Here is a 144,179-nt window from a genome sequence, read left to right on the forward strand (position 1 = left end):
TTGTACTGAAATCTTGATCTTTTATTCATCACAAACATATGGCTCTACTGATAAGTAAGTCACAGCAGCATCTCATTGAAGTGTCGTAAAGATTTTATCTCATGTTTAAAGTATTAGGGAGAGAGAAGGCTCTATTCAATCTACCATGGCACTGGGTAAGTTAATGAACATTTTATGATATAAAGTGCATATGTTGATGTAATGGAAAATTATTGCTTTATCTAGACTAAGACAACTCGGATTTATAATATTAAAAATCTCTGACATCTATTAAGGTCAACATAGTGAAGTATAGTATCTTGTGTCGATATTTTTATAGGTTGATACGTTTCCTAATTTATTTGATTTAACATTTAATACTGGATGAAGACAATTCCTGTCCTGCGTTGCTCGTAATAAAATCTCATTTTTAAAGTTCTGTACATATTTTATGTTAGAGTATACTAGGGTCATTCTGAAAGTAAAGAACGTTTCTCCGTAGAAAATTTTATTCTCAATCATGTGTTGTTTTAAGAAGTGAAATTATGTTGGTTTGAAGCAGATATTGTCCTCAGCTTATTGATATTTCAATTCATTATTATCACATTGTGTAATACAGACTGAATGAAAATGGTGATGGACAATTTGCCTACTGTTTATTTGCTGTAGGGTGTACCATGTTGCTGCATGGCAATCCAACCAGTCCATGACCACATCCTGTAGTTCATCACCTGCAAAGCTTCTACCACCAAGGTGCTTCTTCATCTTCGGTAAAAATTAGAAACTGCGTCGATTCTCTTGAATGATGTGGTCCACCTTTTGTTTCCGTGCATCGAGTATAGGCGTGCACAAGGGGGGAGGGGCAGCTGCCCCCCTAATCATGGACGTTTGCATATTTTTTTTCCACGAAGGGACAAACAAGGTATTTTTGCATCGGGCATATTATTCGATAATAGTGTTGCCCCCTCAATAAACACCACTTGCATTTTCAATAACGCATAATAATTAATATAAATTACTATGACTGAAATCAAATTATACGTGTAAAATATATACTTTTTGGTTGACATTCGTTTTCGAAAGGGGAGATGTGGCCTTCCATACCTCTATATTATTATACTTTCACTTAGAAATTTAGTGTAGAGGAATCTTATTGCTGTTATTAAATGATGATATACTTTTAAAGAAAGTGAAGTATTTTCAAGCCGATGAAAGTTCGAAGCAACTACGGGGAAGGGGGTTCAGTGGCACAACCACAAGGGGGCAGGGGGCATTGCCTTTTTCCAACCTTGGACGGAAATCAATTCTAGGAGGGCAAACATTGAAGTAAAGGAATGCAAGACTAGAAGAATCTAATAGTAGCAGGGCAAAAGAATACTGAAGATTGAATTCGTTTTTATGTCTTTCTTGCATTATTTCTTCCAGATGGCCAGGAGTACTTGCAGAGGGGCAATTGCCCCCTCGACTTCAAATTTTATACAAATAAAAATTCAATTCATAAAATTTTCTTAGTCTTGTCAAGTTCAGAGCAGTAGTAGCTAGGGGGCTGCGAACGATCTGAATGAGAAAAATCGTAAACGAGAATGCCATGGCATCTCATGAATATATTTGCAGGCTATTAAATCAATACAATTTTCAATTCATATAAATTTGGATCGAAAAATTTTCTTGCTCGCTTCGCTCGCAGTTTCTTTCTTTTCTGTAATGCAATGTGAATTACCAGAGGGACAAATAGAACAACTAAGTACTTCAGACAGTTGCTGCTATAACAGTTTGGTTTGGAGCAAAAGGAGAGTGCACATTTCAATGACAATTTATATCATTTCTGCATTTGGTTTGTTATGGGGCGGATGAATTGATTATGTAATGTATTTTAATAATATGTTTTATATATACATATTATATGCACACACACATATATACCCATCAATGGAATGAAACTAAAAGATTGAGATAAAATGAGATTTTTCTTTCCCGACTGAACTTTCATCAAGGCTTTTGCCCCCCCCCCCACCCCTAATCAGAGGGTCTGCGCATGCCTATGGTATCGAGGGTGTCACCCTGATCGCTCTACATCATGAACATCTGTTCACTCATTCTTAAACTTTATATACCATTTCTGGACACTTGCGTTGTTTGTAACACCTTAGCAATAGGTTGCAACAAGTCTCGAATGAATACCACTGGGTGTAACAATTTCAGCCTGCAATAAACTAATCGTCGGCAGGATTTGCAATCAGCATATTCATTGTTACAGCTTGTTACACTCACCACGTGATGAGGTTGGCCCCACCAACTGCACCAGGCAAGTACGTACACCACACTGAACACAGTAAACGAATGACCGGGTGCTACGAAACAGTTGTGTGGGCTCTATGTGCAAAAGTTCTTTACTTTCCGAATGACCTACGTATCTAATTTGGCAATTACGTGGGGAGAGGTTCATAAGAATGAATGAAGTAGATAATTCACTTGCAGTTCATTTTTCCATGCAGGTTTTTTTGTTTGCAATCAATATTACCACCTGTCTGGTAGCTTTGTCAATACATCATCTATATTTAGTGTATATGTATAATAAATAAATAAAGCACTTGTTTGTTACACTTGCATGCAAAACACTGGACGATATCCTATCCATTCCAACACAGGTGCTAGATGTGAATCTTTCTATTTTTCCCCCTCTTTCATCATTTCTTCCTTCTCTCTCTTTGTATCTCGTCGGCCTCTGTAGCAGAGTGGTTATCACATCATGCTATGATGCCAGGGATCCTGGGTTTGAATCCCGGCTGGGCATGGATGTTTGCGGGTGTCCATCAATTTCATCATATCACTCATCCCTATCTTCGCGCAATTAGTGAAGTAAAATAAACCTAATCAGTCACTCACTCTCTTTGTACCTCCGCTTTCTTTCTTTCTTCCTTTATTACTTCTAGCAAGGCAGAGAAAGAAGGAGAATGAAATAGCATATTGTAGGTTAGTCGCGTGTTACTCACAAATCCAAAATATAAAAAAGGAAAGTTAAAAATTGTACTTACGTATGTGAGTATATTGTTCCTCCTGTAGAACGACATTTCAGAGATTGACTATCTCCTTCTTCAGGTTCATAAAAAAACTAGGTACTTGACATAGTACTGTGTCAAAAATGTAATATGAGGATTGTGGTTAAGGGTTGGTTAGGATACATTTAAAATATTATGTTTTTTTATTTTTTCTATTACGTACTTCTAATAGAAAAAACATAATATTTTAAATGTATCCTAACCAACCCTGAACCACAATCCTCATATTACATTTTTGACGCAGTACTATGTCAAGTACCTAGTTTTTTTATGAACCTGAAGAAGGAGATAGTCAATCTCTGAAACGTCGTTCTACAGGAGGAACAATATACTCACATACGTAAGTACAATTTTTAACTTTCCTTTTTTATATAAAGGAGAATGAAGGAATGAAACAGAAAAAAGCAGAGCAAGAGAGAGGAGATGGAAAGAGGTGAAGAGAAAAAAGAGGAGAGGGACTTTGCACTTTCTCTCTCTCTAGTTTCCTTATCCCTCCATCTTCTCCTGTTCCTCTCTTCATTCTTCCTCTCTCTCTCTCTAGGACAGCAACTTCAAGTTGAAATGTTAGTTCTCTCTCTCTGGCTTAGAGAAAAACAAACATAAACAAAATACTACATACATACATACTTATTCTGATCCTCTTCTACTGATTGGTGTCGAGGTTTTACAGAGAGCTCGCCAACTGTCACGATCTTCTGCCAACTTCCTTCCTTCACTCAACGAGATGCTCCTCCTCCTCTGCCATTGCCTTTCCCAAGCCCGGATAAGAAAGGAGGAGGGTTGGAGTGAGAGACAAAAATATATATTTAAGCTGTTTTTAATATCGAGAAAACCTGCACATTATGTTTTCAGTGTTACATCGCTCATTCTGTGTCCTCCCAGAAAAAATCTAAATCCGTCTATGAATACACTCATATGAATCTGCTTAAATATATAAATTCCACTAATTTGAATGTGGTGAACTGCCTTAGCATCTCCTGAATGGCATTAGAATGTGATGAACGCTATAAAATATAGTCATTAGAATCTGTTAACCACATTAGGATCAGCTGAATGATTGTAGGCCTACCTACTCTCATTTCAATCTTCTGAAAGATATAGGCTACCCGTAGCATCAGTTTTATTAATGTGTTTTTCGTTCGCCCCTCGAGAGCACCGAATTAGTGTCCCCTTGATTAGCGCAAAATTCTTATTTCTGGTAAGATAAGCATATCTATTTTTTTTATCCCGGGAGAGGAGGTGCCCATCTCACAATCTAATGTGGTGGGTCACTGTGACCTGCAAATTTAAACTTTCTTCTTAATATTTAAAGATTTTTTTTGTTTTGTCCTTAGGAATTGTTTTACATTTCATTAGGCAAATAAATAAATATACATATTTATTTTTACTAAAATTTTTTGTATTCTTAGTAATATTTGTAAATACATGTTGAATAAATACACTGTTTCTGCAAGTTTCTCAAATAATTCGTATATCTTCAGAAAAAAACAACAGAAAATGAAAGCTTTTGAATAGTAATGTAATATGGAAAGAAATATAGTACACTTCTATTTGAAATGGATGATAATTAGTTTCTTTCCAAGCAGTCATTACAGGTGAATTTCCCGCAGATTGGCATCTGACAGAGCGTCAGCATTGGGAAGTCTTATTGCCAGTTCGCAGCCACTTCCACATCGTTTTCTTTTACTTGAAGTTCCTTGTTCTTGATCATCACTGCAAGGTGGTTGAACTGGTTCCTTTAAAGTTCGAGGAAGTGTGTCCCTACTACTGAAATAAAAAAAACATCCCCCACCCCCGCAAACGGAAAAGACTCGGCATTTATGCTTTGCTTAGCTTTGCCCCCCTCCCCCAATATCGGAAGAAATTGGCGCCTATGGGTGGTGGGGGTCATGCATAAACCACGGCCTTGTCCCAGTATTCCTAAAAAAAAACGTGAAAAATGGAAAATTTAGGGCCTTTCCAAAATCCTGGACACGCCGTGATTCATTCATTTTCCCCCTGACATTCAGAGGCCTGTAGTGACGCAGGAGTACTTCCTACTAGCCCCACAAGTTCCTATTGTGAAGCTGTTATATTTTAATCTCTCAATGTGCTTCGTCAGTTTGAACACAACCTTTTGAATCACCCGGTATATTCTACTACTCGAGATCCATGCATAAACTATGTTCTGAGGCCAAGATTCCATCCCGAAGGCCTCCCGTTATAGTACATTTAAGGGACAGTGCACTAAAAATGAAAGATATGAAGATGTGATTGGCTAAGAGTCTCCACACCCGCGATTGACGTCATCCTGTGTGTTGGGCTGAATAATTTCGTTCCTTCCCTTCCAAGTTTCTCAACAGGGTGAAGATGTTATCACTGTTGCTATGGCGAGACAGAAACTGATGAACAGCATGACTGCTTTACCATTTCGAGTTTTAATCAGTAGAGATAAGAATTTCAGAGGAATGGAAGAATTGCTGCACAGATATAACGTGAACGCAAGATATTAACTATTGAATAAATGCGAGAAAAACTAAAATAAAATAGTGTCCTAAAAACGGCGGGCAATCTACTGCTACGAACTGAGCGGGAAAGGAATAATAAGATCCGGAATTAGGGGAAGTTTCATAACCCTGCAGAACTATTACATGGCTCCACCGGGTATCGAACCCGGGACCCCTTAATTATAAAGTAACGAAGTTACCACATGCCACTACACCTCCGGGAAGCCAACTTTATCTGAAGGAAATCAATGAACTACTGTATTTATATTATGATGAAAAAATTTAGCCTTATTAAAACAATTGATATGTTTTCCACGGTTTGGATTCTTTATTAATATTATAATTGGAATTCTTATGAAATAATAGTTTGTGGCTGATTGTATTGAATTTGAAATAGACACATTACCAGTGGCGGCGATTTAGGGGGGGAGGGGGTAACTGCCCCTCGCACTTTTGCCCCCGCACAGGGGCGTCGATTAGGGGGCAGTTGCCCCCGCACTATGCTAAACCTTACCTACAAATGAAAATATGCTGTCTTTGCTCCCCTCCCCCCAGTTTTGGAATCCAATCGCCGGCACTGCAGATTACTTTTCCCCGTAAAATGTATAAATCTCTAAAAAGTTGGCCGAGTCTGCTGCCACTCACGTGTCAGCAGTAAGAATAAGCGTCAAATTTGCTCCTGTCACGTAATTCATCTGCTAAGAGGATGTTACAAGTCTTAAGAACAGATTAAGAGGAAAGAAATGCAAGTTTATGATTAGTGGGAATGAATGTACAGGTAATTTAGAACCTTTTTCTTTAGAAAGCATTTAGCGATATTATTTTAATGCTAACAGAAGAACCTAACCTAACTACGAGAGCATTTAGGTTTAATATTAGAAGAATGCTGAGCGACCTAATCTTAAAACATTTTTGTGAAAGTAATCGCTACAACTTCACAGTATGTGTTACAGACGTAATTGCATACATAGCATGATGAAATCACGATAAAACAAAGACCGAGTCTACTGCCACGCGTATCTTTTTTGAGGTTCCAGCAAAAAAAGAACGTGGCATCAGACACTGCCTAAAAAGTTACATAAGTATATTTTATACCTAGTTCCGGGGCACTGGTTTAATGATGCAAGCCTCTCCCTGAATTATTAGCATTCAGTGGAGTGCTGTGACATCGGCACAAGGGGGTAGAAACTAATGAAGGGTAATCTTTAAAGTATCTCGCATTCTCCCCCAGCTCCCTACCCCACAAATGCATAGATTGCACTGTTATTTCAATACAGAAACAATTGAGCTATTTCATTGGAAATGATAATGTAGCCCGAGGCCTGAATTTCATATATCTGTGTCCGCGTCAGCAATCCCTTTATGAAGTTTCACTTTAAAAATTACACACGATTTTCATGTAAGGTTATAGTAGATCAATCCCAGTGGTGTGCCAAAGGGGGGTTGGCGGGGTCATAACCCCTCTTTGACCAGTATTCCTAAAAAAAAAAGTCAGAGTCAGGAAAAATATGGCAAAATGAGGAGTGGCTACTAAAATATACATACGTAACCCTCTTTGGAAAATCCTGGGCACGCCACTGATCAGTCCTCACTGTTACAAATAGAATGAAACATTTACTACTTTAGTCTCACGATTGCCACGTGTTGTCTACAATCTATCTTGTCCCAACAGTAGGTGTGCACATCGTGTATGGAAGAGAATGCGAGAACTTCTTGTTAAACAAGATATCTTCATGCAGGCACGTATCCAGGAATTCCTTTCGGGGGGGGCTCAAAACCATTTTTTTTAAGGGGTATAGTAAGAACCTCACAATTGTGTGTTTAAGACCAGAGGTGGCAATTGGGTTCCAAAACGGGGGGGTGGGGGGTGCGGAGGGCGCTGTAAGGAAAGTTTACTTTCTCTTGGTAGCCAAGGCTTAACATTAAGAGGTCATAATGTTCAGGTAAAAAAATTAAAAATGGGGAGCAACAATCCCTTAAATCGTTGCCACTGTAAGGCTATCATTTTAATCAGAACGTGAAATCGGAACATTTTTTACCACTCGACTCCTCTGTGCCGGAACCATCTCAGTATGTGGGTTTGTCCATTTCTTCTCATCAGGCATAAAATCATCTATGGCGTCTTTGAGTGTTTTTACGAAGCTGTTACACATGCACGGGATGGACAACCCACTCGATAACGCGAGATTGAAATTGTGGGCTGCGAACTGGACGCAGACAGCTCTCGAATATTTCTCTCTGATTCGAGCCTGAACACCACTAACGTGTCTTGTCCTCCCATTTTTTCAGCTCTTATAAAAGCCGAAACCCAACACATTGTTCAGATTCAGGCCTTAGCACTCACAAGTGTTCAAAAATGCCTGTCACAGCTTCCGCTGTCTTGTCATATATCGTCACGAAACAAAGGAAGTCTTCTCGAATGCAGGTGGATCACGAAACAATTAATGCACAGTGAAAACCCTTCCGTTCCCAACACATCTAATGTTTCGTCTCCCAGTATGATGAAATGCTTACTCATTTATCTCTAGTGACGTGCCCAAGAAAGGTTTGGTGAGGTAATAACCCCATTTGACCCAGTATTCTTAAAAAAAAAAAAAGGAACGTCAAAGACAGGGGAAAAATGGCAAAATCAGGACTGGCCACCAACAATAGTATGCGTAACCCCTCTCCCTTCCAAAATCCTGGGCACGCCTCTCTTGATCTCGGACACATTTTTTAAAATCAACTCACCAGAAGTTTTTATCATCGTATTGGAGATTGAAGTAAGATGCGTTCTTCCTGCAGGTTTGGATATGATCCTTAAGGGTGCTGTCGTCTGTCTGCCTTCACACCTAACCTTAACAAGGCCCTAATTTTCCATCCTTGTGACTTGGATTTTCAAGACTTGGGAAGGTTTCAGACCGAAGGGACACGCCATACATGTCGATTGGAATGTGCCAATCAACAGCAACGTTTCACACCGTACCGACACAAAAGGTTGCACAAACCTAATCTTCAGCCGACACGGTGTGAAATCTCCCTTATTAGGCCACTGTCATTGTCACCTCGAAGTAGTAGCTCTTGTTGACCACAGAAAAAATTATCCTCAACCGGTGATAATGCTCCTCAGTTTTCTTCTCTCTCTCTTATATTTTCTGTGCTTGTTCACTATACAGGCAACACCTTACAATTTGATATACACAGGACATGTACTATGTAAACATTTTAACGAAAAATCGGTTGAAGTCAAGGATGGCTAGGTGGCTCAGTTGGTAGAGCCCTGATTTGGGTCCTGGCAGAGCCTGCAATTTCCGCCTAAAATGTCTACATATGCAACATCTTCTTGCTTTCTCTTCTCAACAATCATAAAATTTTCGGCTGTCTCTTTATGGTAGTTAAGTGTTTGAATGTGTTTCGAACCCAGTAGGCTTAAACAAAAGTATTTTTTTATTCCATGAAATTCTCGGACTGCATATACGAAATTTAATTCTGGCAAAACTAAATCATCACACAAAACTTTGCTTTTCAGTTGATCTATGCAGTTTATTTCTGTTTTAATAAACCACTCCAATATCCGGTATTGCTGAAATATTCACTTTAGAGAGAGAGACCTTTGATCTCTTCGGCCCTCGAACCGTGCTAGCGCTGCACTGAGGCCCCGGAAGTTCCGCTGTCGTCAATGTCTTCATTTTCGAATCACTATATATTATAAAGCAACCAGAGTACGCTGACTGATCACTAATCGACTGTATGAATTGTCACACTTACCTCTGAAATCTCATTAACCGATTCTTTGTACAGATCAACCGAAAAATTGAATCCACGTATTTACATCCTCATTATATTCTAGAACGTTCCGCAGATAAAACGATTCGTTAATATCGCCAGTAGTTGACTCCTTCTCTCATTCAAGAACGTACCCTCTCCCGCCTTCCAGAGATTAGAAATTACAACGAATCGCCCTACGTGTGGCGCTACCTTTGTTGTGCAGCTTCCAAATGCTGACAAGTTTCTACATAGTGCTCAAGTGCGCTGCGACAACACCGAAAGCTCAAGAAAAGTGTACGTGCAATATTATCAACAACAGTTTTATAGAACATTCTCCGTCTTGTCTCGATAATTGTATATCTCCTTAAATCATCGTCACATTATTCAAAAAGCCAAAAACCTTATTTTATCTAGTGTAAAATAAAAAAAATCATTGGGGGGGGGGGCTCGAGCCACCTCAACCCCAGCTTGGATACGTGCTATTAACAATGACAGGGTTATAGAACATTCTCCATCTTGTCTCGATAATTATTTCTCCCAAATTATCATCACATTATTCAAGAAACCAAAATCCTAATTTTATCTAGTGTAAACAGAAACAATTCCTGAAGGGGGCTCGAGCCTCCTGATTCCCACCTTGGATACGTGCTATTGACAATAATAGGGTTATAGAACACTCTCCGTTTTGTCTCGATAATTATTTCTCTCAGATTTATAAATTTATTATCTTCACATTATTCAAGACGCCAAAAATCTAATTTCATCTAGAGTAAATTGAAAAATTTCCTGAGGGAGGGGGGGCTCGAGCCATTAACAATAACAGGGGTATACAACATGCTCCGTCTTGCCTCGATAATTATTTCTCTTCTTACATTATTTTCACATTATTTAAGAAGCCAAAAACCTAATTTTATCTAACGTAAACTGAAAAATTTCCTGGGGAGAGGGTCGAGCCCCCTGTGCCCCATCTTGGATACGTGCTATTATCAATAACAGGGATACGGAACATTCTCCGTCATGCCTCGATAATTATTACTCTCCTTAAATTATTGTCACATTATTTTATTTCACACCACAAGAAATCAAAAACCTCATTTTATCTAGTGTAAACCTAAAACTTTCGGGGGGGGCTCGAGCCCCCTAAGCCCCCCTCTGGATACGTGCCTGTCTTCATGTGCATATGAACCAACATGATGGCTATTTTCTTATAAGAAAGAATGTTACAAATTAATTTTTACTGTAGTTTGCATTGCCTGCGAATACCAGATAAACTACAAGCCAATGCAAATCATGGATTTGTAACGTATGTCCAGGGGTCCGGCCGCTCCGAAAGACACCAAGTAAAAGGTAAAGTGCTCCCCTGTGCTATGCACCACGCAATGAAGTCGTATAGGGGGTGTGGGGTTAGAGCCCCACACTTTCTTGATTACGGCCGAAGGTGGGGGTGATGTGATCAGCACCACGCCCCTGGCCGCCTTTACCCCCCCCCCCCGAGTTTCCTCCAGGTACCCACTTTATACGACGCTGGGTGGGTGCCGGAGCCGCTTGAACAGGTGGAAAAAATCCCCTAAAACTAAATAAAATCAAAATATATTTGTTTAACACTTGTTGTGTAGTCGATGATTATTTATTTTTAGCACACTTACACGTAGACAAGTACGAGATTGGGATCATGTGGCTTTGAATTGGCAGTACCTAAAAAGATTTATCCAAAGTACTACTTAAAATAATATGCATAAAATATTAATCAGGAACTTTACGTTTAGGTCTCTCCGTTGGCGTAGTGGTAGCGTCGTCGCCTTGTAATCAAGGGGGTTCCGGGTTCGATACCCGGTAGTTCGGACCCCGCTTCAAACTGTAGATCCAGTCCCGATTAGCCTTCCTGTGCATAAAGTGGATTTAAGACAATACAACTCAGGAACTTTACTTTTAATCGACTTTTTTGTTACTCAATAAATATTCGATATATTTTTATTTTTGACATTAATTTCCTTGCCAGGACAGTTGTTTTTATACAAATGTTTAGAGATCTTAACTACACTTAAGCTAAGATAATGCATACGTGATGTTATATTTCTATTTTTATACCTCTTTTTACCTACTTATTTGAGCCTCCCCGATGGAGTAGTGGTAACGTCGTCGCTTTGTTGTCAAGGGGTCCCGGGTTCGGTACGCGGTGGAGGCACATAGTCCCACTTAGCCTATGTGTGCATAAAAGTTGACTTAATACAAACTGAAATCTATTCATGTGATAATAACAATATTAATTAATTCATCTATTTTAACAATTATTATTATTGTATTAATGTATTAATTATAAACATTATTATTATTAATTTAATCAGTAGCGTACGCAGGATTTCATCAAGGGGGGTGTTATTTAGAAAACTTTCTGCAAATTCACATTACCATTGTTTTATTATACTTTAATTATTAATAATAATAAATTAATTAATAATTATTATAATTAATTAATTAGTTTAATTACTACTAATAATTACTACTAATGCGGCTGCTATTTATGAAAGAAATAGAACAAAATTACATTTCTTTTGTTTCTTTGTTACAAAATAATTGTCTAGTCAACGGTTGTATATGATAAGTGAGACATTTTAAGTGTGAAGAAAATCCATAAAAACAAGCAAATATATTAAATTTATTGAAATAATGAAAATATGAAACTCATTCAAGGAGCCGCGCTGGTCTAGTCTGACAACTTCTTGGGATATCCGGGTTCGATTTCCGGAATTGGTTGGAATTTATCCAGCCTTGTCTCCGCACCCAGCCTCATAGCAATGGGTACCTGAGAGCAACCCTGGGGGATGAAGGCTGCCGAAGCATGGTGCTGATCACATCACCTGCAAAATAGTTCGAGATCGAGAATCTTTGGGGCCCACCACACCACTACGTGTGCCTTCATGGCAAGGTGCTATATGCACGGGGGAATTTACATTACCTTTACCTATGGAACTCGCCCAGGATGATGATGATGATGAAGCGCGAGAATACATGTTGCCAAATTCCACTGAGTCTATGTTTTCGTTGAAAAGTAAGTTTATAGACATTCCAACACATTTATCACTTCTAGGTGATTCACAAAGCCCTTCCACATTATTTAATGATGTGGATGTAGACTCAGCATCACTTGAGAGTTCACAAGGGGATGTGAAATCAGTACCGGGAAGAACGTTTGCAATAAGGTCGGCACACTGCGACGAAGCAAGGAATTTTCACAATTCTCGCGAGAGTCACTGCGCGACTTTTTGCAAAAAAAATTTGCAAAATTGAACTTTGCGGCCGCTTAGATTGTGTTTGGAATGTTGTGTTTTTCTTCATGCTGCATGGGAATAATAATTCAAATTATTATTATTATTATTATTATTATTATTATTATTATTACTGTCGCAGATCTTTGACTGTGATAAATTAGCCATGTTTAATTTTTTCTACAGCATTTTCCATAATATTTCAAAAGCTCAAGGGGGGGTTTAAACCCGGTAACCCCCCCCTTGCGTACGCCACTGAATTTAATTATGAGACACTTGATCCGCTACGGGACATCACTACCGTACATGCAATGTACATTTCCCGGCAGCTTGTATGAATGTTCAAAGAATGTAGGCAAACCTAACTGCTTCATCATGCAGGGGGCAACATGTAAAAAGGAGATAAGGGAGCTGTCACGTGACCCTCAGTCCAGCGAAGAGTGAGCCAGTGGAAATTTTCAATGTAGCGAGTGCACGTTTCATATTTCCCCTGTCCTGATGTCTTCTAAAGATATAGACGTTCAACTGTTCGCAGAATCTAAGGTAAGACCGCCAAGACCTTTTGCGTAGAATCGTAAGGATGATAGCGGGTGCAAGAAAAACGTTTGAAATCTTACAATTAAGACGAGACCAAGAGTATTGTCTCGTTCGGCACTTTAGTAAATTAGTTCTGAAACTAATACTTTTTCAGGTGGTCTTCTTGCAACTATCTTGAAACCAAAAGTTGGTCCGAAAGAATAGGCTAAACGAACTAATGATTATTAAATTTCGAGAAAAATGTTCTACTTATATCGCCAAAATCGCTACTGTGCCGCTGAGGCCCTCCCCGATGGTGCAGTGGTAGCGTCGTCGCTACCGATACCCGGTGGAGGCACATAGTGGTTCGGATCGCACTTTAAGCTGTAGGTCCAGTCCCGATTAGCCTTACTGTGAATAAAGTGGACTTAAAACACCAAATTGATCAATCAATTTTGAACACCTAAGACATACTAACAGCATATGATTTCCAACAACCACCTGGACATAATGCAACTTCCTAGCTCATCAGTAATTTTACAAATCTTGATTTTTTTTGTTTGATTGATTTGGCTTATTTTACTTTGCTTCTCTTCCACTTTTGGCTAATCGCGTAAATAAGGATGAGTGATGATTTGATGAAATTGATGAAAGGACACTCACAGAGAACGCCCATGCCTGCGTCGCGATTCGAACCCGGGACTCCTGGCGTCGTAGTGCGCTGTTCTCAATTTTTTGAAAGGAATAAAACATCCCTGTTAATTTTCAAGTAAAGGAGGTTACTTTGAGGTTTATCACTTACTTATATATATATATATATATATATATATATATATATAAGGTTTATTAGAATTCCAATAAAATTAATGTTATTTTATTTGTGGTCATCAGTGAAAGAAAAGAACAACTCTACTGCAAATCAAGCTCGAAGCATGTTATACGAGTTTTATAGTTTATATGTTTTCCACGGTTTGGATTCTTTATTAATATTATAATTGGAATTCTTATGAAATAATAGTTTGTGGCTGATTGTATTGAATTTGAAATAGTTTTAAGTCCACTTTATGCACAAGTAGGCTAATCGGGACCGGACTTACAGTTTAAAGTAGGATCCGATTGCGAACCACTATGTAGCTTTACCGGGTGTGGAACCCAGGACCCTTTGATTACAATGCGACAACGTTACCATTATGCCATCAGGGTGACCCGATAGCTTATCTAGAATAAAGTAACTAACTTTCTCAACTGAGTAAAAAGTGTGACTATAAATTAATTACTAAGGTGGCTGTAAGATCAGTTCAATCATTTTTAAAAAGTAAGCTTTCCGAAATAATTAATATGCACCATAGGATGAAATCAGGAAGTGAAATCATTTTACGTGAAACAAAAATGCCCCAGGCTTCGCACTCACCTAGGGCCGACTGTGTTCCTAAGTAATAATTTGCAGATTTTACAAAATTATTGACAATAAATCAATAAATGATGACTACAACATTTTCTTCGATCGATAACATTTCGGGTAGTTTCCAGTAAAAGTAGTGACGATACCGGAGTGGGCAGATGCCCTCTCAACAGACAAGAAAAATTTATAATTAAAAATACTTGACATTAAATAGAGCTTCCGTGCAGTCAAATGGTCAGCACTCCAGATTTGTATGTAAACAGTCCTGGGTTCGATTCCCGGTGGCAGCTACAAAATTTTGGGGTTCACCGAGCCTCGTGAGGACAATTTGGGAGCTACTTGGAAACAATTAGATTCGAAATACAGAAAACAGCGGCGATGGGACTCGTTGACTTGACCATGGACCAAAAAAAGTATTTTGGAAGATCCTATCCCTCAATTATATTTTGGTTATAATAGACGTACTAATGGCAGGAAAGTATAATTTCGAAAACTTCGTTTAAAACAACCACGTTATTCTGCTAATCTCCAAAAAAAACTTCTGCTGCTACGCTATCGAACATTGCCAAATAGAGCGTCGAACATTGCCAACATGTTTAACCCTTGAACTCACTGTGAACTACGTATTTGTGATGTGATAGCTTCGTATTACTTATCTCCATTCTTTCTACAATTTTAGACCTACCAGAGTATTTATTATAAATCTTCTATTTAAGGATATGTGAACAGGATTAAAATTCCTTCTTGTTTCCGTTGTTGTTCCACCTGTTTTCCGTATGTACAATGTAGTTGGCTCTCACCGTCGAAGTGTAGGCAGTCTCAGCCAGCGATTTCACATTGAAAATATACTGGATGATCAGTTTCAGATGTCAGAAAAGTAAACCTTTATACACAAGAGGTTAATGTAAGTATCTGTGAGCAGTTTGTTGTAATATAAGCAGAAAGGATGTAAGTTTCGACTGAGTGGATGTTTACAGACTTCAGCTACATGGCGGCGCTAATGTGTATGGTAAGAAAGGTGGTGATCACGTCACAACAGCGCATACACTATGTCGTATGGTATGCGAAATTTTCGAGTATTAATGCATGCTACTGCCGCCACGCAGCTGAAGACTGTACACCTCCACTCACTCGAAACTTACATCCTTTGTGCTTATGCTACTACGTACAAAAATAACCCGAAATTTGTGAATAAAACCAAATACGTGGTTAATCATCAACATTTATTGTCGCCTTCAAAATAGGCCCCATCAGATGCAACACAAATATGCCAACGCTTAACCCAGTCTTCAAAACACTTTTCAAACTCAGAAGACGGTATTGCCCTGAGTTCCTTCTGCGAATTTCCTTTAATGGATTCAATTGATTCAAAATGCCTTCCCCGAAGTGGTAGCTTGAGTCGCGGAAAGAGAAAAAAACCACACGGAGCCATATCTGGAGAATATGGGGCTTGGGCGAAGACATGTGTTGAGTTTTTGGCCAAAAACTCGCGAACAACGCAACACAACAATGCGACGACGCATTATCGTGGTGCAAAATCCAAGAATTGTTTTTCCAAAACTCTGATCTTTTCCGGCGAACACTCAAGCAGACGTCTCATAACGGTCACACACTTTATTCACAGTTTGTCCCGCTGGAAGGAATTCTGAGTGCACAACACCACGATAATTAAAGAAAACAATGAGCATGACCTTAATTTTTGAGCGACTCTGGCGTGGTTTTTTGGGTTTTGGTTCATTTTCGAAGCGTCATTCCGAAGATTGTTGACCTGTTTGCATGTCACACTCATACACCCATGTCTCATCACCAGTTATGATGCGTTTCATGAACGTTGAGCCACTAGAGGCTCGCGAAATCATGTCTTCAGCAACATCCCTGCGATGTGCTTCTTGCAGGAAATTCAGCTCCTTCGGAACAAGTCGTACAGCGACGCGTTTCATGCCTAACACATCAGTCAAAATATTGTGAACGGACATGTGTGATATGTCAAGCTCACAAGCCACCTCTCTCACACTCACACGCCGATTTTTCCGACGTTTTCGTCAGTCGTCGACGTGGAAGGTCGACCAGAACGGGGCAAATCAGCAACAACTTCTCTCCCTTCTTTGAAAACCTTGTACCATGCATACGCTTGTATTTTCGACAGACACGAATCACCAAAGTGTAGCATTTTCAACGATTCAGCACACGACAGTCCGTTGGCAACACAAAACAAATTCTTTGCTCGATATTTGTCTCCATTCTGCAAATCGCAGGACACTCGTCAACACAACTAACGTAAACAGCTACTGTGCACAAACTGATGGATAGATTACTCTACCGCTCTGCGTGGCCATTCAGTTCAGTGCTGCCACCCTACGGACAAAATTAATTCTCGATAGCTCCACATTGGCCAAATTCCTCGTACTTTTTTTTCTTTTTAATAACAGCATATCTCTGCATCTGCTCTTAAGATAGCACAAATATGGGTATATGGGTGTAGAGTTCTGAGGTTATTTGCACCTCAATCGATACTGGAAAGTTAGTGTTAAGATACCTAGTTTTTACTTGGAATAGTGTTTCAGCGTGTTTGCATGCAGAGCCATCTCTCGTCTTGTGCTTGTACTACTTGCAGTATGCGCGCTTCATTCAAATTTTATTACCTTATAATTTATATTTCTTGCATATCTGAATGAGCGATAGGTACACAGGTCTTTTGATACATCTAGATCCATTTTTGAATCAATTTAGCGAAATCAAACATATATGAGGGGCAATCAAATGAAAACCGAACACCAGCTACAAAGTGACAATGGAGTTTGTTTTATTCAAAAGTAATTGCCACAAGTGTGAAGCCATTTATCCCACTGGGAGACGAGACGATCAATTCCAGTCTTGTAGAAAGAGGTAGGTCGCTGACGGATCCACAACCTCACCCACTGTTGCACTTCCTCGTCCGAATGAAACCGACGGCCACGAATGTTTTTCTTCAGGTCACCAAAAATGTGGAAGTCACACGGGAAAATATCGGGGCTGTACGGAGGATGTTCAAGCGTTTCCCAGCCAAATGTCTGAAGCTTATCCCTCACCAGATTGGCAGTATGGGGACGGGCGTTATCATGCAAAAGGATGATTCCGTCCGACAGCATTCCAGGGCGTTTTGACTTTATGGCGCGTCGCAGTTTCTGCAACGTGTCTGCATAGCGCTGCGCATTGATTGTGGCTCCACGCTCTAGCAAGTCGACAAGCAGAGGGCCCTTGCAGTCGAAGAAGAAGCTCAGCATGACCTTACCGGAACTCGTATGGACAGCCTTGGATTTCTTTGGCGGGGGAGAATCGACGTGTTTTCATTGTTGGCTTTGCCGTTTGCTCTCGGGCTCAAAATGTGACGATACGTGACAGAAACGCATACTCTTCCTCGTGGTACCGCTGCAAATGACTCAGACATGCAGTCATTCTGTCAATCTTTTGTACCTCCGACAGTTAATGCGGAACCCACTGCGCGCAAATTTTTCGGAACTGCAGGTGATCTTTGATAATGGCATGCACAGAGCCATCACCAATGCCAACCTGAACAAGAATTTCTTCCTCTGTGATTCGTCGGTCTTTCCGGATCAGACCATCGATCCTCGCAATCACATCAGGCCGCGTAATGGCTCGATGGGCCTGTCCCGTGCGCGGATCGTCTTGCAGTGATGTGCGTCCTTCGCGGAATCTCTTCTGCCACTCGTGTACACTTGTCAGGGACATGCAGTGTTCGTCATACACTGCAGATGAATTTCGCGTGTTGCAGCACCCTCAGCCACCAAGAAACAAACCACACCTCTCTGCTCTTCTTTGCTTGTCTCCATTTCCAATGCTGGACGAACACACTTTTCACTACGCTCACCTCTTGAGCAATGACGAAGCAACTGTGCGGACCTGTTTTTACTATGCATTTCTCCTACCCTACATATGGCAGTATCGATACGTAACAACAGTGTTGCCAACGTTTGCGAGGAATTTGTTTTATGATGGGTGTTCGGTTTTCATTTGACTGCCCCTCATATATTTTAGCATACCTTACAGTTTTATTTGGTTAATATTCATCGTGTCTCCTACTGTGTTTGTGTGTGTGTGTGTGCAGTGATTTATCCACACCCCCCTAACACCCCCCCAACACCCTCCCAAATTTTAGTGAACACCCCCCCCCAAGCAGAAAAGTGGAACACCCCCCCTACAGGGGTGGTGTAAATATGGATGTTTATATCAACAATAGAATAACAATACTTCAACATTAACAGAAAGGAGCATAGTCCAATGGACCTTTCGGTCAACTGAAACCAAAGTGTCAAGGAAGGAGGGTGGAATGTGCAGCATGGCCATTTCCTGGAAACACTAGCTCCCTTGACAAGGCTTCGGTCAGCTCTGGGGAAGGGACACTGCCATCTGGAAAATGTCAAACTCTCACCTCTCGCCCTCCTTACAGGGAGCACATTCCGCGCACAGTGTTGACAGTTCAGCGTTTGAATACCTTATATATTTCTTAAATACGTTAAGATTCGTAAATTCAATTATTCAACCCCTGAGTCAATGAAATTTACATTTTGTTACATTTTCCTTTCAATTCTTTCATGTGAAAAATGTACGATAAAAGTAAGGGAAGAAATTAAAAGATACAGGTTTGACTCCTTGTAGTGAATTCTGTTACTATGGTTAGCAACACTATTTTCTGTAACTTGGCGAGAAGGATAATTTTGGAGCGGTAGAGAAAAGAACAGTCAAATGCCTTTGGCCTTAGGTCAGTCTCAGTGTAGTATCTCCGTTCGTGTGTTGTCGTTCTGTTTAGTGTATAACAATGTCTGAAACTAGACTGTAAAACTGTCGAAGAAGATAGAGAAAATGAAAAACTAGACAGAAAGAAACCGAAAGTGGTGAGTAGAAAATCAGTGACACTATATGTAGGTATAATTTCTTCCAACCGATATTCATAAAGTACCAATATAAAATTTTCTGACCGAGTATTCGATATAAAATGGCAAGTATTTCATGAAGAACCTAAGTGATTCATTCACGTCTATAGTTGATGACCATTTTTGTGGCTCCAAGAGTTCTTACCTTTGTAAAAGAAATTAAAATAAAGTTGCGTTACGATACTATTAGAAAGAGAGTTGTAAAAGGGGGAGGGTCCACGTGTGGTGCTTGCCTGGGCGCTAAGTACAAATGGGGTGCCGAACAAGCAAAACAGATAAAAATAGAAAAACGTTAACGTCGTGGTGCCCTGTGAAATTACTGGTACCCTATTAAATTAAAGTTATTGTCAGTTTGCAAAGATATAGCTTTAGTAAAGATTGTCTTTCTCTTTGTATCTAGTCGGTTCACTGACATAATGACATGTTTAAGTTTATTCAACTTTTCAGAGGAAGCAAAGGAAGTGTAAGCAGGCCCGTAGGTAGCTAGAGGGGGCAGTTGACAACTGCCCCCCTGATAGCCTGCTTTGCCACCCCTGTGAAAAATACAGAACGCCTAGAATTCTCACTAATCTTTACAATTACTCTAGCAACATAACAAAGACACTTATTGATTTTGTGATTTATAAAAGTGTGGGGGATTCAGTATAAAGTCGTTATCAGGATTGGGAGGGAAAAATTTCTTTTTTGATAATAGTGATTCATGCGGTAGAGAGAGGGAGTGGATATTTGATTTTTGTTACTTAGCGTTGCTTTTCTGCCACTTCTAGCTAATCGCAACAATGAATGATTATGTGAAATTGATGAAGAGACACTCATAAACAGTGCCGCAACCACAGGGCGGCAGGGGGCATTGTCCCCCCACCCTCCTGACCTTGGAAGGAAGTCCATTCTAGGGGAAGCAAACATTGAAGTAAAAAAAAACAAGGCTAGGAGAATGTAAGAATAGCAGGACAATTGGATACTCATGATGGAATTAGGTTTTACGAGATTCTTGCATTTTTCTTCGAGAAGGCCAAAGGCACTTGCAAGGGGCAATTACCCCCCTCTCGATTTCAAATTTTATACAAATAAAAGTACATTTCGTAAAATGTTCTTGCTCGCTTCGCTCGCAATGCCTTCTATTCTTATAGTCCAAGTTCAGAGCCATAGCTATGGGGCGGTGGGAGTCAGCCCTGGGAACCAAACGATCTATATGAAAAAAATGTTAAAGAGAATGCCATAGTGCCCCGTAAAATTATTAGCGCCCTATTAAAACAATTTCTTTCTATGCAACTTAATATGAAATATTAATGATGACACTGTAATCCAAGAAGTCATTGATCAATCAAGGGATTCCTATTTGTTTGTCAGGTGTCAAAACATGTATTTCAACTATAATATAATACAATTCACACAATATTTTGCAAAATGGTTAACGTAACCAGTAACCAAACATTGTCTGTAGTGATGCAAGAGTCTCCCCTTTGAAGGAAATAGAGTCAGTGTTGGACACCCATATTTTAGCAAGTACAAAAAAAAGTATTACAAATTTTTACATAGTTCATCAAAGTGTAGATAATATGTAATCATTATTATTTAATTAATTCGATTTTTCTTGCATAACAGAACACAATGGGGTTGTTGGATTCTCGTTAGATTCCATTGATTCCTTTGTGTGGAAAAATCTTGCATACTGGAAACTAGAGGGAATCATTATGAAGCATGATTTATAAAGGGCTCCCTTAATCAGTTCTTCAGAGAGGCCCATTAATCGTCTATTAACATTATCAACCTGTAAATATCAAGTAGATACAGTCCCTATTAGCCTATTTATGTTAAACTTTATATTCTTTGGCAATCTGGAAAGGTCATTATCGAAAAAATACCATTTGATGTTGCTCGAAGTTTTTTTTTGTCCGTTGCAGTTTCAAGATATCATCCCTTTTCTGTTACTTATCTCTTTTGGGGAAGGTGTCAAGTACCTCTGTGTACCCTGCTATATCTGTCAATGCGACCGACACAATATATTAAAAATTTGCATCTCTAGAATTGACTTTGCCCCCCCCCCCCCCACACAAAGAATTCCTGGCTACGGGCCTGAGTGTAAGGAATTAAACATAAAAGAAATTTAATTTACATTATGTCCCAAATTTATATCTGACTATAGGCACACCAGTGAGGGCACGACGGCACTTGCCAGTTGCCACTGCCTGCTGGAAAACGTGGAGAGGAAAATTTGTTTGGTTCATTGTGCTCTTTGTGTTGGATAGTGAAATAAATGCTATTCAATTTTTAAATAATTGAAAATAAAATTAAGCATTGCCTCAATTTTGAAGTGAAAATTCATTTTCTTCCTTTTGCAGTTAACATGCCATGCGTTTATTTGCACATGCTATTTCGTTTTCTTTTAAGGCAAAGAGGCACGTGACTCCTAATTCCCTAGAGTCTCTCATTTAGTATTTGAAAGATAAACTCTCAAAAGCGCCAAGCGTATTTTCCAAAGTTTTGTAAGGGTATAATGCATATTATTAATTAAACATAGCGACATTATCCCATGATGTTTACTCTTTACAATCTTGCTTTGCTCCTTCGGCGTCCTCTTTACCTCACCACATTACCCCTGCCCCCTGCCCCCTACTGTTCTAACAGAAAATATGCATGTATAATTTTAATAGTTCTATGTAGCGAGTGAGTTCCAAATTCTGCTGGTGTTTTCAAATCTCTGTTTAAACGATGATTCACAAACTGAAATAAAGTAATGAAACTCTATATATTTAGAGCATGGCCATGAAGACGTTAAAATATAGTGGGAAGTTGGGCTGCACGTTTGATAGATACCTGATATTGCTTTTGAATGAAATCGGTCAAGGAATTTCATATTGAAGTCTTCAACGAACGAGCAAAGCAAGATTGTAAAGAGTAAACATCATGGGATACTGTCGCTATGTTTAACTAATAATATGCATACTCAGTTTGCAAAGAAATAGTTCTAAAAATTTTCTTGCTCGCTTCGCTGGCAGTGTCATAATTTATTTAAGTCATATTATATCTGCATTTATTACTACAACTTCAGACAGGCAAGTGCAAGCACACCCATTCGATGCATTGTTACTGATATTTCAATTTGGCACCCCAAGTTGAACTCCGAGTTACACCTACGGCAAGAACGATACAAATACAGTTAAAATATTGCGCAAGTGTTCCTAATTTATTTATAACTAGCTTAAGAATTGCATGAAATGATTCCTGGTAATAATATGTTAAAATTTTGTGTTTTTTAACGTCATCCCTTGTGTTTTGTCTAACGATTGATTAAATCAAGTACTGAACATTATCGGAAGGAAAGCAATACTCGAAACGTTAAACTGAAATGTTAACATTAATCTATTTTCCATTTTTTCCTGTATTTGACATCTTTTTTTCTTCTGAAATGTTACGTGAAGGGAAGGGAGGTGGGGGGAGGGGGTGATTAATCTCTAGAAACATCCTTGAAGAAATTGAATTAGGGCGAACATTTTTAAAACGGTCCAAAATATGCACTTAACTTCCCCAAACTTACACCCCCCCAAAATTTTCCAGCACCCCCCCAAGGGAAAAATCCTGGATAAACCCCTGTGTGTATGACGATGGCCAGACACAAATTTGTTCAAGACCTTGGTTTCTCACACTCTGCCGAACATGGTGAATTGCTGAATATATCTCACATGTAAGCGATATTTAAGCGGACAACGCTGTACAGCTCCCCAAACATTAGATAAAAACTAACCATCATTATCTGGGTTAATTCTTTAAATGCTTTCTTAAAGTAAGTCGCGCACGGCGCGCTACGAAGCTATAGGTTCTGGGTTCAAATCCCGGCCTGTGCGTGGGTGTCCCTTCATCAAATCATCAATCATCCTCATCTTCCCGATTAGCCTAAAAGTGGCAGAAAAAGCGAAGCAAAATAAACCAAAATCAATCAATCAATGAGAGTGAGTACCGAATGCAAAACAATTTCAAGTTCGGTCTCTACCATTAAAAGTTGAATAAAATGCAATATATTTTATCTTTGAAGTTATAAGTGAAATATGATGGGTTTAAAATCACGTATGAAACTTATATAAAAACTCCATACTTTCTTTCACACGCTATATGTAGAGAGGTGTCACCTAAGTGTCAACCTCACATTTACATAGTATACCCTGGACTACATTTTGCAGACTAGCGAGGCTCTGGCGTCTGAAACCACAGCCAGTATAATTCTCTGTGTAGCTCGTGTTGTGTCATTCCTGTATGTTTGTGATTGCGCTTTAGTGTTGCCCACGAGACGAGACTTTGGCCTGTCTCGTCTCGTGGAGTCTCGTGGAAATGCTGTCTCGTCTCGAAAATATTCGTTTGTCTTATGACACATGGTCAATCTCGTCTCGTCTCGAATTTTTAAAAGCCTGTCCAGTCTCGTCCCGTGGGCAACACTATTGCGCTTCATACATTTTGTTTAATTACTATCGTCGCGATTAGCGCAAAGTGACAGAAAAGCGACGTAATAAACCAAATTCATGAATTGAACGATATATATATAAGTGTTCATGACGTCCGTGATAGTGTGCTAACGTCGTCACCTTGTAATCAAAGGGTTCGGGGTTTCATACTCGGTGCAAGCACATAGCGATTCAGATCCCACTTTAAACTGTAAGCACAGTCCCCATTAGCATATCTCTGCACAAAGGTGAAAGTATAATATTGTAGTAACATGGACGTCTGGAAGAAGGGGTGGCAAGGATGGCCACACCTCCCCCTTAGAAATCGAATGTCAACCTAAAAAGTATATATTTCACACGTATAACAGTTGGGCTGAAAAGTTCGTAGGCTAACATAGTAAAAAAATATTTTTTTGACAAAATTCGATTTTATTATTCAATTTAGTTGCCTTTGAGGGCGATACAAGGATTATAGCGGTCATACAATTTTTCGATGCCATTTTTATAGTACGATTTCTCTTTAGCCTCAAAATAGGCCTCAGTTTCGGCGATTACCTCTTCATCAGTGCTAAATTTCTTTCCAGCGAGCATTCTTTTAAGGTCTGCAAACAGGAAAAAGTCACTGGGGGCCAGATCTGGAGAATATGGTGGATGGGGAAGCAATTCGTAGTCTAATTCATATAATTTTGCCATCGTTTTCATTGATTTGTGACACGGTGCATTGTCTTGATGAAACAGCACTTTTTTCTTCTTCAAATGGGGCCGTTTTTTCGTGATTTCATCCTTTAAACAATATGTCCAACACGTTCCTTTGATATTTTTAAAGTCTCATCTATCTCGATCAACTTCACTTTACGATCATTTAAAATTATTTTGTGGACTTTTTTGATGTTTTCGTCTGTAACAGCCTCTTTGGGGCGTCCACTGCGTGCATCGTCTTCGATGCTCATTTCGCCTCGTTTAAATTTAGCAAACTACTTCTCAACGGTTGATTTTCCTGGTGCAGAGTCCGAATAATGTTTATCAAGCCAAGCCTTGGCTTCAACAGTATTTTTTTTCGCCAAAAAGCAATGCTTTATTAACACACGAAATTATTTTTTTATCCATTTTTTCACAATAACAAAAGCTGCTTCACTCACAATGCTATATCTCACGAACTAATTATCCGGCAGCTGTGAAATTTATACACGTATCTTTTGAAGGTTAGTACTAAGTAAAAATCACATGGATTTAATTCTAGTAACGCCATCTATGAGTCAGCCTATGAACTTTTCAGCCCAACTGTTATGTAATTTGATTTCAGTCACAGTAATTTACATACATTAATGCGATAGCTTCAAATTCAAGTAGTGTCTTTTGAGGGGGCAACACTATTATCGGGGTAATATGCCCCCATGGAAAATTACTTGCTTGTCCTTCGTGGAAAAAAAATCTGCGGACGTCCATGATTAGGGGGGCGATTGCCTATGCGGCAAAGATAATGGTAGGCAAATTGTCCACCGCTATTTTCGTTTCATTTTAATTCTACGTACTGTGTTCTTTCAAGGAGTGACATTATGTTGGTCCGAAGCAGATATTACCCTCTGCTTATTGGCGTCAAACGGATCACCCGGTATATTTCCAGGGGTAGGTCTAGTCAAGTAGCTTATGCCAGTACGGGATACCAAGATACACACTAGTTTTCATATCAGTAGCGTAACAACGCTTTGCGCTCCTACTCGTTGTGGTTGTTTTATTGTTTTAAAGCTTTCCTTCCTATAATATTAATTTGCGTCTACATTTACATTAGGTATACACAAATGAATGGCTTATTGCAGAAAGGGACCTGAGTCACATTTTTGAGGTATCGGAGTTAATTTTTTCATCTCCACTGTGTCTAGCAGCATACTGCAGGGGGGTGCATTGAGGGTTGCAAAATTAACTATTCATTATGTTGAATATTTGAGCCAACAACGGCACATTTCTTTCTTACACTATTAATATTATACGATTTTTCATTGTTTTTCTCAGAATTGTGCAAAAGTGACTCAGGTCCCTTTCTGCAATAAGCCATTCAAATATGAAAATACTTGAATCAATGTAAAAATTGGTTCAAAAGGTTACGACAACAGACAAATTGTAAAAAAACAAACAAAAAAACTATATATTTATAATTACATATGGACATACATGAGTTCTAACAAATGGGTCATACATACCTCGCTAACAAGTCTATGATGTTCAGAAAATTCTCAAAACTACTTTGTACGTTTGTTACATCTTCTCGATGTCCCCTGAGAGCCAAATTACAGGTTGATGATATTATTACATCTAAAATTATTTTAAAGATTTCGCGCCACTTCTCCAGACCTTGTATCAACATTGTTTGGACATCTTTACGATTTTTCCAGGCACCATATAGTCGTATCTGCATTCAAGTGAATTTGGCACAGTTCGGGTTCTTTGATTTTTTACTTAAACCTTTCCAATCATTAATTTTTCCTTTACACCATAAAGTTTTTATCGAACCTATCGGCAAACAACCGGCACAATGAACAGCGTCGAAAATAGATGAGTAACATAACCAAAATCTGCCTATTTTCTAGGGGGTGTGCACAAAATTATAATATATTTGGTTGAAAATATATTTTAACGCAGAAAGGAAATCTTTTGTGAACTGTCGGTCTTTCTTAAGTTATCATTCTTACTGCGCCCCGAAGATCGTGCGCGCACCCCCACACCATAGCGTTGCGGGGGTGTTGTTTACGCCAATGTTTGATATACAGTAAAACCTCGTTAATCCGAACAGGCAAGAAAAAAAACAGCAGAAGGCAAGGATTTAAATGTGGCTAGGAGTCAACAAGAGAACTTCCCAAAAAAAAGACAGTCAACCACTGATGAAATTCTGTTTCCCGCAGACTTTATACTGTACTGTATAGTGTATTTAGGCCTGTGCCCTTTAAATACACCATAATAAACGTGTTTTGTTGTTATAAACGGGGTTTTAATGCACTTTCTACTGTTCTTTTACGTTATTTCAGTTAATCCGGACTTTCGTTAAGTCGGTCAACTTATCCAGCCCCCCCATTAGTCCGGATTAACGAGGTTTTACTGTAATATGTTATGTTAAAGGTTAGAAATGTAAAAACCCAACTAGATTTACCGATATTAAAAATAAAGCTTCACAATCATACTCTGATGAGAGCAATGTGTACCCTCGAAACGTTGGAAGTAAAAGGCGACTTAACCTGGCTGATCTACAGATAATTACGGTGTTTTAAGTCCACTTTATGCACAGTAAGGCTAATCGGGCCTGGACCTACAGTTAAAGGCGGGATCCGAACCACGTGCAATGTGTCTCCATCGGGGATTGAACCCAATACCGTTTGATTACAAGAAGACATGGTCGCCACTACGCCATCGGAGAGGCCTCCATTTCTTGGTCATAATTAGGCAACGGCAGCACCTTTCCAAAATTATAGCTGTTTCCGTACCAAACGTTTGAGATATGTTTTTTAGGACATGAAATCAAGTAAAATGAACACAGTCTGTTGCACCTTTTTGTGAGATTAGCACATTTATCCCTCTTTGATGCTTCAGCACTATTTCCCTTCCTTTTCTTCCATGTTTGTTGAGAAATTGGACAGAAAAATAAATGATTTTCACTCTTTTTGAGGAGCCACATAAAATCCCACCGTCTCATTTTGTATAGCAGAACGAGAACTATAAAATGGTATAATATTAGGTGCATCCAGAAAGTAAGTTTCCCTTGGGTCGTGCACAAAAAGGAAACATTATTTCATTCAATGATTTATTGCCACAGATATAGCACTTGTCCAGTTACTTGTCAACATAATTCCCGCCGGAATTCAGGCACCTGTCATAGCGTGGGACCAACTTCTGTATACCGCTACTGAGATCTTTCGGGAGGCGTCTTCTAGGACATTCACTGGCCAGGGCATGTGCCTCTAACGCATGCGTAAAACCGGTTTCAATGAAGACCATCTTAGAGGCTCAAGCCGCAGCACTCAGTCCTGATGTCATCATCTGGAGGCGATCATCTTAACACTAAAAGGAAGACAATATTTTACCGTAGAGAATTTAAGTTCGTTTGTTTCTCTTTTATAAGGACTGGAAGCTCAGAGATAGTTACATTTTAACATTTATCATCATATATATATATAGTTAGAAGAGATAGAAGAAAATATTAAATATTTACATCAACATTCTTCGTTCAAGAAGCAACTTTGGCCACCACAAAAAAATTCCTAATATCACACAAATTCATGTCGAAAATCGTTACAAACTTCCTGGTGGAAAATTTTTAAAAAATGCGTGTATTTGTGAAATATTATCCGTAATATTTTAAAGTTTTACATAAAACTCGTTAGAGTTTTTGTAAAAAAAAAAAAAGGGAAAAAGAAATAGAATAAGTTAAACCCTGCATGTTATCGAAACAGACTGCTTTGGTAGATGTAACAATATTTTATAACAATTCATTTTGCATCGATAAACAACTATGTAATGTTAACCAAATATAGTAATTCAAATTAAATTTGGCATTTCTAAAGAAATTACCAATTCGATACTGGTGATCAAGAATGATTTGCAAGAAACAAGTAAAACTTGACCAAATCTAAAAGTATGTTAGATGCCTATTTCGTGCACATTAAATCTTTACATTATGAACTAAACTACCTCCCGTTTATTTATAAGTATAAAATCCGTGTTACTTACCCTGGAGTTTATCGTAGGGTCAAAATTACGTGGAATTGCCCTAATCCATTTCTCTCTTTCAGTAACGTCTTGAGGAAATCTAAATACATTAGTCTCACTGTTCTCATCATAATTTCCTCTACAGTTGAGAACACAACGCTTATAGACCATATTCCTTGTACGCTCCCACTTCACTTATACTTCGTTGCAGTTCTTAAAATTGCATTGCAATTCCACATACGCTAAAAACGATCCAACATTACTTCCACCAAATAAATCAAACATGGGGGCTGTCTCGCCCAAGGTTATTAGAAGTATGTCTCGCCTACAGATGATAACGTCGCTCACGTGACTAGAAGAAGCCATTCGGCTTTCTCCAGTTTGAGAAGGTGATGTTTCAATACGCATGGCCTGCCACCTGTGGGCGAGTGGGAATTTACTTTCTGGATGCGCCTAATATAATCACTACAGCCCCACAACAGTTCCCAAAATAATGTAGGTAAACTCGCGAGAGAAAACACAAACTTCAACAAAACCTATTACGAATGTGGAAACTAATTACTAATTATGTTATTTGCTACAGTATTGAATAAAGGATGTTAATGTAGTTAACTGGTTTGGACCTGAATAAAGGCAATTTATCAGCACCTTTTGTTGCACCTTTTTAGAAAACATTTTCAGAACATTCCCTCCCTCTTTCGACCATAATTTTGCACTTTAAAATCCGTTCCCTAGTCATAATAATGTACAGTCACGGACAGTTCTGGGTTGTAGTGAATACATTGACTTTCAATGGAATCAATACAACCCAGCAGTGTCCGTGACTGTACAAACATATAACACAATTTGCAAGAGAGACAGATTGATAGAGAAAGACATATGTATAACCTACACACACATGCACACACCCAGACTGTCTTACCGTCTTATAACTGCGAAATACTTTATTTGAAATTTCACTATATTACAAAAATACCAGCTGAATAGATATTAGTTAAAAAAAACAAAAACATAAGATCATTTATAACCATACTTTTCAGTGACCTGAAACCCCAACTAAACATTACAGTGGCTTGAAGGATACTTCAGTTGATGGGACTTAAATGGAGCCGATTCACAGGCAACGTCATAGCTCATTCGAAAGCAGTAGTTGACAAAAGTAAGTGTACATGTTTACTCATCTATGTTTTCTTTAATTCGCCTACCCACGACTTGATGAAAATATCGAATTTATGTTTTACTTCTTTGAAAGTCGCGATGGTTCAGTCGGCAGGGTGTTTCACTGCCACACCGGAGTCCCAGGTTCGATTTTCGGGGTGGATGATCTCAGGTTTAATTTTCCAACAATGTGTTAGTGTGTGTGTTGTATTTAATATTGACGAACAGTCATCAACTCCGGGCCGAAAATAAACTTTGTTTAAAGTCCACTTTATGGTCAGGTATTCAGTACCATTAGCTTGAAAGCGCTGACATATGTTTCTTAGTTTTTAACGTATAGATCAGGTGGTAACACTCCCTCCATAATCCACCGATGGTCGTATGAAATCGACAACGAAATATTCTCGGAGATCAATATTATGTCATATTCAGATATGTCCAGGGGGTCAAGCCCCCCCCCCTCTTAATTTTGAATACTTGCATTTGTACTGACACATTTCTAAAGCAGTAATATCGTATTTCGTAAACAACATTAGTCGTCTCGTCACAAGAGCTAGAAAACGAACAACTACCAAAGTCTGTTACTTAAGAAGAAGAGTGATAGATTCGCAACCGGTGTGCGTTTATTACAATGTCAATGTTACTGAAAAAAGAAGAAAACCTCTGTATGAAATACGCAAGACACGATGTATGAAAAACATGATGAATAATTATTTGCAGAATCCCATGTATTCCTTATGGGAAGATAACTTCCACTTCGAGTTACCTCTCATCAAATGGGAGTTTGACTTTTCCGACGGCAAATAAAATCTTCAAATTGTCCTCTTTCCATTTATGTTTTTTTACACCATCGTTCCAAGAGAACGAATAAAATAAGACTCCCATAAGCATAATGTTAATTTTTCCCCCGTTCCTTACATCCGGCGCCCCTCCCTCCCAGCTCGTGACGGAGGGAGTAGCGACACTGGCTGGACACTGAAACTGTTTCTTGTGGCCTTAAAGGCCTTTGGAGCTAAATTTACCCTCGTAGAGCTAAAACGCTCCTTAAAGCATTTTGAAGTTTTAGGAGCCAAACGAGTGTGCAAAAGAGATAGATCTGGCCCTAAAGAGCTAATTTGGCAACAATGCACCCCTGTACCTACTTTTAATCACCACGTTGGTGATAATCGGTACCTTGTATATCACACTATGAACCAATCATATACAATAACACTGTTTTTAAGCAATTAAGTATACATTTAATGGTCGCATTGCGAGCGAAGCTAGCAGGAAAAATTCTAATCTCGATATTTCATATAAAACTGATAATATTAAAATAGAGCACCAATACATTCACCACCTCTAATCTTGCTCCCACTCTTGCCTCCACGATGGCATAGTGGTGGTAACGCTATCGCGTTGTAATCAAGAGGTTCTTGGTTTGTTACCACCAGTGGCGGATCCAGAAATTTCAGTCGGGGACTTACCTTACCGAAAATCAATTCCAACCTACACTTGCAATGTCTTATAAAACAATATATCATACTGTAAGCAGGAACCAAGCTGAGTTCAATGTTCTAGCATAGGCGTGCGCAGACCCTCTGATTAAGTTCTCTGTTCCTCTCTCCTTTATTTTCCCTTACTGTGGTTCAGCACCTGCCTTTAAAATGCATATCTATGAAATATATAAGTTAAATGTAATAGCATGCTAAAGTATAGAAGGTCTCCATTTTTTAAAATAAAAGCAATTTCCAAAAAATGGTAAAATGATGTATTTCAAAACTGTGGTCTAAATAATGGATACTAGTGGCAATATCACAAAAATCAATTAAAATTTGAAGAAAACAGTCATTTATCGCTAAAACATTATAAAATTCATATTTATGAATAATCTGTTGTTTTGAAAATCACGCGGAATGGGAAAAATCGAAATTAAGAAAAACATCCAAATATTTGTTGAAAATGTGATCTCAGCATTAGACCTCATGTCATAGCCCATATTTAGACCATCACGCTATTTTTCTTCTTCAATTTATTTTTGCTCTCTGTGGTACATATTTCACAAACAAATCATGGCATTATAAAAGCCCACATTTGTTTTATGTACCGCTAATATCATAACCTATACAAAGCAGATGAGAATTCAGAAAACACTGAGTTAAAACATACCTGCAAAAAGTTTTCGGAGGTCGCAATTCTATAACAGCGTCCAAGGCCGAAACGAACCACCACTTACTCTTGTACACCTTCGCCCATATTTAGACCTTCTCCTCTATTATTTTGTAACGGTAATAAGATTTCTCTCCATCAAATTTCTAAGTCAGAGTATTAGCAGGAGCAACTGCCCCCCTCTCCTTGCGCTCTCCTATGCAAAAGCCAGGCAGTTGCGAGGGGCAATCGCCCCTATGGCCCCCCCTTCCCGGCCTGGATCCTACAGTAGGCTACTTTGGATTGCAAACTGTTAGTCCAGTCCCGATTAGCCTTTCTGAGTAAAAAATGGGCTTGAAAGAGAACTTTGAAATTATTTCTCGTCAACCAATGCCCGTTCACTACTCTGATTGACTCACCTGTATACATATACTTTTAAATATTTTAAAATATTTTTACTGAATTTGCAGTAAGCTATGATGAGGACGAACATTCTGCGTTTGCACTATTGTGTCAGCTGTCAACATGTTTTATACCAGCAAGACCATGCAATGGTGTTTTTAATGTTTTTTGTATTAGTTTATGAGAGTTATGTATAGATATTGTAAAAAAATTAGAAGGTATACGAATCTTGAGAAGTTTCTGAATGACTGTGAGGATGATTCAACTGGAAACAACATAAGTGTATCAATTTCCGGTTCAGGGTAAATAGTATATGTTTACAATTTATAACATACATTTTATTACGAGTACAATATATAACCTTTTTTCATAATTGTTTTCCTTTTTTATCGCATATTAGGGCTACTTGCTTGTGTGATATTTGGGTGTTCAGTATTCATTTATTTATTTTATTTTGGATTACCGCTTTTTACAGTTATTCCATATCAATGTACTGTACATAAACTTACATATTTTTTACTTTGTCTACATTTAAAGAAATATATTATTTATACAAATTACTCATTCTATACTGATATTCCACATTTTCTAAAAATGATAACAATATATATATCCGACTGTAAGGTGCGTGCTCAGAAAAATACTTTAGTGTGTTTTCAGTGTGTAGGAGATGAAGCTATCTTACTATTTTTTTTTCTAAATAAGATATTATTTTGCCTGTTGGTGCTAGTTCATTTTGTTCTATAATATTTAAACAAAGTTTGCAACATATGGCTTGGCGAGATTGAGATTTCTTTAGCTCTGGTTAGGTTAGGTTACGTCTCAATTGAAGGTTAGTTTTGAAATGTTTAGTGATTGCATAGTTTTATGTGCCTAGAGAGGGCGATGAAAATCACATATTCTTATGTTATTAGCAGATTGATTGTTAATTTTAAACCACCGCGGCGATAATTGATTAATTTTACAAAGTTCAGAGGAGGGAGTTGCAGGGGCGGAGTGGATTTTGGCACCCCCTACTATCCACCCTACCCCCACTCCAACTTTCTACCATGATCTCTCTACTTTCCACTCTGCTCCAATAAAAACAGGACCACGTTATATATTTACGGTTCTAATGACGAAAAAGTACACCGGTTATCATATTTCATTAATACTTTAAGTGTTACTTTAAAGAACACGTTTATTGTGTGTAGGTGAACCTAATATGGCCTACGTAAGGTTTGAGATTGTTTCAAATGTTGTTCAAAGTCAGAAAGGTAAAATTAATCGCAAGATTCAAGAGAGGAAACATTTCTGGACGTTCACTGAAAATTAGAGTCAGTTCCAAATAATAACATGGGCGCAGGGATTTAATTTTATTAGAAAGTAGTTTAGGCCATATTGGGTATATATGCACCCAATATGGCCTAGTCATATATTTTGATCTTTGACATCAAAAAATGAAACAGATACTGTAAAGAAACTACCACAATGCTGTTTTTATAGGTAGATAAGTATATTGATACACTTACATTTTATTTACATAGTGACACATGAGATTTGCACAAAGATATAGCATTGCTTACAAACCAATCAACGGGGTGTAAGGGGTGCTCCTTCCACGTAGTGCACCCAATAGTCAACCTCACTTCCACGTAGTACACCCTGGACTGCAGACTAACGAGGCTCTGGCGACTGGCCCCATGGCCAGTATAATTTTGTTTGTGTTGTCCTGTGTTTTTTCTTTATGTGTGCTGAGTGCCCCTTTACAGCCTCAGCTTTTAACGAAAGTCAGAAGATTTTAATATTTTATGATTTTTTAGTTATGCAACGTTAGAGTTGTTATGTGTAACGATAAGGGGCTGGACCCCGTATAATGTGACGGGTGCAAAATAGCCTTAGTGTTGACGCACCCACAATTTTAAAATCAAATTCTAATTCAAATTCAAACCAATCAACAAGGGAGTGAGTGACGTGTCACAATTTGTTACCAGAAGACAGATCATAGTCTGTTGAATTAACGTTGTAGCTACTTGGAAACAGCAAATAGGCCATATTGCCATATTGGGTACTAGGCCATATTGGGATCAGGTACCTTACTTATTATGCCATGCAGAAGTAACTTCAATTAATTATTATCTACGCATATGCAACTCTTTAAAAACAAGTAGTCACGCTTATGCAATCCGAAAAAAAGTTTTAGCGCTACTGAAAGCCGAGAATCGATTTGGCACCCCGGGCAGTCCAAGCCTTAAGCCGCCTCTGGGGAGGGGATTGTAATGTAGTGCTTTATTGTTAATTTCAATCGTTAAATAGAGGATAGACGCCACTTACCGTACATTAATTGACCATTTCTTGTTAGTTTTAACATGCCAGAAAGTGGGAGAGGCAGGGGTTTATCCATAATTTTCCATTTCAGGGATGTAAGTCTAAATTTAGGGGTGTGTGGAAAAATCATTGGGGAGGGGGACGCTGACAATCGCCCGCTACCTTGTAAACCACCCATGAATTCAATAATCATGATATAAAGGGAAAAGCGAAACGATAAAGTTTGTCCAAGTTCAAGATAGCGTTCAAAATGAATTATTCTGTACCTACATGACTAATTTTAATTAAAATTACACGTAATTTAACGCTCTCATTTTAGAAATATTTCCTCTTCAAATCAAATGTTAGCAATATGTATTTTTAAAATTGTGCATGCAAAAATCATTGCTAAATTAAAAACCAGACAGTTGTTTATTAACTTTACTAAAATGAAATAGAATATGTGCCCATTCTAACAAAACAAAACCTCCCCTTCCGAATTTCACACTAGTGGCGGATCCAGACGTTGCAGTTGGCAGGGGTGAATTTCGAACGGATAACTGACCTCACGGAAAATCACTTCTAAACTACACTCGCACTGTTTTATGGTTTGGTTTGATTTGGTGTTTTAAGTCCACTTCGTACACAGTAAGGCTAATCGAGACTGGACCTACAGTTTAAAGTGAGATCCGTAACCACTATGTGCCTCCACCGGGTATCGAACTCGGGACCCCTTGATTACAAGGCAACGACGCCCTGTTTTATGGAAACAATGTATAGTACTATAGTCCTCCTCCGTAGTCGAGCGGGTTAAGGCGTTCACTCGTCTTGAGATCGTTCGCTGCGGGACGGCGTAGGTTCGAATCCGGCTCTGGTCGGAATTTATTCGGCCTACGTATAGGGCCGGTGGAAATTGGGAAGCTCCGAATGAGTGAGCATAACCCGGTCAAGAAGACCTACAACAACGGCTGGGGGTTCGTCGGGCTGATCACCCGTCACCACAATACTGGTCTGAAATCTCCACGCTATAACAGGTGACGGAGGAACAGTGTGGGAGGGAGACCAGCAGTCGGTAGGTAAGCCAAGGCCCTCCAAGGGCTGTAGCGCTGTGGGTTATGTTATGTTATGTATAGTACTATAAAGAGGAAACAAGCAGACTACCAGTGGCGTCTCGTGGCCTCAAATTTGGCCGGGGCTTATTTTTTAAAGAATTTAAAATGTAATGACAATTCACATGAATTACAAAAAATAAGTATTTTTTCTTCTAGACTACAAAACTGGACTTACTTTTTTGAAAGAATTTAAAATGTAATGACAAATTACATGAATTACAAAAGAACGGCTATTTATATTCTTCTAAACTACAAAACTGGACTTATTTTTTTAAAGAATTTAAAATATAATGACAATTCACATGATTTCAAAAGAAACAGGTATTGTTGTGAAACATACCTTTCTACGAACGTTGACTCCTGTTCTTCTGCTCAGCAAATTTTGTTAATACTTCTTCGTTGAAGCCCTCTTTGTTTGAAATGTATTCTATCTCTATTGTAAGTAAGTGCCAAGGCATTTGGTCTGTCTTGTCCCATTGCATTTCTTAAGCAGGTTTTAATACGCTTCAATGTGCTGAAACATCGTTCAGATTCAGCTGTTGCCACTGGAGTTATTAAAACCATGTTTGTCATTTTTACTGTTTCTGAAAACGTACCCTCTAAATAATTTTAAATAAAAAATGAATGCAATCTACTGATAGAGTTTATGTTTTTCAACTCTTCACTACAATAAAGAACACGAAGTTCCCTCTTTAGTTTTCCCTCTTCTATGAAGGAATAATAAATCTGGGAAGATGCCTCTGTTTAAAGGTCGACCACAGAATTTTAAGCAATCGATAATTCTATTTAATATATGCCTATTCTTCCGGACAAATTCATTGTGTCTTGTAATTGACAGCCTATGTCCTTCATCAATTTGTGTTCGAATATCAACCCTGCCAAACTCACTCAAACACCGAATGAAAGCCACCAAACCCCTACAGAACAACACGCGAGATCGAACGCGACGCAACGGAAGTAGCCCCGAATCAGCACTCAAATTCATTGCACTCTCCCCTCCTCTCACTGTAGCGTAGGTGGGTGTAGGCCACGCCTTCCTTTGCGACGTGCCCCGGAAAGCGATAATTGACATCAATGCCGCTAGGAGCGCTGTCGTATCCATTGCAACAGACGATGAATTTACGTGGGTAAAAATCGCCTTTTAAAAGACTGTGTGATAGTTATGCGTTATGGTGATTGATAATTACGTGAATACGTCCGTTTTTCTTTAGTGGCTAAGCGCCGGGAGCCCCAAGGGACGAGACGCCACAGCCGACTACCATGTTCTAGATATCAGGGTATTGTTTTCGGGGCCCACGCCTAGGATATATGGTTATTGTTGTAATGTCGTTTTCATAATTGAGGCATATTTGTATACTGTACAGTGGTTCGGATGTAACTAAAACTGTATGCCCAGTTCCGATTAGCCGATCATGAGCATAAAGTAGCCTTAAATTAACCTTCAAAAAAATATTCTCGAGCCTGTTAAAGTTTGTGATAAAAGCCAGAACATTTGAGTCTTCAAAAATATTAGGCATATATTTTTGATATACCTGAAACCTGGCAGTTGAGAGGGGCGACCGCCCCTATCACCCTCCCCGTGGATCCGCGCCTGATGTTCGCACTTCTTTTACTAAGCGGAAGATTACAGTACACTGTACACTCCTTCTGTACCTTGGGCATATTTTTACATTACATCGAGTCTCATTGAGTAAATATTCTGAATGGTTGAGAACATTCACTAATTCTTCTTATGGACACACTGTATTTTCAGATAACCCCCAGGTTATTCCTCTCTGGCTGGAACCAACTCTTTCCGAGCCGTAAATGTGTCAATCGTCCACAGATAACCTTTGGGTTATCGTGTTCCTGGCAACATGAGTCGATATCGTACGTTAAACGACGTTGGCATGCAGGAATTAGCCAAGACACAATGGCGATAAATTTCCTCAACTATTTCGTAGTCAAGTCAGGGTTAAAAAAGTTCGATTTGACGAAACTAAAATAAATCAGAGATGTAGGAACTCAAGCAAGATACTGAATACCCAGCATTTATCTGTAACCATTAGTGTCGGGTAGAGAAAAGTAAAGCGAAAGCAAGGTATATGCGTTGAACAAGGGCGTCTGCAGAATTTTTTGTAGGGGGATCAGGTTGTTATAAAATTCAGTAGTTAAAATATAATCAATATTCGTAGTTTTATGAATTAATAATTACATTTTATTGATAAGGGAGACCGGAGTGAGTTGATCATGTTTTATGTTAAATTTTTTGCAGCTCTTAATAATTACAATCTACTATTAATCTACTACTCGCCCCTATCTCCCCTACGTTTGCAGTTCTTATTGCATTTTCAGTCACCCTCTTTTTAACAGCTTCTTGACTGCATTTTACTCTTTCACGGTGATTTAGTGCACTTTAGTCGCATTTACTTCTCCCAAAATATCACCATTACTGTAACTTTTTTTTGTCATTTACGTAAAATTAATGCACGTAATTAAAAAAATGTATAGGTAATTGTAAGGTTATTTGTGTCATTAACTTCAGAGACTAACTAACTAACTAACTAACTCTCTAGCCTTCTTAAACCCGAAGGTTCATGGCTGCAGCAACACAGGCCTTCCATCTGTCCCTATCTTGAGCAAGATCTATATACTCTTTCCCATCCCTACCGATTTCCTTTAGGTCCATCTCAACGTTGTCCCTCCATCTTCGTCTTGGCCTTCCTACAGGTCTCTTACCATCTGGTTTCCCAACAAGAATCCTGTAAACTCCTCTTTCCTCTCCCATTCGTGCCACATGGCCTGCCCACCTAAGTCTTCTTGATTTAATTATTCTAATAATATCTGGACATGAGTACAAATTATGTAGTTCTAAATTATGTAACCTTCTCCACTCACCTGGCTCCTCATCCCTTTTAGGTCCAAATATTTTCCTAAGGATCTTATTTTCAAATACTCTCAATTTATGTTCCTCTTTCAATGTAAGGGACCAAGTTTCACATCCATATAATACTACAGGCAAAATTACTGTTTTGTATATTTTAACTTTTAGTTTCTTAGATATTAAATGAGAACATAAAAGTTTATGAAGAGAGAAGTAACATGATTATTCGCCTGCAACATTCATTTGTTTCCGACCTATCGTTACTGTAACTTTATTGGAGAAACTTCAGAGACCTTGGCATTAATGTATAATCTGAAATGTAGGAAGGGCAATTGCCCCCGTTTGCCCCTTTCTGCGGACTCCCTTGCGCCTAAATATCACATTCCGCATGACAGCAGTAACGAAATTTCCAATAAAGTTACAGTAACGATAGGTCGGAAACAAATGAATGTTGCAGGCGAAGAACATATTTCTCTTAAATAGATAGAAACCGATTCAATTAAAATATTTGCAATTGCTGTTTAGCAACAAAAAAACAAATCAGACGCAGTGGCGTGCCTAAGGGGCGGTTGGTGGGCTCACCGCCCCCTTTTGGTCTAGTATTCCTAAACAAATGTCTAAGGCAGGGAAAGATGGAATAAAAAATACTGTCTACTAAAAACGTATAGCTACGGAACCCCCCACCCTCACCCGTGCTTCGGAAACCCTTGGCACGCCACTGGTAGCACGATTCAGGCAGTTTTCAAATGTTTAATATTGCAGCAAACTTACATCTACACTCTGTCCCGGGAACCTGTAAAGCAGACGAACAAAAGCAAGTCCTCTGCGCAAGTAGGATTCGACCAATGAATATGTGAGGAGAAGTGAGTGCATGGAGGGGAAAACGCGGCTGCAGCTATCAAACGTTTGCAGCAGCGTGCACTTCTTTGCTCCGCCCACTCGCTTACTACCCTTCTCCGCTGTTGCTTCACAGATTCTTGAGACAGAGTGTAGTGCTGCCATAGATAACATCCAGGTGGGGATTTGCGGGGGCGGTCAGAACTATATTTTGTTTAGAAGTCATTTAATAACAAAAAAATCATGGCGCAGCAGCTCGTGAGGGCCAGGGCGTACCAACTGACTCCCACATGCCTCAGGCCGTGAGTGGGTTTTCGTAGCTTCTGAATTCCTTCTATGGTGGGTGGCCACCAGTCCCATACTGGCCGAAATCTCAGGAGAAAAGTTGTCACGCTTCCTCAGGAGACTCGAACCAACATGCAACCTGCAGCCCGAACCCAAAGCCTGATGACTTTGACCGTATGGTCACGGTGCGAGACTTAGACGTCATTTACTCCAAGAAAATTATTTCGCTATGAATGCAGCAATAACACAAATTAAGATATTCAGAGTTGTTTTATTCAGCGCTGCCAAGACTGTGGTAAAAGGGCAGATCCAAATTTATACGTCTGGAGCCATAGCCATCATAGAGCCCCCTCTATTTACACTTTTAGTTAGTGGCGACTCGAGGAATTTTTGAGGTGTAGGAAGTTATGGTAAACAGACCGAGGAAAGTTTTCGAAAATGCCAGGTTGATCAGTTTGGGGGGGTCCAAACGTAACATTTTTTTTCTATCAAACTATTATAAATTAAGAAACTATTTATACTCCACATAGGCCTATACTGTGTGTGTGTATAGTAAGGCTAATCGGGACTGGTCCTACAGTGTAAGATGGGATCCGAACCACTATGAGCATCCACTGCGTAACGAACCCGGAACCCCTTGGTTACAAAGAGTTAGATGTAATAACGAGGGCCTTTCCGGTGGCGCATCGTCGCCCTGTAATCAAGGGGTTCCGGGTTCGATACGCAGTGGATGCTCATAGTGGTTCGGATCCCACTTTACATTGTAGGACCAGTCCCGATTAGCCTTACTGTGCATAAAGTGGACTTAAAACACCAACTCAATCAGTCAATAAATTGGAAAGGAACATCATTTTCTTCTGTAGCCCCCAACAGTCTACGGATATAGACTCGCGAAATCAACAGCCATCATTCGGGAAACAAAATGCAGAATGAACTCATTACCTTAATGACTGCTACACCAAGAACAATGTTATTAGTCTTTAGATTTATAAATTTGCTCGAAGAAAATTGAGAAGTAGATAAAACCCTTTTCCGTGGTTTTAAATACAGGGTGTTTCGTAAGTTCGTTTACAACGCTTGGGAGGTGATTGTACGAGTGAAAATAAGGTGGAAAGTTCATGTAACGAAATTCCGGAAACGGCTTTGTTGCCGAGTTATTGACGTTTGAAAACATGGGAAAATGATTCTCCGAAGTGAATAATGGCAAAACGGGTGGAGAGAAGTCGTCGGTGTTCGGCGGTCCACAAAGAAATTGCGTACGCTCTCGTTAAAAAATCACGCGGCAATGTTGTGCAATGTCGGCGCAAGGGATTCCCCAAAGGACGCGAACGAAGATGTTGATGGGAGTGGGGTAGGTGTGCGTTCTGCGTGAGCTGGTATCTACGAAAATTGGCATGTGTTGAATGGCACCAAAAAACAAAGAAAATTTCCTGAGCGAAGGGCACCATGACGTAAAAACGAAAAAATGAACTGTCATAGGTTGCATACCCTGAAGGGCAGATGGGTGTCCGTGTGATCTGACGTTAAGTACCACTTTTCCCGCTAAGGGCGCCAACAGTGTAGGTTTCCTCATGAAGGAGCGCACGTGTCTGTGACATTCGTGCTTCAGGTGCTGTGCCAGCAGCAGGTTGTTAAACATTCACGGTTGAATGGAAAGACGTGAGGTTCTTGGACAGTAGTGTTGGGCAAACATTTGACCTAGCAGTGTTACGTGTTAATTCTTAGCCACAGCCAATCGTGTTCTGTGAAGTGTACTAGTGTTAACGGCCATAAACACTTGTAGCCCGGTGTAAGGGATGGCTGCATACACGTCCCAAGAGCTGGCGGACATGCATCTGATTTATGGGGAGGCTGGAGGTAATATCCGTGCTGCAAGGCGTCTGTATGGGGCACGTTTTCCAAATAGGGTGTTACCATCGCACACCTTCTTTCAAACTGTAGACACTCGACTTCGGGAAACAGGATCAGTGTTGCCACCTCGTCGAGAAGTTGGACGACCGCGAAGTGTGCGAACACGACGGTTTTTGGAAGATGTGCTAACTGCAGTGACGGATCATCCAGGCACCAGTACGCGCGCACTAGCAACGAACGAAACACCTCCCATGTGAATGTGTGGCGAGTCCTGGCAGAAGAGGGGATGCACCCGTACAAATTGAAGAAAGTGCAAGATCCTTTACCTCGAGACTTTGGTCCAAGGTGAGTATTTTTGCCAATGGTTTGTTCATCAAATTGAAACTATCCCCAATTTTCAGAATATGGTACTATGGACTGATGAGGCTATCTTCCCAATTTTCAGAATATGGTACTATGGACTGATGAGGCTATCTTCACGAAAACTGGTGTGTTCAATAGTAAAAACAGTCATGTGTGGGAACATGAAAATCCACATGCACTGCTAGTGGCACATCATCAGCACAGATTTCCAGTGAATGTGTGGTGCGGGATACTGCATGACCATTTGATTGGACCGTACATTCTCCTTGTTCGCCTATGTGGACCCACTTATCAAGCATTTCTCAGTGAGGTTTTGCCTGAACTACTAGAGGACGTGCCCTTGGCACCGAGACAAGGACTGTGGTTTCAACATGACGGTGCACCCCCACATTTCGGTCGGAATGTGCGTCATTTCCTCAATACCGTATTCCACAACCAGTGCATTGGCAGAGGAGGGCTGTGCCATGGCCACCTCGATTGCCTGATATTACGCCCCTGGATTTCTTCCTCTGGGGAGAGATGAAACGCCTCTTTTACGAGACACCTGTCGTGTCAGCCGAGGACCTCGTTGTCCGTATCAATGTAGCTGCAGCATCGATAGCAGAAACGCCGGGGTTGTTGGGTCGCACTAGACAATCCTTGAAGACAATCCGCCTCTGCTTGGAAGTACATGGTGGACACTTTGAAAACCGTCTGTGATGAGGTTCCCTTCCCATCTCCATTGAGCATACTGTGTGCCCTTCAGGGTATGCAACCTATGACAGTTCATTTTTTTTGTTTTTACGTCATGGTGCCCTTCGCTCAGGAAATTTTCTTTGTTTTTTGGTGCCATTCAACACATGCCAATTTTCGTCGATACCAGCTCACGCCGAAAGCACACCCACCCCACTCCCGTCAACATCTTCGTTCGCGTCCTTTGGGGAATCCCTTGAGCCGACATTGCACAACATTGCCGCGTGATTTTTTGACAAGAGCGTACGCAATTTCTTTGTGGACCGCCGAACACCGACGACTTCTCTCCACCCGTTTTGCCATTATTCACTTCGGAGAATCATTTTCCCATGTTTTCAAACGTCAATAACTCGGCAACAAAGCCGTTTCCGGAATTTTGTTACATGAACTTTCCACCTTATTTTCACTTGTACAATCACCTCCCAAGCGTTGTAAACGAACTTACGAAACACCCTGTATAATGTGCTGGAACCGGTATCTCTTAGTTCAAGGCGACCGCGTTAAGCACTATTTTATAGGGTGGGCCCGAGTCTTCTATGGCATCTGATTGTTCACTTGGGAAATGGTGACGATAAGAAATTATATGCACATGTCTAATTTCTTAAAATTAATCTTGTTTGTGTGTGGAAAACTGAATATATGATGGCACTGGATAAAACAAAGTTCCCACACGCTCAAATGATAACGCTCTCGTCTTTGGTTTGGCAGGTTCAAAAAGGGGTCTCGGGTTCGATTCCCTATGGAGGCACATAGTGGTTCGGATCTCACTTTAAACTGTATGTCCAGTCCCGATTAGTCTTACTGTACATAAAGTGAACTTAAAACACCAGTTCAATAAATCAATCAATGGAAAGCTTCAAGTTTTGTTCCCTGGTGGTCAAGCCGGTAGCCAGAATTTGATTTCGGAAGGGGCTTATCCCTTATCGGCAGCCACCTTCTAAAGGCGAAAAGGTTGGGAGAGGGGTAAATGCGCTGAAGATGAATTTCTCGATATATTGCAACTTACCATATACAAGATGTTTAATCCTGTTAATGAAGTAAATTTAATTAGTACTACTCATAATTTCAATCAGATATTTGTAGGATCTCGGGAAAGGGCTGCACCCCCGAACCCCTTCCCTGGGCACGTGCCTGCTTGTATTAGTTCCAAAATTTCTGTGCTGTCCCAATATTGTGAGCACAATTTGGGAAATACTTGAAAGCGATATGGAAGCAAATTCTGCTCTCGAAACTAGATAGGACTTGATGTGATGACCACAAGCTAACGAATGAAAGAACTCTTCGCAGGCCTTGTCTCTCAATATTAATTTTACCGAGTAATTGCAAGTTCTTCTGGGCATCCTTGTAATCAAGGGGTCCCGATTTCGATACCCGGTGGATACATAGTGCTTCGGATCCCACTTTAAACTGTAGGTCCAGTCCCGATTAGCATTACTGTACATAAAGTGGACTTAAAACACGAACGATAATTGTAAGCTTTTAGAAGACCTAAACATGGCTTTTTATGCATCGTACAACCTTTCACCCTACTTTTAGTTTTTCTTCCTAAGAATTCCACTGAGTATATAACACGCTATGAAAACAGAGGCCCAAGGTACGGACCTTGGACAGGTATGGGTGTATCATGTCTGTCCCATCGCCTTTCCTTCGGCTCATCATTCATCCTCATCGTCGCATTTAACCCAAGAGGTAGAAAAGCGGCGTAATGTAAAAATATCTAGATGATTGATTTGGTTTATTTTACTTCTCTTCTCTGACACTTTTTGGCTAATCGTGAAGATGACAATGAGTGATGTGAAATTGATGAGAGGACCATCATAGAGAACACACACGCCCAGTCTGAGATTCGAACCCAGGACCCCTGGTATCGTAGTGCACCTTCTTAACCACTGCACAACAAATACAAACAGAAAATGCTTGATAAGTAATTTTCTTCTCCATAACTCATGATTATATTATATAACTATTTTTCGCTGTATGACTAGGGATTAATTATATTTGTATGTGTAGTCAACCTTGCCACTTAAGCAGCAGCAGCTTCCACATTTGCAGGTGGAGGCTAAATGAAGAAACATCACAGAAAGTTAGATAGATATACAAATTTTGAAACATAATACTCATAGAGCATGCGGACGGCTGTAAAAAAATTGCTACATACCTAGTTTTCTTCCTTAATTGAAAAGTGGTTTATTCTTCATTATACATGAGGTCAACCACCCTGGGAGCCGAACTCAGAATCTTAGACTCTCTTTTAGAACATCAATATGTTGGACATTTGGTCGATCAGTCGATCCTGATCCATTGTTTCCAGAGGAAGACAATTTGGCAGCTTCTCATTCGACATTTCACTCGCGATGTACGAAAACGAGATCACAAACACTTTGTGATTCTATCTTCTCGCGTTTACAGAAGTTAACCACCGCTCATATCACAAGCCCTTCTTCAAACTATCTAACAGACATCAAATGTCCACCAAATGAACAGATGAACCGACCGCTTCAATATATCTCCGAATTTTTATAAAGTGGCCTTTCCCTCCTTTGCAGGGCAGGTCATTAGCAGGAGGGTTGAGTGCATGTGAAAAGAACCGCCATGTCATTCATTCCTGCGCCGAAAAAGGGACAAACAATAGAATTCTGTTCTTGGAATTTGAAACGCATGAACCATAAAATAATTAACCCAGAAAGTTCTAGCCACCCGCAGCTAAATCTTCCTGTTTGTGTCATCCTTTCGGCGCCCATGGTGCCAATGCAGGGCCAGATGAAGAGAAAGTGCGGCTTTTGGGGGATTCTGGATCTGGTGTGCAGCAGGGAGGAAAAGTGAATTTTCAAAAGGTCTTCGACTTCCTTGACCCGGGCGGACCATAAAACCATTAACTGCATCCTCTGCCAATACATCTGTTTGTGTTGAACAAGCAAGAAACAGGGAAATAAGAACGAAATGCCTTGCTTGGGATTCGTGCTACTGAAAATTGAAGAAGTGTTTCAAACTGCAAGCAAAATTTACTGAAGAATTATTTTGCAATATTTGTTATCAAAGTAAAATTTCCAGCAAATACAGAATAGTTTCCTGGGGCCAGTGCAGCCCCCCCCCCCCCCGGCTCGCCCCTAGCGACGTCCCTGCTGTTGACGAGGAACCCATGGGACCTTCCTCGCAGACCATATAACTGGGCAACTCCCTGCGTACCCCTGCCCTCCCTTGCACTGCCCCTCACCCATCTGCCTGTAGGATGACGAGAAAGGTTCCTCAGTAGCAGGCCAAGACTGTCATCTTTGGGCAACAGATCTGGAACGAGCAAGTGATAGCTAGCACATTGACTCTTGACAGTTGAGTAGTGAACCTTGATTGCGCTCAAAATTTTATAACGCTCATTAAACTCTTAAAAAGTAGAAAATTGGAAATAAGTAGGCCTATAAATGAAACTGTAGGAAGTTCCTCACTTCCTACATGGAGGAATCACCACTGCCTTTAGTTATAACTTTTAGGCCTAGTCATGGTTGTAACTTGGGGCCTAACTTTGGAGGCACAATCAAACTTGATATCAAAATTTGGAGGAGGTGGTGCACACAGAATTGAAGAGTTTTCCATCCCATTAAAAAATAGTGTCCAGATCTATTTTGCTAAATAACATTTGAAAAATTATAAAAAAAAAAATCTTTATTTCTTTTCTCCTTAAGCCCACAAGGTTAACAAAAATACCCTTAACTTGAATATTTTAATAAACTTGATATTCTTGGGTGACGAGTGCCCCCTTGTCGCCCTCCCCCCAGTTATTCATATGGGCCTAGTTATGCCAGGGATGATCAGTTACATTTTGATATATTTCAAATATTAAATTTCCTCATATTGTGGTCATTTTGAAAGCACGGAGGCTCCTTTGTAAATGGAGGTCCGAGACTATCCCCTATTCATTGCACTATGCTGCAATGAAGGCAAGAGCCTCCCCGATGGCGCAGTGGTAGCATCGTCACGTTGTAATCAAGGGGTCCCAGGTTCGATACCCGGTGGAGGCACATAGTGGTTCGGATCTCACTTTAAACTGTATGTCCAGTCCCGATTAGACTTACTGTGCTAACTCAATCAATTATTAATCCATGAAGGCAAATAGATGTGGAGGTACGGCTTCGTACAATCTTGATCTTGGCCACAGTTGAAGTGAAGTGATCAGCACCACATTCCAACCCCTCGGGCTACCTTACTCATTAATTTGAGGCGAAGAGAGCACCACAGCCACTCTATACAGACACACTGGCTGGTGGAAAATTTTTCACCTGTGATAATCCATATTGGGAATCGAACCCCAGTCTCCTTTTTGGCAGTCACAAACTCCACCAATTGGACCACCACAGCTCTCAGTCCCCTCCAAACCCCTGCCTGCTGAAGGGCTCTTACTTATTTATGAAAGATTATTTATAAAAAGGAAGTAAAAATATTTTCATTATTTACCAACTATCAATAATGGTAAGAACAACATTAATATAATCTGAACAAAAATGATTTATTAAAAAAAAAGTCCTTATTTTTCTGGTAAAACAGCCTTAAATAGCCATTAACCCATACTCTACTAAGTAATCTAAAGCCATTTGAATTGTATAGATCAAAATATTACATATTGAACATAATGCATCCTGCACAATACTACAGGGTGTCCCAAAATGAATGTTACCATTTCAAATGTAAATAACATCTTTATTAATCAACCTGTTGACAACAAATTTGAATGACACATAGTATACAAACTGGAGATTCATTATTCGCCGAACACACACATTGAATCTTTGGAGAATGGATAATCTCTCAATATTCTGACTTTAACTGGCCTCCCAGATCCTCTGATTTAACAGCACCAGACTTTTTCCTATGGGATTACCTCAAAGACAGTGTGTTTAGAAGTAAGCCCAGGACACTCACCCATCTCAAAAACAACATCCAGGAGGACATTCAATCTATTGGCTCACACACATTAAGAAAAGTCATGGAACAAGCCATGGAAAGGGCACGTGTCTGTCTGGTGAATAATGGAGCCCACCTACGGGATATCATATTCCACACCTAAATAATGAATCCCCTGTTTGTATACTATGTATCATTCAAATCTCTTGTCAACAGATAGATTAATAAAGATGTTATTTACATTTGAAATGGTAACATTAATTTTGGGACACCCATTATATGATACCATGCAGAAAGGAAAAAAAAATGGCAAAATAATTTATTCTTCTACTTCTGCGTATATTTCAGAAATTGCCAGTATGCTGCAACTGCGAAGTCACTTGCTTCGCAATCCTAGATCACGTCCACCAAATCCAATTGTTACAGTTTCGAGGAGTTTGAAAAGAGATGTAAGTAATATAGTTTTAATTTAGTATATATCAATTACAGTACTCTGAAATTAAGTTAAATATTTAAAAAAAACTGTAACACCATTAAGCCTTGTTTCCATGATATTTAGTTTTTCATAAAAAAGTAGTGTTTTTAACTTCTCTTTTTAGGTACACTCTGTCCCAGGAATCTATGGAGCAAGTGAGCGTAAAAAATTACTTTACATAAGTAGTGACTCGAGAAGGTTCAGCCAATGAATGCATGAGAGGGAAAGGCAATGTAACTGTAGCTACCAGATGTTTACAGCAGCACCCACTACTTTGCTCTACCTACTTGCTTTCACCCCTTCTCTACCGTTGTGCTGAGCATTGCTCCACAGACTCCTGGAACACAGGATTAACTACAGAAATAACTGTGAATAAATTGTAACCAAAACGGATAATTACAAAGTACAAAATAATAAGAGTCATCCTTCAATTTTGGCATGTAATTGCCATGTAATGTAATTTGCATTTGACTTATTGAATGCTTCTGAATTTGGTAAACAAAACACGAAAACAATAACCTTTCTGCTTAAAATGTCACTTATCATCTTTTACCCCCGACCTTTCAATTGGTTTCAATCTCTTTCCATTTTCAATCATTTTTCTGCAAATTTTGGCTAGTAGCGACAATGATGATCAGATAAAATTGAAGAACACTCATAAGTGTGCAGCCATGTTTATGTCGAATCTAGTCAAAGCAAATACAAAGTGTGTATATATATGCCTTCCACACTGCAACAGCACATTGCGGATGATGTATGCATATGCCATTCACAGTGGCGTGCCCAGGATTTTTGAAAGGGAGGGGTTATGTATACATTTTCTTGGTAGTCAACCCTCATTTTGTCACATTTTCCTACTTTTGACATTCTTTTTTTTTAGGAATACGAGGCAAAAGGGGGGTTATAACCCCCACCAACCCTCCCTTGGGTACGCCACTGGCCATTCACACTTGAGAGGTTAACAACCATAAAAATATTTATGAATCTAATTACAAGTATGTGCAGATAAGTAAAATGCTCATGTTATTTTATTTTCCTACTAACAAATTTCAGTGTGATCCACCAGGGAGAGTGATAGCTATACGCAGGGAGGACCAGTCAGTATGGGAGAGAAGAGCACCACTGGCACCACAGCATGTGAGGAAGCTGGTTCGCATGGGGGTGAAGATTCTTGTTCAACCATCAAACAGAAGAGCATACCCAATGCAGGTAAACGTCAAGTTCTTTCTGTTGTTGTTGTTACAGTACAAGCTGTGTATGTCAGGCCTGTAGCCAGAAATTTATTGGGAGGGAGGGAGGGGCTCATCCCTCATCAGCATCTAAAGGCGAAAAGTAGGAGGTAAAAGCCTAAAGATGAATTTCTCAGTATATTACAACGTATAGTACACGATGTTTAATCCAGCTAAGGAAGTAAAATTAATTACCAACATCCACTATTTAAATTAGATATTTGAAGGATTTCGGAGGGTGGGAGAGGGGGCTTCGGCCCTCTGAGTCCTTTTCCTGGCTACATGCCTGGTTTAGGGGCTATGTTACTGTCATTAGTAGGGATGGCCAAATGCGGATAACATTTTATCTGGATAATTTTCTAACCAGATTTCAAATATCCATATTGGATATACGAATTATCCGGAAATCCTCAATGTATGAATTATCCCAATATTCAGATTATCAGAATTATCTGGATATCCTATACCAGTATATTCAGATTATCCGAAATGTCCAGATATTCAAGGTGTCCATTATCCGGACAGTTTTATCATTTGTCCATTTTACGGGCTATACACATATTTTATCTTATTCATCATGTTCATATTTTACTGTACGGATTTTCTACATATCCTTCATCAAATCTGTACTATCTGAATATTCAGATATCTAGACTATCCATTGAAACAGATAATCAGATAATTTGATATCCGCATATGCCCATTATCTGTATTTTGTGGCCATCAGAAGTTCTGATTAGCTTGAACAACACATTAAAAAAACAATTTGTACTTAAATGCAAATGGAAGAGAAAGAAATTTTGCAACCAAGATGCATGTGATGATTACTTGACTTTAAGTAACTCTTTAATTTATGAAAAATACATTTACTTTTAGGCTTACTCCAATGCAGGTGCCATAATCCAAGAAGACATTTCCGAAGCATCAATCATCTTTGGTGTGAAACAAGTTCCAGAGGACTCTCTCATTTCGAACAAAACCTACTGCATCTTTTCCCACACAATAAAAGCACAGGAAGCAAATATGCCTCTTTTGGATGCTGTTCTAGAAAAGGTTAGTCTATTTAATTAAATATATTATATTAGAGTTTTTGTCAAGGAAATTATTGACTACAAAAGCAAATCTGTGTAATTTTTGGTTCATTCAGTGAGACTGCAATTAAATGTTTTTCCATGGGTCTCATAATCAAGAAAATATACGGACATTATATTCAGGGAAGATCAAAGTATACCAGGTGATAATAATTAAAGTTCTCCTACTCAGAAGCTACTGGAGTTCTTTCAAAGCAATGGATTGTGATGAAATTTAGTATAGAGGCTATGGGCTATGGAAACCACGGACAAGCAAATGCCAATGGAAAAAATGTAGTTCAAATTTTCAACACCAGGTGGAAACCAGCAGAAGTCGAGCATGCATAATTTCATTTTTAGTTTACATCAGTACATCAGTTTTCAATATACAGGGTGGGCACAAACTAGCTTTCCCCAATAAATAAAGAAATCAAATAAAAGAACCTAGAACCTAGGTGACTTGACAATCTTTATTGTACTTCATAGTGTCGTTTGTACTTCAAATACTGTTCAAACTGTCCCCCACCATGTTCAATGCACAAGGTACATCTCTTCAGCACTGATTTGCAAATATCATGATACAATTGAGGATTGTTATCCAATCTCTTGAATGATTGTTCAATTAGCTGTTGCAAGTGAACCAAATTCTGCGGGTTCTCAGAAAACACTTCGTCTTTTGACAATACCCACATGGAGAAGTCGCATGGTGTGAGGTCACATGAACATGGTGACCAATCTGTCATACCACGACGACCAATCCATTCATCAAAATGTTGATCCAAGAACTCCCTCACAACAACACTAAAATGAGGTGGTGCTCCATCCTGTTCTGGAATCACAACGTCCTGCAATATCTGAAGGTATGTGTCACTGGTAACAGTTCCTTAAAAAAAGAATGGTCCTATCACACCACCACTCCAAATACCACCCCAAACAGTGACACCAGGGACGTTTAACTCTTCCATCATAATTTTGTGTGGATTGGTATCATTCCAGTAAACACAACTGTGTCTGTTTACGCGACCGTTCATCTTGAATGAGGCCTCATCGGTTCACAAATTCCGAATGAGACAACGCTCACAGAACTCAACACATCGGTCTGGATCACATTCGTGTAACACGTGCAGAAGCTCTGGCTGGTAAGGTTTCGTCTTCAAAACCTTTAACATGTTCCTTACAGAGGTAGGTGACATTTACAGGTCCCCTGCGCACCTTTTGGTAGACTTTTTTGGGCTGAATACCGAACTCTGAGCAACATGTGCAGTTTTCTTCATTTCGTACACTTCAGGGTTGTCTGCTTCGCTGTAGATCATGCACAGAACCTGTAGCCTCGAATCGTTGGTTCAGGTTTCTCATGGCTTGATGTGATGGTTCCACACCTGGAAATCATCTCCTGAATTCTGCTGTCACCACATTTGTGTTTTTATTGTGTTTCCAACAAGCTTGTAGCACGAAAACACGATGCTCCTTTGTTAATTTGCTATTCATCTCAAGACCTGCAATGCAAGATAACAACTTCACTCATAAACAACTCTCTTCAACAAACAGTAAACAAAACACATACAAAAACATGGTTACCAGTCCTAGAGACACAATAGTGCCAGTCCTAGTACAAAAAATGCTGATACCTCACTTATTTCTTTCTTTTCTTTCCTTACTTGTTTTGCGGAAAGCGACTTTGTGCCCAGCCTGTAAATGTCGTTGCCAGATTGTAACACAAAGGGCGTCGCGTGGTTCTGTGGACCACCAAGTTGTGTTTACTATTTCCAAAAGTTATCAAAATACTAGCTAACTTTTTCACAAATTATCATATATTTTGGATCTTCTTTATGGAATTATGATAAATCTATATTCACTATTTCCATTATTGCCGTTTTTATTACTCAGTTTATCAAACGCTGCAAAAATCAGTCACATATTCATAAACGGCTCTATAAATACATTGTCATGTGACTGCAAGATTTAAAAAAATGATTTAGTTGTTCAATTACCACACAACGTACATGCAGTTACCCAAAGAAAACAATAACACATAAAAAAATCCCACCAAAAAAATTCTGCACAGTCAAAATGAGGGGAAAAGCTCATTGATGAGAGCAATAGTCAGTGGAAATAAGTGCTTCATTATCATTTTTATCAGACTCCAGATCTGAAAATTCACTTCCGCTTTTAACTTCGTCAAGTGTGGCAAGAATATTTCCACTAAAAGAGGGATCATCAAATCTGATTCTCATGCCAGGTTCCAGACCAAAAGACTTACGCAAAGGGAGTTGGGTGGGTCTCACGAGTGTCTATTGCTCTGAAACTAAAATACAGCAAGCAAAATGGGGGGGGGGGGGGGTTACTTGATATTCCAAAATATGAAGCTACCCAAAAGGAGAGTGAAGTGCATGTTATTGCTGCCGAGAACAAGAGCATTGGTCTTGGCTGCGGGTCCCAGGGACCACGCCATGCCTGTTATGGGTTAAGAATACATGGAAAAAATGTTTCCATCCTTCAAAGTTACAAATAAACATACTTATCTGTTCTTGCATAATTTACAAGAAATTGTGATACATAAAGAATGTAAAAATACTGTAAGTTATTAGATCACGGCATGAAATTTAATATTTGACTAATTTTGCGTTCATTATGAGGTTTCCTTTATTTAGACATACTGCACCTTCACTTAAAACAGTGCGTCATTGGCATAGCAAATGTGTAACATTATAATTCTTTATAAATTTTACTTGTATTAAATTAAATCTTGTCTCTGTATTTGCAGAACATCAGGCTGATAGATTACGAGAGGCTGGTGGACGAACGAGGCAACAGAGTAGTGGCTTTTGGCAAATATGCTGGAGTTGCAGGAACAGTCAACATAATGCATGGTCTAGGTTTACGTCTCCTTGCTCTAGGTCATCATACACCCTTCATGGTAGGTACAGTACGTCTCAGAATCATTGTAATCATTTCTTGCTAGTTTACTTTGGCAGAGCGAGTGGAAACATCTAACAGTTTTGCAAACTATGTATCTAGAGTTGGTTCAGACTCATAGAAAATACCATTCTCTGTACAATTAGAGTAATTTACATGTAATTATATACATGCTATAGGAACTCATGTTTACTTACCAAGTAAATAAAAGTGTTTGAAATGAAAGAATGTGTATTTGTGTAGATGTAATAATCTTGTAATTATTGATACTGTTGAAATACTGATATATCATGGAAAAAACTTTGCTTGCAGCACATCGGGCCTACTCACAATTACCGTAACTCGTCAATGGCAAGGCAAGCAGTTCGAGATGCAGGATACGAAATAGCCTTGGGGAACATGCCAAAGAGTGTGGGCCCTCTAACGTTTGTGTTCACAGGATCAGGGAACGTATCCCAAGGTGCGCAAGAGGTCTTCCAGGAACTCCCGCATGAATACGTTCCCCCACACTTGCTGAGGAAGGTGTCCGAGCATGGAGGTACGTTTATATTAATTAACTGTATGGCATAAAGGCTAAAAGTTTTATTTTTCCATAAAAAAGATTCCCTTTAGCACCTATGCTGCATAAGAAAAATAAAGTCCATTAAATAGTTAATTACACGTTTAAGTAAATTCAAGTGATTATCATTTTGTATTCTGTATATCTCTGGAGCTGAGGTGGTCTAGTTGATAGGGTGTTTGACTGGTGCAAGAAACCAGGGTTCGAATTCCAGGGTAGGTGATGTAAGATCAGAAGTTTTCCAGCCTTGTCCCTGCATAAAGTGGCTTCAGGGCTCACTTGGCTCAAATAAATGAGTACCTGGGGGATAATGCCAGCTGGATCATGGTGCGGATAACTTCCAAAAAGGTTGAGATCGAAGAATATGTGGGGTAGTACTCCCACATCCCCCTATACATTCCTCATAGCATGGTGTAAAGCGTACTTCTGTAAGGTATGGCGCAAGAATTTTGAAACATAAGACAGAATTTAAAATCCTAAGTAATTTAGAAAAAATTGACAGCCATTATATCTATCAATTTTCTTTAATGATCTAAATAACCAAACACTAACATAAAATATTCATTAAATTAAATGATGGATTAATTTTGAATATGTCTACTTTTGCATTTCAAGCATGAAAGACAAATTAGCATGGTATCCAACTGTGAAAAAAAACAACATGTTATACTGGAGAAAAGATCCATAAAAACACTGACCTGTTGTAAATTAATGAAAATTGGCACCAACCAGGCATGAAATCCGACAACTGACCTACTAAGATGCAATTCGAATTCCACCACCTTTATATCCCTGTTCGTTATATGGGAGAGGCCTTGTAATCAAGGGATCCTGGGTTCGATGCCTGGTGATGTACAAGGTGGTTCTGATCCCACCTCAAACTGTAGGTCCAATCCCAATTAGCCTATCTGTGCATAAAGAAGACATAAAATAAAACTCTCACAAACTCAAAACTCCAGCTAGAGTTCTTTCAGTCACAGTTTTTCACTAAATTTTCAGTAAGTTAATGTCAATCCTCTATTTGACAATAAGCTATTCTAATAGCTTTTATATTTTTAAAATCATTGGTTTTATAATTATTTATTTATCTTGTTCTTTTAGCAACCAATAAAGTTTATGGGTGTGAAGTGACCAGACGAGATCATCTAGAGAGAAAGGATGGATGTGGGTTTGATCCCAAAGATTACGAAGCGAATCCTCATAAGTATATGTCCACATTTAGTAAAAAGGTAAGAAAAACACACAGAAATCTAACGAAAGAGTCAACCATCTGGAATCTGATGCACAATAATGCATAGCTTGATGCAGTAGAATCTTCTTTACACATTCTATTGGATTGATGATATGAATGACTGTTGTTGAGTTTGTTATTATGTCACTTTGTGCACAGAAGGGCCAACCGAGACTGGACCTATAGTTTTAAGTGGGATGTGCATCACTATGTACCAATACTGTCAAGGAGAGGATACGGCTTGGGAAATTGAGTTTGGGATGAGACATCATGTAATTGTAGGTTATCCTTCCAGTACTAGCATGTACAGCCATTTCCTAGAAAAGGTGCTTCAAAGTTTCCCATGCACACCTCATTAGACGAAGTTATTTTTCAATTTTCTAGTAGCCTGGTAGTAGCATATTGGTTATGTGCCGAAGGTTCTGGGCTCAATTCGCGTTTGGTTGCCCATAACTAACTAACTAACTAACTCCCTAACCTTCTTAAACCCGAAGGTTCATGGCTGCAGCAACACAGGCCTTCCATCTTTCCCTATCTTCAGCAAGTTCTATATACTCTTTTCCATCCCTACCGATTTCCCTTAGGTCCATCTCAACGTTGTCCCTCCATCTTCGTCTTGGCCTTCCTACAGGTCTCTTACCATCAGGTTTCCCAACAAGAATCCTGTAAACTCCTGTTTCCTCTCCCATTCGTGCCACATGGCCTGCCCACCTAAGTCTTCTTGATTTAATCATTCTAATAATATCTGGACATGAATACAAATTATGTAGTTCTAAATTATGTAACCTTCTCCACTCACCTGTCTCCTCATCCCTTTTAGGTCCAAAGATTTTCCTAAGGATCTTATTTTCAAATACTCTCAATTTATGTTCCTGTTTCAATGTAAGGGACCAAGTTTCACATCCATATAATACTACAGGCAAAATTACTGTTTTGTATATTTTAACTTTTAGTTTCTTAGATATTAAACGAGAAGACAAAAGTTTATGAAGGGAGAAGTAACATGCATTTCCTGAATTAAGCCTACTTTGGTTGCCCATGCTTTTTATATTAACTGTAGCAAATGTTTATTGCATTTTATTTAATAGCTTATTGAAACAAAAGTTTATTTAAATTTTAGGGGGAAATACTCCTTTTTTAATGTTTCTTTTAACTTTTCCATCATTTTACAAACAGTGGTACATTAAATTATCCACGTGTCTATTTTTGCAAAACATTATGCATAGCAAAAAGTATACATTTTCCTTTTTTGAGACAATGTTCAAGAAACAAAACACAAGAATACGATCCACAAACAATGCTTTTATTTACATATTTTTGTACACAATCCAGAGTGGTAATTACCGTAAAAGAATTAAAAACAAAATTTTTCTTGAGAATTTCCACAGCAAATAAAAATTAATTTCGCAATAAAATTTTGCTCCAGTTAGAGAACAAAAGAGAACAAAATTTGCATGGGCAACCAAACAGGAATCGAACAAAGAATCCTCGGTACACGAAACTTATATGCTTCCACTTGGCCACCAGGTCACTTGGCAATGGAACAATATATATCTTTGCCTAATGAGGTATGTATTGAAAACGTTGAAATTTTGAAGTGTTTTTTTTTTTTTTAAGTGGTTGGCTAGTGCACATTAGTACCTTGACATATCAATACGTACATTGTATCCTACCTCTACATGAAGGCCTGTCCCAAACTCAATTTCCTTGTGAGTATTGAACCTGGGACAAGTAGGAGGTGTTACAACTACACCATTGGTGAGACCCTGACTGACTACTTTGTAAAATGTCACATCTTGTAATAAGAAGGATTACAGTTTATTGTATTTAATTGAACATAAAATGTATTTTTCATCAGAATGTATAGGACAGTATCTCGTGGCTAGGGTTAAACTGGTACTTAAAATGCATATGATGGTTCAAATATATCACTGATACTAACTGACTTTTCCAGATTAAAGGTGTTGTACTGGGTCTGAAAACGGTATACAATACTTTTTTGAAGTCTAATTATACTGTAAATTATCAAATTTTGACATTTATTTTGATTATTCAAACATCAACTTACAAATACAGTATTTTACAATAAAACTTTGGTACATAGAAATTTCAGTGGAAAATGCAGGTTTGACCAGGACTTGAACTTGGAACTCTGGGATACTGTGACATTCTTCTACCAATTGAGCTACTAAGCCAGCCTGATTTTTTGCTGTTGGTGTTTTACCTATGTGGAATTATCTCTCCCAGTGGTTTTGCAATGGGATCTGTTGCCTTGAAACACTGTTTACATTGAATGCTGCAGTGAGAAAATTTCGCTCGAGCGTCAAATAGTTTGCAGAGATGACACTAGAGAGTGTACGGAATTTAGAGCTTTTTCGCTCAAAGCGAATAATGATTGAATGGCAAAGCTAGTGGTTTACACTCGAAGCCGAGTAGTTCACGCATAATCATAATTTGTCTGTGGTAGTTGGCCCTCAAATATGGAGGTGAAAAATGCATTGAAATTGAAACCTAAATTGCACAGATATGAAGTTAGGCAGAGAATGAAAGATGTCATTGTCGAATTGGTCTTTGTGAAATACAAACTGACAGTATTTGCTTGAAAGGTCAGGGATGACCAGTGCTTAAAGTGAAGGGGGATGCAGGGGGATGGTATTCCCCCTCCCCCAACTAGCAAAATTTTTGCAAAGCGTCCCCCCAGTTGTCTCATTGTCGCCATATTAAACCATAGGAGCAGCCCCTTAGCTAACATTTTCCACTTCAAGTGCTGGAATGACACAAAAGTGTCCCAGAGAGAGGTCAGTGTTATGCTTGAATCAGGCAATGCAGCCTGGTTGACGTTGCCACACAGTGTGCGGGAACCAGCGACTTCTGTCCTGCTCTCGCTTTGCTTTTCTCATATGTGGCACCAGCGCAATTCTGCCCAGCCACATATTTTCATGGCCGTGTGTTTAAATGAACATAGTCATTATCTCCAGTTAAAATGTAGTTTACTCTATCTTACTAATACAGTGATATATGAAAACGATATAGATGATTGTGGGCTGAAACTGCCAGGATGGATATTTTCCATATGATTATTGTCACATTAAAATGATATATCATTGTATACGCTCGAGCATGGCAGACTCAAATGAGTTTGAGTGAGCGAATGTGGTCGCATGAAGTACTCTAGTGCATAGTTTCCCCCAGTGTAGAGTTGTAAATTACATTACCATTTCATACACACAGATGTACTATATACAAATTCCACAAAGGTATGCCAGAGACGCATGTTCAGATCCTGATCGAGTCTGTAATTTTTTGCTGGAATTGCTACATAGTAGATCTCCTGTGTGTGCTCAATCTTAACATCATGTATATTGTTAATGATCTTGTATTGCAGGTAGCACCATATGCTTCGGTTATCATTAATGGCATATACTGGTCTACAAATTCACCAAAGCTAGTGACAATCCCAGATGCCAAAATGCTTCTGCAGCCAGCCAACACACCTTGGCTTCCGACGTCCGCAGGCTCACCTCCTCTGCCACACCGGATGCTAGCAATATGTGATATCAGTGCAGATCCCGGAGGTTCCATTGAGTTCATGAACGAGTGCACTACCATTGACACACCGTTCTGTTTGTATGATGCTGACAGGAATAAAGACACAAAAAGGTTTGTGGTTTTTATTTCATTCAATAGTAAATATTAGGGATGGGACAGCTTAATCAGTACTTTATCGATATTGGCCAATATAGGCAGATTGGTGCATCGGTATACCGATTATTTTACCAATCCGATATATCTATAAATATGTTATTATTTAGTGCAAAATTCTTCCATTCTGTTATAATTTTAATGGCTAATCTCCATGCCTTATTTTTTTTAAAAAAGTAAATATCTAAATATGCAACTGCTTTTGCACTATAGTCTGGTAACATATTTATTAAGGAGGTTCTTCAAGTGGGATCCGAACCACTATGAACCTCCACCGGATAACGAACCTGGAACCTCTTGATTACAAGGCGACGACACTACCATTGTATGTACCACCAGGGAGGCTCCTAATAACTATTAAAGGATATGTGGTGGTCCATATGGGAGGTTATCTGACTGCAACTCGAGGGACCCAGGTTCGATACCCAGGCTGGGTGATCTACTGCATAAAAGCAGCTCCGGGGTTCACCTAACTGTGAATGGGTATCTGGGGAGTAAATTGTCTGGAACATGGTGCTGATCACATCACCAAAAAGTGACCGAGATCGAGAATTTGTGGGGCCCTATCTCCACATACCCCTAAGTGCCACCATAGAACAGTTACACAAAACAAAGTTTGATCCATTGATGTGGAAATTCTAGGTACATCAGCATTTAGTCTATTTTCACCCATCACGTGAATCAGAGCAAACCATGGTTAAAATCAACGCATGTATCTGAAGACTAATATATCTTTACCTTAAGCTGAGGCTGTAAAGGGATGCTAAGCACATATAAGGAGAGAACACAGCCCTACAGAGGATTACACTGAATGTATGTCCAGATGCCAGAGCCTAGTTAACTCGCAACATTGTGGTTACCGGGGTGTACTACCACGGTGTGAAGTTGACATTTGTGTGCTCATGGTAAAGTTACCCCTACAAGATAACCCCTGCATTTACAATAGAACAATGCGAAATTTTACCAATGGGCCAACACTTGAGTTCCGGGTGTGACAATTACATGCTTCAAATCTAAATATTTTGTGAACAAAGACATATCATAATTATAGTATTCAGAATGATGACATTGTTACTGTCCTGAAGAGTGAGGTCTGTGAACAACATTATTTTTGGGCAATTCAAGAATAACTGGAGCTCTGGATGTGACTCAGACCACGGTAAAAGCTTCACGTACCACCACAAAACTTGAAAACTCTGTGTATTTTTACAACTTTTTCATCCATCATATTTTTTGGAGGGAAATGTAGATTGCAACCTTTCATCTCATGTCTTTTATTCCAGTGAAAACATTTTTATTTTTACTGTTATTAATTTTTTTAAAAAGTTCCAGGTGTGACCTATGTGAATACCTCCTTAATTAACTCAATTTAATACCATATTACTCACCTAATATTTTAACTGAACAATATCAAAGGCGAGAAGAACCTCCTCAACTCATAAATTTTAATAATAACCAAATTTATTTGTGAAAATTACAAATTTATTGAGCATTGCTTATACACTCAAGTCTTAATGTAAAAAAACAACATTTATCACATTTTCCACCTCTCTTTGTTCATCTGAATTTTTAAAGACATTTAAGGATATGTAAATATCAAATTAGTAACTATTTAGTGTCCCACACAGCTAAAGCTTAAGATTAATGCTGTTTATATAGTATTTAGACTAATTTTACTTTTTGAGTGGTATGATCACTTTGTCACGGATTAGCCCCAATACTAATATAAGAATTTATCACAACTACTAATAGTGGCGATTTCTCTGGGTGTGTAAGTCGTGTGTCAACGGCCAAAGGAAAATGAAATAAAGAAGAAACTATGTGTACTTTTATAAATTACGATTTTGAGCGTTTTTCTTCAATTGTCAGTTTCGAATGCCCGGTAGTTTTCGAACGCGGCGCAGCACGCAGTGGTTGTCAGGCAGGCAGATCGGTCCCGCACTGTCAGGGCGTTGGAGAAGAAATGCAACGTCTTACCACTGCCAAAACATAGGATGAATGCGCATGCGCACCCTGCCACCCACCAGCATGGTTACCTTCTCAAGGCGTTGTATTTGTTCCCAATGATTTGGCTTTCATTTGCCCCGCGTTCCACGTTATTTTGCTCGTGATTGTTGTGCATTATTTTTTAAACATGTGGTGTGAATTGATGTGATTATTTTAAGATGGAGAATAGTGAAAGTGTTGTGCAAAAGTATTTAAATAATTCATTTTCTTTGCTTTCGTATTCAGAGAAGAAACAAGTGATTGACAATGGTCGACCATGTCCGAATCTCACGATGTCAACATGTGTTAAAGGAAAAAGTGGTGCTGGAAAAGGTTTTGAGAGACATTTTCGAAAAGAACTCTATGAAATTTCAGACTGGCTTTGCGGGTGTGATGTGGTGAATAAATTTTACTGTTGGACATGTTTATTATTGTAGACTAAAAAAGGTGTTGGGAATTATCAAGGGTATGCGGATTTGAATCATCTCAATACTGCAGTGAGAAAACACAGCGAGTCTGAATTGCATCTTTCTAGTTTCTTTAAATTTAGTAGTTTTGTTGCCACCCCTACTAGAATTGACGTTCTTTTGGATACTCAACAAAAAGCTGAAATAGAGCTACACAATGAAAAAGTAAAAGAGAACAGGGAAATATTAAAGAGGTTGATTAACGCCGTCTGCTATTTACCAAAGCAAGAACTGCCATTCCGAGGCCATGAGGAAAATGCAGCATCTCTAAATAAGGGCAATAACATGGAATTCCTTACTGCAAGTGCCGAGTTCGATCCCTCATTAAAAGAACATTTATTAAATTCTACAGTTTTTCGCGGTACTTTGGCAGGCATTCAAAATGATTTAATAAATTCAGTTTCGGATGTTCTGAGAGATGAAATCTACAATGAAATTCAAAACACAGACTTTGTGGCTATCATGGTCGATGAAACATCAGACATTAGCAAAAAATCTCAGGTGTCAACAGTGTTACGTTTTTTTCGGCCTCACAGAAAAAAGTCATTGAAAGATTTCTTGGATTTCATGACATGAGAGCCGATAAAACTGCAGGAGCTCTTTTTAGTCACGTGACTGAAATAATGGATAAATATAAGTGTGGGGATAAATTAATTGCCCAGACATACGATGGATATTCTGTAATGAGGGGTCATTTGAATGGCTTTCAAAGTAAAGTTTTGGAAAATTATCCGAAAGCTTTTTTTATGCATTGTTATGTTCCTGTCATGAACTTGGTGCTGCAACAATCGTTAGAATGTAACAAAGAGCTTAAGGTGTTCTTTTGTGGTCTTAAATAACTTAAACCTCATTCTCCAAAGAGGTTACATGAACTTTCTGCTTTCATGTCCAGAAAACTCCCGTCATTAGCTACTACCAGATGAAATTTTACCTCTAGGCTAGTGTGGACAGTCAATGACAACAGAGAAGCACTGCTTATGTTTTTTGAACATGTTAGTGAAAGTGGAGACTTCGATCATTTGACTGCAATGACTCCGAGAGGATTTTCTAGCTTCCTGAAGGATTTCGAAAATATATTTTTAAAAAAGGCTTTATCCAACTTGCTTGCCTTTTCAGACGTATTATTCAGTATATTTTGATATTTTGTATTGCAGTAATAAAATAACCGAATTTCAACAACAGCTGGAAAAGGAAAGTGAGAATTTCGAAACACTATGTAATTCTATAACTGGTGCAGTAGAAGAGGAAGAGATTGTTGAAATGAAAAGGAGGCGACTGAACAACGAATCACAGAAAGACCACTGCCGGAGGCTTTACTTTGAAATCATTGATAATATCAGCAACCAGATAACAATTAGATTCGCATCATTTGAAAAATTGCACTATTTTGATTTACTAAATCCCACAAAACGGGGCTACTTGAATAAAAGAAAACTTTCCTCACTATCTCGTACATAAATTGCAGGAAATTTATGGCAGTGTGTTTAATTTAACCAAACTGCAGAAGAATGAACTTTATGTTTGGTATACTTCCACTGAAAGATCAGAGAAAACACCAATTGAGATTGTAAATTATCTACTGGACACGAATCTAGTGGGTGAGTTTACAGAAATATATAAATTAGCAGTGTTGATCGCAACAATTCCTTCCACGACGTCATCTGTCGAGAGATCCACACATTCTGCCGATCTACTCAAACTCAGAACCGGATGACGAATTTAAGTCTTATCTCCATCCAGAAAGAATTACTTTCTAAGCTGCGAGAAGGGGATAAATCCAAATTTTATGAGGTGGTGATCAGTACATTTCTCTCTAAAGAAAGAAAAATAGAGCTGGAATTCAAGTAACTATAAGTAATGAGCAGTTGATTTTTCAAAATTACTTTTTGGAAGGATAAATGAAGGGTAAGGGGAAAAACCGGGAATGTGCATGTGCATTTTAGCAATTTTTCAATGAACGGGTCATTCTTATGTTCACGGTGTTTTTTTAGGGGTGATAAGTAGGAGTTCCACCAACCCCTCTGGTTGCAAACTCATGCTTTAAAAATTAATTGTATGGCGAAGTATTGAACATAGTCTATTAATTTTCTCCTTACCCTTCAAATATATTAATACATTAAATGAAGTATTTACTTCATTTAAAATAATTTATGTAATTTAATGTTTTTCTAAATATTTATAAAATTACACCAAAAAGGTACGGAGAAAATTTGTAATATTGGTTCACAGAAATGAGAGGGGGAGGGGTTAACATTCCTTCTTTGCCAACGCCTGAAGTTCAGGGTCAGGAGACGCCACTGACTACTAATGTTCCAATTTGCTTTGAAAAAGCAACCATGAAGACTGGTTCCTTTCCTTAAATAACACATGTGACTATGTTTGCCTTTAAAAAAGTAAAAAGAGGGTTCAAAGTGGGATTAAACTCAGTGCTGGACTGGAACTGCCAAGAGGGCAGTGGCAAATGTCCTCAACAGGGTGACAATTTGTGAGCAGTTGGGGAAAAAAGGTCACCGAATGTGCATTTTCAGAAAGGCACCGAGAGGGCCCACTGGGATTTTGCCCGGCATCCCGGTGGACCAGTCTGGCCCTGATGAAACTACTGATATGTGTCTCCACTGGAAATCAAACCAGGGTCTCCTACAATGCACTATCATCTGCCCCATCTTAGATAACTTTGAAGAAAAATTGATTGACTGAGTTGTGTTTTAAGACCACTTAAATAAATAAAGCTAATTGGGACTGGACCTACAGTTTAAAGTGGGATCCGAACAACTATGTGCCTCCACCGGGTATTGAACTCAGGACACCTTGATTACAAGGCGACGACATTATTACTGTGCCATCGGGGAGCTCAAAAAGAAAAAATGATTCCCATTTCAAAACACAGAAATTGCTGCTGAAAAGGGTAGTGGTTCATGAACTTCTTAGTACAATTAATGTGTTGCAATTAAGGCTGAGCTGATACCGATGTATCGGTACTGGCTGTTACCAGTGGTATCAGCATTGGAAAATATCGGTTGGATTTTATTTGCCGATACCAGCTGATAATTTTCTGGCAGTTTAGTTTTACACAGGGTCTGCAAGAATGCTATCCTAAAAAAAATGTAAAATTCAACATTTTTCCTTATTTTGCACCAGTTTTGTGTGAAAACATGGATATTGTGATTACATAATCAGCCTCAAATCAATGGATACCTGGGGTCAACCCTGCAGGGTATAGGCAGTTGGCACGTGGTGCTGATCACATCACCTCCAAAATGGCTGAGATCGAGAATGTGTGGCATCCTACCTCCACATCCCCTTCACGATGCTACATGCACGGGGAACTTTACCTTTATCTTTATAACATGTATTTTAATATTCTGATTAAATTCTTAAATACTTTTGCTATTGTTAAATTGATGAATATTACTGAAGTAGAATACTTACGCACTAATATTAATCAATATTTTGAACAACTCTTAATTATTACAATTTTGAAGCTTCGATATTGGTATCGGTGGGAATCAGAGAGAGTATCGGGATCGGTATTTCATCAGCCCTACTTACAATAATTTCACTCCAAAATAATACAAAATTAATTTTAATTAATGTATGCATGAAACGAGCTTACATAATCAAATAAAATAAACAGGTACAAGGATACACAAAAACATTCCATGTGTATCTTAACACAGGGTTGTTAAAGGTTCAGGAATTTTAAATAAATTCAATTCCAGTCCAGGAGAGAAAATCAGCAAGTGGAAATGGGTTCTGGACAGTAAAGAACTTTTTTATCTGTAAAGTATTTCAATTCGGTCCAGGAACTGTTTAAATAGGGTCCAAGTTCCGTATTAAAATGAAACGATATGCAACTTGGAGCGAATTTAAATTGTGCTAGACAAAAGGTTCCGTCCTGTTATGGAACCCAATAGAACTGATTAGAATGTATGGGTTCTTGGACCTCTAACAATCCCAGGGTTGCTAAACGTCCAGGAATTTTAAATAAAGTCAATTGCATCCTAGAGAGAAAATCAGCAAGTGTAAATGGGTTCTAGACTGTAAAGAACCTTTTTTCTGGATGAATTTAAATATGGTGCAGGAACATTTTCTCCGGATCAATTTAAATCTGGCCCAAGTTCTGTATTGAAATGAAACCATATGTAACTTCGTAGAAATTTTCAGCGAAAAATGCAGGCTCGACCAGGACTCAAACCCGGGTCTCTGGCATACCGTGTGCTCTAACCACTGAGCTACCGAGCTGGCCTGGCCTCGCCTGATTTTTTGTTATCGCTGTTTTACCTGCATGGAATCTGTACCAATGGCACGGTATGCCAGAGACCTGGGTTCAAGTCCTAGTCGAGCCTGCATTTTTCGCTGAAAATTTCTACGTATTACATCTCCTGTGTGTGCCTAATCTACAAATATGTAACTTGTACTGAATTTAATTTGTGCGAGAAAAAAGGTCACGGTCCAGTTCCAGAACCTAATAGAACCCATTAGAATTTATAGGTTCCTCGACCCTTAACAACTCTGTCTTAATATCTTACCATGGCTTAAGTTAAGTAACATGAATTAGTTTTAATGATATTACATAAAGTTATTTTGAAAGAAATCCATTTTTGTCACATGATTTGTTGTGTTATTAGCAATGGCGCCGACTCCATGGGGCTTAGGGGTGCTCGAGCCCCCCCAATGTTAATGATGTAAGGGGCAGAGCTCCCCAAATAATTTTGCTTAAGAGGATCTAATGTATTATTTTTCTTCTCTTGTAAAGTTTACTCTGAATTGTGCCACATGAACATAACTTTAAATACACATTTGAAATGTTCTAGACCATCAACTTTGGGGGACTGAGACCGCTAAACCATCAACTTTGAGGGGGGGGGGGGGGGCTATGACCGGAGACAGCAAAACACACGACTCATTACTATATACTAAGTATATAATTATTATTTACTATTATACATATATTAATCAGACACATAATGAATTTAGCCGACGACTTGTTAAAGACTGTTTGGGAATCCCCTAAAAGAATGCAAATATTTAGGAATATTATTGATGTGAATGAGAAGGCTGGCCATACTGAACTGCGACCATTTTGCCCTCGTCGGTGGATGTTGAGAGCCTCCAGTATGCAACAGATCTTAAGGAACTATGAAAACCTTCTCAATATTTTTGAGAAATTTTCTGAAGAAGATTCTACTGACGCAGCATCAAAATGTGCTGGATTCCTGGGGACAATGCTTCACTTCAAGACATTTTTCTTTCTCTCCCTCTACTGCCATGTGATGGGTCCAATAGAAGAGGTAAACTGTAAGATTCAGTCTCCACGCATTGGTGCTACAGAAGTGGAATCAAAACTAAAATACTTGACTGACATCTTTCAAGAAAAGCGAATGGGTTTTGAGCAGTTCTGGCAGAAATGCACAGAGGGAAAACCCAGCCTCATTGATGAGCCAGAATTGCCCCGGCAACGTCACGTCCCTAAGAGACTTGAAACTCCTGATGCTGCCAAAACTTAGAAGTTCTACACTCTAAAATAGCATTATAAATCAATATACACTGACATCTGTGACACAAGCATGTGTTAAACAAGGACATGAATCTACAAGACTACAAAAAGTAACAGCCGTAGAGAAAGAATGCATCTCAGCTGTGAACAGTTGCACAACAAACTTTCAGCAAACGCGAGAATTCTTTCTCCAAGATTTGGATGCCGATAGGCTCTCCTTACACATGTTCATGCTTGGTGATATCGCCAAACAGAAGAAAGTGGTTCTAACTACCATGCGTGACATAAGGAAGTTTCTTTTGGAAGACAGCACCCTCCAGGAGCCAAATTCATGATGGTCCTCCGCACTGTGCCAGTGACGACAGCCACAGCCGAAAGGTCATTCAGTGCTATTAGCCGACTAAAGACATATTTGAGATCTACAATGTGGCAGAAGAGACTAAGCAGCTTAGCGGTACTCCACATACATCAAACTGTGCTTGATAATTTGGACCTGAGACCACTCGTTAATGACCCACTGCATAGAGCAACTTTTGCTTTATTTTTAAATCATGTTCGTATGTTTTTGTTGTGTATGTCACTTTATATCTTAGTGTACATGCTATTTTTTTTTATTATTGCAAAATTTAATTTAAAAAGTAAAATATTGTAGCAAGAACAAAAAAGTAAAACTATTTTCCTGCGATTTGTATTAGCATTTATGTAAATAATTAAAAAAAACTGTTAAATATTGTAAATATTTGTTACTTTACGAGGGTCACTATTTATATTTTGAGCCTAACAATGAAAAAACACGAATTTGACATTGAAAACTGCTTTATTGTTTTTCGAAGTATTCTCCTTTATGGTCAATACACTTTTGCATTTGTTCGAACCATTTGTCAAAGCAGTTTTTCCAATCTTCTTGAGACACCTCCATAATATGGTTTTTGAACGCATCAACGGCATCTTCCGACGACGAAAATCGTTGTCCACGCAATTTATTCTTGACATTCGGGAACAAGAAGAAGTCATTGGGTGCCAAATCAGGACTGTACGGCGGATGACCCATCAATTCTATTTTTTTACTGTTCATAAAGTCGGTTGTTAGCCGAGATGTGTGACAGCTGGCATTGTCTTGATGAAGAATGATCCGACGGCGTTTGTTTGTTTTCCGTATTTGACCGAAGACCTCTGGCAAACAAATTGTTGTGTACCATTCAGAGTTGACCGTTCTACGTTCCTCTAAAGGCACAGTTGCCACATGACCAGTTTTCCCGAAAAAATAGGCGACCATTTGTTTCGATGTTCTTCGAGCGCGAACAACTTTTGTTGGATTGGGTTCATCTTGAAACACCCATACAGTCGACTGCTGTTTACGTTCCGGCTCATATGCATATATCCATGATTCGTCACCTGTTACAATCTTATATACGTCTTTTGAAGCACCACGATTGTATTTATTGAGCATTTGTTTGCACCAATTGACGCGAGTGTCTTTTTGAGTTTTTGTCAAATTGTGTGGGATCCAACAAGAACATACCTTTCTCACAGCTAAATGATCATGTAATAGTTTATATATGTTGGTGGAACTAATGCCTATGGTTGCCTCAATCTCACAGTATGTCGCATGACAATCTTGCAGTATTAGGTTTTGCACAGCATCAATGTTTTCTTGAACAACGACTGATTTGGGACGACCTTTGCGAATCTCGTCGGTGAGCGAATGGCGGCCACGATTAAATTCGTTATACCAGCGTTTCACAGTGGCAAAGGATGGGGCTTCATCGCCAAATGTGGAAGTAAGTTGAGCGATGCACTCTTGTCTTGATAATCCACATCGAAAATCGTAAAAAATCATCGCACGAAAATGTTCACGAGTTAATTCCATTGTATTGTTGTCGCGCAATCTCCAAGGCAACATAAACAACACAAATGAAGCTATTGACAAAACATTTGAAGTACGTTATGGTCAATAATGTCAGACGATTCCGTGCAAACATCAATTCGCGGCTAACTTCAATCAGTGTTGCCAAAGCTCAAAATATAAATAGTGACCCTCGTATGGGTTATTTGCAACCCATCACATGTCTGTTGCGGACATTAAAACACACCCATACCCTTGCCGGGACTTGAACCCAAGAGCTCTGGATCAAAGTGAGTTGAGTAGACCACCCAACACGCTCGGCTACCGAGGCCGGCATAAAACTGTTAGGTTGGTCTCTTAATGTAAATACATACTTTTCAATAAAAATGTTGATTGTTATCTAAAAAACAAATAAGCAGACACAAAAGACATAAAGAGACCTTGAAACATTTTCTAAACGTTTTTCATGTTACATTTCATTTGCATGAGAAATATAATACAGTATGCGCCAAAATATACAGTACTGAAATGAAAAGATGAACAAAAGTACATCTCAAAGCTGCTTATTATGAATTATACGTTACTGAGGAGAACATTAGCATGTTTTTTTTACCACGGTATGCATAATGTAAGTGTTCAAAGTGTGCACCGCCTCGCTGTAGACAGTGTTCATATCGTTCACGCAGATTCTCAAACATATCCTGAAACAAAGGTTGCTGCAGACTCCTGCAAAAGGAGATGATTTGCTCACGTAATGCAGGCACAGTTTTTGGTGGATCTTCACACTTCCAGTACTCCGAAATTTCGTAACAATAAACAGCATAACTGTGTTACTTGGTGCCGTCTTATTAAACTCCTCTCGGAATTGTTCAGCCACCTTTTTCAAACTCGGTCCACCTTCACGACCGCTTCCGTATGAGCGGAAATAATGCTCAACAATGAATATTTTTTCCTCCGTCGAGAGACCCATTTCCAACAACAACTGCAAAACACAACTTCCTTTTCACTACTGCGAACACGTGCAGCTGGATCTATGCCCCGTCGACAAACGCAACCACGTGTTCGAGATGCGAGAGTTTCAGTACTGTATATTTTGGCGCATACCGTAGCTGCTTAAAAACTGCTATACGAACACATAATTTTTATTTTTAAAAAATAGAGGGAGTGAGTCATTCATTCATTTATTTCAGTGATCAGTGACCCCCCCCCCCGCCCCAATAATTTTGACAAGTCGGCGCCCCTGGTTATTAGTAAGTTTTTTGGCATTTACATAATTTTACAGGACACCGACTCTTAATTGGAAAGCATAAGCAGATTTTAACTGATATCAAGAAAGCCAATATCAACCAATATAGTTTAATCCTTTTAATCAGGTGATGTACAATATATAGAGATGAAAGAACTTGCAGCTATGCTCATGTGATTATACATACTCACTTGTAACATGTCTAGTTTTAAAGGGCCTGGTGTTCTTGTCTGCTCTATTGACAACATGCCAACCCAGCTGCCTAGGGAAGCAACAGATTCATTTGGAGATCTGCTGTTGCCATACGTTTGTGATATTCTTCAATCAGATGCAACTTCGCCCTTAGATGAACACAGTTTTGATCCTGCTGTGCAAAGAGTAAGTTAATACTTTTAATACTAATAAGTTGATACTTTAAATTTGTGTACAGTTTTATTACTATTTAAATTCGAAATTTTGTACATAATTTTTAGAGAAGTATTGACATGGAAAATGTATCAATATAATTATAATGAGCCTTTAGTTTTTATGTTGAGTGTGTTCTTAAGTACATTTCATGCACAGATAGGCTAATTTGGACTGGACCTACAGTTTCAAGTGGGATCTGAACCTTCACTGAATATCAAACCTGGGATACTGAGCATTTAGAAATTTTCTTTACGAAACTATGATGTGTGAGGATTACATAAGAACAGTAAAAAAATTGTTGGAATTTTGCATCAAATTACAAGCACTATTTTATAAAAAATCAGATTGCTAAAATTATTAATAGTAACTTTACTAATACACCAATATTCTTACAAGAGTCAATTCTTGGCCTCCCCGATGGCATACTGGTAACGTTTTCACCTTGTAATCACAGGATCATGGGTTCGATACTCAGTGGAAGTTCATTTTGGTTTGGATCCCACTTTAAACTGTAGGTCCAGTGCCAATCAGTCTATCTGTGACTAAAGTGAACTTAAAACAAAAAAAAACTTCAAGCTTCAAGATCTAACACTGATAACCGTACCGGTAAATAATTTTGCTAGAATAAAGATTACATTAAATTCGAAATAGTGCTTACATTCTGAGTGCAATTTTGTTACAAGAGACTCCTCCGAGTCTTCATAAATTATTCCAGATGTCTAGTACTTTATTCACAGAAAGTGATGATTTAATAACATAATTTTAAAAATAAGAATTCTATGCTTCATGACAGTTTCTTTCGCAACACAGAGGACAAGAATTGTTTTCAAATAAATAAATAAATACTTACAGCGTTGGAGCAGATGCTTGCTTCCTGTCCCTTGACTCTATCATAAGTTGGTTGTCTTGCATTCTGTAATAATGAGAAGCAGAGTATTGAATTCTACTATTGTTTGTTTAGTCATAAATATATGTATATATATATATATATATATATATATATAAAACTTTGTATGTAATGCATTAAATATTATTGTGAAGAAAAGCAAATCACACAAATTCAAAGGGTATCATTAAAAGGCGTGATTCCCCATTTTCATGGTGGCTCGCTTGAGGTTGTGCATTTAAGAATATTTTTATGGAGTATATAGGTTAATCTTAAGCCAAAATTATTATGAACAATTTTCCAAGGTTTTTGTAAGTACATGCTGCATGAAAACTCATAGTAGTTACGAACACTTCTAAGTTGTATGACCACATTTAAAAAAATGTACAGAGTGACCAAAAAAAAGTTAAACAAATTACCAATTACTTAATACTTATATTACACCTGTACAATATATGCAGTTATAATGCACATTGTTTATTATTAAGAATATCACTTACATTTCTTTCAGGCTATTATCACTAGCAACGGAAAACTGACAAAGAACTACCAGTACATTCAAGAACTCAGATGTTCAAATAGGTAAGGACTGTTCATGCTATTTTACTGATGTATGATATGCAAATCAACTCCCATTCCATTATGCAGCATTTATTTGGGCTGAAAAGGGCAAGGTTACCAGATGGCTATAAGAGAAAAGTAGGACATAATGTCTCAAAATGTAGGACACAAAACATTCACGATAAATAATACACATGTCCAAAACATATTGGAAAGTAATTTAAAATTTACACTTTTCAGGTTTAAAAAATATATTTCTTATTGAATTTCTAAATGCAACATTTCCAAACTTCTAATCAATGCTACACAATGCAATTCATACTACTTGTTTTAACTGATTCTTCTCAGAGAAGCCAATTCTTATCAAAATTTCAGGTATAGTCAAAATATACGTATTTATAAGAGACTGAAGAGTCAAACTCTTTGAAATTATACTGAACCCCAGTATCAAACTTTGTATAGACTTCTTGGAAAAAATATTTCTCTCATGACCCCATTGTGCTGATGGTAATGAAAGTACTCTCTCATGGAATGGCAAAAAAAAAATATGAGGGGCAGTCAAATGAAAACCGAACACCCGCTACAAAGTGGCAATGGAGTTTGTTTTATTCAAAAGTAATTGCCACAAGTGTGAAGACATTTATCCTACTGGGAGACGAGATGACCAATTCTAGTCTTGTAGAAAGAGGTAGGTCGCTGACGGATCCACAACCTCACCCACTGTTGCACTTCCTCGTCTGAATGAAACCGACGTCCACGAATGTCTTTCTTCAGGTCACCAAAAATGTGGAAGTCACAAGGGGAAATATCCGGGCTGTATGGAGGATGTTCAAGCGTTTCCCAGCCAAATGTCTGAAGCTTATCCCTCACCAGATTGGCAGTATGGGGACAGGCGTTATCGTGCAAAAGGATGATTCCGTCCGACAGCATTCCAGGGCATTTTGACTTTATGGCATGTCGCAGTTTCTGCAACGTGTCTGCATAGTGCTGCACATTGATTGTGGCTCCACGCTCTAGGAAGTCGACAAGCAGAGGGCCCTTGCAGTCGAAGAAGAAGCTCAGCATGACCTTACCGGAACTCGTATGGACAGCCTTGGATTTCTTGGTGGGGGAGAATCAACGTGTTTCCATTGTTGGCTTTGCCGTTTGCTCTCGGGCTCAAAATGGTGACACCACGTTTCATCCCCTGTGACGATACGTGACAGAAATGCATACTCTTCCTCGTGGTACCGCTGCAAATGACTCAGACATGCAGTCATTCTGTCAATCTTTTGTCCCTCCGTCAGTTGATGTGGAACCCACTGAGTGCAATTTTTTCGGAACTGCAGGTAATCTTTGATAATGGCATGCACAGAGTCATGACTAATGCCAAATGAGCACGAATTTCTTCCTCTGTGATTTGTTGGTCTTCCCGGATCAGACCATCGATCCTCGCAATCACATCAGGCGTAATGGTTCGATGGGCCTGTCCCGGGCGCAGATCGTCTTGCAGTGATATGCGTCCTTCACGGAATCTCTTCTGCCACTTGTGCACACTTGTCAGGGTCATGCAGTGTTCGCCATACACTGCAGACATGCGACGAAGAATTTCGCGTGTTCCAGCACCCTCAGCCACCAAGAAATAAACCACACCTCTCTGCTCTTCTTTGCTTGCCTCCATTTCCAATGCTGGACGAACACACTTTTCACTACGCTCCCCTCCTGAGCAATAACGAAGCAACTGTGTGGACCTGTGCGTTTTCACTATGCATTTCTCCTACCCTACAGATGGCAGTATCGATATGTAAGAACAGTGTTGCCAACTTTTGCAAGGAATGTGTTTTATGGTGGGTGTTCGGTTTTCATTTGACTGCCCCTCATATTCAGCATTTACTGTAATTTGAAATGATTCAAGAAGTTTCATCTAGGGTAGTTTTTAGTTAAATAACTTTGTTCTCTATACCTCCTGCTTTACAATCAAAATAATGAATAAGAATGGGAAACATCTTGTTCCATCAGTATAAACTAGGAGTGTGTGGGATCCCAAAAAGTTGGTACCGGGAAAACAATTTCCAGTGTGTCGGGAAATTTCGAACATTACTAGTCCCGAACGTCGGGATTAAACAATTTTCCCATCCGGACCAAAACATTTCTGCCCCTCACACCCCTAGTATAAGCCCCAAGGCACTGAACAGTGACATCAGAATGTGGCCCCAAAACTTTGTTCATTAATGCTTCTGTTTGTTTGTTCTAGCAGAAAGTTCTCTTTTCTTTTTGGGCAATGACTGAATCAAAATAAATTTTACTACCGAGTTCACGAACACACTCCTTAGTCTTGTAACTTGCATGATTTCTCCTTGTTTAACTGAAACACATATTCTCCTAATTAATATTATGTGATGTTCAAAATGTAGGACATTTATGATATTTTTCAAATTCCTCCCGGACGCCGGACATAAAGCTAAAATGTAGGACATGTCCGGGACAAGCCGGACATCTGGAAACCCTAGACAAGGGTGATGTGTGTTCTGCACATTGAATCTAATCTGTGTTGTTACCTGGTTTTCCCCACTGAGGTCTGCTTCTATTTGTTTCAAGTACCTCCATGGTTCTTCTAACGATGCTGGCAACATTGAAATTTTGCCACTACTGCCAGGTATTGATCCTGGAAACTCTCGCATGAAAAGCAGTAACTTTGATTTGATTAGATTTTTGTTGTTTAGCACGCTTTTCTGTCACTTTTGGCTAATCATGAAGATGAGGATGAATGATGATAGCATGAAGAGACCATTCAATATGGTGTTTGCAGTTTAAAGGCGAACAATTATACAAGAGTTTGACACATATCGGAAATGACTTTTTCAAAATATATTTTTAATTTCAAAGCACTACCATGCCGAAATTCAGAATTTTGAACAATCAGATATGCTTACTAATCTTTCTATAGGAATATGAAGATGTACAATTGTAGAATTGGAACATTATGACCCAAAGTAATGAAAAAAATGTAACTCCTTTGCGCTTTTTTTTACATTCTATTCTCAGAAGTATTTAAATAGTACTGTTTTCCACAAATTAAACAATGTTTCCAAATTTCCTTTCATTTTCTTATACCAATACCATTGAACAACTATGATAATTTTATGTTTAGAAAATAGTATGTTCATAAATTAAATGCTACATATTAGTAATGATTCTTATAATGAAGAACATGTCTGAATGTGAGATTTTAAAAAAAACTGGGACACTTTTGCATCAAGTGCAGTTAGAAAAGAGTTGGGACAGGGATTAAGAAGAATGTACTGGCCCGACTAAATTGGGACAGCTGGTACCTTTGCATCAGTGGGTATAAAATTACAATTACTAAATACAGGGTTTGTCCAATAAGTATCAGGACTGAAGTCATAAAAATAAATTTATTGAAGATATATGTACAATGTGTTAATATTCTTCAAAATATGACCCTCCTGCATCAATACACTGCTGCCAGCCCTTTTTCCAATCTTCATACGCCCCCTGGAAGTCGGCAACAGCAAGGCGGTTCAAGCACCCTGTCAAAGACGCTTCGACTGCCTCAATTGTCCCGAAACGATGTCCTTTCAGGCTCCTTTTGATCCGAGGGAACAAATAGAAGTCTGGGGAGCCATATCTAGACTGTAGGGTGCTTGCAGCAGCATTGCCATATTGTGTTTGGCCAGTGCCTACCTCACATTTAGAGATGTGTGACTGGGCACATTGTTGTGATGCAGCAGCCAGGAATTGGCAATCACCCTTCAGATGCAAATCATCTGTCACAGTTGAATGCACAGTGGATTTCAGTAAATTTAACTCCTGTGCTATCAAACAAACACTTAACCGGCGATCACTGTTCAGAAGTTCTCACACTTTGGCCACATTTTCAGCATTTTCGATTGATGTCTGATGTCCAGCGCATCGTTTGTCTTCGACGTCTTCCCGGCCATCTTTGAATTTTTTATGCCACTCAAAAACATACATTCTGGACATGGCTTCATCCTTGTAAGCCTCACGGATCATATCAAAAGTCTCTGTAGCAGATTTGTTCAGTTTAAAGCAAAATTTGATGGCACAACCCTGCTCGATGGTTCGCTGCATCTTGAGAACTAAACACACTTTCACTTCAGGCATGACCTACACACTCCAAAGGTTCAGAGGCAACTGAGCTGGGTCTCCTAGCTCACGTGACATCCCGCAACACCGATCCCACCCACAGAGACCGCCCTCCACCCTTTTCCATTGCCCAGACAAAATCAATCCCGATATTTATTGGACAAACCCTGTATTGCAGACTGTAGACTCTCTCCACAAACTATCCTTTCATTTATGCGAGGCAAGAAAAACAATCTTGCAAAATGTGAAGAATAGTCAATCTAAAGCATTAAAATTTTCTATTTGTACAAACATACTTATTATATTTCTTTGACATTTTAAAAGTTCATCTCTTGCATTATTTGTATGGAAAACTATATTGTTTGTCTCACTACAGGCAGAAAAAGATTGAAAAGCTAATAGAAAATGCAAACAGGACACTATCAACACAGAATTTTGATGTTGAAGAGAAATGTATTGCACAGCTGGGCAACAGATCTTGTATGGCGTAAGAGAATAATCCCATGTTCCATTTGCTTCAGCTTGATAGAAGATAAGGCACTAGGCTCAAACTTATCGTTGTAATAGTTGTGCTAGTGTGACGCAGCTACAGTATTGTATCCAATATTTACAAAAATGTTGACATTTGTGTCTTAATGTAAAAATAGGTCTGCTTGTAAACTTTTCCTTTTTGTAGTGACAACTGAATTAATTTTTTAAGTATCTGTTTGTCACATAGGCTGATGTGCTAGCAGAATTATATTTGTTGACTAAAACTAAGTGAACTAATATATTTTTCTTATTTAACATCACTAATAGCAATGGTGAGGATGGTTTCTGATTTGATTTTCAGACACTTTTTGGCTAATTGTGATAATGAGGATGAGTGATGATATGGTGAAATTGATGAAGACACACTCACAAAAAATGGGTTCAAACCCACGACCCATAGCATCGCGATAACCACAACGCCATGGATGTTGGCAATGATGATATAATATGATAAATAATAATAATATAATGATGAGTATGAATGATGATTGATTTGTGCTCCTTATCTCAGTATGCTGGCTTCTCCTACTCTATGTCGCCAGCTCATCAGTGCAACCTCAGGCAAAAAGTTTTTGCAAGCTTATACTGAATCACTGTGTATAGTGTTTGATTTAGAATTAAACATGTTATACGACTGATTCAGTTGCATCCAAGATTTCAAACGCATACTCTACTCTTATCATCAAGGAATGTTGATTAAAAATAAAAAAAAATAATTTGAACACATTGCCAAGAAAGCTACAATTCTACTACATAACTTATGTTAAACCACATTGTATATATGCTTCTATTAATTTTTTTTTATTTCCTTTCTTGGATTCCAAGATCAGTGAAAGGTCTATACACATCTAAAAAAAAAAAGTTGGAAATGCTTTGCTCCTGCCTAAAAGAATATAAAAATACAGTAATTGTAATTTCTTTGAACAAGAACCCAAATTTCACAGAAATTCTTATTGTTTTTGCCATTTGGATAACTTTATGGCGGCAATTTCTAATTGAATTTTACACCACTACTTTCAAGACTTGGTTTGCATGTAAAAAAAAATCTTTGCAAGGGGTCTTTCAGGCTCCTGTACAAATATAATAGTAAAGAAATAAATGTTTGGTTTTCATGAAGTTGCACATAGAAAGACACATATTGTGGACAATACGATGGTATTTTGGAAAAGATTCCGAGCTTCCGAGAGCTAACGTCACTCTCATTTTCAGGGTAGAAGTCCAAAGATGAGAGTGACGTTTGCACTCGAAAGCTCGGAATCTTTTCCACAAAATAGCCCGAGAGAATCTTTTCATCACTAGTCACCAGGAAAGCTTCAAGATTTACTTCATAAGGAAAGAAATTGTTTATTCCTAAGAATGCAATAATATTTGAGCAATTCTTTGTAGCTGTTTAGAACTTAGATGCTTTCTCTTTGCCTAATACATGTATTAGAAGGCAGTTTGCTGTAAAGTTTGCCATTGTTCTTATTGTTGTCTCATAGTATTGAATTGCCTGCATGTTTAAGCAATGATCTGCTTTTCAGGCGTCGCAAGTGTGGAGAGGAGGCCAAGCGAGTTGTGGTTCTAGGTGCAGGTTACGTGAGCGGTCCTTGCGTTGAGTATCTTCACAGGGACAAGAATCTGCTCATAGCTGTTGGTAAGTGCGTGAAAAAATGTGATCATTTTATATTACTGTTTGTAGACAAATAGTGTGTTTCTTCAATTGATAATTAATGTTGTCTTGTAGCGTTTGTTTCAACATAACTTATTACCTTATGAATTGGCACCTGTTATTTTGTTACAATTCTACCTATGCACGATAATTGTGGTGCTGAGGACTTGATGAAATAAGTGAAAGAATGAAAACAAAGAAACATCCCTTGTAGAGTCTTCCTTGTCGCACAACAGTTTTGCTACCTTGTGTTCTGATGTCAGACGAGGAATGCCTACAAGGTTAGATTAGGTTCAATTAGCATAAATACAAAGAAAAATTATTATTTAGGCTAAGAGAACTAAACATAGCTAGCCTAACCTAACAACGTAGGCATTTAGCCTAAAATTAAAAAGCTTTCTCCCATGACGGCAGAACACAAGGTTGCTCAAATGTGTGACAAGCGAGACCCATCCCTCGTATTGCTTAGTGTAACATCTAGGTGCCTCTTTTATACTGCATTATATTAATTGCCTCAAAACAGAGTGAATCACATTCCAAAGTGATTATTTTTCATTGCCTTTTAATTTCCCTAAATTAATCATGACAACGGTGGGGTGTATTTAAGCATTGTTAACCTTTTAGTTGCACAGACTAAAGATTCAAATTTAAAAATTTATTTCTACTTTTGATAAAATTGTTATTAATAAATTTTGATATGTTACTAACTAATATTACTTTGACCAATACCAATAGAAAAAATCATTCTCTTAACAATTTCCAGTGTTACATGAACTTCACAAGAAAAATTTAGTTATTGAGAATATTTATAAATTTTAAAATGCAAGTACAGTAAAACCTCATTAACTCTTTGCGGCTCAGGAGTTGGATAAATTTCCCGACCCTTCCGGCGCGGAGAAGGTTCGAAATTTTTTTTTTACATTTACACTTTTAATATCTTTTATTTTGACATAAGAATACATATTTTCTTAATATTTTTTAAATTCTATTGTAATTGTAATTTTAATTTGAAAAAAACTGGTGGTTATCAGCACTAACCACCACGCAAATGTAACATGTTTTTTTATGCAACATATGTGAATGAAAATTGTGAAATACAAAGGTTTTCTTTACCTAAATTCAACTTCAATTTCGGTGAAAGGTTTGGAAACAGTCTTTATCCTTCCGCAAACAAAGGGGCACATTACAAACACTGCACATCCATATTGTGCGGACTGGATTGCTCTTCGTGCTACACTTAGCACATCTTCTTGATGTGGACCTCTTAGGTTGATGGCTTGCACTCTGGTTCCTAATACTCGGCATGACACTAGGTTTGTGGCGCTTTATTTCTACACTTCTGTTTGGGGGAGTGTGTGGAGTTGCTATTCTTTTGGAGAGCAAACCTATATATACATCCCTCCTAAATTCCTTGTTAGTGAACTTCTCACCTTCAATTTGATTGTGAATAATAAAAGCATTTGTTAGAGCTTCATCAAGAAAGTGAAAAAATAATCTCAAGTACCATTTCTTACTTTTGCGGTCAATCTGGTAATCATTCTTCAGTCGATCAAAATTATCGACAAAATTCATATTTTCATTGTACTCCTTCACAATCTTTGGGCAGGGCACATCTGAAATAGTACCATCTTTTGCCTTCCTACTGATGGTTATTGTATCATTGGGATTGTGGAAATTAGACAAAAAGTTCACTGCTCGTTTATCCTTCCATCTTATCATTGTTATGTCATCATCGGACTGTTGCCAATCATATTCTCCTCTCTTTAGTTCCTTCTCCCCTTTGAGACTAGGTAGGAACTTCCATGCAGGATTCACTGTCCCACATGCAAAAATATTTTTGGCTTTTACAGTTAGCAGGAGCTCATAGCTATTGAAGTAGTTGTCTACAAATAGAACATGGTTTTTATCAATAAAATCATGACAGAGACTGAGAACAACTCGGGAAGCCAACCCTTTCTCACCTTGTTCGCTTGCTTTCCCAGTATAGATTTCGAACCTGTGGTTATATCCAGACGAGTCACAGAGCATCCATATCTTGAAACCTCTTTTGATTGGCTTATCCCTCATGAATTGTTTCATACTAGATCTTCCTTTGAATTTTACCATCGATTCATCCACGACAAGTTTCTGATAAGCTTTGTAGTTTTGCGCGAAAGAGTGTGCCAGATTGTTCAGAAATGGTCGGAGTTTATATAATCTATCAAATTGTGGATCACGACGCTCTGGTTGAACAGCATTGTTGTTGAAATGTATGTGACCCAACAGCCAACCAAACCTTTTTACACTCATTAGTTTTGAAATATAATAGTCATGCCAGTCTGGTTTCGATGACCAATAATCTCTGTAACTTGACATTCGTTTGAGACCCATAAAAATGTTCATTCCTATAAATACTCGAACTTCATCCATGTCTGTCGGTTGGAAGGGCTTACCTTGTTGTGTAGCATATAAGTTCGTGTGAAACACAATATGATTGAGCAGCTCATCATTGAAAAAGAGTGAAAAAATTGCAAGAGGGATCTTATCTTGCAGTTCCTTCACAGCATCAGTCGGTCCCACCCTACTTGAGAAATGTGGCACTGGAGTCGTTTGATGAGATGTCTGATCCCAGATTGGTGACCTTGTTACATGAACCAATGGCACAATTGGAGTACTCACTGTGACCTCATTGGAACCATCCTGTTGTCTGACGCTCATTGATGCACTAACACAACCTGTGGCACTTTGTGTTGATGTCGAAGGTCCTTCGTTAGTAGGAATATTGCACCCAAGAAATTCATCTTCAGAGGACGTTTCTGCAATGCACATTCCTTCTGCACTCATTTCTGGGTGAAAAGTGGGATCTGCATCTGAATCATCACTACTGAAGTCCAAATCGGAGCCTGAGGGTATGTCCTCAGCATTAAAAAAGTCTCGAATATCCTGATCAGTCAGCCTCTCCATGATTCTAGGAAATATGTAAACTTTACACAGAGTTCCGAAAGCAACGAAATCTGCGCGGTGGTCAGCAACACTAACCACCTACATATGAAGAGTTCCTTTGTGAATGACCGCACAAAAACCTCCACTTCTTGGCACAGACGTAGCCACGGTAATGGGGAAATATAAAAGCACAGTGGATTCGGCAGAAAACGAAAAAGAACTACCATTACAACAATTAGTCATTAACAATCACTGTTTACAACAACATTCAACAAAAGCGGCACCATAAAAGAGACTGGAGTAAACATAAGAAACAACAATCCCCAAAATCTCATTTCAGACAAAAGGCGATACACCTCAAAGCGAAACATTCGAGTTAAAATACCACACAAAACGAAAATTTGCATTTCAAGTGGTGGTCAGTGACACTAACCACCGAGCCGAAAAGGACAATCTTGAGGTGGTTACCATTGGTAACCACTGCACCGCAAAGAGTTAATCCAGACTTTGCTTAATCCAGACAGGCAAAAGGCAGAAAAAAAAGCAGAATACAAGGTTTTAAATGTGGCTAGAAGTCAACAATCGCATTCGTCGTACGTACTGCATTGTATGTACGGTATTGCTTTATACTTTACTGTACTGTATAGTGTATTTGGGCTTATGCCCTTGAAATACACCATAATAAACATGTTTTGTTGCTATCAACGGAGTTTTAATGCACTTTCTACTGTTCTTTTAGGTTATTTCAGTTAATCTGGACTTTCCTTAAACTGGTCAACTTATCCCCCATTAGTCCAGATTAACGAGGTTTTACTGTATTTCATTGGAACTATACTATATCATGGAGTGCATGCTTCGACAGCTTGTATCATAATCTGTCAGTGCTGAAGTCTGCTTCTGCTGGGTCTCCAGTCTTGTTGGCATCAAGGGGAACACAGTAGCCAACTCTGCTGATACATATGACAACATTCTCATCCACTTTCTGCAAGCTAGGGACCTGCAGAATGTTCTTTGTTCCCTTCTAGACACGTGGCACGAAGAATGGGATGAGGCAACGGGAAACAAGCTTCACGCTATGAAGCCCACCGCTGGTGCTTGACATTCCTCGTTCCATCAAAGAAGTCATCTTAACTCGGTTTCGAATCAGACACAGTCATCTCATGCATCTTCATTTGCTGCAATGGCGGTACGCTCTGCTGTGCCATACCTACAACATTTTTTTAAGTGTTTGATTTTTAATTTCCTCAGAAACTGTTTAACCCTTCAAACGATTTGTCATCTACATTGGGAGATAAGTTTCAAAAACTATTTCTCGCGTTTTGAGAAGAGTAGGCCATTTACACTGTTTCTGAGGTAATTTATAGACTATCGTTACAATTTTTACGTGTAGTGTTTGTCCTATGAAAGTACCTTTACAAATTGCATTTGTAACTTTTTGAAGGAGCTCTTTACACCCCATTCATAATTTTCGTGGTAAGGGTTTTAGATCAGGGAAAGTTTCCCCACACCCGTATGCTTAGAAGGGTGCAAAATGGTCACATGTGCCGAAGCACCCAAAAATGTTATATTAATCAATAAATCAATCATTATTTCACATGAAGTAATCATTAGGGTTGAGCCGATACCGATGCTGATGTATCGGTATCGGAAAGTATTGGTTGGAATTCATCTACCGATACCAGGCGATACTTTCCCAGCATTTTGGTTTTCACAGGGTTCGCAAAAATGCCTCGCAACACTTTCAAAGAGTCTAATTATCGTGGGAAATTCCAACTTTCTTTTTACTTTGCTCCAATTTTGCACGCAAAACTGTATTTTCTGATTACATAACATCTATTTTCATATTCTGATGTAGTTTTTGAATATTCTAAATCAAATTTCTTGGTAAATTGATGCATAAAATTGGAGAAGAATATTTACACACCAATATTGATCAATATTTTGAGCAAATATTAATTATTGCAATTTTTAAGTATTGGTATCGGAATCGGTGGGTATCGGTGAGAGTATCAGTATCAGTATTGGTTCAATGTGGTATCGGCTCAGCCTAGTAATCATTTTAGTGCAAAATCATTTCTACACACAACATTTTTGCAAACATAATGAAATGGAGTTACAGTACAACATGCTAACTTTCTTCTTCTTCTTCCTTTCCTACTTAAAGCATCCGAATACAAAGAGCAAGCAGATGCCATAGCAGTTCAGTACCCAGGCGTTGAGCCTCTTCTATTGAACATCATGGATCGACCGGACATGTTGGCCGATATAGTGAAATCAGCAGATATTGTCATCTCCCTGTTACCTCACCATCTGCACAGCGCTGTGGCCGAACATTGCATCAAGTGTGGCATTAACATGGTCACCGGGAGCTACTGCAACCCCCAGCTGCAGGATTTGCATGCAGAGTAAGTGCTATTTTGTCTTAGGTGGCCGTTTACCGAAGTTACAAGCCACAACCTTCAGGCTTGACAGGCTGCATGTGTCGTTTGTCAGTTGCATATTACTCAGAGGGTGTCATTTTGTAGCATCTACGCTGTTGTCGCATTCTTTTGGTAATGCATAGAGCCAGCTCTAGGGAGTGGCAACTTGCTTCAGGTGGGGGAGGAGAGAGGGGGGGCATGTTAGATAAAAAAATACTTTTGTGTACCTTTTATAGGGTGCTGGTGCTTCTGGTTAAGCAACTAATCTGTTTCTTCCTGACTTCATGGATTGTTTGGTCACATCCAAAATTACTGAAATTATATTCTAAAATCATATTCAAATATTTCTGCCAAAAATTATGAAGGTTGTTGTTGGATTGTTGGTTTAAGTCCATTTTATGTGCAGAAAGGCTAATCGGGGCTGTATTCTATTATGGGAATGATATTTGACACATCTTTACTTTATGGCGTTTCTCGGCAGATGAGTGATGAAATTACTTCAACTGTCATAAAAGAAACCCAGATTGTCAGGCACTAAGCAGGGTTGCCATATTGCATCCCTAACAGATATACCAGGTCTGCCGGTTAATAATTCTTAATTGATCCGAAAGAAAACAAGTGTATCTGGGGAGAAAGGTAACAAATGCTTTATTCAAAGTATGCCCCATCGCTAGCTATACATTGTGCCCCTCTGTCTGTCAAATTGTGGATGCCCTTCCAGAAAAATCGTTCACATTTTGAGGTGATCCAGTCAGCAAGCCATTGTTCGACATCTTCGTAATTGTTGAAGTGTTGCTGGGAAAGTGAGTGAGACATCGATGAAAACAAGTGGTAGTCCGAAGGGGTTAAGTCTGGTGAGTATGGCGGGTAGGGCAAGAATTCCCAGCCAAGTGCAGAAATGGTGTCTCTGATGCCTTTCGCTGTGATGAGGCGTTGACGTGCTGCAAAATCACTTTTCCGTGTCTTGTCGCCAATCTGGGTGCTTTTCGATCAATGCATGGTTCAAATTGATGAGTTGTTGATGGTAGCGAATGGCATTCACTGTTTCACCTGGTTACAGAAGCTCATGGTGCACCACGCCCTTCTGATCCGACCAAATGCACAGCATTGTCTTCCTTCCGAAGCGATTCGGTTTTGCAGTCGATGTTGAAGGTTGTCCTGGGTCAACCCATGACTATTTGCATTTTGGGTTCTCGAAGTAGATCCATTTTTCGTCCCCAGTCACTATCCAATGCAAGAAATACTTTCTTTCATCCCGAGAAAGCAACACTTCACACACAGTTTTTCGCTTTTCCATATGTCTGTTGTTCAGATGATGTGGGACCCATTTTCCTGCCTTCTGGATCTTTCCCATGGCATGAAGACGATCAGATATAGTTTGGCGACCAACATTTAACTTCTCTGCTAGTTGTTGTTGTGTTTGCATATCGTCTTCATCCAACAGTGCTTGTAATTTGGCATCTTGGAATTTTTTCAGCTGGCCCGGGCGATCTTTGTCTTTCAAGTTGAAATCACCACTTAATCGTCGAAACCAATGTACATGTGTGTCTTGCATTAGGACATTGTCACCGTACATTTCCACAAGGATACGAAGGCTTTCACTCACGTTTTTCTTCTGATTGAACAAGAAAAGCAGGACGTGTCGCACATGCTCCTTATTTGGCTTGAAGGTCAACATGTTTCCCACACAAACCCAATATCACGATCACTCGCACTCGGTTGCACATCCACGGCATTTTGACAGTTACTGTCCTGGCAACACACTGACGTAACAGTTGAGACTGTGCACCAACACTTGCTTCCAGCGCCATCCAGTGGCGAAATTAAGAATTATTAACCGGCACACCTGGTAATAATGTCATTTCAGGAGCTTTTTGAATATCCTCATACTACATATAAGCATAAAATACAAATTCTACATAACATGTGTTATATTTTACATCTGCAGTGCTGTGGAGGCATGTGTTACCATTGTGAATGAAGTGGGACTGGATCCAGGAATTGATCATCTCCTGGCCCTAGAGTGCATCGATGAGGTCCACTCCAGCGGAGGACAGATAGAGTCGTTTGTGTCTTACTGTGGAGGCCTCCCCTCTCCGGAATGCTCAGACAATCCAATGCGGTACAAGTTCTCGTGGAATCCCCGAGGTGTTCTTCTGAATACAATTTGTTCGGCAAAGTATTTGTGCGACGGAGAGGTGAGAACTTAGTATAAATCCATAAATAGTGCTAATGTTTTAGAAAATACGGTTCTGGTAGTTGTCAAAAGTCAGTTTGCTATATTGTTACAAGTTATATTTATTATAAGAACTACAATAAGAATATTAGTTTTTAAATAAATGCAGTTTATCTTGATAATGAGTGTTTGCATCGCACAACACAAACTACAAAATTTCTGGCAATGTTCATGGTGTATAAGCCTGCATTTGATTGTTTGGTCTTCAAATGATATGCTACACATGTAGCTTCAGTGTAAAATATTCCTAAATAACGCTTGAATTTCTGTGCAAACCTAATTTGTCTCCATATGAGCATCTACATACAAATGCCAATTCATAAACGTCAATGGTTTTCAGACTATAGAGATATGCGATGGAGGTGCACTGATGGATAATGTGGAGAAATTGGATTTCCTACCTGGATTTGCTCTTGAAGGTTATCCGAACCGTGACAGCACAGTGTATGCCCAGCTCTATGGGATCAACGAGACCAGAACACTGCTCCGGGGTACTCTGAGGTTCCATGGATTCGCCGAGACGATGAAAGCCCTGCAGACCCTTGGGTTGGTCGATGTTAACCCACATCCTTGTCTCCATCCTAAAGGGCCAGACATCACATGGGTAAGTAAGAGTCTGGTGTCACTTGGGAGAAAAAAATGATAAATTACTTAATGTGTTGTCAACATTGCAGAATTTCCATAACATATACGTTAGAAAACACATTGTTTGTCTGTGATCATAAGTGTATCCAGAACGTTTTCAATGAGGATATGGGTCAGACACGTGTCACCAAGTGAAAAGCTGCTTGGCATGTTCTGGTCCTCAAAGGACTATTGCACCACAACATGTTGGGTCTTTTATATTGATTGATCGATTTAGTTTATTTTACTTCGCTTTTCTCTTACTTTTGGCTAATAGCGATGATGACGATGAGTGATGAAATTGATGAAAGGTGTAACGACCCTGCGTGGTCACCACATTTAATGATCCTGCGTGGTCGCAATATTATATTTTTGTTAAGAAAGTTTGGATAAAGAATGCAGGCTAAATGTCCCTGTGAGGCGTACACTTTTAGTTTAAATGTGTTAACGGATCCACCTCTACGTTTATTAGTTTCACTTATTATTAGACCCTGCGTGGTCACTCTATAACTGTAAACGTTAACGGATCCACCTCTAGGTTTATTAGCTTCGACCCTGCGTGCTCGCTGTATTCGGTGAATGTTAGCATTTATTGTCATTTACTCTGTTCAATTCGTTGCAAAGTCCTGCGAGGCTCATTATTAATTGTATTGTCTGAATGCACACAGTTTTCATTTATATTGACACGTGCATCTAGTGATTTTCCCACTAGTGTTTTCTTAATGTCACTTCTTGGATGTTTCTCAGTACGAAGGTTGCAATATGTAAAAAAATGAGTTAGCAACGTGTACTTGTAGTTACTATTTTCACCACCCAAGCGCCACCGCAAGTATAAAGCCAGCGCAGTGAGGCCCGGAGTTCAGTTGGCTTTCAGGTTGGCTCACGATAACATCTCTTTTACCAATGGACCTGGAAGAAGGATCACTCCGCTCTTGCGAGAGGCCAAGCACCCGAGAGAGGCCGCACTCCGCTTTCCAGCGAGAGAGGTTGAACTCTGCCTTTGGCAAGAGAACCCACTCCACTTTCGAGTGAGAGATACCCCACTCCGCTTATTGGCGAGAGAGAACAACTCCACTTTAGAGTGAGAGGACCCACTCCGCTTGCTGCGAGAGGTTTCCTTCCCCTATCAACCTGCGGCACCCCGCCAGGGTAGTGTGGCGTTGGGTTTCCAGACAACCTACTCTCTCTTTCAGGTGAACCCGTGACGACTGCGGCGACTAGGCCCTAAATAAAATTAGGTCCCCATACTCCCTATTGGTGCCTCACTGCGAGGAATGAATTGGATGCTCCCTGCTTCCCTCCTTATCTCTTTGAGTCTAAAGGTGGTACAGGTAAATGCACGTGAGTGGTAAGGTTAAAGGTAAAGACACGTGTGTAAGTGTGCAAACGGACATCCTTGTGATAGGATTATAATAAACTTTATAGATATATATATATAAACCTGGTTTAGTCTTTCTTTACACCCAGCAAGCCCTGAGATATTTCTGAGTCTTTGTACTACGACTGAATCAGTTAGCACATATGGGTAAACTTTTGCCGACCACCCAACTGCAGTGTTTAGCGTGTTGAACGCAGCCAGTACCCGTACTCCTGCACCGTGGTGCTGAGCACTGCGTGGGTGGACGTTGCAAAGGACACTAAGAAAGAACACCCATCGCAGACTGGGATTCAAAAACGGGACCCCTGGCATCATAGTGTGCTGTGCCAACCACTCCACCACGGAAATCAGTCATGTTGGATCAAGTGGATTCTGCTGCTGATACACTTGTGTCATCTGCTTAGACACAGAAGCACCTTCCACATTAAAGAAATTCTTCACGTAGTGCTTTTCCATTTGTTTTTGAACACTCACCTCCATCTCCCTTGAATTTGAATGTAAAAATTTCCATGCCGAAAACCTCCTAGAAGCACTACAAACTCTAAGGGAGAATTCACACGTAAGCGACAGGCGACATGTGTCACTTAAGGATTTCACCAATCGAACGCATGCTTGTGCAGTCTGTCATGCCGCTATGGTGTGAAACGTTGCTGATGATTAGCTCGTTCCCAAGCAGCAGGTGTTGCATGGTGCTTCGGTTCCGAAATCTCCCTAACGCCAAAACAAACAAACATTCCATGTTACACACATGTACTATTTGGAGCCCCGCAGTGCCACTAAGCGGAGAGAGCCATGACATGCTGAGGCCATTGATCTTTTCAACAGTGGTGGCCTGTTTGCTGCTGTGGTTGGCTTCACTGACACAGTCCCCTGCTGGCATTTACTCTTTTGGCAGGAAGCTGGCATAGTGATACCTTTATCCTTCTAACATACAGAATTCAAATGTATGCTGACTGTATTAATTAGCTGCACCAAACACTTAGTGCTCCTATGAATGAATGAATTAATTAATTACAATCTTTTCGTGCATCAGCATACATATGGCCATTTTGCACCCTTCAATGTATATGGGGAAATATCCCCTTAGGTAATACCTATGAGTTAAAAAGAGGGGTGTAGAAAGTCCCTGAGAATGGTTAAAAGTGCAAGGTTCTAAAGGGACCTGCACAGGTAAAAAACAACACATTAAAAAGATGATAGACGAAAAACTTTCTCAGAGACAGTGTAAGAGATCCGCTCTTCTCAAAAAGCTAAAAATAGTAAAGGTCTGTCTGAGAAAAGTAAAATCGGCAAATTCAATAAGATTATGCCAAATACTTAATAATGGTTGCCCAAGTTCCGACTGTTTAATTCAAATTTATCATGGTTCACAGGCATTTTTTACATTGTTAGATTTCTAATCATGTCTGTTAACATATACTTCAGAGTATTAGTGATTACTTACTGCATGTTTTCTTCAGAATGCTTCTCCCCTTCCATACACTCCTACATGTCCTTTGTTTGCGAGCAGCCATTCGTTTACTGGCATCTTAGATATGGACAACTGCTCCTATCTACTTCATGTAAACAGGCTGTGAAGGGGTATTGCATCACTAAATCATTTCATTGTTATGTTAAGTGAAACAGGATTAGGGTTCTTAGCATTAATAATAATAATATATATAACCCATGGCTCTACATCCCGTAAGGACCTTGGCCTACCTTCAACACTTGATCATGTAATATCTGGTCTCGAGCACAAAACCCCCTTCGAGCCTCGCATGAAAATCTACAAAACCTTGTGTCTGAGTTGAACAGAAATCAAGAACTTTTGCTTGTGCAAGATACATTGGAAATCATAATTTATCCGGTAGCTAATAATTAGTTAAGCTTTGAACGGTGCTAATTAGTTTCTCGAAGCTTCGAACTTATTCCCACAACCATTTCCAGTTTTCTAAATCACTTCCTAATACTCCTATAAAACTTGCGAAAAATCATTAAACACTTGAAACCGTTACCAAAGTGACATAACTAATTGCTACCTTTTGTTTTACAGAGGCAGTTGATCTGTCAACAGATAGGCCTGAGTGACAGTGACATCTTTATTGAAAATCTGAAAACGAAAGTAATGGAGAAATTGGACTGCAACAGGTATCGCCTAGATGCCATCGAGGGACTTGGACTCTTGGAAGACAATTGCATCCACAAGTTGGGCTCCCCACTTGAAACCCTCAGTTACTACCTTGCAAAGAGGCTGGAATTACGTAAGTATAGCTGATACCTTAGTGATTAGGAATTGTAGCTTTCCTGTGATTTACCAGGCAGGTTGAATTGGCATTAGTATGTTCGATGCAAATGCTGATTTAACCTGAATGGTAACATGTTCGAACCTCAATAATTCTTGATAATAACTGAGTAAGACGTATCAATGTGTAACTCTCTGTTACAATAGTTAGGATACAGTAGGTTGTTCTCTGCATTTGATTTCCAAATAAAATGATCAAGTACGTACAGTGTACAACACTAATAGGACATTGAGTATGAGTATACAGGGTGTTCATAAAGTCCTGGTACCATTACAAATGTAATGCACATTGTAATGGTACAGGGACTTTATGAACACCCTGTATAATCTAAGAAAAAAATACCTACTATAATAACAACACAGATAAAGAAGGTGGCTTTCTCAGGATATCAAACAGGTGATTTCCGGATAGGCTTCCAAGCTTTCGAGAGCTAACGTCACTCTCATCTTCAGGGATTGAAGTGCAGAGATGTGTCAGGGAAAGGTTATATGTATTTGGTATGGGAGGGGTCCGGTGTAGGTTGCAGGCCAATCAGGTGCCGTCTCTCCGACGTCCACGCACCCAGCTCTCAAAAGCTCAGAAGCCTATCTGGAAATCACCTGGTTCATATCCCAAGAAAACCTCTTCATCATTCGCTGCCAGGAAAGCTTCAAGAATTGTTTTACAGAAAAATAAGTTAACACGTCACTTTAGTTGTTGATTTTTGCTCAAACCATAAAGACACAAAATGTGGAAAGCAAGCAGTATTAAATTTCGAAACCGAATCACAAAATTACAAGTTGAATAACTAATTTGAGCACATGAAAATGCAAAATTAGTTCCTACCTTGTAGTGTATCATCATGTAATGGCATCAATACACACTTTTTGTGGCAATTAGGAAACCTGAAAATGATACAAGATGCAGAGTTAGCTTAAATTCTATACAAAAATTTTGCAGAAAGAGACAGAGTAACTCATCACAGATGTAAAGTAACACATATTAAAAAAAAAATATGTGTGTATTCAGTTCCATCAATAAACACCACTGTGTAGATATCAGGTATAGTTTGCATTTTTATTAATTTGGTTTATTTTACTTCGCTTTTCTGTCAGTTTTGGCTAATCGTGAAAATGAGGATGAGTGATGATATGATGAAATTGATGAAGGGACAACTCACATAGAACAATCATACTAGGGTTGGGATTTGAACCCAGGACCCCTAGATTCATAGTGTGCTGTGCTAACCACTCTGTCACGGAGGTTAGTTTACACAGCAAGAAACACAGCAACTTATTAAAGACAAAGTAACACATATTAATCGGTTCTATAAATAAACACCACTGTGTATATATTAGGCTAACCTTGACTGTTTTGCTCACTGTTTGTAATAGTTTGACTGTTGTGTGTCACAAGTTGTCAACATTGAGTCTGATGTTATGACAAGAGACTTCGAAAATCAGCATTTACAATAAGAAAGAACAATTGTGTTTTTGACATGAAATACTGGATAAAATATATTTTCCAGCTCACAATATAAGATAATACCTTGTGTGTGTGCATGTGCATTTATATAAATGAATTATGAGCATGTATTTGTAATAAAAGCAACTCATATGAGCAATTGCCAAAACATTCAGTATCAGTAGCCATAATTATTATTGTTACATATACCATTAAACATTTGAATCTTAATAACGATAAAAATAGTGAATTATAATTATAAATTTGTTCTAAAAAATATAAATTTTATCCTAATATTGGAGTACAGCTACAAAAGTAAATGAGAAAATTATAAAACCATATAATTATTTTTATTGTAGAAAGACACGAAAGAGATCTGGTTATAATGAGGCATGAGATTGGAATCCTGTGGCCCGACAACAAGCGGGAATTTAGGAGCATCAACCTGGTCGCATACGGTGATCCGTGCGGTTATTCTGCCATGGCGAAGACAGTTGGCTACCCTGTGGCCATTGCAACAAAAATGCTTCTGGATGGTAAGTGATGACAATGTTTCATTAGATAAAAGATGCCTCATCCGATTAATAAAAATCAACGTTCTGGCTAATGGAGTACAAGTAAAGGAGGAGGTCTATGCGTAATGAGAACAAAAATTTACCTACACCTATGATTTGGCCATATACATATTCACAGAGCTTAGGACATGACAAAGTTTTGGTTTTTTATTTGATTTTTGTTATTAAGTGTTGCTTTGTCACTTTATGCTGATTGCAATCACGAGGATGAGTGATGAAATTCATGAAGGGACACTTGTAAAGATTGATTGATTTGGTGTTTTAAGTCCACTTTATCCACAGTAAGGCTAATCGGGACTGGACCTAGAGTTTAAAGTGGAAACCAAACCACTATGTACCTCCACCGGATACACTTGTAAAGAGCATGCATGCCCAAGCTGGGATTCAAATCCGGGACCCCTGACTCTGCTAACTACTCTGCTATGGAGGTCAGCAAATTGTATGCTATGGATGGGCTGTACCGTCATAAACTGCACTAGGAAATTTTATTTTAAAGTCCACTTTATGCTCAGAGAGGCTAATTGGGACTTAACCTACAGTTTAAAGTGGGATTTAAACCACTATGGATGTGGATCGAAAGTGGAACCCCTTGATTATAAGACGACATTACCAATACACCATCGGGGAAGCCCACATAAACTATGCTAATACTAATAACCTACCAATCAATACAAAGATTTTGTGAAGAACCAGATGGATTTGTTCTCATTCTTAATGAATGCAATCAAGTCAATGTGATGGGTTTTGCCTTAGGAACTTAATTTATAAAACCATTACACTTGAATTAACTATATATTCATAGAAATCATAGCAAAATGGCAATATTGTTCATTCAATCACAGTAAAATTATTGGCCATTATCCTTATACAAGACAAAACCAATAAAAATTTATTGATCAGTTCACCCATCCCCCTTTCCATGAACAGTTCTGTCATCTTAACCTGCTGTTATCCTCTGTATTGTGGTCAATTTGGTTCGACAAATATGTAATTTCTTAGCCCTTTTTATTACCTAGCATTATCATTGTTATTTTTTAAAAAGAAGTATAGATAACCCCTGTACATTGCAACATGAAGGAATGTTGGAAAAGGGGGGGTTATTTGTTGGGTTAAGGCCCCACATAGTCACATCATCTTCCATTTGTGGAGGTGATGTGACCAACATACAGTAGGGCAAGGATGGTACAAATTTCATAAGTGAAATTTAATTGTTACTATTCATTTATTCTGAATAACTTTTAAACTATAACCAATACGATTTTCTCAGCACAATTTGGTGCAAATTATAACAATATTGTTTTTACATTGAACTTTGTTATATATCTTTGTAATGAAGGGATCTCGGTTCAATACCCAGTGGAGGCACATAATGTTTTCAGATTTCACTTTTGAACTAGCATAATGTTGCCAGTTTACAAACAAACTTCCACAGTTAACAACTATTTTTCCATGACAGACAATTTGCTACATATTGCCATTCTATTTTTATTACACTCCGAAGTTGTATATTTCATTTACGTAGGCCATCTCGTATATTTGTGTCTCAGAAATATTGAGAAACTCAAAATTTACAAATGAATGCAGTCAAGAACATGGGGGGGGGGGGGACAGCAGTAAATACAAAATCCCTTTAAAATGACCCTATTACCATTTCTGTCTTCTAAAATTAAGGGGAAAAATGGTAGTTACGAAATATTTTATTTTGTATTCCACTTCCCCTAGAATGCAACCTGCCTCACCAAAAAATATCCTGCATACGCTCCCAACCAATGTTCTTCGAAAGTTTGCATGCCTGATTATTATAATCATCACTTTGTTTGGACCCCCCCCCCCCTGAAATATATTTCTAGATGAGTGCCTGGAGCAAGTAATCAACATATACAAGGCGTGAGCAAATATGAATTATAATGCATAAATAGATCCATACCTGTAATTCCTTTATTGACACCAAAATGGCTAATTTTTCAAATACTCTTCCTGGTTGGCAATACACTTGCATCAGCACTCCGAAAGCTTGTGGATGGTGCTCAGGAAAGAGCTCTTTGGTTGGAGGTGTACTCACTCCCGAACAGCATGTATGACAGCCTCATCACTGGCAAACGTTTGCCTGCCCAGATCCTCCTTAAAGTGACCAAAGAGGTGATAGTCAGACAGTGAAAGATCCAGACTATATGGAGGATGTGGGACAAGGTTTCATTAAGTTTTTGTATTGTAGCTATGGTTCGAGCAGCCATGCGTGGACGAGCATTATCCTGCAGAAATTACACCATTGTTTGCAACCTTTTCTATTATTCCTGATGGCGGGCTTCACTGGACCTTCAAGGACCCTTGCGTAACATTCTGCATTGATTGTACAACGTTGTGAGAAAATCCAGGTGCAGTATTCCTTGGGAGTTCAAGAAGCTGGGTAGTATCTTGCCAGGTGTTAATGGCATCTTGGCCCACCATGCATGTAGTTCATTTTTCACCATTTTCCAACCTTTTTAAAGGCATTGAACAACTTATACACAACATCTGTCAGCATATACTCACCGTATTGTTGTTTCTATTTTGGCACAAATTTCACTTTTTACAGCCTCCTTTGGTGAAGAATGTGATTACGCACCTTTCCTTTCACTCCTTGTTCTAAGGACTAACTTACTGTACAGCAATAGCGAGATGGTGCAACTGATTTTAGACAGTGTCGTCAACCTCCAATACTACACTTGTTCCCACACCAGTGTTGCACTACGTACAAATTATAATTTACATTTGCCCAAGCCTTGTAGTTTTACTTTCCTAGGTTTTCCTACATCTACGTGGTACGACTCATTCTAATCACTGTATATTCTCTTCATCCAGGTGAAATTCAGCAGAAGGGCATGGTGCTGCCTTTCACCCCTGATATCTACAGACCAATGCTAGCACGTCTCAAACAGGAAGGAATTACTCCAACACAGAAGTCAATATTTCTGAACTAAATAAACATTGAAGACAGCAAAAGTTATTTTCACAACTCCCAAAAAATAACCTCATCATGATGTACCTGATGCGACTTTATATACAATCAATTATTTTGAAAATATATTTATAGACAACTTTACAATTATTTTCTTTTGATCATGTCCTAAAAATATATTTTTTAAACATGATTGTGATATTTTTAGATAGTTTTATTTATAATACTGGAAAAAAAAAATGAAACCATATTTGTCCAGTCTTTAATGTGTTGTTCATTGTGTTTGTATATGAATTTAAATGTATATGGTTTTTAGTGGATATAGATTGAATACCTTATTTGTGAGTTTAATTTTTATCTTAATTTTAAGGATGCATTCTATAAGGATCAGTCAGTGGAAACAGGCCACCTCGCATATCTTGATGAGTCCTGCCACTGAAAGGGGATTCCGTTGTTGCCCGGTAGATGGCAGTCACATCGCCGGCTTGTGTGAAGCAGTATGAATGTCAGCCGTGTGAAGTGCAGATACTTACCGTCCAGCATATCATGGAGGCCAGTAAGGAATAGCAGCGAGCAGTCATGCTCCACTGTAGACAGTCGATCTTGTTGAATGATGCCATTCACATGGAAGAGGTCATCATTTGCAGCAGTGACGTTCTTCCTTCGTGAAACCTCCAACTCCATTCCTTCACCTGCGACAGAGATAAACAATGTTCCCCATACAGGCATACACTGCCATCATTCAACGGTGAATGTCTCGTGTACTAGTACCTTCCGTCACCAGTAAACACACGACTGCTCACTGCTCTTCCTTACTGGCCTCCATAATATGCTGGACGGCAAGTCCCTGCACGTCTGCACTTCACATGGTTCACACTCACCCAAGCCTGCAAAGAGACTGCCATCCACCGGGCAACAACAGAACCCCCTTCCAGTGGCAGGAGTTTCGTGGAGCCGTGGCACCTACACGTCGAGATATACGAGCTGGCCTGTTTTCCACTGACTGACCCTTATACCATGACCAAAGATTTGTACACTCATAGACCCCAATACTGTATACCAAAGTGATGAATATTGTGCATAGCCTCACCAATACTTACACCGTTTTACGGGCACAAAAAAGCCACGAGATCTTGCTTGCACTCCTTTTCTCAGACCTTTATTTGTGTTATACAACAGACACAAAATATTGTACACAAATGCACATAAAAGGAGAATCATTCTGAATTGAATTTAAAAAAAAGAAAGAAATAAAAACAACTAAATTTTTTAAAATGGAATTTTCGGGCATTTTGAAAGTTTATGGTGTACTGCTGAACCCCCATTTACATGTCATTATTACATGTAAAAGTGAAACACATCACAAGAAGTGATTGATGGTTGAAATTTGAAAAGTAATAAGAGTAATATACTATTCATTTGTTAGGTTTTAAGTAACATTGCATAAATATCTTGGAAAAACACTGACATTTTCAAAATGAATTTCTTAAAAATAGTAGCAATAAATATATTGTTTTTGTCATGTATGTATATGAATGAACAAAAAAGACAACTGGAATATCATCTGTAGTTTTCAAGAAATTACATTTTAATTGTTGCCACATGATGCTGGCTAGAAATCAGCCATCTGCAAGAGTTTAACTATAGGTCCATTCTCAATCAGCCTACATGAACAATATGTGAATTTGAAACAAACTTGTCTTCCGAACCACATTTCTGTGGTATCCTTCTCGAAGTTCTGTGTTCATAAACTAGGTTATCATCATCAACACTACTGAATCAACTTATTTAGTCCACTTCTAATTTCATCTCAGAAAAGAAAAAGGTGAAGGTCAAGTTCCTGTGCATATTGCCTCATCCAATAGGGAGGAAGTGAAGGTAGGACCCAACATATCCTCAGTCTTTTTTTTTTACTTGAGGTGATGTAATCAGCACCAACTTCTGGGTGCCTTTACTCGCTTCCACCCCTTAGGTAGCCATTTATTCGAGGCTGGGTAAACCCCAGACCTGCTTTATGCAGGAACAAGTCCAGAAAAATTCTGACCCTGGGAATCAAACTAGAATCTCTCGAGGAAATTAAATGCCCTACGGACTACACCATCATGGCTTCCGGAAAAAAAAGGTTTAAATTAATTCTTGTTTGGTGTTACTTAATATTGCTTTCCTCAGATTGGCCATCATAATGAGGATGATTAGATAAAAGAAAGAATACAGCAGAGTAAAAAACGCCTGGCAGGGACTCAAACCCAGAACCTGCAATAGCAAAATCCAAGTTGAACATTTAATGAGCTTCCCTACTGAAACACCAGTTTGTGTACTTGGAAATGCACATATGTAACAACCAATGACACATTAAATGCCCAATGGAACTGTGTGTAAAAAAATATGAAAAAGTAAAAAAAAAAAAAAAAAAAGATCCGTCTTTTCTTACCTGTGAAAAATGTAGGCCCAATGAGGATTTGAAACCTGGTCTCAAGCATATCGTGTAAGTGCTCCACCAACTGAACCAGACCTGATTCATCTTGACTTTTCTTTCAGCTGTACTTACTTCAATTGAATTGTCTGCCAGTGTAATTGCAGTGGCTCGTGCCTACCAGCGTTGAGCTGTATAATTTGCACATGTACTATGGAGAAATTTAAGCAATCCCAAATTACAAGGAATTTTCTTGTATTTTTGTTATTTCCAGACATTTTTGAATGATCACAACAATGAGGATGAGTGATTACATGACACTGATGAAGGGACACTCACAAGTAACAACCATGCCCAGGCTAGGATTTGAACCAGGAAACTTTGTGTGAAAGTCAACCACTTGTACCATTGAACTCCACCCATACCAGGAGGCCGTAGCATCTATACAAAGTTTCACCGCTATCCAATGCTTTCAATGGGCCCCAGAGGGCTCTCGTAGAGGAATTTTAATTAACGCCACCCTGTACAAACCCATATTGAAAATAGTGGCGAACATTGTTAACTGCAGGAAGAAACAAACAAATCGTATTTTCATTTGCCCAGAAAGTTCCAAAAATCACCAGACAATTCCAAAAATCAATTTTGAGTTGGCTGATCATTTTATATTTCATCTCTGGGAAGTGCTGAACAGTTGAATTGAGCATTCAAATACAGCATGAAAATTGATGCACGTAATTACAACAGAGACATAAGAGTCTGCGCGAACCTCAAGAAGTCAATTTAGTACACAAATATGTGAAATAAGCAAGAGTCTGCCCTCTACAGATCTACTACAAAGGGTGAAATACATAGAAAATAATAAAAATGGAATGATTAGTGTACACAAAAATTAACTACAAGGTAACCAAAAAAGCTCTTGCCATTCTAGAGCAGTGATAAACAAAGAGCAATACAGTGGACGGTACGTACCTTTAGGTTTGGAAGTAATCTCCATCAGCATCCAACACCTTTTGCCAACGTTCCTGCAGCTGCACAATACCCTGGTGATAAAACTCGGCGGGCTTGGATGCAAATAAGTCTGTGAGTGCGTTCTGCAGGTCTCCATCATTTGCGAAGGATCTCCTTTGGAGGTGGTTGTCGAGGGACTGAAACAGGTGGTAATGTGTTGGTGTAACGTTCGGCGAATATGGTGGATGGCACAGTGTCTCCCAGCCAAGTTGCTGAAGGGTCTCCCGGGTCCTCTTTGCCACATGTGGCTTGGCATTGTCGTGCAGGAACAGCACACCCTTGCGATTCACCAATGCTGGCTCCTTCTGCCGCAATGCATGGTGCACCCTTTGCAACTGCTGAGAGTAGAGGTCAGCAGTGATGGTCTCACCAGGTGGAAGGAGCTCGTAATGCACCACTTTCCGACAATTCCACCATACAGAGAGCATAACCTTTCGTGGGTGCAGAGGTGGTCTTCAGGTGTGAGGAACAGGGTCACGTGGCGACAACCAATGAGCAAGCGATCAAATATGGGTGTATTAGGGTGCCGAGTGAGCAAGGACAAACAGGCTGCTACTCGTTGTTCCTTGTTGGCTGCCGACAATGTGTGGGGTACCCACTTGCTTAACTTGTATGACTTCCCTATCCCATGCAGGTGCAGTCTGACTGTTTCAGCGGAAACATGGAACCTTTCTGCAAGTTCATCACACGTTAAACCAGTCCTCCTCGATGGCTGCTTTCAGGGCCTCGTCATCCAACACATGTGGTTGTCCACTGCGAGGTTCATCCGAAAGGTTCACATCTCCTGAACGGAATTTCTGGAAACAATGTCTGGCAGTGCATTCTCCCCAAATGCCTGGCAAATATGGTGACTTGATGCAGCAGCTGACAGGCTCACTTTAAAGTCATACAACAAACACACGTGAACAAGCTGCTTCGATACCTCCATTTCTCTTTGACACTGGACGAGCTATGACAGCTGTGCGTGCGCAACGTGCCTGTATTACTGACAGTCGATGGTCAGACTAACTCCCGATCACTTGGCAGGCACATGCGTCATTTCGTTTCCTCTCTGAGAGTGCATGATTAACGGGACATCAAAAACGGCAATAACTTTTTTGGTTACCTTGTAGAGCACACAAATGGTATGCACTACGACTGAGCCAATACCACTTTGAACCGATACAGTTACAATTCCAACCTATACTGATGCTTGAAAATTGTAACAATTACAAGCTGTTCAAAATACCGAATAATATTACTGGGTAGTATATTCTGCTCCAATTATAAACATCAATTTACCAGAGTTTTGCTTTAAAATGTTCAAAAATTACATCAGAATATTAAAACACTTCTTAAGTCATCACAAAATAGTTTCCTCACATAAAATTGGTACAAAATCAATAAAAACTTTGAAATTTGCATAGCTACCAGGATAATTTGACCCTGTGAAAGTGTTATGTGGCATTTTTGCATACCCCATAAACAAGAAAAATGCCCGAAAAGTATCGGTTGGCATTGGTACATAAAATCCAACCATTACTTTCCGACACCGATACCAATAGATCAGCATCGGAATCTGCTCAGGTGGGTCAAACACATGCATGGTTCCATTAGATTAAACTTCAATGAGAAACAGCAGTTCTTATAATGCAAATTCCGAAGGGGCATATTAATTTGAATGTCCATTTGGCGAAGTTAGGAATAACATTATCAAATAGTTTTGCATCTATTAGAGGCTCTGTGAGAAATAATTTATGAGTCTTGATAAGGAAGGAACAAAGTTATTTTCCAAATATCTATACCTTACTTTGCTAGCTTACAAATACAAGTACAATATGGATATTACTTCTCTATAGGTCACAAACCATTTAAAACTCGTTAAAAGATGCTCCAGCCTTTTATCTATCCAAACAGACATTAAAAATGGGGTGCATCAAGCAGCATAAGAGTAAAAAATGTTGGTTTTATTCTAATTGTTAATATTTTGTTATATATGTATGTGTGTGTGTGTGTGTGTGATTGCATATTTTTATTTGTTAGTTCCATATCGTGATGTAAAATGGATTAATCTGTATTCACGATCTTTCAAATAAATAAAATATTAGACTTTGAGAGAAGATGTGAACTAAAGATATGACAACAATATTTTTTCACTGATGTCCAAAACTAAGTGTTTCAAAATGTGAATATAAAATTATTTTCTTTTTGATATAACAAGATACATGCTGATACAATGTAAAGAAACATGTGTAATAGTGGTACATAAAAGAGAGTAATTGCTATAAACCTGTCAAATTAGGAGATATGAGGCACTAATTATAATAATAATGATTACAGACATTATATTTTTCATTATTTACCTGAATCATAAATTAAATACTTTTCATATCTTACACACACACGTCAAAGTGTAATCAATAAAGCAGCATTTTACATCATAAAACTTTATAATTGCACAGTCTACATTAGTGAAAAATGTTGCATCTGGGAGTTCAAAACTATACATTAGTGTAGTTTTAGTACCTCATAATGCATGGTAGCTGCACCAGCTCACAAAATAAGGCTTCTAGCAGTGGCGTGCAGTGACATTTACACTAGGGTACGCAACATGAGCGGATTGAAGGGGGCAGTTAAGGGGTCAGACCAACCTCCAGTCTATCGTGTTATGCAGAAAATTACTTTTTTCAAAATTTTGTAATGAAAAATTTATCATCCTTGTATTATTTTCAAATAACAGGAAATCACTTTTTGGAACGGCACAGCAGCATTTATCAATCGTTGCACCATTTTGTAAGACCTTTGTTCATCCCTCACAAAAGTTGTTACTTGAGAATAAAGAATCACACCTTTTTTTAAATTATTTTTTATGAGGAACATGTTTTTAAGATTAAGAGGGACAGATGTTATTTAAAGCTTGCTTCGTGCACACGGAAACTAATTGAAGCTAGTTTAAAATAGGATGTCAATAATTGAAACATTAACGAGGAAACTAAGGAATCTCTGATATAACCTTAAACACTACCAGAGATATCCAAATGTAACGAAGTAAGATACGCGTATATGTATGATATTTTATATTTATATTCACAAATATATTCTGATAGTAGCTACGTACAGTCCAACAATTAACTTAGATTAATTCCTTCATGCAGCGCAATGAACATTGAAAGGGAACGAACTGGCATAATGATTTTTCGTGCTTTCGAATAGCATGTGATAAATTTGATAAATGTCAGTATCCTCCTTATACTCTACTATTTGACACACCTTTCTCAGAGGAAACCAACGAACAAGGCCAACAATAAAGTTTTCGCTTTTCTACTGCCAGTCAACTGTAGTTATATATATATTTTTTTTCTGAAAATGCCTAACATGCTGCTTCAACAACTCCTGCCTGAAACAAGTCCTGCAAATCAGGAACACACACACACCTCCCATTTCGGATTGTTTGCACTTCGTAATTAGTATTATGCCGAAAATCCCATCTCCAGAATGTCATCAATAACTCTCGAATCCTCTCCCCCCTCCCCATTTTATCACTTCACTGCACCGACAAACAAGCAAATAATATGAACGAAACGCAGCAAATTTCACACGACAGAAGAAAGCATAAGTCAACCTCCCACGGTAACAAGTGTCTGCCGTCCCTGAAAACCACGCGTTCTTGTGGATGAATGACTCGGAGTTGCCAATCGACGAAATATTTTGTAGAAGGAGATAATAAAGCTCACGAAGAAAATACGTCAGCATACAATGGTATTCATCCCAGCACACTTCAAAAGCTAAAAAAGAAATGTTGGGCACAATATACCATCCATATACACCACATTTTTAAATGTCTGGGAGGAGCGGGGGCTCATTCGAATCCCATAGCAGGATTGTGTTTACTTGTTTTTTTGTTTTCCTATTCATTTATACTGTCAGGTCAACGGTCAACGCCCATCCTCATCAATTTATAGGCTGAAATGCAAATGAACTTAAATAAAATGTTGATGAATGGGATAAACAGATACTTTCATACTCAGAGTATTGTGTGAAACTTGCAAATTGTTCACATAAATTTCCCCTGAGACAGTGATGACTAGGGAACGGAACTTTATGTGCTAAAAAACACAGAAATATTTATTTTTTATGTGTCATAAATGTTGAAAATATGTGATAAAAACAGGAAAATATGTGACAAAAATAAAAACATTTGGTAACAAAAACAAACTATAACATGCATTTTAAACACCTGAAATTAGTTTCTAAATGATTACCTCTTAGCGAGCTATTTTTTGGAAGAGTTGCAGTGGATCACCATAGTTCTTTCCAAATTCTCCATTGTAAATCTGTGACGATTATCTCTAAAAAGCATCTTATATTGTGAGAAAGATCGCTCCACGTCACAAGAAACAATTCTTGCATATTTGAATCACGAAATGTCACTAACGCTTAAGTTTTCCAAAGCTTCCTCTTCCTCTACTTCACTTTCCAAAACACATGCAATTTGGCACAAAGTTTGAAAACCTTGTTTTTTCCCAAAAAATTCTGTACATTTAGACACTTAGATCCAGTGAGTTCTTGCAGTTTCGATTCTACTACACGGACTTTAACAATGGAAGCTGCCAAAGTGTTCGCGGACGATTCAAGCTTTCATATGGAATTAGAGAGAATGGACAGGTTTGTTGAGATGTATGCCAATTCGACTTTTACGGAGGGCTCCATCAACAGTTCTTGCAGAATTCTTCTTTGTCGAGATCATTTACAACAGATACAATTTTTTCAAACTTCTGGGCATAACATTGCATCCAACCAAGTGCCCCATCGCGTAACTACAGGTGTAGGGGGAAGGGGAACCTCAGGACATTTTTGTTTAAAATTGTCTATTCTTCTAGCCAACTTGATAAAAACTTTCTTGCCATTTGAAACCAGTTTATCGACATTGGGATAAAGAGCTCTTATCTTTTCACATATTCTATGCAACGCATGGGCCACACATTTAACGTGCACCATTTTGGGGTAGCTAACGGCAAGGCCTACTGCAGCTTTTTTCATGTAAGCTGCAGCATCTGTCACGAGGAGAAGAACATTGTCAAATGTTATGCCTTCCGGCCACAATAGCTGCATTGCTTCATTAAAAAGCCTTGCTATCATTACGTGTAGCCAGCCCCAGCTACTACTTACAGCTATTTTCTCCCAATAGGATCGTAGGCGAGGTGCCAGAAGTCTGCCAGCGAGGGTGTTCAAAGACAAAACAAACCTAGCACTCTCGATATGAAAGAGGTGCAGAGTAGCCTATAAACATTTTTCCTTCGAGGATTTCGAGGTGGATGAAGTCAATGAGCGATTTTATGTATTTAAAATGAAAATTCGCAAAATATGTATTTACATACGGAAAACTGGAAAATATGTGTTTTTATGTAAAATAAAATTTGCTGTGTTGACATATAAGGCTATAATCAGAATTTTGGCAAAAATGAGGGTCTGTATCTTATCGCAGAAAAAACATTTAATTACCTAAAGTTCCTTTCCCTAGTGATGACGCTAAAAGGGGGTTCATGCGGAAAACTCAATCCTCAGTCAATCAGTCCATTCTGCTCTCCTCACCTCTCTCTACGCAAAAATCTTGCTAGCGTAATTTTAACATCACTTAAATATTTTATGTCTGATAGTTTACACGTATATTAAATATGGTCTTCTACCACAAAATATTCTTGCCCTCCTCTTAGCAATCATTTTTTATAATGTATTATTATTGCAATCGAGAACAGTGATCTATCTACTCGTGACTGCTAAATGTGAGTAAGCTAAACATTCCAGAAAAAAAATACATATTGACTACTGCCAACACTGCAGATGCTGTCAAAATCCTTGGTACCCTGGCTTCTCAGACCTCTGTGCTTTGAACAGGGAAACGCAGGATGGGGTGAGCGCGGGCAGTCCCAAACATGTGGTCAGGGCTGATCTGAGCCAATGGGGTTGCCTTCCGAAATTCTAGGGTACTCAAGAGAAGTGGCTGAGTTTGCTCGCGGAAATGGGCAGAAACGCGATCGGGTGGGTGCGGACATAGCCGAAGGCACAATCGGGATCATTCGGGACTGCATCCAGGAAGACCAGGTGATGCAGGCGACACAAGGCAGCCAGTAGCGTGTTCGCGTGGAAATCGGAATTTCTTGCAGTGGAAGTGCCTTCGGAGATAATTGTCGAATTTTCATTTGCACTGTGTTGTGGGTACGCATTGTGTACCCAGAATGCATGCCTCTGGCTTCTAGTTTCATACAAGGAAACAAGGAAATGATTCCCACTGGTAGCATAGCTTCTACTTATACTTCCCTACCCTGATTAGGGCAGGGTACAATCCTATATATCTTCAGTACGTGACATTGCGCTATGAAAACAAACAATATTATTAATCTTTCGGCCTTTGAAAATAAAATAAGACATTTTCGGTGTTTACTATATACTTTATTTCTTTCACATAAGTTTCCACATTTGAAGTTACTCAATCTTTACAAAAGAACAACAAAAAACAAAGGCCCACTGCATACAAGCACATTAAACATAAAGTTCTATTATCTCACAGAGTACAAAGAACAGCACAGGAATACTGGTAGCAAAACAGTTTTCTACAAGACAGAGAATATTGTTAGATCCATTTAAAATAGTAGTTGCTTGTATATGTAAAACAATTTTAAACAATGCTTAATGCATTTATCATTACAAATACCAGAACCATTCACACATACATTTAAAATTGTTAGAACATTTTCATAACTTTACAACAATTATACAGAGCAACATTTTTACAATTCTATGTATCAGATATGCAGTGATTTCACGAACTAGTCACATAAGCAGTACAAACTTACACAAGATTAAATGCCCTTGTATTAATCCAACATTTTGTGGTACAATATATGTGAATATCTGTAATATTTAATGCTTTTCTACATGTTCATGTAAGTAGAATGCCTAATACTTTCAATATTGATATAGTAATACATTAGTTTCCACAAAAACTACAAGATTACTTTCGATTTGAGTACATTGTTCTCATAATCTCAATAAAAAAGTTACATGAATACCAAACAGATGTATTGCATTTTTTAACAAAGTTATTTCCAAACATCACAGCTGCTCGTTCCAAATCTCATACTGAATTTAGAATGTGACAACGATGTCTACAGATTAACTGCATAATTTTGTAATAAAAACACAGTTTTGACAAATACACTTACAAATTCCAAAATCATTATTATTCTTTCAAATTTTATCTGTATTGGGCCAAGGCCACCAAGCTAGATAATATAATCACACACCACCAAAAATCAGTCACATATTTTTAGTTACAATAAAAATTTAATATACTGATTTTTATTTTATTTTGTATTCAGTTGTGTGGGCCTTTTTATATTTGACTAGTGCATCATCCAACCTTTGTAGTTTTGATAATTTTAATATTTTCCATCTTGGATAAAAAAAAAAAAAAGCATTTTGTTTAACACATGCTTTGAAACAAGAACCATGTAACGTGAAGTAAAAACAGTTTAATTTTTAGCATATAGATGTTACGACTAAATACTGAAATTCTGATAATGTTGGCATCAACATACGTAACAGAAAAGTAATCTTATCATCAGATTTCTTTAGGCCAATTAGACAATTTCTGTCAGTCTTTTGAGGGTGAATTCCCAAAGAATCATTTGAAACACATGCCTCATTTCTCATTTCATTTTTATTTGACACTGCTAGTTTCTATTCCCGTATGGTTTTCTACGTGTTAATATTTTGCTATTCCACTTTTCTGTCTGTGCATGCATGTGCTGCTATTATCTCATAGTGCTACATTTGATAATATGAATATCCAGTTATACTTCCCCACATTATTTACAATCCATATCACACACAAGACAACACTTTGTACTATAATGTTGTCTTTGGCACAAATATCCCTTACACATGTCACGTTTTAATATTTAAGATAATCCATGTTCGCTTTATATATCAGTCTAGTCAAGTATTCATTTAAGAGGCAGATGAATTGAAGGCAAAATTAAGCTGTTATAGGAATTGGTTTTCTATAAACTATTTGATATATGTATAGAAAGAATATTTACAAAAAGAGATTCATCCCACTATGTTACATCGCACACACAAAAACAACTGATTATTTGGAATGTTAACTAATTTTTATATACAGGATGAGGCAAAAGTCAGGTTACATAGGTGCATGGCCACCACAGTCGCAAGACCCAACACCCATAAATTGTTAATTGGGGGGACAGAAGTGAGGTGAAATCTGTTATTGTTTTAACATAGGCTAATCAGGACTGGGCCTACAGTTTAAAGTGGGATTCGAACCACTGTGCCACGCATCTGCACCGGATATCAAATCCGGGACCCCTTGATTACAAGCTGATGACATTATCTCTATGCCATCGTGGTGGTCTATCTGTTTACAAAAATGTAAAGGCCACGTACCCTAAAAATTAAGAGCCTGGACTACCTCAAACAAAGGATCAGCAGACGTCTTACACAACTGGGAGCATCAAATTCATGCATGCATTCAAGCAGATGGTATACATATTGAACATGTACTGTAATTGCAGCCATTACGTAGCAATCATGTTTCTCTATATAACCTGACTTTTGCTTCTCTGCATATTTTTTTAAATATGTGAACACAAAATTACAAAGTGCTTGAAGTAGAGCAGAGGTGATTTGGATGTACATAATTCCAGATTTGTTTCAGCAAACACATATTTATTTGCTATGCTCTACATATTCCAAAGTTGATAAACAGCATTTACTTTAATTATTTGTTGATATATCGTCAGTTATTTGATCTTGCAATCATGTATGAAAAAGGAAGGATATAATGATACTTTTGATACCAATGAGCTAATGTATGTTGATCAAATGCAAAATAGCAACTACTTAATGAAGAATGAACTAATTCATTCATATCCATTATGATTCTAATGGAGTTTTGCTTTAGGAAATATATATATATATTACAAAACCTGGGTACATGGAAAATGCCTTTATAATGATAACAGCATGCCCTCAATTGCTACTAGTTATAAAAATATAAGATTCATGCAGTTAAATGTTACAATTCGATATCACACGCAAGACAACTCCTTGCACTACACATATCCATTACACCTGGCACATTTTGATATTTAAGAAAACTCATATGAACATGTTATGAAAACTAATGGGTTTGTTCGAAAAATTAGTGTATAATGTATAACTGATATATCCTTCAATTTCATTCTTTACAAGCGTAAAAATACTCGATGATATTAAAGCAGGTGGGTTTTGTACATTTAAAAAAGAATGGCACAAATATGGAAAAATAAATGTACCAGAAACACAAGCTGCATCAAGGACTACTAATAAAAAAAAATCATACATTATAACTTTTTGATTGACACAGCCCTAAATGAAATTACTATACCTTTGCTTCCCCTCTGTACCATGTTTCACCGCAATCCAATGATTTGAACACGCTCCAGCGGGCTCTGTGCAGGGGAAATAAAATTATGACCAACTGCTTTCAGCTACAAAGTAGACTTTCCCAAACAGTGAAAAAGAACAAATAACAAGGATGTAGAAGCAGTGGTTTTATTTTCATGGCTATGTCTCTTTCATAGATATTTCAGATACATTTAAGATGCCTTTGATGCAACAATCAAAATTATTCCTCTAAATTTCTCTACAAGATACAATAATGGACATTGTAACGTTACAATTTTGAAAAGCTTTCAACACATAAAAAATATAGACAGCAAACTTTTAAAATGCTAAATATAGTGTACCATAAATATGTATGTTTACATATCAAACATTCTTCTTACCTACCTTAAAAAGTTTAAAAAAATACTACTAAAGTCTTTTCAATTCTATATCAACACTGACATTTGCATATTTACTCCACTTCAAGCACTAGAACTAAAAATTATAGACATATATAGATGAAAAAAATTTACATAGGCAAGAAAACAAGGCATACTTCAAGCAGTGCAAAGTAATGTGACTAGATATGTTGAAATATCGAGATATCTAATATCTTGGCACTTACAATACAAAGTTCAGAACAAGATGGATGGAAGAATAGTTATAAATTTATCTGAACAAAAGGAACTATAATAAAGTAGGTTAAATTCCACCACAAAAAATAATATTTCAGGGCATATAAGCAGATTATCTACAAAGATATTATCAGGTACTTTGATATACCAGCACCACTCTAAACATTATTTTCAGTTCAAAATGCCCACAGTAACATAAAAGATGTTCTATTCATACGAAAACAGATTGCTGTACATAATATCAACTTGTCATAAGCAGAATAAAAACAAAACTAGCATTGGTATATATTTCCATATACATAATTTTGATGTTACTTAGAACATGAAGAAAACAACCTCTAAATTGTGAACTTTAAGCCTTATAAAGACAGCCACACTTGCAATTTACACTTCTTTATTTTAGAAAGAAACCAGCAGTTCTATATTTTACGTACAGTTAAGCAACTAACAATGGAAGATATTCACCTTACAAATGAAGTTTTATGTGTTTCCTGCAATTGTCCAGTGTAAGGAATATAAATTAACTTCTTTTCTTTACTGTTTGTCGCAGGAATGCATTGTTGTCTGATGTTTCTTGAAGGCGGATATGTAAGTAAACATCTTGCTACAAGAGTTGCATTTGTATGGTTTCTCTGAGCTTGTGCTTTGCTTCGATATCCCATACACCTTGATACATTCGTTACATCTGTAGCATTCGTCTCCTGTGCGTATCTTGTGGCTAATTTTCGCCTCACTCGTGCAACTAAAAGCCTTGCTGCACATATCACACTTCAGCGAAATCTTATCCTCGCCGTGTGCTTTCTGGTGGCGCAGGTAAGAAGCACTGTCATGGAAAACTTTACAGCAAGTTGTGCACATGTATGGTTGCTTTAAATCATCCGTTTTCTCTTCTTCTTCTTCCTCTTCTCCCGATTCACCCTCGTGCTCCAGTCGCTCGCGGGCATTTGTAAAAACAGACTCTAGAATAATTGAATCTTCATGAATCAATGAAGCTTCCTTATTGTAGATTTGTGCATTCTTGCACAACTGGATGAAATCTTGCTCGAGCTCGTCTAAATCATTGTACTTGTTCTCCTCAATCTTGTCTAAAATTTTCTTTATGTCCAGTGGCTTTTTGATCACCTCGTAGTAGTGAGGTAAGATGCGACGTGATGGTAACTTCATGAAAGGTTCGCTCAGAACCCGGCTGTCGCTATCTGTGTATTTGATAACAATGTTCATTAGTTTCTTCATCTGCTGCTTGAGGCCAGAATTTGCCGCTGGCCGTTTCTCGGCCGGGGGACGACCACGTGGTTTCTTGGCTTGCAAAGGTTCGTCCTCGTCATCCTCATCTTTTCCATGCTTCCTTCGCTTGGGGGCTTGCCTCTTCTTGACCTTCTTCTCTTCAACATACTCTTCGTCTCCTTCATCAATTGCTCCGAACAGTTTCAACCATTCTTTCTCGGTGAGAGTATCGTTGTAGCCCACTTCCTTCCTCTGGCGAGAACCTCTGCCGTAGTACACTTCTTCCTCTTCATACGTGAGTCTCTCCACCTCCTCATCATCTTTCACCAACCAATCAGGTAACTCAACTTCCTCCATCAAACGAACTTTACGAGCACTCCCCAATTTTTCCTCATCTTCTTCACGTTCAGAATCCATCTTCTGAAACAGCTCGAACTCATTCTTATTTCTGGCAATCATCTGATTCACTGTCTCGTCATCAGGGACCTCATTTTCTTCCTCTTCGTCCTTCTCATCTTGGTACAGAATGCTCTGCAAAAATTGGCGTCTCTCGGAACCGGTTGACTTCTGATTAAACATCCCAGCCTGGATAACTTTCTCATCCATGTTAAGCTTATATCTTGCAGCAGCTAAAATTCGCTCTTCAACAGAGTTTACAGTTATCAACCTCAATACCCTGACTTCATTCTGTTGCCCTATTCGATGTGCTCTGTCCTGAGCTTGTAAATCTTGGTGTGGATTCCAGTCTGAATCAAAAATAACGACCGTGTCGGCAGCCTGTAAGTTGAGACCTAAGCCACCGGCACGAGTACTCAGAAGGAAAATGAAGTAGTCCGAGTCAGGACTGTTGAATTTTCTCAGTAATTCCCCTCTCTCCTCACTCTTGGTGCTTCCGTCCAGACGTAAATATGTGAAACCACGCCAGTTTAAGTAATCCTCCATGATTGTCATCAACTGGGTCATCTGACAGAAGAGGAGAACTCGATGGTTCGTGGTCTTCAACTTGGGTAGAATGCGATCCAGGAACTCAAATTTGCCCGATGCTCGGAACAGGTCGGGACCAACATGTCCATCATCAATCCCAGCATGGTCGCAGTATGCCTCCTCAATATGTTGGAACATGAATGGGTGATTGCAAAGTTTTCGGAGCTGCATGATCGTGTTTGCCAATGCTTTGGTCCCTCCTTTGCCCTGCTTGCCTTTCTCCGATCCGTCTGTGAGAAGAACACCTTTGCTCTGCATGTGTTTGTAAAGGACACGCTGTAGACCTGACATGTCGCACTTGATGATATACTCAACCTTTTCGGGCAACTGCGATTCCACCTCTTTCTTCAGACGACGCAGTAGGAACGGTCTCAGAACTTTGTGCAATCGTCGGATGATCAGGATCGTTTCTTCTTCATTGAGCTCCACTTTTTCACCTGCCGTTGCAAATGGCGCATTGAACCACTGCTCAAATGTGTTGCAAGACTGAAAGATTGAAGGAAGCAAAAAGTTCAAGAGTGCCCACAATTCGGGAAGTTTGTTCTGCAAAGGTGTGCCCGTCAACAAGAGACGATGTGGTGCATTGTAGAATGTATTCAGAACCCTTGTCAATTTGCAATGGTGGTTCTTCATTCTGTGACCTTCGTCAATGATCATGTACTTCCAGTGAAGTTTTGCCAGAACAGCTTTGTCTTTTGTAATGTACTCATACGTCGTCAGAAGAACATTGAACTTCGTAGTCCGCATCTGGCTCTGAATTTGCCTCCTTGAGATTGGTGCACCTTTGTATGCCACAAGCACAACTGTTGGTGCCCACTTCTCAAATTCCAACACCCAATTAGAAAGAGTGGACAAGGGAACTATAATCAGGAAAGGGCCATTCACCTTCTTGTGCTCCATAAGATACGTGATGAGGCCTATTGTCTGTATTGTTTTGCCCAAACCCATTTCATCGGCTAAGATCCCATTCAAATTATTGTTGTATAATGAAACCAACCACTCCAAACCTTTGGTCTGATACTCCTTTAACTTCCCGTTCACCATAATAGAGGCCTGTTCCGTGACTTCCTCCCGAATTGTGTGCGCAATGCTATAGTATGTCTGTTCTCCTGTGAGAACTTTGTACTCGTCATCATCAACTTTTGCCTTCTGCACGATAACTTTTGGATTCTCCTCAAGCAGCTTCCCAACATTGTCTCTCTTCTCCCCTTCTGCTCGAGGTTTCCCATCTTCGTCAAAGGGAGCATCGCTGCCATCTTCTTCGGACATTTCTGCATCTTCATCCTGCTCTTTCGGTGGGACAACTTCCCATCCTGGGTGTTCTTCTATCCACACCTGCAACTGACTTGAGAGAGGTGCTTCGTCACCAATAAGTACCTTTCCGGTAGCAGTTTCCATCACAGGAACTCTCGTATCCAGTACATCTTTATCATCTTTCTTCTTCTTATTTAGGCGTCTCTGCTCGGATAACTTTTGCTCGACCTTGTGTTGCTTAACCATCTCTGTGAGACTCGCTATATACTCGTCTGTTTGCTGAAGCAGGAAAGCTAATCGCTTATCTTTTTTCTGATCGATCAGCTTTCTGTATCCTTCCTCGTCCTCAGCCATCAAACGCCTCATTCGCTCCCGTTCAATCCTCTCTTGCTCTTTCTTCTGTTCCTTCTCCACGTTTGCATGGTGGTTCATTACAGCCTTGTTCAAGTGTGCAATCTTTGCTATGTTATTTCTGTGGTAATCCTTGAGGTTCTTTCCATGCTGGAGAACTTTCTCCAGGAATTCCTGGTGCTTCTGCTTTCTCTTTCTTTCTGCTTCCAGGTTCTGTTGCTTCTCGAGTTTCTCGATAGCCCTGGCATCACGCAGGCTCTGTCGTTTGGCACGTCTGTATGCTTTCACGTTCCGTGCTGTCTCCAAGGTTGTGTCACGTCTTGTGCATGCAACCACTTCCGACCGTAACTGCCGTTGGAAATTCAGAAGCCGTAATGCCCTCAGGTCCATTTGCGCCTTTATCCGTAGATCTTCCGACATGGTCATTGGCAGATTGCTCAATTCTTGGATCCTGTAAGCAATTCTCGCGGCAAGGATGTTCTCTCTCTCTTGAAGCACAACCAGTGGATCCAAACCAGGAGGTCTTGTCACCGTGGTTGTGCGTTTCTGTTTAGGCTGCCATGCGGGCCACTGCTGCTGCTGTTGTTGAGGAGGTGGGGGCTGCTGTTGCTGTTGTGGTGGTGGGGCCTGTTGCTGTGGAGGCATTACCAAGCCTTTGGGTGGTTCACGTGAGCCCACCACAGGTACTGCAGGTCCGCTGGAAGTGGCCGGTGGGATCGGCTGCGAGGGGTAGGGGCCAGGCATAGGAGGCTGGGCCATCTGATTCACAGAGGGTGGTTGCTGGCCAGGTGGCATAGGGCCCATCATCGGTGCAGGATGCTTCTGCTGTTGCGAAGGAGGCACTGGCCACTGCTGTGGCATCGGAGCCATCTGGTGAGGAATTTGAGGCTGCTGCATTGAGTGTGGAGGTGGTTGATGATGTAATGGTGGTTGCTGGAGGTTTGGTGGCCCTTGCGGTGGCATTGGTGGTTGCGGCTGTGATGGCTGCATGCTTGGTGGAGGAACCTGCACTTGTGGCAGATTCATCGGTTGCTGCATAGTCGGCGGTGGTGGCTGAATTGGAGCCTGCGTCAGTGGCATGCATGGTGCAGAGCTCTGCGGAACGTGCATCACAGGCTGTGGTGGCATTTGAGGATGCTGCGGTGGTATGCTCGGCTGAATCTGCGGTTGAGGGGATGTCTGCGACATCTGTTGCTGCACCTGTGGTGAAGTCTGCTGCTGTTGATTCTGTGACACCGGGGTTGTCTGTGGCAGGCTTTGAGTCTGTGTGGACTGTGGTTGAGACATGTTGTGTGGTGGTGCAGTTTGCGCAGGCGGCTGGCTTGGAGAGGATGGTGCATTTTGTGGAGATGGTTGCGACTGCAGCTGACTTTGTGCAGGTGGCTGAGGAGGCGGTTGTTGGCTCTGCTGTTGTGGCATCATACCCTGAGACGACTGCTGGAGATTCATCGGAGACTGTTGCTGATGGGGTTGCATGCTCGGCTGCTGGGGCATCTTTGCTTGTTGCGCAGGCTGACTTTGTTGCTGCACCTGCGGTGGCATGGGCATTCGTTGTGGCGACTGAGGCATCTGCACAGTTTGAACTTTCTGTGCCTGTTGCATTGGTTTCTGCTGTGGTGGCTGAACAGGAGAAGGTGCTGTTGGGGGTGCCATGTGTGTTCGTACCGGGGGCTGAGACTGTCCTAGAGGTGGTTGCATAGGTCTAACTGGATCTTCTTGTGGCATCCTTGGGAACGAAAAGTCTTGACCCATCTCCATCGGCTTGCCTTGTCCACTGTTAACCAGCTGTCTAGGAACTGGTTGGTTACGAGCTAGTAAACGGTACGTCACGATCTGTGCACGTAGCTGCTGAAGCTGGCTTGAGCTGAAAACGTGCTTCTGAGGTGAATCCTGCTGCGCATGAAGCGTTGGCGGAAGTGGGTGAGGAGGAGAGCACTGGACGCTGTCCATTTGCCCCGCATGAGCCATCATTCCCCGCTGGGCTTTCAAAGCCAGCAGCTGAGAGTAGCGAGGATCGTCCTGCATCCCCCTTTCCTCCATTTTGTTAATAACTCTCTGCAGATCGTTCAGGTTGTCGTGCAGAGCTTGTTGATTGGGTTGAGGTCCCTGTTGTGGGTGCATATGTTGCGGCATCTGAAGGCTCACCATGTTACCTTGCATGGATCCCGGTGAGCCGTTCATGTGCTGGCTCTGACGTAGCATAGGCTGATTCATCCCCGGGGTGGGGTGCTGTCCCTGGTAGCTGCCGTGAGACCTAGACCCTGCCTCCATACCCTGCTGCATTCCTCTTCCCATGCCGGGGTTCGGGGCCTGGAGATGCATACTTGGAGGACCCGTCTGCTGCGGGTGCGACTGAGTATGCACCATTCCAGGTGACTGCCCTGTCGGTTGCGAATTACTTGTTGTATTCCCTGGAGTGTTGGAGCTTCCGGGAGGGCTGTAGGGTGATGAATGTGTGTGAGGAGATACTGCTTGTCTCGGTGGTGTCATGCGAGAAGGTGAAGGAGGATACTGTGACATTGGGGACGGATAAGACTGCGGAGGACCCATCGGCGATGGGGTCTGGGAAGGGCGCACAGGTGAAGACTCCACTTGAAGCTGTGGTGTTCCTGGTGTAGGACTTCGAGATTCCATTTTTCTGCTTAATTCAAGGACAAAATTGAAAAGATCAGATTTAACATGACATAGAGTATTCAAGTTTAGCACAATGGCTTCTCTGGGAACAAGTACAACTCACAAGCTGCACAATTCTCTATAAACTCATTATTGTCACACTTCAGTCAAAATACACATCTTTCCAAACTCTATCTTCTGTTGTGACAGCATATACAGTCCAATCTCTACCTACAAAGAAAAAGAAATATAATGAAAGCAAAAAAGTGTGGTTATTCAAACTTTACACAAATATTACAAACACACTACTTGTCTATACATGAAACAACAAATATAAATGCATAATCTGCTATGAGAAGCAGTTGCAAAGATTATAGAATTTTAATTTTCCGGTTCCCAGAAACAAGTTTTGTATTTTCAATGTAATATTTCTCAATAACAAATAGGGCTATTAAAGTTAAAGTTTGTTACAAACAGTATTTGTTTTTATGTGTTTTGTGTATAATTATGAGAAATTAATAAAGGTTGAGTGTGTTTGTGTGATCTGGCCAGATTATAATTAGAGTTAGTAATTGTAATTTGTGAAGAGTCTGTATTCTTGGGTTTCTTCCATGGTTCGTAAGAGTGTGGTTTGAAAGAGCCAATAGGATTTGAACATTCAGCCCTTCCCCCATGCGAGGAGGGAGTTAGTATAAATATGGCCTGTCTGACAGAGCGCAGGGAAAGTGTGTGTGAAACTGATAGCAGGAGGGAGAGTGAATTTACGGATATCAGTCACAAAGCATCAAGTGGCGGTTCCGCCGATGCTAGATTCCATGTAGCAGTTCTGCCGTGGGGCTCAAATTAGAGAAAATATGTAAATAATGTAAAATAGAGAACTAATGAAAGAATCTGAGCCTCGTTTGTTGTAAATAAATGTAAAAAGCTCATTACTGCGAATTTCAGCAATTACACTGCATAGAAAATTCAGTGTGATCTTGCGTGTGAATTGATTCTTTGGTTTCGAGCGCTCTGGTGAGGAACCAGAACAAGTTTGAGATATTAGACATCTCAAAGTGAAAGGAAAATATAAGGTATGCAGTCTGAAATCATTAGGCAATGGAAACAGATAAATGTCAAGGCCACAAAGTCTAATATGGTTTTAAGTGGAAAATGTAGCACCTATCATTTATTTGTTTGAATTGTTGTTTCAAGTCCACTATATGCACAGATAGGCTAATCGAGACTGTACCTACAGTTTAAATTGGGATCCAAACCACTGTACAATGTGCCTCCAATGGGTATCGAACCTGGGACCCTTTCATTATTAAACTTAGTTTTATATTTAGAACTAGCCTAGATGTAATGGAACCATTACTCATTATGATTTTGTCAGTTTATTTTATTTAATTTCAAGGCTTATTAATTAACATATAAAGTTTTTAAAAAATATAATGAAATTTATGAGCAAAATTGTCAGGGCAGGTGCATCTGCTTTTAAAATAAGAATTTATCGGACTTTGGTCTCTCCAAGGTGGAGAACCACAGACATAAAACATGGTCACTATGACGAATATCCCAAACTATTTAACGTCTTGAGTAAATGTGACATTGTTCTCTTTAATGAGCTTATGAAGCCTTATATCTCCCACAGCAACTACAACAAATGTTATGATATGTATAATTTGATACCGTCCACCAAATTCATTACATCTCATCTGTGCAAGGAATATTGTACCATATTTTTCTAAGTTATCTATTGTTAGGTGTTCCTCCTATTTTCTGAATGTAATATTTTCTCAAAGTGATATGTATGGCTGCACTGTGTGCTTGGGTCCTTCAAAATTCATGAAAATGGTTGACAATAAGCCATGACATACATTATCAATGCAATTCACAGTATATCAAATTTCCTTGGAACTGACAACACGTGGTTACAATTATTGTTGGTGAAAAAGTGTGTGCATTAAAAAATTAACGCAAGCAATTAATAGAATGGGAATCTACTGCATTGTACAGGTGTTGTCTGATTTAGCTAATCACATATTAAAACAGGAACATGCTATTGATGACAGCTTCTGTAAGTTTTGTTACAAACAGTATTTGTTTTTTGTTTCTTTTTTGAGTTTCGTGTATAACTCTGTATGCTTGGGTTTCTTCCAAGGTTCAGTGTAGTTTAAAAGAGCCAATAAGATTTGAACTTTCAGCCCTCCTACTTGCGACGAGGGAGAAAGTATAAACATAGCCTCTGACAGAGGACAGGACAGTGTGTTTATGAACAGGATAGCAGAAGGGAGAGTGATCTTCGGTCTCCAGTGGCCTCCTATGAGAAAGAGCATTCCAAGGCGGTTCTGCCGATGCTAGCTTCCACTTGGCAGTTCTGCCGTGGGGCTCAAGTTAGAGAAATGTGAATAATGTAAAATAGAGAATTATTGGAAGAATCCGAGCCTTGTTTGTTGAATTGTAAATAAATGTATAAAGCCCGTTTCTGCAAGTTTTCAGCAATCACCCTGCAACATTAATTCAGTAAGTTCTTGCCTGTGATTGATTCTTTGGTTCCGAGCGCTCTGGTGAGGAATGGGATGCGAACCCAGGACTAACGAGCCTATTTAGTTGTTTATTTGGGGGTTTCCTGCCAGAAGTGGCCCAGTAAGGGTCATATACAAGGGTCATCCAGAAATTAAGTTCTCATGACATATAAACACGTAGCTACTGGCTGGAGCACGATGCACGTATGCAGGTAGGAAGAGGTGGTATGTGGCTGTAATTTGGTACGGTCGCAGTGCTGTGAAGGATGTTATTTTGGACAGTGCTAAGAGAATAAACTTTTTGAGAGCAACTCAGCTCTACACACACTTTCACTCAGCAGCAGCAGCACACGTAACATGGGCATACAAATTTTAGTGACATGATACAACGAATACCTGAGCAAGATGAATATGTCGAAAAGTAAGTTACAGGTCACTAACTAGTCGATTACTACTTGTTTTAATTTGTGGCTAATTGGAATTTACTTTCTGCATGCCCCTCTATAAAGTTTCAGCCTAAAAAATTTAATAACAATAGATGGAAAGTGAAAATTCAGTAGAGTTGGCAGAGGAACATCGATTACTGAGGCAAGTGATATGTTTTAAATTTAATGGTTATATTAAAATATTTACATACGAGGGGGTGCTGATAAGTTCCTTGCTTTGCTCGCTTCCCAGCATTTCCCATTCGCGATTCATATCTCATTTGAAAGTGTGTAATATGAGTATGTTATGGTGCAAAAATAATATTCCTCCCGTAATAGTTTCTTTGTATTTTTCAGGTTTGAAGTAGTCATGGTGGAGGCACAAGTCAGTTTCACTCCGCCAGAGGTTCGGGGTGTGATCAAGTTTCTGTTCCTCCAAGGAAAGTCTGCAAAGGACATTCACTGTGAGATGTCACAAACAATGGGTTATAAGTGTCCTTCATACAGCACCATAAAAACCTGGAGAGCTCGATTCACATGAATACTTCAGCAACGAAGACGAGGTCCGCCCTTCATCAGTGACGGATCCGGCAACATGTGATGCTAAGCATGACATGATTCTTATGGAGCTGCGAATATCAGCCAAGAAGATTGCAGAGATAATGAACATCTCCCGGGAATGTGTAGGATTCATCATACATGATGTACTGGACGTGAGGAACTTTCTGCCAAATGGGTTCCGAAATGCTTGAACAGTGATCAGAAACGGCAGAGTGTGAAGTCATCGGAGGCCATTTTGGTTCGGTTTCGTGCTGGTGAAGAGGATTTTTTGGGCAGATTAGTGACTGAGGATGAAACGTGGCTACATATCTATGATCCCGAGACCAAGGATCAGTCCATGGAATGGCACCATAATGGGTCATCCCATTTGAAGAAGTTTCGTGCACAAAAGTCATCCAAGAAGGTGTTGGTGTCAATGTTTTGGGACAGGGATGGGATTGTGATGGTGGATTACCTCCAGGTTGGTTCTACGATCTACCCAACCCTTCTGGGTCAATTAATGCAGGTTATCAAGAAGAAACGCCGAGGGAAATTGACGAAAGGCATCTTGTTTTTGCAGGACAAGGTTAATATTGTGATGGACAAATTCCATTCCCTGGGTGTTTAATTGCTCAAACACGCACCCTATTCACCTGATTTAGCCCCCTCTGATTATCACCTGTTCCCACACCTGAAAAAAAAAATCTGAAAGGACATCGATTTAATGACATTTCTGACATGATCGAAGCCACAGGGAGCTGGTTTCAGGAGCAATCAAAGAACATTTATTTGCAGGGGCTACAGAAGTTGCAGAACAGATGTGCTAAATGTGTTAGGCTTAGGGAGGAATATGTTGAATAAATATGTAGTACCATCACTCTATCTCAATTAGTTCTGGGTAAAGCCAGGAACTTATCAGCACACCCTCGTATTATTCCATTACATTGGACATTAACTTCCCTCAATGGCAGATTAATAATCACCTCCCCTGGAGGTTAAAAGGAGTGGGGAGAAAGGGGGTGATCTGCAATGCAAGTGTAACTGAAAACTGAGGTTGTCATATTTTTATAATGTTAACCCATGCAAATTTCGGTTTCAATTTGTCGTGGTGTACTACATACGAGGGATGATCGATAAAAATTATACAAAGCCTGTAAATTCCATAGACGAATACAAAGGGACTCACGTGAAAGGATAGTTCATTCACTACTTCTCAACATAGTCTATTCCCCCCAGCCCCATCCAGGCATTTATCAAAGTGCTTCAAGAGGTTCATGATGCCTGTCTCGTAGAACTCTGGGTCCTGTTATCAAGAGGTAAATCCTTACTTCGTGCTTGACATCATCATCTGAGTGAAACTGGCATCTTCTGAGATGCTGCTTCAAAGTAGCAAAAATGACGCCGATTTCACTCGGACGATGTTGTCAAGCACGGAGTAAGGGTTAGCCTCTGACAACAGGATCCAGAGTTCTACTAGACAGGTATCACGAACCTCGTGAAGTGCTTTGATAAATGCCAGGACCGGAGGGGGGACTATGTTGAGAAGTAGTGAATGAACTATCCTTTCACGTGAGTCCAATCATCCCTCGAGTATCCCGATTAGTTGGATTCTTAATTTCTAACAACATTTAAGTGTCATTGTAGATGTGGAAAACCACTATTACACCGGAGATGGGGTAGGGAGGGGTGATCCATGTGCATTGCAACATTAAACAAGGAAACGGGAGCGAAAAGAGTAATAAAACTAATAAAACTCCACAGAAGCAGTCTAAGGCTAAGTTACTGCATGTGATTTTCATTGGGTGTTACAGTTCGAAGACATCAACAAAATCAGATGAATAAGAGCACCATGCATGTGATTCTGTATCGGATGTTGTGGAGCGACACATTGTAGCAGTTCGACATTAGTTGGATGGCAATATCTGATAAAAATCGCATGCATCGATGGAGCCTAAATATTCGTCTGGCAAAATGTCGTACCATGACATGTGACAAAAATCGGATTGCATAAAAGACCTCGCATGTTCCCTCAGAATGTCCGACAAAATGCCATACTATGGTGTCGGACATCTGTAGGACGTTGCCAGAATGGGTGCAGACCCCCCCCCCCCCATTTGATCGATAGCTCCTCCTCCTTATTGCACGCATAGACAGGAAAAAAATGATAATTCAATACATTTTACAAGTGATATTTAGAGGTTTATCAACTGTGTCTGCCCCTCAATCTCTCTCTCCTCACCTCTGCTCCTTCCATCACTTGTTTCTGGCACCGTGGTTGTGTCGGATGCATAATAGGAACCTACCTACAATTTGACACCAAGATTTCCCTCTCTTTAAGGGGGGGGGGGGAGCGGGGATGACAACTTTGCACCAGTTGTACATTTATTTCAATATCGTTGGAATGGGCATTGCTACTAAAGAAAACACCAACAGAATTTGAAGGGATGAATTTCTCCCAATGTTGCAAGTGGAAGTGGTTGGAGCATGACACGCATATGCAGGTAGGAAGAAGTGGTACATGACTGTAATGTTGTGCAGTCGCAGTGCTGTGAAGGGTGTCATTTTAGGTCAGTGCTAAGAGAAAAATTAAGTCCCCCATCAGAGATATGGGGGTTCAAATTTTGAAAAAAAAAATAATAATAATAAATAAATAAATAAAAACCGAGCATTTTCAAAGAGCTTTAACTAAAAGAAGAAACCAGTAGCAGAGCTCAAATATTTTCAGCTAAAACTTTGGACCTATATGTTTCCTCTAAAAAATTATAGCTCTGATACTATATTACTTCCCTACTCAAAAAAATCCTAAAACTTTGATTTCTTTTCAAAATTGAATATCAATTTTGGCCATATATTTCAGCCATTTTCATTAAAGATGGTGAAAAAAGGCACAGAATATAAAATAAAGCTTTGAAATGTACTGAAAAGAATGTTATTTACCACAGCTTTCTATCATTTTTCTTAGTGGAGTTATCATAATTATCCCAACTGTCTGCAAAGGCCAAAAATACCAAAAGTCATGAAACAAAAAATGGTCACCATTTTTAAACAAAGTTAAGTTTTAGACAAATAAAGCCTGCTTGGAACTACCCTGCATAGGGGTTAGAACAACAACAATATTGAAAATTTTAAAAATGGTCAAGCAACCAATGCTGGACCATACGGTATGGACTGACGAATATAAAACCTGCCTCAAATGTCAAGATGAGGACAAATTGACGTGTGTTGCCCTCAGATTTCCATGAAATTTGGCAGGTGTATAGAGGGACCCTATGCCCCCTGTTTCTTCCTATGCCATATTTACATGGTTTTCGGGGTCAGATCCCCACTTCAATTTCTCATCATCTTGACATTTGAGGGGGGGGGGGGGTTGCTCCCTAAAACCGTTTTTTAGCTGAAACACAAAAACACGTACTTCTTCCTTTGGGCCTCTCCATACACCTGCCAAATTTCATGGAAATCGGAGTGGCACACAGGAGTCAGATCCCTGTGTCAATTTGTCTTCATCTTGACATTTGAGGGGGGGGGGTTGCCCCCTAAAACAGTTTTTCTTTATAGCTGAAACACAAAAACACGTATTTCTTCTTATGGGCCCCTCTATACACCTGCCAAGTTTCATGGAAATCGAAGGGGGACACTTAGACCTCCCTTGTAAGTGTATTAATTAATTACAAATCGTGCACGTGAGCACACACACTATATATATATGTGTGTATGTATGTATATTATATATATTGAAGTGTGACTCCAACGTTTGCTCAGTTCCCTCATCAATATATATGTATATTAGCAGGTAATAATATGTTATAAACACATTCTTACTTTCCAAAGAAGCCCATGTGGGATGGAAAAACGGATCCGGATAAATTTGGGATCCGGATCTGGCCATCCCTAGTCTTCACATGAAACTGATCAGCCAATCAAAAAGGTTGCTAGTTTAGTTCCTTCCAGCCTGCCTACTGATCGTACCCAGGGAGGAAGGAGGGGTGAAGAGTGTAAAAAAAGTGTGTTGCTTATGAACTGTGGCTTCGACATGACAATATACATGGCGATTTCAAAATAATTATGTGATCGATTGATCTATCAGTTAGAATCACTGCTCCTCAGTGTGCGCCAATGGCTGTTACCGGTGTTTATGTGGTTATTGACACAATCACACAGCCCAAATCAACAAACATACCAGAGACCAAAATTCACATACATCTAGCAAATACACTCGAGAGTTAAAACCTCATCATTAGATGATATTTTGGTTTAGATTTTAGAATACCGGACCATTCCCAGATTTCGTTCATATTTCGCATACTTAATGATTTTGGGCTCCTAATCACGAATCTGTAGTTAATATTTGGGGGTCACGTGTAGAAATTAGAAAAAAAAAATGGGGTCCGTGATCGCAACCGACAATGCGCGATTGCTCATTTACCGGAAGATTTTGTTTCTAATACTGAAAAAAAGAAATGTAATTTCTATCCCACTTCTTATAGTCACAAAATACGTAGTCCCGATGAAGTATCCGAGGTTAACATGTGGGGGTAACGTGTTGAAATTGTTATTTGACGTGTAGAAGTTGTAAAAGATTGTTCTCCATATACAATCATGGAAACTTCACGGAAGAATGGCAGAAGTTAGTAATCTGTGTGGTGTGAGGACTTTAAAGGTAGGAAATAAAGTTCTTTCTTTCATAAGTTTTTCTTAGTAAATTTGGTAATGATAGTATAAGCCGGAGACAGATTTCTTAAAATTTACAGGAGAAAAGACGAGAAAGTACTTACGGAATTGCGTTCTTGAGCACTTTCTGAAGCCGGGGAAATTGTTTTTTCGAATCGTGCAACTTATTTGGCCTGTAAGGTATTTTTCATCATTCATGCATCTCCGTTGTACGATATCTCGTGCTGCCATTACCGTCGACTACGTGAATCAAATGTTCCGTCCGTTCGATCATGTAACCCCCTGTCAGTGTAGCAACCATGCGGTAGTTTTACAAGATGACGTGAGAGCGGTTTTTTTTCTTCCAATTTAAGGTAAGACTCTAGTTTACGTTCTTTTCCTAAGGAATATGTGTCATATATATTGTTGGTAAGCTTATTTTATAAGGAATTCAACAACGTAAATCCCAAAGCGAGGAAAAATTTCCTGAAGGAGTAAATCGAGAAAAACCGATGTTGTCCGGATATGCGTAATTGAACGTACTGAGGAATTTTTTAGATGATGAAGCACATATTTAGGGGTGAAATGAGTGCTAATGGAACCTAACTAACAGGCCTAACCTAACCTCGTAGGCATACCTCGACCCCGTGAATGGATAGTGGGGCTATCGTGAACACAACATGTAAAAAGAAAAAGGTACTTACCCGAAGAGATGCCGGGTGCCACACCACGATCGCGCACTGCGAACGCAAAGAAGCAATCACCATGCAGATAAGGATGTAAAGTAGAGTCTAGCCTCAATTTTCGCTTAAAAACCTTTTGTGAATAGTTTGTGTGGCATTTATCAGTTCATAAGTTTGGAAACACTGCACATCAGCTGACGATACTGCATATCAGCTGACGACAGACAACATGAGTCAAGATTTGCCCGCCGAATTAGCAACGACCAATAAATGATTATAATGTTAAAAATAACGCTTCTTTCATGGAAAAAAAAGTGATCCCCAGCTTGAAAAATGTTCCGGTATGCATATGAGGTAAGTATCAATGATTTTTATTTGAAAATAAACGAGTTTAATGTGTCTCCGGCTTATACTACTGTTACCGTAAATTTTAGTTGGGTACATATTAATAATACGTGCCATTCGTTCATATTTCGCATATTCAATATTTTAGAACACTTGATCACGATTTTGTAGTTATAATTTGTCCCTCCAGTGCTACGAAACTGAGATTTTTTTTACGGTGCCCCACACACCATTCATGCATAGCACCACAAATCATTCACGGTAAGGTTAGGTTCGGTTAGTCCAACATAGTTATAATTTGGGGTCGTAATTTCTTTCGTTCTTTAGGTATTGGAACATTTTTTTCACACACCATTCACGCATAGTCCCAAACCATTCACGGTAAGCTTAGGTTAGGTCCGGTTAGGCAAACATAGTTGCAATTTAGGCTTGTAATTCATTCTTTCAGTATTGAAAACACGTAAATAATGAGCAATCGTGCATTGTCGGTTGCTATCACGGACCCACTTTTTTTCGAATTTCTATACGTGACCCCCAAATATTAACTGCAAATTCGTGACCAGGAGTCCAAAATCATTAAGTATGTGAATTATGAACGAAATCGGGGAATGGTCCGGTATTGTAAAACTGTTCCGGGTACTATTATCGTATGGGTGAAACACCTACGAATCATATATTTCGGACTTCTTTACATTGCTAACGTGTTGCGGAACATTTCTTAAGGCGAAATAATGCATTTCTAACTAAGATAATGTTTATTTTCTCTATTTACGAGTACTTACTGTTACTTGTAGTTTCGAATCTGTAACACATTATGGCCGTGATAGCATACTGGTTTAGGGGGCGTTCTGAGAGTGTTTTGTCGATTTATGCAGTGGTGCAACCTCGTTCACCGGAAAATATCTACTTTCGTGCCCCTATTTGAAATTATGCTAATACGTCGCATTTACGTGTAGAACTTGTAAAATAACCTTGCGATTTACCACGTTCATTGTCCATACTCAGCAATTCGGAACCATCTTTCTTTCGCAAATCGTTAATGCTCTTCCTTTACGCACAACACTCTTGCAACCTTGAATATTGACGTCAGACGAGGAATGCCTACGTGGTTAGGTTAGGCCTGTTAGGTTAGGTTCCATTAGCATAAATACAAAGAAAAAATAATATTTTCGCTAAGAGACGCGTTACCTTTGTATTGCCTAACATGAAAAAGGTCTCTCCTGTGACGTCAGAACACAATGTTGCTAGAGTGTTGTGCGATAAGTGCCTACGTGGTTAGGTTAGGTTCCATTAGCATAAATACAAAGAAAAAATAATATTTTCGCTAAGAGACGCGTTACCTTTGTATTGCCTAACATGAAAAAGGTCTCTCCTGTGACGTCAGAACACAATGTTGCTAGAGTGTTGTGCGATAAGTGACACCCATTCGGGTCGGAACCATCTTTCTTTCGAAATTTGTTAATGCTCTTCCTTTACGCACAACCATCTTGCAACCTTGAATATTGACGCCAGACGAGGAATGCCTACGTGGTTAGGTTAGGCATGTTGGGTTAGGTTCCATTAGCATAGATACAAAGAAAAATTATTATTTTCGCTAAGAGACGCGTTAGCTTGTATTGCCTAACATGAAAAAGATCTTTCCTGTGACGTCAGAACACAATGTTGCTACAGTGTTGGGCGATAAGTGACACCCATTCAGGTAGGAACCATCTTTCTTTCGTAATTCGTTAATTCTCTTCCTTTACGCACAACAATCTTGCAACCTTGAATATTGACGTCAGACGAGGAATGCCTACGTGGTTAGGTTAGGCCTGTTAGGTTAGGTTCCATTAGCATAAATACAAAGAAAAATTGTAAAAACAGCTCTCCTGTGACGTCCGAACACAATGTTGCTACAATGTTGTGCGATAAGTGACACCCATTCGGGAAAAATGGCTTGTTCCGAACTCGACAGGTGGTTCTAGTGAAAACACGGCGAGGCTGAAACACTGGCTACGGGGTTGCATCGTCTTAACACACGGAACATTGCACTCTCATGCAAAAAGCAAATGGCGGGAGCAGAAACAGCGTGTCGGACAGAGATTTTCGCAGAAAACAAAACGCATTCACATTAAAATGAATCAAATCTACATTCAGGAACTTCCAAAACGCTCAAGAAAATGATTTCCGTAAGTACTTTCTCCTGTAAATTTGAAGGAAATTTGAAGGAATCCGTTTTACCCATACGATAATGTTACCCTGTTCCGATATTTCTACCGAAAAACGACATATCTGGTTCTTACCACGGATTCAAAACCAACATCAATATCAAATTCTTGTCGTCTGTTCCAAATTGTCAAACTTCTTGTCCACATTGGTTTCAAGGTTATAACAGCCAACAATATAAACACAACTTCAATCACATTTTCATATATAACAGAACATTCACTCAAGGAAAGAAATACTTCGCCGTGGTAATAGTAAAAATTCAAACATTGTCCTTTATCAATATGCTTCTTGAAGTATCATATCGCTACAAATTACACAGATAATTACTAACTCCAGAACTTTATAGAAACATCTTCACGCGAGATGGTCTGTGCTATGCGCACAATGAAACTAGTAACAAACAATCAAATGCGCAGTTCAGGGCTAAAATTTTGTTGTTGAAATATCATGCGTACGTACAGTAAACGGCAAAGATAATGGTAGGCAAATTGTCCACCGCTATTTTAATTACTTTTTTATTCTACATCCTGTGTTGTTTTAAGGAATAAAACTATGTTGGTTCGAAGCAGGTATTGTTCTCTGCTTATAGACCGAATTAAAATGGTGGTGGACAATTCGCCTACTGTTTCTTTCGCCGTTGGGGTACGTACAAAATGGCCACGCTATGAGTACAGCGCCTTGAATAACGTAGTGTGGAAAACGACCCATGAAACTGGTTCCCCGAGACGATGACAAGTAGATGGCAGTGCGATCGACACAGCGGCTAATTTTGTTATGAAAGTAATGCGGCTTAGGGCCGTTTTTTCAATGTTCAGTTAAGGTTCATGTTAGCACGTAACTGGAAGTTAGTGAAAATTTATGTTTTTCAATGTACAGTTAGCTCGTAACTGGAACTCTGGTGGCGATTATCTTTACTGGTGCTTCTTCTTGCAGTTACCAGCCTAACTGGAAGTTACGAAGCAACATGGATGCCTCGTGCAGCTATCGAAGTTCCACACTCGCAACTTCACTGTCAGATTAAACAAGATATGATTCATAAAACTTTTAAATTGATACAGAAAAAGACTTGTTTTGTTTGGCAGAGCTTACCAACGTCCATGCAAATACGGAAATAGCAGCGTAGTTACTAGAATTCGCTTGGTAAGGTTGTGTTAGACCGGATATCCTGGCCACAAATTCTCTAATAGGCGGGACACTCTCCCATCGGTAATTTGGTGTAGTGGTTAGCGGCAACACCTTTCGGAGCGTGTTGCGTTTTGTAATACGAGTTCGAGTCCTGGTCAAGGGTATTTTTTTTCTTGCCAATTATTTATTACGTGTGTTGCATTTAATTCACGCTTTATTGTTGAATGATTTTCTCGGATAAATATTAGAGTAAAGTTTAATAATAATAATAATAATCCGTCGCGCAACAGCCCATGAAGGGCCTAGGCGTACCTACCGACTGCCGGTCTCCCTCCCACGCTTTCATTCGTCACCTCTAAGCGTGGAGATCTTCAACCGGTATTGGAATAGTCGGGGGGTCGGCCCGACGTATCCCCAGCCGTTGTAGTAGGTCTCCGTGACCGGATTACGCTCACTCACTCGGAGCTCCCCAATTTCCTCACGATGGTGGGTTGCCACCGGCCCTATACGTAGGCCGAATAAATTCCGACCAGAGCCGGATTCGAACCTACGCCGTCCCGCAGCGAACGGTCTCAAGACGAGTGAACGCCTTAACCCGCTCGGCTACGGAGGAGGACAGAGTAAAGTTTAAAATTATTTTTACTCGTACCTTCATATTTTTAGAAGTTTAGAAAGCATGCTTACTATTAACATCATGTTTTTTCGCTCAACAACATGCATAGAGAGGTACAAAGCATGCAGTCAAATGTACAATATTTACATATTAATAATAATAATAATAATAGCGTTTATATCAACAAACCGTTATTATTAATGTCTCGACTTTCGAGTTCTTCACTCTTCTTCTACAAGAAAGTATCTGCGCTTGCTCCTCATAACATCATTTCCCCCATGTGGAATTGGCCTTTATTAGAAGAAAACCAAATTTGTAGTGCTGTTTCGTTAGTATATTTCGTAAGCATACAAAATGAATGCGCAGCCATTGTTCCTATCGTTTCACAATGCAATAACGTGCTTTCGAGCGCAGCGTGCTTGTAGTTCTATATTTAAACGCCAGGCTGTGTGCCAGTTGACGCGGTTTGAAACTATACTAACAGATGGCGTGCAGATCGATTTCCTGTAATTTCCGTGCTTCAGAATTGCCAACACACTGTTTCGGAGAACGAACCATGGTTTAGTTAACTGGCAGTTACTTTCACATTGAAAAACCCGGTGCTGGTTAAGACTGGCTGTTATCTCCAACTGGCAGTTAGTTAACAGAAAGATTAACAGGACATTGAAAAACTGGCCCTTAGGGCCGGTTTTTCAATGTCCAGTTAAGGTTCATGTTAGCACGTAACTGGAAGTTAGTGAAAATTTCGGTTTTTCAATGTACAGTTAGCTCGTGACTGGAACTCTGGTGGCGATTATCTTTACTGGTACTTCTTCTTGCAGTTACCAGCCTAACTGGAAGTTGCGAAGCAACATGGATGCCTCGTGCAGCTATCGAAGTTCCACACTCGCAACTTCAATGTCAGATTAAACAAGATATGATTCATAAAACTTTCAAATTGGTACAGAAAAAGACTTGTTTTGTTTGGCAGAGCTTACCAACGTCCATGCAAATATGGAAATTAAGCAGCGTAGTTGCTAGAATTCGCGGGCAAGGTTGTGTTAGAGAATTTGTGGCCAGGATATCCGGTCTACTAGGCGTGATAATCTCCAATTGGTAATTTGGTGTAGTTGTTAGCGGCACCAGATTTCGGAGCGTGTTGTGTTTTGTAATACGAGTTCGAGTCCTGGTCACGGGAATTTTTTTCTTGTCAATTATTTATTACGTGTGTTGCATTCAATTCATGCTTTATTGTTGAATGATCTTCTCGGATAAATATTTCAGTAAATTTTAAAATTATTTTTGCTCGTACCTTCATATTTTTAGAAGTTTAGAAAGTATGCTTACTATTAACATGTTGTTTTTTCGCTCAACAACATGCATAGAGAGGTACAAAATATGCAGTCAAATGTACAATATTTACATATTAATAATAATAATAGTGTTTATCTTAACAAACAGTTATTATTAATGTCTCGACTTTCGAGTTCTTCACGTTTCTTCTACAAGAAAGTATCTGCGCTTGGGCCTCATAACATCATTTCCCCCACATGGAATTGGCCTTTATTAGAAGAAAACCAAATTTGTAGTGCTGTCTTTCGTTAATTTATTTCGTAAGCATACAAAATGGATGCGCTGCCATTGTTCATATCGTTTCACAATGCAATATCGTGGTTTCGAGCGCGCCGTGATTGTAGTTCTACATTTAAACGCCAGGCTGTGTGTCAGTCGACGCGGTTTGAAACTATACTAACAGATGGCGCGCAGGTCGATTTCCTTCAATATCCGTGCTTCAGAATTGCCAACACACTGTTTCGGAGAACGAACCATGGTTTAGTTAACTGGTAGTTACTTTCACATTGAAAAACCCGGTGCTGGTTAAGACTGGCTGTTATCTCCAACTGGCAGTTAGTCAACAGAAAGATTAACAGGACATTGAAAAACTGGCCCTTAGTGGTGAAGTTGTGAACCAACTAATTAATGCGTTCGGGGTAACGAGATGAGGCGGCTTTTTTCGCAGAACAAAATTCAAAATATATTGTACCATTTCAGTATGGGATATTGTTATACACATGGGCCTATATATAGTTCACGGGTGGGGGGGGGGGGGATGGATCAACTTTTGGTATGATTAGGGTTGCTTTATTTCGTAAGTAAAAATCCAGGACACTGCTGGCTGGAAGCTTGTTGGGGAGCAGGGGGTGCTGGACCCTACAAAGTTGTGTGTATGTAGTCTCGAAGTGACGCTAGTATTGATACTTTTCTGTTCATCTTGTGTCACTGCGTTTTTAAAAACCAAATATCTTTAAGATGACTCGAGGGGGGGAAAATTACTGATTTGACAGTCTCAATGCAGTTTCTTATCGCAGAAATTACGAAACGTTCAGGAAATTGCAGACATTGGTTTGCAGTCCCATCTGGTGTGTGGAATTACGAAATTTCCTTCCCATCCGTATCCCGTCCTATTCGTCTCTAATTTAAGAGAATGAAATAAGTACGAAGAAATTTTTATGAACAAGCGGATAGAACAGGTAAATCTGGTAATTTTATTGAACAAAAATAAAGAGGGGGGTTGGACCCGTTGAATCCCCCTTAAATACGCCCATGGTTATACATATTATTTCCTTGTAATAATTATACATAAACTAAGTATAGATATGTACTGTGCAACTAATGTAATCTTCTCAGTGTATTTTCTCTTATCTGCACAAAAATATTTGATCATAATTTGCGCAACAGAAATGGAACACAAACTGAAATTGCTTTATGGAAAAGAAAGTTAAATAGGCTTTATAAATAAAGTGAAGAATGTGAAAATTCTTATTTTGCACTACATAGGTTACGGTAAATTTCGATAAATATAAGTTTAAAAAATATTTTTGAGTGTCTGATCAGCAACCGATTTTATAAGCAATATTTTTCGCATGGCCTGAGAATACACACGCAGCTGAACCCTTTCATTTATCTTGCACGTGAGCAGCACTGATATTTCATAGAAGAATGATCATTACAAAGCATAGCTTTCCTTTCTCATATCGCTCCTTCTTCCATTATTTAAATCGGTACAGATTTGTAAAACTGCTGCACGTGTTCGCTCACCGTGGGCTACCCACCCGGAACTGGACGCTCGAAGCAGACGACAAACGAGCCCTCTCTATAAAAAAAAAAAATAAGGCGTGACGTATTAACATGGCGGCGGCGTGTTTTCAGCGCAACGCTAGCCTCGCAACTTTGGAAGTCTCGTTTCTGCCTAAAACTGGACGCAGAGAAACGCGAGAACTTGCAGGGGTAGTTTTTCCAGGATGTAGTTTTTACAATTGTTGTAAAAAAAATTGAGTGGAAATGTCCATTGTGAGAGCGACAGAACTCAATAAAGCACTTATTGATTGATTGATTTAATTTATATTACTTCGCTTGTCTGCCACTTTTAACTAATCGCGAAGATGAGGATGACTTATAATATGATGAAATTGATGAAGGGGCATTTACAAACAGCCATTCCCGGGCCGGGATTCGAACCTGGAGCCTCTGGCGTCGTAGCGCGCTGTGCAATATAAACCTTATGTTCGATAGTTGTGCAATAGTATGTATTCCGTGAGTGTTACTTAATAATGTCGCTCTGGAAACTAAGCACCAGTAGGCTATTACAGGCACCAAGGGTAAAAATAATACGTTCACAAGAGATAAATCTTATTTTAAAAGTGTATTGTTACTTCAAGGAATTACCGGACCTTGTGGCTGAGTGGTTAGCACATCGCGCTGCGACGCCAAGGGTCCCGGGTTCGAATCCCGCTCGGGCTTGATTGTTTGCGAATGTCTATTCATCAATTTCATCATTTCATCACTCATCCCCATCTTCGGAAATTAGCCAAGAGACACAAAACGCGAAGTAAAATAAATTAAATCAATCAATCAATCAATTACTTCAAGGAATTGGCGTCGGAAGAAGTGCGTGCTGAAACAGTGTTTTCTCAGAGTCGAGAAAGCGTGTGGTGTAGGTCTGCATGCTGTGTCGCGTATTATAAAGCAGGGTAAAATATCTACCACAGAAATCGGTGCATCCCTATTCAAATATTCTGGGAAACATGCTAGAAAACAGAAACGAGAGAGATGAAAATGATAACCTTGCAGTTCCTCTACAATAAGTACCTTCAATCTTCTTTTAAGTACGAGTTTCTCTTATATGCTGCAGTGATATGATATTATAATCCTGTGTAGAAATAGTCAATATTTTATTTTACTGTACTCAAATATAATGTGAATGCATTACATATAAAAAAGCTGAATATTGGACACAGCGAATTCTCTGTGTTCCCCTTCCGCTAGCAGTTAGTTTGGCAACAGCGCAAGAGCACTGGCTGCGTATTGGCTGAACTCATGTTCCTTCTAAAAGCGTACGCCGTATAGTTTTTGGAATATATTGTGTAGATTTGTTTCTCTAGAAAGGCGGTAAGTGAATTGATGGAAACAGTTATATTTGTGGAGTGATTTGCAGTCACGAAATGGTATTAATTTACACAGAAAAGTAACATAAATACGTTTTATGTGCAACGCAACACGAGCATCAACATATCGCATGTGAGGCTGGACTTCAAACGTTGGATTGTGTGCACAAGTTTATTTTTGTATACTAATAAAATTGAAATAGTGTCATGAAGGGGAAAAAATGTTTCGTGGCGTACATATTATGAAGTCATTTTCCCGAAATGCAGATATTCGAAAGAATTTAATTTCATATTCCATGGAGTTGAAATAGGCGATTACGATGTACCTTGTCATCTCTATCAACAAATTGCTTTACATTCGTGTCGATTGGTAAGTAGAACTTTGGTGTTAAGGACTGTGCATTTTTACTCGTGACTTGGCTGTAAAATGTCTACCTTGTACTTGATGAAAATAAACCGCAAATTAATTAAATTAATTAATAATAAAATAAATTAATTAATTAATTAAAATAAACGAGTATTGTCTGTGTGAATTTCCATAAAAATAATATTTGTGACAATGACAATATTAATGAACCTTTCAGGATAATGCATACACAATACTAATTCTCGCAGCAATTGTCATGTTACGTGTTACAATCCATACCTATGTTTTCCTCCGTATTGCAGTGGCGTGGCGTGGATTTTTAAAAGTGTTACCGGTTATTAGTAGGACATTTAAGGGAGACTTGGGCGCCTCCCCACCTTTCCCCCCCAATGTCTTCCAAGTAGTTCATATAATATTAATCTGGTACGTATGCTATTCAATACTAGATTTTGGTAAAGTTATTAATCAGGGAAAAAAATGTTGACATAAGGACTGAAGTGAAATCGCAAACATTGGTTGTTGACACAATAATACGTAATTTGATACTTACAGAAACATCGAAGGCTACTTATAGAGCAGATAAATCCGACTTTGAAAATAGTTATATGATGCTGGGATCCCGGGTTCGAAACCTAGCTTGGGCATGGGCGTTTGTGATGTCTATTCATCAATTTAATCATATCATCACTCATCCCCATCTTCGCAAATTAGCCAAAAGTGCCACAAGCGAAGCAAAATCAATCAAGTCAAATCAAAAAACTTCTATGATGCTGTCATAAAGAGAAGTTTTTCATTTGAATTTGAATTTTTGGGTGCTTCATGGTCATGGTCCATGTTGTCCACATCTGAATTCGACACGTTTTTTTTTTCCACCCGAAAATAGAGTACATGGCCAACAAAAGAGTTTAGACAACTGCACACATCCACATAACCATTGATAGTCGTTATACCACGAAACATTGAAATGTGGGTCATATCCAGCAGACGACTTGGTTTTAAATCGTTCAAAATAGGCTTTGGCCTCCCTTTCGCCACAATTTCGATTTTTTCTGCAAAATAACGAACCGAAAGATTGCTTCAAAATATCTTCTATCGCACGATTACACACACTGTCCAGATAGGATGAACCCGCCACCTCGGAACTCGGAGCAAGCTTCATAAATTAATTGACAATGCCCGAAAACAACATAAAGACGAAATACACCAGTCACAAAACTCCCACTGCACAGTCCCTCCCACAAACCGTTGTCTACTTTTGTAACACGTGAAGCACCGTCCTTGCCCCCTCCCCTCTCAGCATCGGCCCTTCCCCAATATTTCCTTCGGAACCTGCAAGAAGTCCAGTTCTACTAATGTTGCCATCTTAGATCTTTTGAAACCAGATTTGCCCAAATCGCGAAACTTTTCGTTTCAAATAAGACGTATGTAACAGTTGGGCTGAAAAGTTCGTAGGCTAACATAGTAAAAAATATTTTTTTGACAAAATTCGATTTTATTATTCAATATAGTTGCCTTCGAGGGCGATACAACGATTATAGCGGTCATACAATTTTTCGATGCCATTTTTATAGTACGATTTCTCTTTAGCCTCAAAATAGGCCTCAGTTTCGGCGATTACCTCTTCATCAGTGCTAAATTTGTTTCCAGCGAGCATTCTTTTAAGGTCTGCAAACAGGAAAAAGTCACTGGGGGCCAGATCTGGAGAATATGGTGGATGGGGAAGCAATTCGTAGTCTAATTCATATAATTTTGCCATAGTTTTCATTGTTGCTTTTGATCGATTGTGAGCACGTGCGGCACCCATTTTGCACACAGCTTTCGCATGTTCAAATATTCATGCACAATATGTCCAACACGTTCCTTTGATATTTTTAAAGTCTCAGCTATCTCGATCAACTTCACGTTACGATCATTTAAAATTATTTTGTGGATTTTTTGATGTTTTCGTCGGTAACAGCCTCTTTGGGGCGTCCACTGCGTGCATCGTCTTCGATGCTCATTTAGCCTCGTTTAAATTTAGCAAACCACTTCTCAACGGTTGATTTTCCTGGTGCAGAGTCCGAATAATGTTTATCAAGCCAAGCCTTGGCTTCAACAGTATTTTTTTTTGCCAAAAAGCAATCCTTTATTAACACATGAAATTCTTTTTTATCCATTTTTTCACAATAACAAAAGCTGCTTCACTCACAATGCTATATTTCACGAACTAATTATCCGGCAGCTATGAAATTTATACACGTATCTTTTGAAGGTTAGTACTAAGTAAAAATCACATGGACTTAATTCTAGTAACGCCATCTATGAGTCAGCCTACGAACTTTTCAGCCCAACTGTTAGAGTACATGTAGTATTCATCTGTTTCCTAACTACTCCCACTCCCACGTTTCGCTAAATCCACTGAAATCTCAATTCTGACACCACTACTATTTCGTATATTTTACATCCTTTGCTACCTTTAAGGCTTTCGCTTTATAGGATAATCGTGAGGATGACGATGCATGGTGAATTATTGAAATAAAATTATTATTTCTTTGTGTATGTAATTATTATTTTTTATAATTATGTAAGTAAAATAATAACAACGAACATTGAAATAACCATTTCTTGCTGAGGATTCGAACCTGCGACACCTGACACTTCAGAGCGTGCTAAGATAACAATCGGGAAATTATGCTTGTAAGTATTGTTTTCACCCAAAAACAGATCTACCACCTCAAAAACATTGCTTCAATCCGAAATTATTGCATTCCTGCGACAACGTATGTCAATCTCAATCAGTATTATCAATAGTGTTGCCCACGAGACGAGACTTTGGCCTGTCTCGTCTCGTGGAAAGGCTGTGAAATACTGTCTCGTCTCGAAAATATTCGTTTGTCAAAGGGACGCATGATCAATCTCGTCACGTCTCGAATTTTTAAAAGCCTGTCCCGTCTCGTCCCGTGGGCAACACTAATTATCAATAATTATCACAAATTCCTGTAACCGAAATAATATTATATGTGTGAAATATAGAATTTTAGGTTGACATTTTTAGAAGGACAGCGGACCCCTTGACCATACCCATCCCTCTCCTCTCCTTCTCGCCCATGATGTCGAAGAAGGACAAAGAGGACTTTCAAAATCGCTGATATTTAGTGTAAATACAAAATATCACTTGGTAGTTTGCTTTTGCCCCACTGTGATTTGATTTTTTTAAATTTTGATTTGGCGATTAAGTCCACTTCATGAACAGTAATGCTAATCGGGACAGTTTAAAGTTGGATCCGTACCACTTGTGCCTCCACCGGGTATCGAACCCGGAATCCCTTGATTATAAGGCGGCGACGCTACCACTGCGCCATCGTTCCCCAGTGTGACTGGACACCTTCAGAGTAAGATAGACCCGATTAGGCGACTTAGCTCTTTTCTGTCAATTGAATATGGCAACACTGGTATGTTTCCGGTAACGATCACCGGCAACTGCGGCGGCTAAACAGTCATGCCATTAACCCGCCTCCTCCTCCCGCCGAAACTGTCTTTGCTGGGACGGAAAGTCTTCCTTGGGTGGGCTCATTGCCCTTTCCTCATGTTGCCTGTAGAGGATACCGGATCAGTCCTCCTCTTCGCTTTTGCCGGTGTCAGAAAAAATATCAGTCTGCAATGTTTACTTTACGACAATATTACCAGTTTATGTACGTAATAATATTTTAAGACGGGTTCTTCAATTCTTTATATTTTGGCGTTACCTGCGGTAACAGCGGCTACATGCACGCCACGCCTCTGCCGTATTGTTAATAAAAAACTCAAGGACAGGTCATGATAGACGGTTCATAATATTCTTTAATATTTTCGCGACTACTGTACCAAATATCATAACAATTTTCTGATGCAAAGAAATGTTACAAAGAAAAGAATCAGACGTTGCAGCAAAAACCCCATTTACTTCCATTATAAGCAGTCGAGCGCTGTACCCCGGTGTCAACACCAGCGTCTCTAGCGGATTTCATTTTCGAGTGGAACCAGCGAGAGAGAGCAAAACCATGCCGTTTTCCACACTACGTTATTCTAGGCGCTGTACTACGAGGCTGTTCAATGCCAAACTTTTCCGCTAGAGGCGCCACCCCCCTTGTGTACCTACAGAATTTCGTTCGTCATCTGCGGCGCGATTCACGAACTGTTAGTAGTCCGATATGTAGTCTAATATGTAGCCGCGTCAGCGGCGCGATTCACGAACTGTTAGTAGTCCGATATGTAGTCTAATATGTAGCCACGTCAGGCTTGTGGTCAAATTTGTAGTCATTTCCTGAATTTGCGATTCTTGAAACTGTCTACAGCGGTCTACAGGCTACAGTCGACTACATATCGGGCTACAGTTGTAGACAGTTCTTGTAGGACCCTTTTTAACCCTCCTAGAGCGGGCTACAGCGAACTACATTCGTCATATTCTGTGTTTGTGTATGACATCCAACTTCAAAGAAGAAAATAGAGCTACCAAAATGGCCCATAATCTGTGTTTTCACGTTTTCGAAAAGCAGAAGGAAATGACAGTGGGCATTTGCGTGTACTTAAAACACATCTTAGAGATATCGGAAATCCTTTTTCTGTTTCGAAAATATCTTCATAGTAATTTGTCACTGAACAGGAGGTGCCGGATTGATCAAAATTGTGGAACCTCATTTTCCCAACAAAAGGATTGTTTCTCTCAACCTCTTGTAATCCAAGTTAGTAATAATAATTATTATCCATATCTTGCACTAATTTATATGAAAATACACTTCCACGAGCATATTAAGTTTGGTAGGCATAATTTGTTAGCACCTCTTTGCAGGCATTCCTGCTCGTGCACAATACATTTCAAAACACAATTTATCTTGTAATTAATACTTTGTGCAACTTTTAACTGTGCTAATTAGTTTCTCCAAGTTTCTAACTTAGTCCCACAATCATTTCCAGTTTTGTAAACACTTCCTAATACTTCTATAAAATTTGTGAAAATTCATGAAACATTCGGAACTGTTACCTAGGATTTCATGCGATTTAAAAACAGCAATTTCATCTTCTACAGACCATAAATAATAACCACTCATTTTGAATGTTATGCATCCCATAAGCCATGCCAAAATCGTAATTATACGGAAGTCAAGCCCCAACAGTATGCAGTTTGGTTTTGTACGAACGTGCTTGCAGGCAGACGGATGAGAAGCAGCAGCACAAACTTTAAGTGAAAAAAAAATGTGCATAGGTTATCGATGGCTGTAATAGGACAAAAGTAAATAGTGAAAACATTTCTGAAAAGAAATGAAAACTCTTGATAGGCTACTTAAGGTTGCTAAATCATACAAACGCATGCATCGAAAATGTTCACAGTACACACACCACTTATCATAGCAGCCTATATTTTTGCCAGTTGTGTACAATCGTTGTGATGGATGTTTTTATTATTGTTATTTATCCATGCCATTCCATTCGCCTTCTCAATTGCCAGCGATGTGGTTAGCACATCGTGCTATGATGCTAGGGATCCCGGGTTCGAATCCTGACCTGGGCATGGCTGTTTCTGAGTGTCCATCCATCAATTTCATCATATCATCCCTCATTCCCATCTTCGCAAATTAGCGAAAAGTGAAGCAAAATAAAGCAAATCAAATCAAATCAACCTAACCGTCTCAATTGTTAAAATGGGCTTCAATGAAGTCCCATGAGAGCTATTTTTCTTCTTTGTGCAGTGCTCAAGATTTGTGTGAAATATAGTTTTACATAAATTTATTAAGCATTTACTTAATTTATAAATAAAATTCACAGCACAATAATTATGCATTTATTATGAAATAATTTTTATAATGATCATGCATTAGTACAAATTGTTGAAACATATGTCATTTAAAAATTAGATGTGGATAAAAATTGTACTTTACAGCAGGTTTTATTTACACATTGTATACTTAGGACATAGTGTAGATAGAGCACGTTGTATACTTAGGGCATAGTGTAGATAGAGCACATATTATCTGCTAGAACAAAACAGTACACTGTACTGACACAAACACATGTAAACATTTAGAGTTTGTTGTGACGATTATGTGTTCATTACCATGTGCAAACTATATATATATTTTTTTATTTTTCTCAGGTTCCAAGTTCATTCTGGCTTCCCTGGGATCCAGACTCAGGAGCATTAATGCAAGGCACGGTATGGGATTTGTGCTTGGGAAGTGTATTGTACATAAACTTCTCAGTTCAAATCCTGTATTAGCCAGCATAAAACATCTTTCGATGCATATAAAATATTAGGGATATCACTATTATAAACAAGAAGCACTATATTTCCTCTATTGGCAACCCCTCAGCACATTCATGTTTAATTATGTAACACTACTTATCTTTTAACGGTTAAAAAATTGTGGTAGCAATTATTGTAAAACAACATAACTAACTAACTCTCTAGCCTTCTTAAACCCGAAGGTTCATGGCTGCAGCAACACAGGCCTTCCATGTTTCCCTATTTTGAGCAAGTTCTATATACTCTTTTCCATATTGTAAAACAACATAACTTTCAAAATATTTAATAAATGAGAGGAAATATTTTCCTGTAGTTTACGGTTATTTCAAGCATAAGAAAACAGTTTTTCTTTGTGACGTTTCAGGAGAACACACGCTCCTTTCATCAGACATTTATTTTCGTTTTGACTAAAGATACAGTTATAACAATTGTTAGTAATTTTTTAAACGATGAGAGGAAATTGCATTAGAACATGATTTTTTTAAAATTAATTTGGTGCACCAAAGCATTCTAGTGTAAATAGGTAAAGAGGTTAGTGTAACAGTTCGTTATATCGGAGACACATTAAAATTGGATATTTCGTGTTTCGCATGGTTCGTACTTACCAATTGTGTATTGTGAAACATAGTTCAAGGTGCCATTATGCTTTTTACACAAAAACAAACACAATTTTTCATATAGAGAGTAGTTTTTATTATTCCTTTTTTCGCTTCCGTAACACACAATATGGTGGGCAGAGGTTGACTACTGTTGTAGGTATGCAGTGTTTCCAACCTTCTTTACCAAAAAATACCTACTATCGTGTTCGTCACGTGTGCAAATTGTACATTATGCATGGGTAGCTGACGGATAGCCCCACAAACCATTTCTGATAAGGTTAGGTTAGGCAAGCATAGTTAAAAAAAGGGGGTTGGAAACTGACAGGGGGTTATATCATCAAACGTATGTAGCATCCAGTTCACGTAGCGAAAGCAATGGCACTTGTGCGTCGCTGAGATGTTTCTCTTGAAAAATACATGATTTCCCGATCAAATAGATTCCAGGATGAAAGAAAATACCTCGATGAACGTTGTAAGTAGTTTCTTCTGTAAAAATGAAGAAATGTGTCTCCGATATAACGAACTGTTATCGAGGTTAGCAAGGTTTGCTATGATGCCAGGAGTTAAGGGTTCAAATCCTTCCCAGGACATGGATGTTATTGTGAGTGTCCTTTCGTCAATTTAAACATGTCATTCCTCATCCCCATCTTCATGATTAGCCAAAAGTAGCAGAAGATCAATGCAATAAATAAATCAATAAATAGGTTAAAAAAATATGTGAACAGAGCATTTTTATTTGAAATCTATAATCCCATATGGTTGGTTCTTTCATTATTGTGTGATTTTAGGTATGACTTGAGATGACCGGACCCCTCTCCGATTTTCTTCATATTTGACATACTCACTAATTGAGGCCTCCTAAACACGAATCTGAAGTTAAAATTTGTCGGTCACGTCTAGAAATTGCGAACCATTGGCACGTGATTAGGTTAGTTTCGGTTAGGTTAGGCAAACATAGTTAAAATTTGGTGTCGTGGTAGTATCAGGATCTAGAAATTGGAAATAATTGCGAACCATTGGCGCATAGTTAGGTTAGGCAAACATAGTTAAAATTTGGTGTCGTGGTAGTATCAGGAATATACATATTTGTTTGTGAAACAAAAAAAATTCTCGAAAATCGACAGTTTCCATTCCGAAAACTAACGCTTTATTTTCGCTTATTTTGCAATTTCTAGACGTTTCCGACAAATTTTAACTTCGGATTCGTGATTAGGAGGCCTCAATTAGTGAGTATGCCAAATGTGAAGAAAATCGGAGAGGGGTCCGGTCATCTCAAGTCGTTCTGTGATTTCTAATCCAAATTGTTACAAATGTCAACATTTCTTTTTTGTTATCAACAGGAATGCAAGGTATATTCTGGAGTGTATCAAATTGTGATGTGTGTAACTTTTAAGAATTTCTTGACATTCTCATTGAATGAAATTTCTGTAAATTTGAGGTGTAAGAAAATATGATGTGAGGGGTTGTCTTATACATAGATATTACATGAGCAGCTAACAGCAGCTTGGTGTTACATGCTAAAAACACCAAACCTACTAGCATATGCATCTGATAGCAAAAACAAACATCTGAAAAGGTTAGGCTGGTTAAGTTTCATTTATTTCTGATCTCAGATGCAGGTGTGAGTAGGTTAGGTATGTCACGGTTTGGTGCTTTTACCATACTCCAAGTTGCTGTCACTAGCTGCTTATAGATAATGCAAATGTATGTTGTTGTTTTTTGGCCAGGTGGTGGCAGTACTAGTCCATCTTCTTGGCAACAAACAATGAATGACTGTCTGCTGAGAATTCCATACAGTATAACATGGGACATGAAAATCGTCCTTAAAGAAAAAAGAAGTAACATGTAGGCCTATCTTTTATGTTTCCGTAGTATGTGCATTCAGTCAGAAATCAAATTCATATGTACAAATGTAGCATGTAACATGACAATATTTTATTCATCAATTAAAAGTTTGGCCAAGTTCAAGGCATGAACAATTTTTGAGCACAAAAACATTCAAAAGTTTGTTCTAATAATTACTGACATTTGTAATCCGTGAACCTTGAACTTAATTTTCGCTAGTGATTCCAATTGTTCAGATTCTACTTTACAAGGTTCGATACTCAGTGGAGGTACATAGTGGCCCGATTAGCTGGGAATTTCTATTTACAACTGTTATCAATTGTACTCTACTGTTTTCTTAGAAATCTACTGAAACTGAATGGTTTTCTACCAAACACCTACAGTAGATCTAATGTACAGCAAAGAGAAAAAATAATAGGCAAATAGTTCATATCTTTTCATTTTTTTCATTCCACATCATATGTTGCTTTAAAGAATGGAATTCTGTTGAAGTGAAGCACATATTGTCCTCCACTTTTTTTACATTTTCATTTAAATTTCACATTGTGTAGAACAGAAAAACTGTTATGGACAACTCTCCTACCATTTCTTTAACATATTGGCTGTAAATATAAATTATCATTCCTCATGATAAACGATTTGTTTTCATATCTGCTTGAAAATCTACACACAGTAGATGTTTCAAAACACCTGTTGATGTACTGAAAACAGTACAGAAGAGACATTAAATGTGTAAATCATTTCTTTAGTATTATTTTTAATGTGTATGTAATGTGCTTAGCATAAGATGATGGCTGCTCAGCAGGGCTATTTGTGCATAAAGTTGAGTAAAGAGAAACAGTTTGTACGAAACTGGCAACGTTAATCTTAATGGGTTTGAACAGGTTAAGAAAACGTAGACGTTCCTGCTACGAATAATGGCAAACATGAAAAATCAGCTGCCCGATCCTGTGGCCGGGTGGTTAGCACATCGTGCTGCTACGCCAAGGGTCCCGGGTTCGAATCCCGGTCGGGCTTGGTTGTTTGTGAATGTCCATTCATCTATTTCATCACTCATCCCATCTTCGCAAATTAGCCAAGAGGCACAAAACGCGAAGTAAAATAAACTGGTACTACTTTACTATACCGGAGACACCTATCAATGTTTTATTTCGCAATTTTTTACATTGCTAACGTACTATTCTGCATTGCGGAACATTTCTTTAGGTGAAATAATGAATTTCTAACGAAAATAATGTCTATTTCTTACAATAACTGGTCCTTACTGTTGTTCCTTATTTCCCACAAACTTTCACTGGCAGCCCCAAAAATTCACGATAGCCTCACGAAGCATCACGGGGACGAGGTATGCCTACTAGGTTAGGTTAGGCCTGTTAGGTTAGGTTCCATTAGCACTCCTTTCGTTCAATTTAGCATATACGGAAAATACGAGAGCGTATTGTGCTCTCGTGCAGAAAGCAAATGGCGGCAGCAGCAATAGCGCGTCGGAAATAGATTTTCGTAGAAAACCACACGGTTTCGCATTAAAATGGATCAAAACTACATTCCCGAACATCAACAACGCTACAGAAAATGATTTGCGTAAGTACTTTCTCCTGTAAATTTGAAGAAATCCGTCTCCGGTATAGTAAGGTGTTACCAATAAACTCAATCAATCAATCATGAAAAATCAGCTGCCTTTACATTTTGCATGATTCAATTGCAACACAAGAAAAATAGTATTCCTTAGTTCTGCCGCATATGTTTCAACAGTGACATACAGTAGAAGGTAAGGTAAAACATAGCATCTGTTATTAAATTTCGTGTATTTACACACAATTGCTTTAATTCAACGAGTATTTTCACTTGATACAAATTACTTTGCGGTTACGCATACATTACGATTACTTCGCAGTTTTAACAAACTAAACTAGTTTTCTGTGCATTCTGCGTAAACAAACAACTCTCGGAATCTCGAAGTACGACATGCATCGATAATGTCAAGGAAATAGCACAACAATCGATTAAAATATCGATTATTTCCATAGATATTGCTTAGTTTCGCCAAGTTCACCACTTTCCTTGTAGCCGTGCGCTGTAGACAATTAAAGATGTAGTCGATTCTTAGTAGACGGTTTCGTGAATCGCACTTTACTACATCTTTTACTACTAAAAACTACTACTTCGTTGTAGACTCGATTTTGTAGTCATTTTCGTGAATCGCCCTGCAGGCTTGTGGTCAAATTTGTAGACATTTCCTGAATTTGCGATTCTTGAAACTGTCTACAGCGGTCTACAGGCTACAGTCGACTACATATCGGGCTACAGTTGTAGACAGTTCTTGTAGGACCCTTTTTAACCCTCCTAGAGCGGGCTACAGCGAACTACATTCGTCATATTCTGTGTTTGTGTATGACATCCAACTTCAAAGAAGAAAATAGAGCTTCCAAAATGGCCCATAATCTGTGTTTTCACGTTTTCGAAAAGCAGAAGGAAATGACAGTGGGCATTTGCGTGTACTTAAAACACATCTTAGAGATATCGGAAATCCTTTTTCTGTTTCGAAAATATCTTCATAGTAATTTGTCACTGAACAGGAGGTGCCGGATTGATCAAAATTGTGGAACCTCATTTTCCCAACAAAAGGATTGTTTCTCTCTCAACCTCCTGTAATCCAAGTTAGTAATAATAATAATTATCCATATCTTGCACTAATTTATATGAAAATACACTTCCACGAGCAGATTAAGTTTGGTAGGCATAATTTGTTAGCACCTCTTTGCAGGCATTACTGCTCGTGCACAATACATTTCAAAACATAATTTATCTTGTAATTAATACTTTGTGCAACTTTTAACTGTGCTAATTAGTTTCTCCAAGTTTCTAACTTACTCCCACAATCATTTCCAGTTTTGTAAACACTTCCTAATACTCCTATAAAATTTGTGAAAAATCATGAAACATTCGGAACTGTTACCTAGGATTTCATGCGATTTAAAAACAGCAATTTCATCTTCTACAGACCATAAATAATAACGACTCATTTTGAATCTTATGCATCCCATAAGCCATTACAAAATCGTAATTATA

The 144,179-nt window shown here is 39.0% G+C and overlaps 1 protein-coding gene and 1 pseudogene across 5 annotated transcripts; one reads left to right on the forward strand and one right to left on the reverse strand.

Annotated features, from left to right (window-relative positions):
* Nucleotides 1-12,975: 12,975 nt before the first annotated feature.
* On the forward strand, nucleotides 12,976-94,953 carry LKRSDH (lysine ketoglutarate reductase/saccharopine dehydrogenase). 4 transcript variants are annotated; one of them, XM_083133197.1, is made up of 19 exons: nucleotides 12,978-13,080; nucleotides 29,558-29,676; nucleotides 47,775-47,875; nucleotides 48,955-49,110; nucleotides 50,007-50,183; nucleotides 52,965-53,117; nucleotides 53,429-53,654; nucleotides 54,777-54,904; nucleotides 58,292-58,566; nucleotides 69,857-70,028; nucleotides 71,456-71,526; nucleotides 75,989-76,099; nucleotides 77,667-77,779; nucleotides 82,881-83,121; nucleotides 85,085-85,334; nucleotides 85,713-85,976; nucleotides 89,410-89,617; nucleotides 91,462-91,638; nucleotides 94,519-94,953. In XM_083133197.1, exons 2-19 carry the CDS (start codon nucleotides 29,610-29,612, stop codon nucleotides 94,635-94,637), a joined length of 3,009 nt encoding a protein of 1,002 aa, XP_082989323.1. In that variant the 5' UTR covers nucleotides 12,978-13,080; nucleotides 29,558-29,609; the 3' UTR covers nucleotides 94,638-94,953. The 4 variants fall into 4 exon arrangements, with proteins under 4 accessions (XP_082989324.1, XP_082989323.1, XP_082989326.1 ...); XM_083133198.1 differs by lacking the exon at nucleotides 29,558-29,676 and having other exon boundaries at nucleotides 12,976-13,080; XM_083133200.1 differs by lacking the exon at nucleotides 75,989-76,099.
* A 9,497-nt stretch (nucleotides 94,954-104,450) lies between these two features.
* LOC145996617 (brahma chromatin-remodeling complex ATPase subunit pseudogene) lies at nucleotides 104,451-126,256 on the reverse strand (annotated as a pseudogene). The gene is made up of 2 exons (XR_014442807.1): nucleotides 125,953-126,256; nucleotides 104,451-114,754 (listed from the first exon to the last, which is right to left on the reverse strand). The product of XR_014442807.1 is annotated as a brahma chromatin-remodeling complex ATPase subunit pseudogene (transcript).
* Between the last annotated feature and the right edge of the window lie 17,923 nt (nucleotides 126,257-144,179).

This window comes from Lepisma saccharinum, chromosome 12, assembly GCF_977018435.1.
Source record: "Lepisma saccharinum chromosome 12, izLepSacc3.1, whole genome shotgun sequence".
Lineage (NCBI taxonomy): Eukaryota > Metazoa > Arthropoda > Insecta > Zygentoma > Lepismatidae > Lepisma > Lepisma saccharinum.

What these genes read in the sequence shown, in the direction of transcription:
- LKRSDH (XM_083133197.1), top strand. Translation starts at nt 29,610, where the DNA reads ATGGGACTTAAATGGAGCCGATTCACAGGCAACGTCATAGCTCATTCG. An exon ending in GAAGAGCATACCCAATGCAG is followed by an intron (nt 49,111 to 50,006) that starts GTAAACGTCAAG and finishes ATTTACTTTTAG; the next exon opens with GCTTACTCCAATGCAGGTGC. An exon ending in GAATCTGCTCATAGCTGTTG is followed by an intron (nt 77,780 to 82,880) that starts GTAAGTGCGTGA and finishes TCCTACTTAAAG; the next exon opens with CATCCGAATACAAAGAGCAA.